Source organism: Styela clava, chromosome 5, assembly GCF_964204865.1.
Source record: "Styela clava chromosome 5, kaStyClav1.hap1.2, whole genome shotgun sequence".
Taxonomy (NCBI): Eukaryota; Metazoa; Chordata; class Ascidiacea; order Stolidobranchia; family Styelidae; genus Styela; species Styela clava.
Window position 1 is genome coordinate 23,976,939 of NC_135254.1, and position 121,162 is coordinate 24,098,100.

Consider the following 121,162-nt stretch of genomic DNA (forward strand, 5'->3'; position numbering starts at 1 on the left):
ATGTCCATATCCCACCACAGCCACTAGTCGTAAATGTATTTGATTCCGGGTAGCATATCTTTTTTTACCAATGACAATAAAAAGACATTTTGGATCAGTTGTACAAGCACCATTAGGATAGGATTTATCTGAGGAGGAACCAGTTATTTGTTTTCAGAATAATGGACTTGGATGGTGGGGAATGGTCGTAACCGATCAGCGTTCATGTGAACCACCCTCGGTGGGAGTAGAGCTGCAATCCTCTCGCACATAACTATCCCCGCATGGGATTGAAACCTGTGAAACTACCTGGGTGATCAGAGATGCGGTGGCGAGCGTATTCCTAGATGGCGAATTCAATTGAATTCTGGTTATTTTTTGCATGACCACTGGTGTTAAACTTTAGTTATCTATTCAACCTTTCACACTTAGTAATAGATTACCTGCTAATTAGGGAAACAATACCTTGTAGCAATTGATTATTAATTCCTTACTGTCTTACACAAGTCAAGTCTGCAACTGCAAGTAGGCCCACGCGCCACGCCTAGGCCTACTAATAACAGTAGTTTGTTATCTGCTTTCCATTGAAATGAGGGAGCTTGGGAATATTTAAAGAATTTGATAACGGCACACTATCACTGTATCACCACATTATCACTCACCATCAACGAAGTGCTGTCCGCAAAAAGTGAAACACAAGCGAGATGACTTCTGGACTTGACACCAAGCAGTCCTGCCAATAGATGATATCCACATTGCGCGACGTTCCGGATTTTTTGAAAACAGTGGAATATAACTGAGGATCCATTTCGTTGTCTATACCATAGGTTCTCAAAGTGCTCCGTACGGAGCCCCAGGGCTCCGCGAGATAAACCCAGGGGCTCCGCGAGCTATTCTATTACTTTTTAAAATACCGACTTGGCTAATTTAAAACTATTCCTAGAAGCAGTAACAGCTTTAATAAAATTTGACAACAATATAGCCTAGAAATATGGCAAAGTGGCGGAATTAAAAAATGACATTATTTATAAGCAGGAGCGCAGCCAGGATTCTTAAGAGGGAGGAGGTTAAAAATTGGAATCGGAAATTTACGCGTAACATTCTTGGCGATTCAAAAAAAACGGATAACGAGATTTCTGTTGCGTAAAATATTCAATTCATGTCCGATGCGAGCATTTGAAGTATCTTATCGTAATAATTTAATTGTGCTCATCGTTATTCACGTTCGATTCGAGATTACTGTTAGTGTTAGGATTACTAAAATGAAAAAATACTATTCTAAAATAACATAAACTGCCAACTACAAATAAATTGGAGTCGTATTTTTGCGATCTTGGGATTTGTTAAACTTGATTTTTTCTTTCGCACTCGATATTATTTTTAAGCAAGATATCACCGTTTGAAAAATCACAAGGTCTTGGAAAAATACGAACGATTGAAATTTATTTTAGCGCATGCGGCTCCGTCGGTAGTTTAAGAATGGAAAAATGGTACATCGCGCGCATAATTAATTGACTGTGTTTCAATTTCGCAGTTACTACGATGCATAACCGGAGAAAACCTAACATAACACCAAATTTTGTGATTTACAATGTCTATAAGAGCGTTTTTTTCTCACGTGAGTCTGCTGAAACAAAACTTATAGTGCTATCTTCCATTTTGAGTTTGGTTCTAATATTTTAGAATGCCGCTTTTTAATCAAGAAATTTGAATTGCCGATTTACCTCTTTATTAACTATTATTTTTAGCATTTGGTCGGCGATGATTATAATATGGTTACATGTTTTTCACATTGAACTCATAATTCCCCACGAGAACGAAAAAGCAATTATCGTCGTCATTGTGGAACAATACATGTATATGACGAAGGAAATTTTGATTCAGGGAGAATAAACACCTGCGTAAAGATGTTTGAGGTTTAAGTCTTCCAAAAATGTCAAGAGGGGAAAAGATTCAACCCCTAATTTATTAATATGTTTGTCATGTGCCAAATTTACAGCTTCAGTATATACAACTTATCTTTGAAATTTAGATTTATTTATGACTTGTATTAACCTTATTAAAAGGGTTTAGTATATAAATTGAGTAAAGTACGTTTAACTTACTCAGGAATATTAATCGGAAAGTAACAATTTTAACATTATTCTGGGGCTCCGTGAATAATAGTCAACTTTTTCAAGGGCTCCGCAACACCAAAAGTTTGAGAATCCCTGGGACTCTATACTATACGTACAGCCAATGGAACAATCAAAATAACCATTTTCAACAGCCAAACAAAACGGAAACGTATAATCCGACTTGCAACTGACAGGAGCCAAATGGACGTTTTTGTTTTTATTGCCGTCCAGTAAAAAAAGTCACGTGACCCGTGCAAGTCCTCTATATATCCTCATCGGTTAAAAAAATCTAAATAGAGGTGCATGAACTATTTGAAACCATAAGGGGTAAGTGAATATGCAATTTCGGCAAATGGGCAACTACGTACCGTACTGAATTAATAACTTCGTAGTATTTGAAAAAGCTGGCTTTCCCACTTGTACTTAACAGTGCGATGACCGGGTGTGATATACAACAATAGTATTTACCTCACCTTTTTCCAATTTCTTTTTAACTCAACTTTCCAAAATATCATTAAAATCGACAACAACTGTCAAAGCAAGCAAGAACACCATTCGTGCTATGCCTTGAAAGCAGCACACATCCGCTCGTTTTTGTCTCGTCAAGTATGTGCATTGGAGCGTGTTATCGGATACGATTTTCGGTCAAAAATGTCAGAGTTGCGCATCATGTTGTTTAATCATTGAGGTGTGTATAACACTCAATGTGTTTAATGTCATTGGTGGCAACGATACGACCATGCGGTCATCGGAGTCAGTTACCACCGTTGGGTGGTTATAAAACATGTTAACATAAAATGGTAAAGTATAGTTGCTATAAACTGAATCAATGAGCATATATGTATATATGCTCATTGACTGAATGTAAAATTTAATTGGGGTTAAAGGTCAGGGAACGTTCATTGCAAAGTTCAACCAGAATTTACTGACGATGTATATATTAGAGATGTACCGATGTATCGGTATTGGGTATCGGTATCGGCCATTTTTTCGGTATCGGCCATGTATCGGTATCGGTTAGATTAAGGCCGATATTACCGATATATTCACCTTTTTGATATGGTCCAGAATGTTTTAAAAGATAAGTTGGAATACTACTTTTTAATTTATTTTTGTCTGGAGAGATCGTGAGCTATGAGCCATACATGTCCCCACCCCTGCGAGAGAATAGGATTCACGTGTTTTTAGCTATTTATCAGCTAAACTAGCTCAACTAATTTGGCTTTTTTCGCTGTCAAATTTTTATATTAACATTTTTAATATTACATAGTTTTTATGAAGAAATATATCAACACAGCACATAACAAAAAGCAACTAGGCGCCCAGTTTTAAATCATACAGTGGAATTGGGGTCCTTCCTTATTAACGGCACATGGACTTTTGGCACGGGTATAAATTTTGACTGTTTGTCGTCAAGTACAAGTGTCATTTAGTCCGTCGACATCGATAAACTAAATTCCGACACAATTATCCCACTACACAGGTATTAATTTTAATTCTGCTTAACTACACGATTTCTTTATAGATATATTGACTTGACCGCCTAGCCCTAGACTGTCTCAAAATATAGGATAGCAATTGTAAAATATTATAAATTAGTGAAGTAAAAAAACATCCTCAACGGTTATCGGTGGGCCTTCTTTTTGTCGTTGCTGATTGATATTCTTTCATGTTGGCTTTGACTTATTGCGTCGACCATTACGATTAGCCACTAAATTAAATATTTGTAAAATGATTTTAATTTGAACGTAGGACGGCGGCGCTAGAATGTGTGGGTAATATTCGATATTCTTTTAAACACGAATAACGATATTTTAAGCTCGCGATATTAACATTAAATTCAAATTGGACATCCCGGCTTATGAGTTTTCTAATTGAACACCGAGATTACTAGCGTTACTGTACAATGTATCTTAATCAGTTACAGCATATGGATACCAAACATTAATTTCATATTATGTGATATATATATCTTTTTTTCAATCTGAAATAATGTGTACTATGAACAACGCTTAAAGACCATTGTTTTAACCCGTCTGCCCTACACAGCATACCTAATAAAGTAATAATTACATAGTATCGGTATCGGAATATCGGTGATATCGGCATTTTTGTAGTATCGGCGTATCGGTATCGGTATCGGCGTTTTTAGCTGGTATCGGATCGGTATCGGTATCGGCGACAAAAGTGGTATCGGTACATCTCTAGTATATATCAGATAATAAGATTCACGCGAAACATGAGTTTGTTCGCGATCTCGTATGCTTTGCACACGAGCTTGGACGTTTCGCCCGATGCGATCCTGTATACCGGTATACCCCCAATACAACATTTCATACCTGTTTGGATCAAAGCGTGTATATAATATAAGCGAGGCAACCCTCAAACAATGGACGCCATCTTGTGCCTATTGTTCTCGGCAATTTAACACGGCGCCTTATGAGAAGTTCCAACACAATTATTGAAACATACCTATTATTTTCACTAATATTTTATGTAGAAAATTTTGAAGGTCGCGTTTTGAAGTAGAATCTTAGCCGAACATGCTTATATCCTTTCATGTTGGCCAAATTACATTTATAGTACATTAAATTGTCTTTGAAGACAAGTATACCGGTTCCGAGTCGCTTCCGAAGTAAATTGGTCATTTTAATCGTCATAATTAACCATTTGACAATGGCGTTCCTTATGACGTCACATATGAAAAGTTGTATTTATTCGTCGAAATTACCGGCCGACCCAACTTTGCTTCAATGGCCGTTTCTATTTTCTGGTTAACATTTTTCGTCTATCAAGCTCCATAATGCCTTACTGCTCGGCTCCAAGCTGCGCTAGAGGAACAAAGGACATTGTAGGATTGTTGCGGAGACATTTTACTGCCTCAAATTAGCGTATTACTATAAAATCTTTGAAAAAATGACCAAAAATGGTTCTACGCTGTGGTTGAGGTCGAATTTAACGCATTAGATAGTTTTTTATTCTTAATTTATTTATATATTTAGATAGCATATATCTTAAAGTTCAAAACCCACCCTTCAGTTTCATTCTAGTCCTTATACCAGCGGACTTATTCGATTCGGTTCAACAACACGACGAAAATTTCCCATAAGACTCCATTGTTTCGCGTTTCTCAAATATGGCACAAGATGGCGTCCATGAACTTGTTTAACATTAGGTAAGTTGGGTGCCGGCCGTTGGTTTGGATATGTTTTTGCGTGTGGTAATACTGTAATATGTTAAAGTTAGCTACCGGTATTGAGATAGATTTGCAGCACCGCTCGACAAGCAGAAATAGGCTATGATCTGCAGAACCTCCGATTCTACAATAGCCTATGACTTGTCACAGTATGATGGTTTTTTATTCTCAATAATTATAAGTAATAACTAAACTTGTATGCTGAAATTAACTTGATAAATAAATTGATAATGGAACACTGTCTGACTGCAGAGTAGTCTATCTCAGTATCTGGAAATATTGCATATGAGATATGATTGGAAGATTTTGTCGTTAATGAATATATCTTATACATCAATACATGTAGCCTATATGTCCTTATGTAATATTTTATTTAATTAATTATTCTGCAAAATTCACTTTGTTGAACAACAAAAAATAATTTCGCAATGAGATAAATAAAATTGAATCTGATACCAGGTTATTCTGAATTGTTTAACAGTGAGTGTTCATTGACGTGTTAAATGTTAATTACATCATGAGAGTGCGTACTGCAGTACTGTGTACAGAGAAGGCTACTCTGGTTGTTTTAGCCATTCCAGAAAGGCCTGAAAACTTTAATCAAGTAAAATCTCCATAATAAGTCAATCTTATCATCCAGTTATCTCCAACACTAATGGCCTATATTGATCAGTATTTTGATGGGTTTTGCAAATCATTTTCAGATTTATTCAGTAGGCTATAAATAATATGTCCCGTGCACTCAGACCGATTAGGGACTTGTCTTGTTTATGTCGGCGTTTGGCAAAATCTCATGCTATAATAAATTCATGTTCATACAAAACTTGGGATGAATCTGAGGAAAGCATATATACAGAAGATCATGCTCAACTCATGAGATCACTACGTAAAATAATTGACAAAGATATTAATCCATTTGTTGATGCTTGGGAAGAGAAAAAAGAATTTCCCGCACACACCGTTTTCAAGATTCTAGGAAATGCTGGATTCCTTGGTGTAAACAAACCTGTTGCATATGGGGGGCTGGGATTGGACTATAGTTATTCAGTAGCTGTGAATGAAGAGCTCGGAAGTATACTCTGTGGTAGTATACCCATGGCAATAGGTGTACAAGTCGATATGGCAACCCCTGCATTGGCAAAATTTGGAAGCCATGAGTTAAAAGAGAAATTTTTGGCTCCATCTATTCGTGGTGATTACGTTGCTTGTCTTGGTGTGAGCGAAACAGGTTCTGGGTCAGATGTAGCGAGCATCAAAACTCGAGCTCAAACTGATGGAGATGATCTTATTATCAATGGAGAAAAGATGTGGATAACGAATGCCGCGCAAGCAGACTGGATGTGTATGATTGCCACTACAAATGATAAGGCTGTACACTCCAGTAAATCTCTTATTTGCGTTCCGATGGATCTTCCAGGAATTACCATAGCAAATCGAATTGATAAAATTGGAATGCATAGTTCTGATACATCTCGTGTCACTTTCGATGATGTCAGGGTACCACGTTCTAATATTATTGGTGAAGAAGGAGCTGGTTTTATGTACCAAATGATTCAGTTCCAGGAAGAGAGGCTCTTTTCTGGAGCAACTGCTTTAAAACTGCTTCAGCGAGCCATTGATTCGACTATCGACTATGCCAGAAATAGACAAATTTTTGGTGGTTCTGTATTGGACCACCAATCTGTCCATTTCCGAATGGCTGAACTACAAACCGAAGTTGAAATGCTAAGGTCAATGGTTTACCGAGTTGTTGGATTATATATAAAAGGTCACGATGTCACACCTTTAGCTTCTATGGTTAAATTAAAAGCAGGTCGGCTTGGTCGTGAAATTACTGATGCATGCTTGCAATATTGGGGTGGTATGGGATTTTCTTCTGAAAGTATTATTTCAAGATTGTACAGGGATTCAAGATTAATTTCAATTGGAGGTGGAGCGGATGAAGTTATGTTGTCAATCTTGTGCAAGTACATGGGAACTTTACCAAAACTGAAGCGGAAAAATGACTGATGTAAGTTCCCAGTCACCTCTAACGATATGCAAATTCCAAGACTAAGGCTGTATTTATCAGCCTACATAATTTTTTATTAAGTACGATATCACCGAGTTGAAGAAATTTTAATCAAAACCCTTATTTTTGCCTATCCTGTCTTGATTCACACTACATATATAGACATTTGATTCTTTTTTTGGAAATTGAATCTAAAATCACAGGATTTACTAGTAATTGTTATAATGTAACATGACTAATCTACCTAAATCTAGCTATGTTATTTTACTATATTTTGTTTTTCCAAACAATTTCTGTTCAAAATGTTTCAAATCGAAAATATGATTCAGTTATCATCTGAAGTGTTACAAACTAATACTATATATTTCAAATAAAATTAATTTAGTTTTTAATTTTAGAAGGACTATAGGTGTCACGATGAGTGCTGATCGAAACAATGACTATTATTATATTGTAATGCCAGTAGTTCCATCACCACCACCCTTAGTTGCATAAACTGATTATGCCCAAATGAGGGGATATTATCTTAATGTTTTGCATTTTATCAAAGTTTTCAACTAATTATTCCTACTCTTGCATTTAAAGGGTGCATCTTGTCAGGCATGAGGCAAAATTCTCATGATGTTTTGACACTTTTTTTCGTGAAGTTAAATATGCTCATTCGCTGTAAAACGTTGAAGTATTATGTTCAGAACTATTGGTTATGATCAGTGTTCCCTCTAATTTGTGCGCGTGCGCGCGCGCACACAGCTTTCAGAGGCCGCGCACACGCATAGATTTACTGCGCACAGACGTATTTCGATGTAATTCAACAATGTGCTCGGTTGGCAGGTTGAGAAAGTTTGTTGTTGGCCCACTTATTATCCGGTTAGAACGCCAAAATTTCTTCATTGGTTTTTGCACAAATATTAGTCATTTCCAAAAAAGTGCGCACACACCAAAATTTCTGCGCACACATACTACAAAAAATTAGAGGGAACATTGGTTATGATGATGATAAGGTTGCTACGAAAGAAACATTGTAGTTCACTTAGCTTTTAGATAGCATGCACTGTCCTTATTATAATGATATTTGTTGGAACTTTCATCAGTAGCATAAATAAAACAGGCGAAAGCATAGGTCTTGTCAAACCATCACCCATGTAAAGAAAAACAAGCCTAGATTAAAGTAAACCAAATCAACGAAAATTGATAAACTGTAATCATCATTGCATAGTTCTAACATCCATAACCGCAGAAAAGTTTTAATTCCAAAGCCAATTTACTTAACTTCACATCTGTGCAGCTCACATTAGGTTAACCCAACTTTATTTTTTGTCAGTCTCCATCCTGTAAAGCATTACCTAGTTATTGAATATGTAGGCATTTTAATAATCTGTCTGAGGAAACTTTAAAATTCAATAATGGTGATTTAAATAAGAGACTAACATTTATTGAATGAATTGAGATGTTTGGGTGACTGTACCGATATTTAACCTACATCAACCTGTGCAATATTTATCATGTATTAGATTCACATGAAAAAATTATGTGGTTACTATAAAACTATGTGGAAGTTTTGAATTTTTGAACTTGTGTAGATTAAGTTGTTTCGAAATGTCATGGCAATTAAGTTCAGGAAAAATGACATTTTCAGTTTTGAGAAATGCCCAGTCAGCAACATTTAATAACTAGTGATTATCATATTTGGTTTATTAATATTATTTTCTTACTTATAATTATTATTTTCCTAATTCTGTTTTCTAATTATTAAATCAATATTTTCCTTACAATATATTTTGTTTTCTAATTATTAAATCAATATTTTCCTTACAATATATTTCATAATATTTTAAATATCTCTCCATCATCTAATTCATTGGTTCTCAAATAGGGGTCCGTGGTCGCTTAGGGCAGGGGTTCGCAACTACGGGGTCGAAAGTCTCAACCTAAATTTTGGGTCGCGAAGCCCTCCGCTCTGGGTCGCAAAACAATTTAAATTTTCCATAAATATGAGCATCGCGTCTGTCTGTGTAGCGCATTTATGTATAACAACTTTATAAATATCTGATTATAATTATGGATGTTTCCCCGAGTATACACTTCATTATTTACTGGTTAACATTGGCCAATCAGCATAAGTGCAAAATTTGGCGTAACAATAAACGTTTCAGAAGCGCTCAGATACTTTTGCCATTCAGACAGTCTTTCGTGGTTGTGAATATTACCTCGTTTTGGTGGTTTGTTAGTTTTTAGTTGTGTTTTGGTAAATTTAAGTCCTAATCAAATAACTCAATAATCTTTTTGCTCTGTCGGAGTTTTATTTTAAATGCATTAATCGAAAATTAAATCTAGAAATAGCTGTGATAGACTAGGACAAACTTTTTTACCGGCACATTTAAATGAAAGGTTGAATGTATTGAATTAAAATGATTGTTTGAAACATATAAACCAGATTTTAGGCGCGAACTTGCAAAACCATTATTGAAATAAGTACCAATAATTTTGCAATGGTAGAGTATAAAGCGGAAGAATTTTGTTGGGATCGAAAGTCGGGGAAACGTTTATTACGTAGTCGTTACTTATAGATTTTAATCGGTAAGTATGTTGATAGGTATTTGTCTGTATGTCTGTCTGTTAGATGCACGCGATATCTCACGAAAGCGGGATTGAATCTGCTCCTGATTTTGCATGTGCATTCATCATATGTCTGACCAGAAGCCTATTAATTTTGGATGAATTATGGTGTATAATTAGCGAGTTATTAATTAATTAGTGATGGGACACAAGGTGTCACTATGGAGTAAGAGCGCTGTTTTGGGGGATCCCCTAACTCTCGATCGATAAGTCTCCGGTATTCTCGTTTGCATTGTTAAGGTAGACAATTGTGTTGTTTGGTAGTAATGCGAGGTTAGCAGTAGCCGTGTGGAATTGCTCGATAAAGACGTGGCGGGAAATTAGCAAGAGTATCACAAATTGCGCCTCGTATCAATTTTACGCATTGCATTCTTCATAGCGAAAATCTGGCTAGCAAAACATTGGACCAACAATTAGAATTGAAGATCGCTTTTGATGGCAAAAGAAATTTGGCTGAATTTCCGATTTCAGTTGCAAAAGAATATCCAGAATTATCAGCTACTGCAATGAATGTTCTGTTGCCATTCGGAACTACCTACTTATGTGGAAGGATCTTTCCTGCGTTTTCATACATAGAAAACAAATACAGATCAAGGCTAAAAGTAGAACAAGATCTTTGAGTCGCTGTCTCCCAAATTAAACCTCGAATTGATATGTTGTGTTCAAAACACAAAACTAATAAATCGCATTAGTCATAATAAACGCTATTATTCACGAATTTATGAAATAAGTTTCATATAACTTTGTGCAAGAAAATTGCTAGTGTTAATAATAGTCTTAAAATCGATAAACTAATTACATGTTTACCAAATGCTTGGGTCGCGAGAAATTAGAAACAAAATTTTTGGGTCGCGCTAAAAAGTAGTTGCGAAACTATTATTGAAACAAGAGAGCTATGCTCAAATATATGGACACATAGCGCCACCCAGTGGGAATAATTTTGATGACGTCATAGCGAAAAAAAAGTAATAGCCTTCTGGAGAAAAATTTTATCTTCAACCACTGAAAATTTTAAAGCAATTGGTCCAGTATTCGAAGAGAAAAGCGATTTCTTCAAAACGTGTCAAAGAACAAGGACACTAGGAACAAGAGAGCTATGCTCAAATATATGGACACGTAGAGTCACATAATTTTGATGACGTCATAGCGAAAAAAAAAGTAATAGCCTTCTGGAGAAAATTTTTATCTTTAACCACTAAAAATTTCAAAGCAATTGGTCCAGTATTCGAAGAGAAAAGCGACTTTTTAAAAACGTGTCAAGCGGTACTGAGTTAGCAGTCAGGCAGCATCTTACCTGTACACTGTAGGCCATATACGGTAATTGATCACAGAACAGTTGTTCCCTTGCAAATTTTATGTTGTTTACACTTTAGGACAGATAATTGATCACAGAACAATTCTTCCCTTTCAAATTTTATGTTGTTTCCAGTAGACTCTCATCAAAATAAACAAATATAGTAGGCTACAAGTGCTACAACGCTTGCATTACTGCACTGGTAGGACCGTGAAAGAATAAGTTACGGTAATTTCATTGTGGTAAGACACCGGTACCGGCACCAGTACCAGTATCGTACTTACGTACTGAGCTACCAGTACCGGTTAGCAGTCAGCCAGCATCTTACCTGTACACTGTAGGCCATATACTGTAATTGATCACAGAACAGTTGTTCCCTTGCAAATTTTATGTTGTTTACACTTTAGGACAGATAATTGAATTCAAATTTTATGTTGTTTCCAGTAGACTCTCATCAAAATAAACAAATATAGTAGGCTACAAGTGCTACAACGCTTGCATTACTGCACTGGTAGGACCGTGAAAGAATAAGTTACGGTAATTTCATTGTGGTAAGACACCGGTACCGGCCGGCACCAGTACCAGTATCGTACTTACGTACTGAGCTACCAGTACCGGTACCGAACCTGTAGGTCTGATATTCCGTTCCGCATACGATAGGCTATAAAACTTGCATTGCAGCATTAGTAATACCGCGGAAGGAATAAGTCAATTTCACTGCGTTACAGTACCGGTATGGCAACTTACCAGTACCGACCTACAGTAGCTGTAGTACTGAGCAAGACAATCGATCGCGAAACCGCTTGAAATAAGTGTAAAACAGTGTTCCCATGAGTAAAAATAAATACCGCGATATTTTGTATGAAATATCATATCTCATAGGATTCATATAAAATTAAAGAATAAACAAAAGTAATAGCCTTCTAGCGAAAAAATTAATCTTTAACCACTGAAAATTTCAAAGCAATTGGTCCAGTATTCGAAGAGAAAAGCGACTTTTTAAAAACGTGTCAAAGAACAAGAACAACAACAACAACAACAACAACAACAACATAATATTGAAACGATCGTTATGTCCACTACGTGTCCAACAACAACAACATAATATTGAAAACGATCGCTATGTCCACTACGTGTCCAATAAGAACCAATAATTTTGCAATGGTAGAGTATGAAGCGGACGAATTTTGCCGGCATCGAAAATCGGGGAAACATTCACTACGTAGATGTTTGCATTGTTAATTGGTATTATCCTACTACGTAGGTAGACAATTGTATTGTTTCGTAGCAATGCGAGGTTAGTAGTAGTCGTGTGGAATTGCTTGATAAAGACAGATGATGAGATTTGTCAATTCTTGAATAAATAGTTAGGGTGCTGTTACATTTGGTAATTTTAGTCACAAATAATGTTGACAAACTGGTTACTGAAGAATACTCCAAAAAAGTCGCGAGCGGAAGATACAACAGAGAAATTAAGTGAGAACAGAACATCGCATGCCCCTTCAGACGTCTTTGCGTCTTCAAGCAGTGGGGATCAACGCCCGGCAAAAGACTCATCTCCTCACCCTCATCGGATAGAACAAGAGAGCTACGCACAAGTATATGGACACGTTAGACCAGAGCGAATCAGTCCTTACCGGTACCTTTGACGCTACCGGTACCCTCAAAAAAGTTCTGAATTTCCAGTAGCAAGAATTTTGCAGAATCAAAACGTACAGCCAGTGATGACACTGACTAAAATCCGTGTTCCCATGGATAAAAAATAGTATAGCAAAATTTTAGACGAAATATCAAATTTCATAGAATTCACCCCAAATTTTTGAAATAAATAAAAGTAATAGCCTTCTAGCGAAGAAATTAATCTTTAACCACTGAAAATTTCAAAGCAATTGGTCCAGTATTCGAAGAGAAAAGCGATTTTTTAAAAACGTGTCAAAGAACAAGAACAACAACATAATATTGAAACGATCGTTATGGCCACTAAACGTGTCCAACAACAACATAATATTGAAACGATCGTTATGTCCACTTCGTGTCCAAAAACATCACTCAAACCATCCTTATAAGCGGAAGTACATCGAAGAATTTATAAAGCTAGGTTTCACGTGTATTCTTATAAATGATGAGTCACGTCCTTAATGTGTTGTTTGTTCCGGTGTTCTTGCCAACAAGAAGCCTGAGCCTGAAAGCAGAGCATCCAGAATTCATTGACGAACCAATACATTTTTCCGCCGATCAGAAAAAGAAATGTTAGGCGAAAGAAAACAATGACAAAGTATCTCACAATCTTAGAAAAATCTGAAAAGGCATTGTATGAAGTGGCATATTTAATCGCACTGATAGGGCTGGGGCCATGGCGGCAAAACAAAGGTTTTTAGCAATATAATAAATAACGTAATAACGCAACAATAAACGTTTTAAATTTAGGTTGATATTAAATTTAAAAATAAAAGTGATGTTATTCAAGTAACGTATTTCTTATTTTTAGCCTACTGCGATTTTGTAGTTGTCAATTTTGAAAATCTCACATAAATGTAAAAATGCCTGTAAAAGCTTTTTTTTTTGCAACGCCGGGGCATTCAGATAGCAGTATTGCCCAAAAGATTGCCAAAGTAGCTACCCTATAAATCGCAAAGACTCTTTTCAACTTATTATTGTTTGAAATTTCAATCAACTGAAGATGTTATTAGGACATTGTCTGTCTTTTGCGTCACGTTTCTGCGGACCGGTAGTAACCTTTCCGCGGACCGGCGATGGGCCGCGGCCAGTGGTTGCCGACCACTGATTTAGTCATTCAGACATTTTTCATGGTTGTGAATATTACCTCGTTTTGTCGGTTTCGCGTGGTATTTGTTAGATTTTAGTTGTGTTTTGGTAAATAGAAGTCCTAAACTCGCATAACCATTCTTGAAATAAGTACCAATAATTTTGCAATGGTAGAGTGTAAAGAGGAAGAATTCAAGAGATCAAAAGTCGGGGAAACATTTGTTACTTAGTTGTTCGCATTGTTATATCCTACTACGTAGACTTTAGGAGCCTCAGGACTCCGTTAAAGACACTTAGGGCCTCCGCGAGCTATTCGTTTACTTGAAAACTGTCCTCGACCCACTGCCCTATCTCCCTCAACTTTCCTATCCTCGACCCACTGCCCTATCTCCCTCAACCTTCCTATCCTCGACCCACTGCTCCATCTCCCCAACTTTCGCATCCTCGAACCACCGCTATATCTCCCTCAACCTACCTATTCTCGACCCACTGCCCTATCTGCCACAACTTAGCTGTCTCTGAGCTACGGTGCTATACTATTCAGTACCTGACTTAACGGCGCTTTATTCACGACCCGGTCGCCACACTGAACTTTACTATCTTGCGACCAACTTCCATGGGTAATACTGGTCGTGTATGCCAATGAGATGATTCAATTGTACGTCGACAAAACATGATTGACGGCCTTCGTATATGTAGGCTGGAATCTCAAATGGTAAACAATAACCATAATTGGCAGTTTAAAAATGTGTTACTAATTGGGCTACTGATGGTTTCTTGTTGGGAAAGACAGTTTTCTAAATTTTAACAAGCCGTTTTATGTCCTCAATAATTGGCCATGTCGCGAGTCTTGTGACAATATGATGCTGATCCGAAATAAGCAATAGGGCTCTGGTCCGGTATAAAGTATTTTTCTTCAACATTTTATAGTAAAAGCGACGCTAAAGATTACGTACGAAAGATTACGCAACTTCATTAAGTTGCAGATAAGACAAGTTCAGTTTTGGGACTATACGCTAGCTACGACAAAACATTTCATGGCTCAAAAATAGTTTGGAAGGGATCACACTCACACACTCACTGAGCGACTTATAATTTTGACTGTTTTTGACTTTTCAGCCTTCTCAGACACGTAAAAGAAATTTGTGTATACAACAGGATATGGCAGAACATTCGTTGAAAAAGACCAAGCGTGCAAATATTTCATTATTTCCTCATCGTTTCGCCTTGCACGGAAATACAGGCGACATTGAATGAAACTCAGATATGTCGATATGGCCTGTTAAAATTTTAAAAACAGTGACTCCAAACCCGATGTCATCAGTAGTCTAATTAGTAGCACATTTTTAAGCCATTAATTATGGTTATTGATTACCAATTGAGATTCCAGCCTACATTTACGAATGCCGTCGATCATGTTTTGTCGACGTACGATTGAATAATCTCATTGGCATACTCGACCAGTATAACACATGGAAGTTGGTCACAAGATGGTAAAGTTCAATTTGACGATCGGGTCGTTATTGTAGCGCCGTTAGGTTGGGTACTGATTGGTATAGCGTCGTGGGTCGAAGATAGGTAAGTTGAGAGACGCCGGACACTGGGTCGAGGGTGGGAAGTTTGAGGCATATAGTGCAGTAAATCGGGGATGGAAAAGTTGAGGGAGATAGGGCAATGAGTCGAGGAAAAAAGGTTGAAGGGGATAGGAAGGTTGGGGGAAATAGGACAGTGGGTCGAGCATAGGAAGGTTGAGGGATGTGGAGCAGTTGGCCGAGACGAGGGAGACATGGCAGCGGATCGAGAATAGGAAAGTGAAACTTTCAATCAACTTTTTACGTTCTGTTGCCATTTCTCTAATTATAATCAATTATAGGCTCATTAAACGAGTGATTGTGAATTATATACTCGTTGGGTTATAGTATAATTTAGTTTTTCAAAACAAATTTTGTCACGTAAAGAATATATTTGTCAATAAAGCTGTTTTGTTAATATAATTCAGTGAAGCGTCGCGGGCCGAATCCGGTCGGCGAGCTGTAGTTTGCCGACCCCTTATCTTAACCCTCCAATGAAAGTTTGATCATTTTACTGTGTCGGCCGATATTTGTCCCATCACTGCATCTAGAAATCACTGATACATTTATGCATAGACCGAATTCGATATGAAAGTATCAAATATAATTGGCTTCATAACTGCAAACTCTCCCTTAACAACAAAACATTGCGATAATCCTAAGTGCTGAAAGAGCAACTCAAAAATACGATTTCAATCCATTCATTGCTAGTAGACGGTTTCATGGTTGCCTAGCATATTAGTCAACTCAAAGGCGAGCAACGATGAACGCAATTGAATTAATATGACAAGACATTTTAAATTTTCGCGTCGGCCATGGATTGAGCGATGAGTGTTCCTCGGGAATTTTCTATTCTGAACCCCCTCCCTTTTAGAAAACCATGGCTGCTGCGCCCTTAGTTATAGATAATGTTATATATATTTGAATCACTACCACATTTCGACACCACCGTCGTCAAATTTCATTAGTGACGTTAATGCTTCTTCACAGATACAAAATTAACCAAGTCAGTTTTTTAAGTGAACGAATAGCTCGCGGAGCCCTGAGGCTCCGTACGAAGCACTTATAGCAGTGGGGATCAACGCCCGACAAAAGACTCATCTTCTCACCCTCATCGGATAGAAATACATCACTTAAACCAGGGATGTCCAACCTTTTAATTCAATGGGCCGCATTGCAAACTTAAATATTTAACTGGGCCGCAAAACCACCTCTTAATACAATTTAATGGAAAAATTACAATATAAAACAAAACCACGTGAATACAGTTTATTTACATTATTACAACGTTGTAAATATTGTAATGTTTATATGTAGCTATACATAAAAAACACATTAAATTTATTTAATCAATATTAAATCAATGAGACTTTTGACTTTGTCTTCCAGCCATAATGTTTTCAATATTTGCATCGAAGGATGCATTCTTAATTCTAAGAATGTTTGCTAAATGTCTATCAGTCAACCTGTTTCTTTCTGCAGTTTTAATGTTTTTCATGCTTGAAAAAAACTGCTCGCAAGAGTATGTACTTCCCCACATACATAATAATTTTCTGGATAAATTTAGAATTTGATTGAATTCATTTTTGAGAGAATGCAATTTCTTATAAAATGAAGGAAGTGTGTTCTTCCTGTGAAAAGTTTTTAAACCTTCCCGACTTTGCAGCTCAATCAGTTCATGTTGGTACTCCACTGGTGCTTTATCATATTCAAATGAAAATGGATCACTAAACAATTTTAACTCAATTTCAATCTTTCTAAAGTCAGAAAATCTAATCGTGAACTCTCCAAGCAAATCCTCACATAATTTAGTATATTTTTCATAGTTTACAGAAAACTTTTTTTCTCTTTCAGATAGACTACGGAAGTGTACAATTTTACCAGCTTTTAGCTGTGCTATAAAAAGTTCCAATTTCTTTGTGAAACTAGTTATTCGCTCAAACATTGAGGAACATAATTGGTCCTTTCCTTGTAAATGCAAATTAAGTTCAGCTAATTCTTCGGTGATGTCTACAAAGAAAGATAAATCATTCAACCATTCTTCATTTTCTAAAAAATCCACATTTTGCTTCTTTTTTTCCAAGAACACTTTTATTTCAGGCAACAATAACTGAAATCTTTTTAAGGTTGCTGCTTTACTGAGCCATCTAACTTTTGAGAAATATACTACGTCTTCATATTCACTGCCAACTTCGTCCAAGAATGCTTTAAATTCGCGATGATTTAAACCCCGTGATCTGATGAAATTAACAGCCTTGACAAGATCAGTCATCAAATGTTTCATATTTAGCTTTTGAGCACATAATTGTTGTTGATGTATCAAGCAATGGTAACTGAGAATCTCATGATCAACAGATTCTTTAAATAAACTAATAAAACCATTGTGTTGACCAGTCAGGGCAGGAGCACCATCAGTTGTAATTGAATAAATGTTTTTCCTATCAATATTGAATTTATCTAATGACAAATTAACAATCTCATATATGTCCTTGCCTCTTGTTGTGCCCTTTATGTGACACAAGTCCAACATTTCTTCAATAATATTGAAATTTTCATCAATTCCTCTAATGAAAATAACTAATTGTGCAGTATCACTTTGGTCAATACTTTCATCCAACGCTAAACTGTAAAGAACGCATGCAGATAATTTGTCCTTCAGTATGCCTTCAATATTATCACCCAAGTCATCAATTCTTCTGCCAATTGTCTGATGTGATAGACATGCTTCCTTTACTAAATTCACCTTGTCTGGACAGTACTCATTAAAAGCAATAACAATGCATTCTTTTATTGGGAGGCGGACAACTTGACTACACGGACAACTCACCAGAGACAACTCGACTACCTGGAGACCTGGTGAGTTGTCCGTCTTTTCGCATTTTCTACGGTGGTGTTTTAGGTCTATAGAAATGCGTTTTTGATATTTTTAGTGCTCAAATGTTGAGAAAAATACATAAATATTCTCTAGAAAGCATTTTTATTTGTATAAGTGGCTTATTTTAATCATGTTGTATGAATACAAATACAGTCTACAGACGAAATTGAAGTAACGTTAGCGAAGTTAGACTGTTGACTTATAGGACTGTGTTCGTTTAATTTTATGAACTTTATTGGTATTGAATGTTTTGAATGAGCACATTTGAATATATTAAAACCTTTATACTTCACAGTAACACTTAAATATTTATGAATGTGAGCTCAGTAGTCTGTGGTTGCAGTAGTCTAAACTCGCCTACGGCAGTCGCCCGTCAACTCACCAGTCGAGCAAACGCTCTGCGACGTGACGTCATCGATGCTCGAGGTAAAGACAACTCGACTACCGAGCAACGAGAGTCAGACAACTCACTAGTCGAGCAATCGCTCTGCGATATAGATGCTCGAGGTAAAGACAACTCGACTACCGAGCAACCTCACTAGTCGAGCAATCGCTCTGCGATATCGATGCTCGAGGAGAAGACATTGCTTTGCAAAACGCAGACTCAATAGTTGCATAGCATTTACTTAGTGCCGACTGATATTAGTTGTAAGCCAACTTACCACGGCAAGGTTTCAGTCATAGAGTTGAAAATTCTTTTTGCAGAAGAAAACCAGGAACAGATAGGCACTGTCGCTGCGCCTGGCAGAGAAACTGGGCCGAAGAATGGATAAAAGATGTTTACTTTTTGTTACGATTAATGAATTTATTATGATATTTAAATACTAAACGTTATGGGGAAATTTAATGGATGGAAGGTTTTGTTTTCTTTTTCGTTACGAATATTTAATTTTATTTGAATACTGAACGTTATGGGAAATTTGCTGCGTTACATACTTACTCTTTGCAATACTGCGGCCCGTAGATCCTTGAACACCTCCGAAGAAGAGAGTCCACAGATAACTCTCCTTCCTTAAACTGTTCCCAAACATGTTGCACCCTCTCGTTGGCTTCCGCATGCCTGCCGTAGACACACCCCACAACATTCTCTTCCAAAATATCCACAACGTCCGCCTCTATCCCTATACTTACCTCGTACATTGTTGAGAATATTCGGCGGAGTTCTTGAGAGCTTGAGTATGCATCTTTTCTTTCAGTGATTTGAACCTGGGCGTGATAAACATAGGAGGTATATAGCACAGCGCCATGGCATGCTTTATCAGGTCTCTTGTTCCAGCGTCCCTAAAACAAAATAAAACATGTTAAAACAAAAAAAAAAAACTGTGATGGAAACGACCTCGGCTAATGAGTATTTACGTTTGTAAGGTGTCAGGCCGGCGATAATGAGGCTGTAAACTCGGCGATAACCGAGCAGTAATCTCGGCGCGCGGCATCATCATCACCGATCTGGCACCTTATCTAATCTCATATCACCAATCTGGTACAGATATCCATGCACATTCCGGCGCAGGAAAATTGACTACGTCCACATCTTCAATGTAATTAACAACCTACTCACCCTTTAGTTTTCCGGTGCACGTGTGAAGAGATTCGTAATGGACTTCGAAGCCGCAACATGGCAAGCACTTTCTTCAGTATGGCCGGACGTCGAAAAGCAGGGATGCTCTTTCCACTTCACTCAGGCCATCATGAAGAATGTGCGCCCCAATAATTTGGCTCGCCTATACAACAAGTGAGTGGTTAACCATATTTATTTATGTCTTTGTACTTCTTCCACTTCTTTTGTTTTAACATGTTTTGTTTTAGGGACGCTGGAACAAGAGACCTGATAAAGCATGTCATGGCGCTGTGCTATATACCTACTATGTTTATCACGCCCAGGTTCAAATCACTGAAAGAAAAGATGCATACTCAAGAACTTCGCCGAATATTTTCAAAACACATGGTTATACAACAGTGTCTGGACTCCCAAGGATTGGTCAGTATTCGACGTAGAAATAAGAACCAACAATCATCTGGAAGGTTGGCACCGCCATTTCAACAGTATAACTCGGAAAATTATGCCTTTTTACAGTTTAATCTCAACAATGTACGAGGTAAGTATAGGGATAGAGGCGGACGTTGTGGATATTTTGGAAGAGAATGTTGTGGGACGTGTCAACGGCAGGCATGCGGAAGCCAACGAGAGGGTGCAACATGTTTGGGAACAGTTTAAGGAAGGAGAGTTATCTGTGGACTCTCTTCTTCGGAGGTGTTCAAGGATCTACGGGCCGCAGTATTGCAAAGAGTAAGTATGTAACGCAGCAAATTTCCCATAACGTTCAGTATTCAAATAAAATTAAATATTCGTAACGAAAAAGAAAACAAAACCTTCCATCCATTAAATTTCCCCATAACGTTTAGTATTTAAATATCATAATAAATTCATTAATCGTAACAAAAAGTAAACATCTTTTATCCATTCTTCGGCCCATTTTCTTTGCCAGGCGCAGCGACAGTGCCTATCTGTTCCTGGTTTTCTTCTGCAAAAAGAATTTCCAACTCTATGACTGAAACCTTGCCGTGGTAAGTTGGCTTACAACTAATATCAGTCGGCACTAAGTAAATGCTATGCAACTATTGAGTCTGCGTTTTGCAAAGCAATGTCTTCTCCTCGAGCATCGATATCGCAGAGCGATTGCTCGACTAGTGAGGTTGCTCGGTAGTCGAGTTGTCTTTACCTCGAGCATCTATATCGCAGAGCGATTGCTCGACTAGTGAGTTGTCTGACTCTCGTTGCTCGGTAGTCGAGTTGTCTTTACCTCGAGCATCGATGACGTCACGTCGCAGAGCATTTGCTCGACTGGTGAGTTGACGGGCGACTGCCGTAGGCGAGTTTAGACTACTGCAACCACAGACTACTGAGCTCACATTCATAAATATTTAAGTGTTACCGGTACTGTGAAGTATAAAGGTTTTAATATATTCAAATGTGCTCATTCAAAACATTTAATACCAATAAAGTTCATAAAATTAAACGAACACAGTCCTATAAGTCAACAGTCTAACTTCGCTAACGTTACTCCAATTTCGTCTGTAGACTGTATTTGTATTCATACAACATGATTAAAATAAGTCACTTATACAAATAAAAATGCTTTCTAGAGAATATTTATGTATTTTTCTCAACATTTGAGCGATAAAAAAATTTAAAAAACGCATTTCTATAGACCTAAAACACCACCGTAGAAAATGCGAAAAGACGGACAACTCACCAGGTCTCCAGGTAGTCGAGTTGTCTCTGGTGAGTTGTCCGTGTAGTCGAGTTGTCCGTCAGCCCTTTTATTAATTCTCCATCAATAAGAGGTTTTCCTTTCTTAGCTAATTTCTCAGCTATAAGGTAACTAACTTTTGTACATGTTCCACTTTTAACAATATGTTTTTGAAGATTAGCTTGTTGTGAGCTAATTGCCTTTGTCAATTCTTCAATTTTCGTTTTTCTTCTTTCTTCATTAAATGTCTGATATTCTGACTCATGTTTCGAAACATAATGACGTCTGACATTGTATTCTCTGCATACGCTAATCTTATCATTACATATAAGACATGTTATATTGCCAAATAACTCGGTCACAAAATATTTTTCCGTCCATTGGATATTAAATTTCCTCTTTTCTTCTGCTATTTTCCTTTTTTAGTAATAGATTCCATGGCCATATAAATATAAAATTTTCATTACTTAAGATTATAGTTCTCTGAAAAAGAAATTAACCATTAATAGGTGTACTGAGCCGTAGTTTACTGAAAATGCATTTATTTCAACAATAAAGAAAATTTAAATGATTAAGCACTTACTTTTGAGAGATATAGTCTGCACACCGCCACAGCCAAAACAACACTGTCGAAAACAAAGACTTGCGAACGGCATGGCGAGTAGCTGGTGGCGGCGCACCAGAGCGCGAGAAAAAATACATACGGGAGTTTCAATTTGGTCGCTACAATTATTTTATTTATTAAATATAAAGTATTTTTTGACTAAATTACAATAAATATATTTTGACTAAATTACATGAAGACTCTCGTGCTCATTACTTCATAAATTTGCTAAAAAAAAAATTTTTAATGATTCGTTAGTGGGCCGCATCCAAACATTAAGTGGGCCGCAATGCGGCCCACGGGCTGCAGGTTGGACATCCCTGACTTAAACCATACATATAAGCGGAATAACAGCGAATAATGTATAAAGATTGGTTTCACGTGTATCTTACAGCAAATCATCCAAAATTAATTAAAAAACCAATACATTTTTTCCCGCCTATCAGCGTTTTCATACATAAAATACAATCTCAGATCGAGGCTAGAGGTAGAAAAATATCTTCGAGTTGCCGTCTCCCAAATAAACCTCGATTTGATATGTTGTGTATTATACACAAAGTTTATAATTTGCATTAGTCATAATAAACGCTATTATTCACAGTTTTATGTGATAAGTTTCATATAATTTTGTGCAAGAAAAATGCTAGTGTCGACAATAGTCTTAAAATCGATAACTAATTACATGTTTACCAAATGCTTGGGTCGCGGGAAGTTAAGAAAATTTTTTTTGGGTTGCGCTAAAAAGTAGTTGCGGACCCATGGCTTAGGGAACCGCGAGACAATTTAACCTCGGAACAGAAGCAGTTTGATTTGAAGTAAAATTTAGATGTCATGCTTTTACAGTGTTTCTCCAAAGCACGTCACGCTCTACCGAAGACAATATTACGTAACAAACGTTGGTTAACGAGCAAGAGTGTGGCTGTTGTTTATGGAAGGCATGTGCATCTGATTGTAAATCTTCTCGGGGTTATTTAAAAATGCCCCCGCCATAAAAATGAAATTAGATACAACGATTCATATATATGTGAGAGTTGGTTTTGCTGTGATAATTCTGGAGGAAAAGAAAAACCACAGTGGCACCGTCCTATCCCGATGTCGCTAAGATGACACTAAAATGCTTATTCCATTTGCAACAACTTACGGATGTGAGGCAGCTTTTTCTACGTTACTCGCTATTAAAACAAAATGCCGAAACAGAATGGACGTGGGACACGATATGAGAGTTGCATTATCCAAAATATAACCCAAGGCAGAAGAACTAGTGGGAGCCAAGCAAGCAGCAAGCAAGCAGGCGTGTTTCCCCGAAAATGAGACCGGATCTTATTTCAATTTTCTTCCGAAAAATAACACTAAGGCTTATTTTCGGGGGATGTCTTAAATTTTTATTTATTAAAAACCAAAATACTAAGTAGAGAAACACGAGATTTTCAAATATACAGAATATGAAAACCGATATAATATACATTTACTTATAAATAGCGCGTTGTAATTCAAAATAATTGCAAAATATAGATTAACCAGTCATTTAAACGTGTAGGAGAGATTTCTTGCTATCGATCGAGTCGAAAAAAATTCGCGTTTTCGACTAGGTCTTTTTTATGGAGAGGGCTTATATTGAAATCATTTAAAAAATTCATGCTAGGTCTTATTTTCAGGGTATAGGTCTTACTTTCGGGTAAACACGGTATCTCATTGTAGTGTTTTAATGTCATTCAATAGAATAGATGAATGCTTGATATACCGCGTTGCTATTTGCTTCCATTTCTTTAGTGGACCGCGAGTCATCGGAAAAATTGAAAGTGGACCTTTATGCATAATATTTTTAAAAGTTCGAGAACCACTGATCTAATTCAATACAGATGGGAAAGCAGTTTGTTGGATATACACATCAACCTTACTGGATAATGAAACATCACATGCAAAAGCTTCGGTTTAAAAAACTTTAGCGTAAGCTAGTATCAATCGTTCATGTTTCACTATGAATAGGTCCAGGAATACTCTCGCTCCCACCGTTGGTGATTGTTTAAAACAGTGTTTCCCAACGTGTCAGTCCGCAGACATTGGCTACAAAGCGCAGCGTTCAGGTACTGGTAAGTTACTGTTGCTGTTTAGGTTCGTTCATGATGTCGTATGATTTTGTGGGAATTGATGGCAAAACATTTCGTTATGGACTTTGTGTCCATATGTTTGAGCATAGCTCTCTTGTTAGTTAGTTCTAAATTTTTCAATTTAACAAAGTCAATGAATTTCGTCGTTTTGCATGTCTCTTTGTACATGTAGTCCTATTTAGTAAACGCTAAACCTAATTTTAGAACTTTTTATTGAAAAATATTTCCAATGGGATGGAACGGGCTTACATATCTATGGGATGGGACAGAAAAATATGTCCCATGGACAAGCCTGCAGATCCAAGCGAAAGAGAACAGGAGTTACATTTAGTGGTATGATTCACACTTTTTGTCAGCCAGTTCCATCACAAAAGTCATATTTTTTAGCCGGTTCTGTTACAAAAAGTCATATTTTTTTGGCAAATAAACTGATTTTTTTTAACTACTCCCTAATTAACAATTCAAAAAAATGGTTGGGTAAACATCATTTTGTCAAAATTTTTGATGATGTTTAGGATTGTCTATAAAAATAAAAATATTGCTGTATAGTGTATATATTTATTTTATATTGATCCATTGACAGTAACCAGTAGTTCTAACCGGTTCGCTGATCACATAAAATTCCGTGAGACGGTGCTATAGAACCGATGCGAACCGGCTTAATCCCACCACTGGTTACATTCAAGTGTATCCCATATTTGGAAATATAAAAAAATATGTAGCATGATGAATGATAATTATCCCAAGTCGATCAAGACTCTTCAGGATAGTCATCTTCACTCTTACTACAGCATCCTTGCACTATATGAACACGGATCCACCGACACAAAAAATTAAAGAAACATAATAGTTAGTCCCTGAGACACCCAATCGATAGCACATGATGATAATTGTTTTAATTCAGCTAATGCTGCTGTATGCTGATGTGCATCGCTCCTCTAAAACATTCACATCTATGCTTTTTATGTAAGGGGGAATACTAATCGGTAATAGATTCCTGGAACAGTATAGGTAATTATTTATTTATTGAATATGGTAGTAAATTGAAACTACTCGCAAATATACTTTCTACTGTTGAATAATCACAGCAAAGCAAAAATTTTCTTATGTGAAGTGATCCATTTTCGGGCCCATTTTCTCGAGAAGAGTGTGAAGTAGGTATGTAAACTTTGCGTTTATATTATTAACCTTTTTGACGCATTTTACTATGCACCACAGTCACTAGTTGCTGTCGTTATTTCTATTTAGAAAAGTGGGTTGTTACGGATAAAGTTTTATGACGAATTTAATTATACATATTTTTTTAAGAATATTGGCGTTTACTGCTTACGTATGGTGGACTTTGTTTGCGAGACACGCATTTATAAAAATCAACCCTGCAGAAACCTCGTCGGCATAATTGTTCATTAGGTTAAAGGCATTCATAGCGTTCTGTGTTCTTATTTCGAACCGTATGCTAGTTCTATTGGGAGTTGCACTTGGCAAACGCCGCAGTGGTTTAAAAACATACCAATACCTTCAAAGAATGTCGTTGCATTATTAGAATGACAGTAAACTTAACAAATTGAGGTTGAAAAAAAACTCGATCTCTGTGCCCGACCTACTGCTGTAACATACTTAAAAGTGAAATAACATTCTAGGCTATTTTTTGTTGTCTTAAATCATCTAGATTTAATACTTTATGTGGGTGTTGTCTGTAATTCTGTACCCAGTCTTATTTTGTATATCTGTATATATATCTTATTCAGGTATATATTCAGTTCTTCTCAGGTTACTCTTTTATACACGAGGATTCTCCAACAACGGCCGGGGGAGTGTGTTTTTACATAAAAGACTATGTTGAATATTTCAAAACAGATGAATATAAGCTTAATCTTGTTGGCTGGAAGGATCTGTGGATAAGTGTCAATCTAAACAATAGCAAACAAGTGATTGTACCGGAAATATATAGACATGCCAAACAAGCTCGCAAAAAATTCCACACATTGCTAAACGAGTCGCTGCACAAAATTATGATAAACAAGAAAACAGCTTTCTTTCTTGGCGACTTTAAAATAAATTTGTGCAAAACTTCTGATTCCTTCGTTTTTGAATACTCAAACATGTTACTGTCTAATTCATTACAAGTGTTCACAACTGCGCCTATACCAGAATCACTGATATCTCTTGCACCTCAATTGATCACATATATATACAGCAACGAAAACGATTTACAGTTGTTGGATTATGCCTTGTGGTATGGTATTTCTGACCATCTTTTCAGTGTGTATACTTCGCAATAAACCATTAAAAAAGAATTCAGAGACAAAATTTGTGCGATCATTGAAATACTTCCACCTTGAATCATTTTTGGAAGACATTGAAAACTCAACAGCTAAATTAAATATTGACTGTTTATTCAAGCTTGATATTGAAAAATCATTCGGTACGCTTCTGGAAACTCTAAAATCGGTTGTTGACAAACATGCCGCACTGAGGAAAAAACACCCAAAGAACTGAGATTTGTCTCGAAACCATGTTTCCCAATAGATATCAAGAAATTAATCTCGACTCATAAACGTTTTGTATAAATGTCATTTTTTGTCGACAGACAAATCAAAAATAAGGTATCACAAAAGATACTTCAACATTCTCTCACACATCAAGAAAAAGGCTTAAACGAAATTTTACAAAGCAGAATTTAAAGAACTATAGAGGGCGACAAAAAGAAGACTTGGAGTCTCATTAACACAATCACCAATAAGAAACGTAAACGAAATTTTCCACACGAAATTGAGACAACTCATAGAATCATATACAACCCCCAGTCCATATGCCAAGAATTTAACACTTACTTTGTAAATTTTGGACCTAATCTTGCATCGAAGCTAGCAAATAATTCTATAAATTTTATGAAGTATTTGGGCAAACCTCAGAAAAATTTAATCTATCTGGAGCCTATACTAGAATATGAAATTATTTCCATCGTTAACAAAAAGGATTAAAGAAAGGCTTTTGAACGGACGGTCTGTCTATTCGTTTTCTATAACTTATGATTCGTATCATTAGCAAGGACCTTACAGATTTCTTTAAAGAAGGGTCGCCTAACCCGTGGCCAGCGGAAGCATTTTGAGTGGCCCGCGCCGTATTTTTCAGAATTGGATAAAAAAATTGGAGTAAATCTATTTTTTGAGTGATGTAGTATACAAAGATGTGATACAAACGATTTGTATATTTTCCTGAAATGCGCTCTGCCAGCCCTTGCAAACGAGACATTAGGGTCATTTCGAATCGAAACCAACTTGGAGGAAATATCGATAAATAAAGGTGCCATAGCCGCTTACACACTTGGTCTTTAACTACTCTATATGATGTTATCGCAAAACAATAGAAGCCATTCTCAGATTGAGAATTCGCTAATGAATGTATATTATATATTGTTCGGGTTGCCAATGTTTTACGTCCGGAAATAAAAGAGGTGTTTGCAAAAATAGCCTGTCAAGACAGACCATAACTCGTCATGTCAAAGAACTTGAGAAGTCTAACAGCGGAGACTTCAATTGCAAAGGCGGGAAAATTTTCATCGTATTCCTTGGCGCTTGACGAAAGCACTGGCATCATGTAGTCATCAATGCTGGCATCAAGGTTACTGCTCAGTTGGCGATCTTCTTACGGGGAGTTAATAATGATTTCGAAATTACCGCAGAGCTTGCAGCAATAGTCCTTACTAAGGGCACGACCTGCGGCATTATTGTTCCAATCTTTATGAAACTACGCAACGAGAAACCATAATGAAATGCCAATAACAGAGGTTAAACATCCTACTCGCGAATGCGCGATGAAGTCCTGGAAGGAATTCTCAGTTCCCCGTCATCAAAGGTCCTTTCTGAACTGCGGACGATTTTCGTTAAATGTATTTTTTGAAATTAATAAGTAGAAAACTAAGTCGACTCTATGTAAATAGTAAGCGTCAAAATTTTAAAAAAATATATAAAATGAAATTCATCAAAAATAATTTCTGTGATAACCCACCTTTAACACCTTCTTTTCATATTGACTCCGGTAAGCACTTCTCACTGATGTTTGAGCAAAGTTGTTGCTACCGGCAACGTTTCGTGTTCATTCTCTAAACCGGCACGATTCTGGTTTACGTGATCTGCGCGGTTAGTTGTTTGGAGGTATATTTGTGACTTCAAAGTTATACTTTTATTTCATCGCTGTACCGATATAATACAGCGCCTCAACAGCAATATGAGAGGTCAGTCAGGAATGCATAAACCTCCAATTCAAGAACAAATATCGGAAATCACCAAAAAAATTTCGCTTTTGGGTAAGTTAGTAATTTTTAATTACCGCAGTCCAGAATGGTGTATGTCTGTATCATGGTGTTTTGCGGTATCAAACCCTACACACTGACACATTATTATAATTATTTGTAGCCTATATGTTATTTTCACTCAATGATATACTTTATTTTCACTTAAATTCTGGTAAGTTAGATCAATTGTCAGAATGTTGAATGAACTCATTACAAGTCTCAGTGATCATCACTGCATTTATATATTTGTCATCAGAATATTTTAGTATTATTGTTTTTTATTATCTCTTTTAATCCAAATATCAGTAGGACACAGTTCTCCGATTCCAAGGATAGTCCCCATATTAAAAGACATCAATTATAACAGTGAATGCAACCCATTTCTTCTTGAGACAGTCTGGGCCTCCATACTGACGAAAAACCGGCACTGCACAACAAACTAAAAGACAGCGCAATCCAAAAATGCCTCATATTTTCGTTTTATTGAAAAAAATTTTACCATAGCTTTCGAGAGTTTTTAGCTAAAAACGCCATGATAAATTTAAATTATTGAAACAAGCATGGCCCTTGTCGCCCTTGTTTCAGAGATAAATTGTGTGTTTGTTTTATTGAACCAAATATTAAGACATCTTGGAATCAGAGAACTGTGCTCTATTGAATTTAGTGTGATTTCACTACTGGGTTTGATTTTAACCTCATTTTAAACTTTAGTTTGTCAAAAGATCAAATTTTCTCACTGATCAGTCAACTCATAATTTATATTTTTATAGAGGGTGATCGTAAAGCTTATTATGAAAGTTCACAATGGTCAATCAAGAAGAACAGAGAGATTATCGCGAGAATGAGACAAGAGAATAAAACATTGCACAAGACATTAGCAGATCTGCTTGCGGTAAGTAGCCTATTCTGTGTGAGAATTAAGAATATTTTGTGAATTCTCTGTATCCTCTAGCTAGCATTGTTTACATTTTTAGAAAACAACCTCCAAAGTTTTCAAACTTCACAATCTGTGCAATTTGGCTCATGTTTTTTCAATTACATTCGTGTTTTTTAAATTTGTTGAACATGCTTTTTGATTTGTTCAGGGAGATGATAAAGTTATAGATGAAGCATTTGAAGGTAGACATGTGGAACGAGCAGCATTGCGTAACAAGTCTGGAAAAACTGCTATCATGATTATAGATCAAAAGGTTATTTTATTTATTTTTCAATTTTGACAATATACTTTTATACAACTTCAATATAAAGGTGTTCTTTGGTGAGATTTGTGAAGTGCCTTTCTAGCATGTGACTACTTTGTATCCAAGTCATTCTACAATAAGTTAAACCTGCTATGAGTTGGAATTGACCTAAAATTAAAAGTATTACCAGAAAATTAATTTGAATCTAGTAAAATATTGTATTGTAATATTGTAATCTAAAATTTATCAATTCATGTGTAATTTTATTTGTATTATTGCTCCTAACCTTGTAAAATTATGCCCAGGTTTGTGACAGTAAGAAGAGATTGAATGCTTTGAAATCGACGAGTGAAGCAAGAAAAAGAAAATTGAATGAACTTCAAACCCAACATGATCAGATGGTGAAGGACAAATCAGCTGCTGAAGAGTTAGATAAAGGAGAGAGTGAATCAGCTCAGGTAAATATGATTTTTTTTCATGCGTAAAATAGTTCAATTTTCTTTTGTGATTAGAAATTTGTTTTATTTAACTTAAGGAAAATAATCAATGATAGCATCTTTATTATTTCACACAGCCTTCACACATCATTTCCAATCCTGCAAACAATGCCCAATACAGAGATATTGTGAAATTTGATACTGGTCGATATTTCCTACAGATAATGAGAACATTTTTATGTCAAAATACAATTTGACTTTTCAGTAATAATCTGGTATAGAATTTGAATTGTTAAATCATCGATCAATCCATCTATGAATATTCAATTTTATTCTTGTTATGATTCGTCTGAATTCAAGTTTTAGCAAAACTTAGTCATGCTCACTGTACGACATGAGGTGTACATGCATCATTTTGCTAAATTGTTATTATTGGGAAAATTGTCTTTCACCGCAACAAGGGGATCAATCTCAAATCAATTTCAAATCTTCAGTATTTAAAGATGAAAATAGATGCTAGATGATAATTACTTATATATTGTTTTAATTTTCCATGAGTCATATTGGCCCCCATATTTACCCAAATTTATTTTTTATTTTTTAATTTATGGAAACGCTTTTTACGAAGTATGGAAACACTGGTATATGACCCTTGTGTCAACATATTTGAGAATTGTTTTTATGTTTACATTACAATAGCATTTAAGACAACTGGAAAATCGTTTGGATAAAGCAAGATTAAAAAGTCAGGAAGCAGATCACATCAGTAAAGTTTATGAAAAAATCAAAGCCCATTTACAACAGGTGCGTAAGTCAGTAGAACCTATTCGTGATAAACAGCCGGTTGGAAACTCATTTGCAATAAACAATGTTACACAGTACAATTGCAAAACAGTGATTGCAAGGATCATTTTAGGTAGTTTCATCATTTTATTGTGAGAGAATTATCTTGAAATTCAATTAAATGAAAATTGTTCATTTATTCATTATTCCTATAAAAGCATATGCGAAAGCAAAGGAGTATTAAAATATCAATTATTCAAAACAAAATATTTGTGTCGAACAGATGACAATGGAATTGTTTCTATCACACACATAAGAAGGAACTTGTCTATAAACTGTGTTTATTTTAACAGGAGAGTCTGACTTTCCATAATCAATTAGATGCTCAGGAAGCAGATATATTAAAAACAAGACATGAATTAAAAGAAGTTCAGTCCATGTATAGTGATGCTCAAGTTGCAAGAGATGATGCTAAAGAGGAATTAGCAAGACATGAAGCTATTGTTTACAAGTATGTTATTGTTTGTTTAATAGACATGGTAAATTAGAAAAATTTTAAGTTTGGTCACATTGATCTCCTTTAATAATCTGTTGATAAGACATTTTTAAAATTCTGTAGTATTATGTTTTATTTTGCATAAGAATTATTACATTGGAAAAAATAGTGTTATATAAAGTTAATTGATGATTGGAAGCAATTTATTCTTTAATACTTTATCAGAGAGAGAAAAGAAAGAGAAGAAGCTCTGGCTGAACTCAAACTACAAGCTGAAGAAAAGAAGGCTCATGCAGAAAGAGTAGAACGAAGGGTAACCAAATTTTTTTGAAATCTGAATTAGTGGTTTAATTTTAAGCCTCAATACATAATAACTTGAAATCTAAATTTGAAAAAATTGAATCATGAAAATCTCATCAAAAATGTATTGTGGGGAATTCTCCTTTGATCTAAAATTCCAACATCAAATATATAGCAATGTAGCCTACATTGTATTGTGGTACAATCTTAATTAACAATTTTTATTCTTGCAAGATTTGGAATATCGACTTCATTAGTGCTATATCACAAATTGCTCATAGGACTTCAGAGCAAATATACAAGTCTCTGTATGGAGTGATCTGTTCTGTGCAACAAATTTCTGATTCTACTTGAAACAGTACAAGAATGTATGCAATACCACCTATACTGAATGAGTCTTTGTAAAATAAATATATTTCTTATATTTTCCTCTTTAAAATTTGCAGATGCAGAGAGCAGCATTAGGTGAGCAAGAACTTGGACAGGAGGGACAGAAACCTGCTCTCACCGAAGAAGAACAAGAGAAGAAAATCACAACATTTGAGGAAGCTTTCATCAGGATTAAAGAAGCGACTGGAGTATCTGATGTGCAAGTCCGTTCTTTCATATATCAAGTTCTATATATCATAATATAACTACCTAATTGTTTTCCAAACCTATCGATTTAATGACTAAGCTGAGTATAACTACTAAGAAAATAATGGCAAGAAATGAAACATTTAACAATAATAAAAAATGTTTTCAATTACCGGTAATAAAGAATACCAATTTCTATACTCAATAAACACAATGATTTAAAATACCTTTGTTGGATATGAATCAGATTTCAGCACTCTTAATTTCCTGTTGTTCACGCTTCGTGTTAAGAGTGCTTATTCCATCACAACTTTGGTTACACTGTGTGTGTCTGTAGGTTCAAATCCCGCGGGGGATGATTATGTGCCCGATGTTTACTGGATTTTTCATCACCGTAGAGTGGTTCACGTAATCGCTGGTCAGTTACAGCTTCTTCCACAACCAAGTACATACATTTAAATCAGTTGGTAAATATTGCCCTAATCGTCACAGACTGGTAACCAAATGAGACATGGTTTGCCATATAAATGAGCCATCTTATCGACTCTTCTCTTTCCCATGATATATATATTTATATACAAAATTCCGGTGTACCTAATTTCTACGTAATTGTTTTTCAGGAAGTTGTGGATAGATTCCGTTCCCAAGGAGAAACTCAGAAACATCTGGAAGAATTGAAGGCAAACAATAAGAAACAACTTGATAGATTGAAGGAAGAGAAAGAGAAATTACAACAGGAATATGAAGAAATGAAATATTCTGGGGAAGCTAAACTTTCAAAGTAAATTTTCTCTCATCTACTAAATTCTAGTGATTGTGATTACTCTGTGTTGTGCTTAAGTTCAGTTATACTAGTATGCATTATTCTGAATCTGGTTATATCCATTTAGGATAAGTAGAAATATACTGTACCAATTTTCATTCATTTTTGGTTATAACAGCAATCTGACTTGAGATAAAACTATATTTTAAATTTGACATGCATTTTGGTATATTCTGCTACTTGTTTATTCTATGGAAAAGAAGTTGTTCTTCTCATTATAAAAGCATTTTCATCATACAAATCATATTTCATCTTCTGCATTTGATTCAGTGGTCAACGAATGTTGGAAGAATTTGAGCAGCATTTGATGGAAGAGCAGCAAAGACGAGATGATGCTGCAGAGAAATTGGAGAGAGCAAGTGGTATACTTGTGAGTGTGAAAGCTGGAGTTGAACATCTTGCAGACAAACTACAACACCTCAAAACGGTATGTGTTCGAAGTTATAGATACATTTTTTTCGTTCCATATGTTTATGAGGCGTTTCATGGTACTGATTATACTAACTGGATGTCTGAAATTTGTTTTTTCTTAACAACATGGTAATTTATAACAAATCATAAAAGTAAATATCCTTTGTGGCATCCCCAAAACTAGGAATAATGTCTCCATGACAACTTAATTTTTTTTTCCTGAGGGAAGATTCAACCTGCCATTGGAATTTTTTTCTTATTATTTTTGTTGTATTGATTTCATGGGTTACATAGTGAAAAAGATGACTTATTCTTCATGAGTTCTTTATCTATTAAATTTCAGTTATTTATTTGGGATTGTCCTGAAATAAGATTATTATTTTCAGATGAAAAGTCATGTTCCAACTGCTCATTTATCACCATCTTCTGATGAGTATGTACTTGATCTTCTCTCAATATCAGAGGAAAAACTTCTCAAATTACTTGAGGAATTAGATGGGCGACAGCTTGCAGATATATTGAGACAAATGGAGGAGGAAGAGGTGAAATTTTCTTGTCTATGTTGAAAACTACACATGAAACATTTTGACAGAATGGTGATGCCTTAGTTTAGACCAGGGGAGGGAAAACTGAAGCCGGTGGGCCATATAATATTCAATGTGATCAGCGAAGTATTTATGACATGTTAACAGCACTTTTTGTTCATGTATAAATATTTTTTGAAATGCCTCGTCATTATTGGTAATCTATCTACAACATATCCTGCTGTTCCTCGCAATGGGATGGATTTTCCTAAAAATGGCATATATTTGCTATGAAATAAACACTGCAAAGTAAGAGTTTCAGAATCTTGGTTTCAAAACACATTGAATGTCCCACCAACAATTTACCTAATGTATACTTGAAATAAAGGCTGCCTAATGGAGGGCTGGTCTAAACATCTCAATTTCTGTGATTGGCAATAACCATAAACCATAAAAAGCTGCGAGAAGTCTATTCTATAAGAAATATTGAAAATGACCTCATCATTTGTATGCTAATAAATATTTTAGTTATCAGAGGTTTTGAAAGTTTTATTAAATAAAACTGTCACCAGGCTTTCTTAGTCCCAATCTGAGGTAAATAAATGTGGAATCCATCTGTCTAAATACAATATCCTATTAATTTTGTTATATTTTATTTAGCATTTGAGTATCAAAGTTTTGTGAGGTCCATTGGGGGTTAGCCTAAAGTTTTGCGTCTCATTATACCAAGAAGTTTCCCCAGCCCTATTGGTCTAGGTTCCAAATGAACATGCTGATATCAGATTGGTTTAAATTATTTTAGATTCAGTCCAATCTGGCATCAGGAGGTTAATTAAATGGACATTTAGTCACTTATTTAATTCTCATCTTCCCTTGACTAACCATTTTAAAACATCTAAAACTATTTTTTTCAGTTTCACTCCAGCATTGAAGGGAAGTTGCCACCATCGAATACTCGAATAAATCTACCTGCGGCTCAAAAACATGACGCCTATGAAGGTTTGTTTGATGTTTTTATATGAGAAAAAAGGCTGTACTTATCGTAGAAAAACAACAAATTGTCCCAGCAACACTTAATTGTATCAAAAGCAATTTTTAACAGTTATTACTTTGGTTGACTTCCATTAATCTTCTTTAGATGAAGATGCAGAGAGTGGTGAGGATGACACTGGAGCGCCAACAAGAGATGCTTTGAAACGGAGATCACAACAGATCGTAGATACTAAGTTGAAAAAAGGTAGAAGCCGACCAAGAAAAAAGAAAGGCAAAAATTAATTGCTGTATTCTAAACTTTATGTTGTGCGCCTATTGGTTTTTCATGTTAATATCACAAGGGTTTGTATTTTTCTGTGGCAAACTTATGTTACATCTGGGTAGTTAATATTTGGGCTCAAATTGAGGGGAGTGTAGAGCATAGGCACACATGCCTCGCAACATGAAATAAAGCATTTACAAAGCACATTCGGTTATTTAAAAAAAATTATGAAACTCTCTTATCAATAATCAGCAAAATATTCCTGAATTAAAATTATTTTTCACTAAATCTATCAGATCCAATTGTATTTTGAATTTTCTGTCTTTCACCTTGGTTGAGCAATTTGTATGGTAATAGTGTAAAGAATTTGCAATGCTTTTGCCTGTCTATTGGTAGCACATACCAGTGTTTTCTAAACTTCTTTCCCCAGAGTGCACCTATTTAACAACCTACGAATTATAGTTCGATTTATTTGTTGAAAGTATATATATGTTATAAAATAAGTAAGGAGTATTTGTATTTGTTGTAAAAAAAATAAGTCAAAGAAATATTTTAATGCAATGAAGCATTTCCTTGGGCTGCATTTCACCTGTGATTGACAGGATTTGGTAATTTTTTGAATAAAAATTAATTTTTCATCATTAAGATATTGCACAAATGCTAGTTTGTCTAATACTGCACCTCGCTAACCGGTGTTTTGAGTACATTGTTCGAAAACTAACACCGGAACTTGAAAAGTAATTGATATATAGGATTTTTGCTAACATTTCTTCCAGATTTCAGAATTTACTTTATATATTGTTTCGTTCATGTGCTCTTACTTATTGTATATATTTTAGAATTAGATTGTTTGTTTCTTTGTTCCTATCTATATCTTAATTCTATCCTGAATAATAAATACACATTAAAGTTATATGTTTATCATCAGATAGTGCATGATAGGAAAAACTCATGTTCAAACTAAAATGCGCTAATTTCATACAATTTAATACGTTCAGATGGTGTTGTTCTGTCACGTGATACACGGCTTGTTTTGCAAATTCAAACCTGCTTCGCTGCATCAGTTTATTAAACCTTCTGAATTACGGAATAGGTCTACTTCAGTGAGCTTGGTGACGTAGTCTAGTTTGCAATAGGACTCGGGACTAGACTCGAAGCGGTAATGACTCGACTTGACTGACTTGAGACTCGATAATACACTCGGGGCTCGGATCACCCGTGGCGCAACTTAACTACACTCGAAATCGATGGCTGTATGAAAATTTATTATGCGCCATTACCCTGATAATACCGCGAGTACATAGAATAGCACAATATCAGATTTGCTCAATATGTCCATTTGATTGTGTTCGTGCTCATCTAATATATCTTCAACTTCAAGTACGTTTTAATAACGAATTTTTAGATTTATGAGACAATAATCTCCAACATTTTGCAATTAATAGCAAATGAGATAATTATTATTATAATGACTAAAGTTGAAAATTAAAAATAAACAAACAGTTGCACCAGGCTCGATAAATTTTTTTGTGCACCTCATTAATAAAGGAAAATAGTATTTTCTGTTAGATGTGGTGTGCACTTGAGAAGAGTGTAATAAATGTTTGCTTTCCTTGGTGTTCATCAAAAATGTCATATTGTAGATTTACCGGTAATGTAAGGAAAAGATGTGCAAAGGAACTTCTTATGTATATATAGAAATATAACAAAACGATAACAAACTATTTTAGAATACACATAACGAAACTTCGCATAGTCGGCATATTCATATTGAGCTCATTCTCAATTATTTGGCGTATAGGAAGTTTTGTTTATGTAGACAATGTTTAGGCTAGTGGGAAGACAACAGTGAGCGCGCACTCCATTACAACAAGCGTATTTAGAATAATTTCATTTTCATCTCGAACATTTTCCGGCCTTGACTTAGACGTAATGATGTTTCTGTTTACGTCAAAGACCTTCGCACTGACGGAGAAATTCTTCCCGATTCCGGTTTGTCACTCTGTGGATACAGCACAGAACTACTTGATCTTCGAACGTTTGCAAGGTTCAGGAAGCTTCCTTTTGAATCATCATTGTTTGCCTCTGGTGCGTGAAGCTTGTGCCATCTTGCCACTGGCTTATTGGAATGTTTACCCGAGACATCTCTCCAATGTTTTAATTCCTCTTCGCATTTCGAACCTGTAGATATGTTAATTTACCAGAACGCATTTTTATTCACTCTGACATGCCATTTTCGATTTAAAAATTACATTCCGTATGTATACAGTGTGTATTCTTACTACCTTGGAAAATTTTTGCATACTAAATCTTATGAAAAAGTTATAAATAGATGTTCCCAAAAATAATAAAATTCAAAAATTTGTTTGTAGCTTCTATATTATTAATGTTTTATTGTTATGTTTTTAAGAAACATATTTTAAGAACGTTAGCTGCGAAGTACCCCAGTTTGCATCTCATCTTTCTTTGAATGAAATTACAAAATATGTCTATATACTTGGAACAGACGATACCGCCTTTCCAAAAACAATTATATAAATATTCGAACATTGTATCTTACTTGGACCAATTTCCAGAAATCCTAGTTCTGCATTAGATGATAACTTCTGATCGTGGACAGCTTGACAGGTTATACGAACAAGGGGACATTGCAATAATGTCGGCGATACACTGAATGTAAGAGCTTGGTTGAACACCGGATTGTGTGTCGCTTGTACCGTGTCAGTTTTCTTCTTCTTCAACCTTTGACTTCCGCGAAATATGCTGACTTTAATATATGTATCTACAAAAAAGGTACATTCACGTTGCATGGATAAATTGCGGTTTATTAGTGTTACAAATTTTTTGATACATCTAGTTAAGAAATCGACCCCCAAGAAAATCGTACGTAAGGAATTTAACCATATATATATAATCTATATATTTCATCTTCAAATTACTATATCTACAATACCTGGTGGACCTTTTCGACCTTCAGGAGAATTTAAATTTCTTGCTTTCTGTATAGCTACAGTCAACTTCTCAGCACTTGGAAGATAAGACAGAGCTAACAGTAAATCTCCACAAGTTTCAGACTAAACGTAAACAATAGTATGACAAAAAATAAAGAAAAAGTAAAATAATATAGTTTCCCAAGACCAATTCTTGCTATTAGGCAGCCAGCTACAAATCCTTAAATTATTTAGATAAAATAATTTAAACTTGTGTTAGAAAAAGCAACTGGTTTAAATTGATTTTGCAAACTAAAACATTAAAATATTTATGTAATTTCTGTCTACATGTCCATCTCAGAATTAATTGAAACCAGTTATATAAATAATGACAAACTTTTGACTTTGCTAGAAGTAACCACAGTCTTGCCTATAGTATACTGCACACATTTTCAATTTCATTTAATTTCAATAAAACATCTCGGGAGGTGCAAGATATGAATAAGAAATGAATAAATGACAGTGAGGGAACCTTATGAACACAACTTAAATTAATCATATTCATGACATGTTTAATTTATCTGCCTGCGTCGCCAGTGAAGATAAGATATGTTAGCAGGGTGGCAGTGATTATAGTCTGCAACCTGCGAATATTTTATTTACAATTGACGAAGCACTATATTTTACAGGAATATTATTTAGACGCAATTACACCATATCTGCATTTCTAATTCTAAATTAATGACAGAATTGGTATGGTACAATAAAATAGTTTAGGACAATTGGTTTAAAATGCAGGAGACGGTTCCTACCAATTCTGACGTTTGCAGATCTTGAACTTCGAACTTTTTCCACAAGTCGTAATGCGGAGTTAGTTCGAAATCTATAACATCCAATTTCATCTGCATGATTCCTGTACATTCATCTCTCGAAAACTGATCAAAATCGTATGTGCGTATCTCCAATGTTTTAAACTGTAAAGTATGCAGGTAGTGATAACAAATTCTAACCATATATATATAGGAAATACCATGCCGTCACTTGTTGTACATTTGTCTTATAATTACGCAATTCAAAGCAATAATACAAATTTATTTTAAAGAATACATACAGGGTGGACCTAAAGTTGGTTAACAGTTATTAAATTAAGTAACCATGGATAACAGTTATCCTACTTTTGGCCCTATATCGTCGTTTCCTTCGTGATATTGTACTGCGCGTATTTCTATCAACCATTTATGCAAATTTACAGCAACCTATGTGTGTTTGCGGGGGGCTCTAATAAGGCAAGTGATTACGTTTGAATCCAATTTTGAATTAAATTGAAATCCCAAATCTCGTTTAATATTTTATTGTAAATGTCATGAGGGAAATAAAACGTGCAAATCAGCTTACTCGCATATTCTCAAGCTTCACTGAAAATGAAAATTTTTCTTCGAATTCCGGATCTGTGGTGCGACGGTGCACTTTGCTTTGTCGAGCGTTAAATCCGGGCAGTAATGTCACAGTGCAATATGGATCACAAGTGCCACTGAAGTCCTGACTTTCCAAATTTCTTGCCTACAAAAATAATTAACGTGTTAAAAAACACGTAATTTGATTTATATTCATTTCATTGACGCCTTCGTGAGCAATAAAATAACAGACTCCTGTATGTTTTGCTATGATATGTGGGACAGACGTTCATTCAATTTTCTCGTAGAAATATAACTAATTTTCGAGTCTCACGTACGTCAGCGAAAAAAAAATCAGCCAATATTAATTGTTAACGGAATCTTGCAAATAAGATTTCTCTGACCTGGTGTCAGAAAATCGATTTCCTTGTCTTTTTTATTGTAAATCAAATAATAAGTTTATTGACATTTCAAATAAGATGTCTGTGCATGGCAGATGGTTTGATGTTGTAGCCTGAACATCGACCACCGACGTATTCAACGACTGTGGGAATATTTAGCTTATATGGGCATTTATCAAACTGAAGAAAAAATTGATTATTTCTGATATAAATTGGTCTACATTTTCAAAGCATTCATAAGTAATTTATTAATCATATCATTTTATTTACCGTTTATGTTTCTCTAATAGCGATAACATTGATATTGACATTGATAAGAGAAAGAGGGAATGATTTCCTGAATTCTAATAGACTTATAATTAGTCTTTAAATAAGCTAAACAGAAAACAAATACCCTATCTCAGTACCCCATAATTCAATTGGGAAAAGCAATTCAATTAACATAAATTGAAATCTGGTTAGGATTGGTTCATCTGTAACAACTAACTGGCTACAGATATTCCCATGACGACCTGGATCAGTAAGAAACCGTAGTTTACCATATGATTACGCTCACTCAGAATAAATATAGAATTCCAATCCGATTTTGTTAAATGTAGAAGTTGCAAAATGTAGAAATATTTGTTTAAATCCACCACCTGAATCAATTTAACGATCAAAACTTCTAGATCTTTGTTATAGTCCAGTGTAAAATGAATTTGTGGTGATTCAACATCTGGTTCTTCAGAGTCCATGCTGGGCAATTTATCAGTATGCTAAAAATAAATATCAATCGTTCCATGAGCTAGAATCCATCTTGTTGGTTAGGATGGAAATTTGTTTTATTTTCGGATTTTGTTCCATTTTTGGGTATTTCAAGAATATTTATTCGTGAGTCCGTTGCACTTAAATGGATAATCTACCAGATGAATAAGGGCCTCACGCTCACACAGGATAAAAGTGGGACATATTTTCGATCCATAAGATTATGGGACTGTGAGACAAATTCACAAATCGATGAAATTCAGTGGAAAATTGAGTCTTAGGTTCATTAATTCTAATTAAAACTTGATAGAAGCGGTTCCAGTCAATTTGATAAAAGTGGTTTGGTTTGCAATTAAATCTTGTGTTGAAAGTGTTTTTTTCAATTTGAATGTCTGAGCTGTCATCTAAAAATTATCTAGTGAAACTGTAAAATCATCAAATTAAAATATTAGTCTTACTACTTTTTGTCTAGATTTTAGAAGTCTAGCACTGCGACAAATATGTTTAAAGTAACGGAAATATTAGTACAAATGAGTGTTTATACAAAGTATTCTGTCATAATGCCGTTTTGCTATTGTGGTTTATACAGATAATAAACCGCAAAGAATAAGTCAGTAAAGCCATGATAAAAATGTCCCGAAAGTAGTTTCTATTAATTATGTACGATATACAATCTTGGAGAACCCTTGGTGAAGTAATAGATGTATTCTCAAGGGAGATCGTAAATTTTTTAAATATACATAAATGGAACAATATTCACTTCCATTATCATGGCTTGGATGGAATGCTCGTGTAATGGGGCGTAATTCCATCAACTAGTCTTGCAGCTTTAGCAGGTTTCATTATTGTTGCTTATGTGATCGAGGAATAAATAGGGATCATTGATCTGAGGTCCTGGCAGTAGATATTTTCCGTTTTTAACAAATTAGTTTTGATAAAAATGAAGCTGCTGGAGGGAATGGATGGGATGGGCTATATATATTATGCAATCTTTTCACAACTTTTCTTCCTTTATTCATCGCTTGGCATTAACTCAATAATAGACTGTATTCTTACCTCGTACAACTTGGGATTTATTTGACTCAAATCTATCGGCATTTGCATGGAACTGCGTCGGCGTCCTTGTCTTCCTGGGAATGTCTCTAAAAATAAGTTGAAATAACAACTGAAAACTTTTTATACATAGAAATTTGAACGCCGTTAAAACATCGCACTCAAATTACAACTGCTTGTTTTCATCAGTACCATCAATATTCGACATGTTTACTGGCATCTATAAATTTTCCGAAGTACTTACTGACTAATTTGTTATAAAACATGTGAATGAGTTTGAACTCAACACAGATTTGTAAAGAACGTTTTCCTTTGCAAAATAACTGTATTCTCTTCATTTTTGTTATTAAATGAATCGTAATAGTTTCTTCGATGGAGTAGATTAAAGTTGTTACAAATATACTTATTTGATATGTGAATGCCACATCGAATTCAGATCTCATATTATGCTCAAATGCATATGTTTTTGCATATACAACACTGTCTCAATAAACGATCACAGCAAGTTAGTCAGAAATCGATAAGATTATTCCGAAAACAATGCATATTGACATTGTAATACAGCAACTTGGACATTGTAATACAGTTACTTGTCAACCACGCCAATACAATATAATTGCAATCGCAAAAAATCAATCTGATATGGGTCAATAATTTGGTTTTAATCTTCACTATATATTTGAATCTCAGTAAGGTATAAGAAACTCACATAAAAATTATTATGTTTTTAATTTTAGTTTGAATGAGGATTTAATTTGGTTGAAGAAAATGTTGGATTTGTATATACTATGTTCGGCCTTTCAGCAATAATTATATGATAATAATTTATCAGAAAAAAATGGGTTTTATAACAAAATGAAAAAATATCTCCAATCAAAACTGAAAATGTAATCTTGCCGTAAAATTTGATTTCATTTAATCTCTTTGTAATTTGCATATATATAATAATTTAAGAATATAGCATTCAATTTACCTTTGTTCACTGAGAGTGTTGAGCTGTTAGGTGAATGATCTCCAAGTGATTTGGCGCTTGGCAGGCCCGTTGTTGATGATTGCGACTCCGTTCGTGTGCGATCTCTTTGTAGACCTTCTGTTAAAATAAAAACAAAAATAAAAAATAATAATGACACGATAAAAAACATAGTATGTGATATTGAGTAAATGGTCAATTTTGATAGATAGCTAGAAGTATTCGTTAAATTCAAATTCGTAAATACAAATTAAAAGATTTCTTGAATAAACAAATTCTTGTTATGCATTTATTTCGCAGTTCTTCACATATAATTTTATCGTCAATGTAAAATGGAAAGCACCGTCATATATTGAAATCCTATTAGAGGCCTCATCTGGAGAATAATATACCGTTTCGCCAGACCTGCGTTTTTAAGCCGCGTCTGGGATAGAATATTACTGAAAGCCATAATATCCTAAAGCTCACCTTGATGGAACGGATTCTCGTCATCGTTTTTTCTTCCGCCGAATACATCTCCTTCCGATTTTCGATGTTGTCCTAGTGCAGCATATAGTGCATTCATATCTAACGATGACTGATGTGTACCAACAGGAGATGATCTCGACCTTGTAGTAGGTGATTCTATAATGCATTCATCTGATATAAATACTGATTGCTACAAAGTAAACTATCTGGTTGTCGAGTTTACGGACTAAATGCAATTAAATGGGCTCAATATATAAAATACCATCTTATCCTTCCATGCTCGCTATTGATCAAAGTTTAACTCATTATGAGAAAATTATGTTTAGCGAATTCACGAATCGATTAAATGAACTTACTTCGGTGGGCACGGTCATAACGGAAGTGTTATCTCAGAATGCTAATTGGAATCGATCGACAACAACAAATAATGCTCTGAAACAAATTAGTGCCAATTCCAACGAGATGGAGCAATAGGTATAATCTGATATTTGTAAAAAGTAATATATATATAGAAAAGATATGCTGAAGTTTCGCAACATTGCAATGAAGATTAAATCATTTTTGTCAAACATAATATGCTAGTCATATGATATACAGTCATGGATGCAAATAAAAAATTCCTATTTCGCCAAAAGCTCTCCTAAGATTCTGGCACATTTCAAGAAGAACTTTAAATTGGCTTCAAGAAAAATTTTATTTCATCACATAATTAATTTTTTATTAACTAACTCGCCAATATAAATTTAACTTACTCGCTGGAAAAACTGCTTCCTCTTCGTTTACTGCTTCGAGAATAGCTGGAGACGATCGACCACTGTATTGAGTAGACGGAGATTTTCGATCTCTGTCGAACGACGCTGATATTTTTCTTGCCCGTTCCGGTTGTAATTCGTCTTTATTACTCGTACTTTTCTTACGCTTGATCTCTCCCCCCGATGGCGAATATAATTGCTTTCGCCCTTTAGTGTCTGTATCTAAGTCCGACTTGTCGGACGAATCAAAGTCAAGACTTTCTACAGCAGAAATAATCAATGATACTCGAGGTTGATTTGTAGGCCTCGAAAAAGATGGTTCGTTTTCTTTGCCTTTCACTCTATTCTGATGTCGCAATCGTCGTGGGCTCGGGATTCCTTGATGAGCCACCACTGTATAATTTTCGGAGACTAAACTATTGTTTGGAGTTGCCTTTGTATCTCTGAGGTTTTCTTGAATGTCTTTGTCAATTATAGTGTTGTATGAGAAGTTTTCATTCACTCGTCTAGCAGAAACTGCTGCTTCGTAGCTATGATGTCGCGTATACAAGTCCGATATTGAATTATAGTCAACCGGCGATTTGCCGCCGCTCTCGGGTAAACTTTGTGCCGGGGACGTCGCTCGTCTTTGTGGATGGTAAGCCCCTGATAATAGGTTTGTGTCTCTGGAAGCCGCTTGTCCAACAACCGCCGACCTTTTTATATCAGGTCGTGGAGTTCCAATTGATATAATAGTTGATACTCCTTTTTCAGAATTGTTATTGATGTGTTGATTCCTACTGAAGCTTCGTTGATATTCTGAAAGAGGTAATTAAGTTCTTGAACTGGCCCCAGTACTACCATGAGACGACTGCGTCATTTGCCAAAACTTGGAAATCAATTAGCAAATCAATAATATTTCGGTTGACTTACTAATTGATTTTAAAAGATAGGTCTTATCTTATATGAAAATTTAATCTGAATATACCAGAAAAGAAAGACGGATAATCACGTTAAATTGCCCATTTCTGGAATTGAATTCGATGCGGTGGTATTTTCAAACTCAATGGCATCCATGCTTTGTCTTCCGATATGGCAAAAATAGAACCGACACAGAAAATATAAACCAAACAATTTTTTATTGTATATAGACTTCTTCATAAAATTTTAACTTAACGCCTGCATGTTCATACACAATAATATGTGTAGCCTATATCATTATGTAAAGATGAAATGCTAGGCAAGACATCAACAAAGGGTTCCTCATTGCTGATTGCTTCAAAATAATATACGCCCCCTCAAGCTACACTACAGTTTTATCAGGTAACTAAAGTAGTTCAGCTATTTGAAGATAAATATATACAAACTATCTACTATTTCACCACAAGCAAGCAGGTCGAGATGAGTGCAGAAAACTCTCTGCATTAAAATTATGTTCGTTATGCCTGTTCGTTGATTTCAAAAATGATATTTGAGATCATTTGGTGTCCGGCATATGATTCACGAGAACCGGTAGCATAAAACAGAATAAAGTAATACTGAAAATGAAAAAGGGTCTGGTATTATAGGAAATAGATGGTCTTTATATTGTTAGTCGCAACTATTTCTTGTTAAATTTGGCTTTTTTCTTGAACATAATTATAACTATTTTGCCTTCAATATCTAGGTTCTTAATTAGTTGCACATCACTTATTTGTTTGTTAAAGGTCATCTTGGATATACTGAGCAATTCCCGCACTGAATATCATTGACATTTATGTATAACTTAGTGAAAATAGCAATTGTTGAAAATTGCATTCAATGAAGCATACACCATGTACTATGTCCACCGACTGTAAAAAGCTGCTATTAGCGTATAAGCTCAACTTATTGAATCAATAATATTTATCTTTCCATTTTTTTTATGTCAATGGAATGCAAAAAAGAGGTTTGTTCGGGCAGCAACTTTATTTATAAAAATTAATTACCATGAAATTATCACTATCCGTATAATGAATGAACGAAAACAATATAATGTGTTTGATCACGCGGTGATATTACACGAGACACAAACGCAACTTAATTTTACCCGAACTGCATAGCTATCTTTCCCCTATAAATTTGATACATCAGGAATTTGGTACCTTGTTGGATAGTCAAGTTTGAACCTGTACTCAAGAAATCCTACTGATTTTTTTTGCAGTGAAATTTCCGAGTTTAATCAATATTTTTTGATCTTTCTCGAATTCCTAAGGTCACATTAGGAAATTTACAATTTTATAAATCACTTAATCGTTATCGGCGCTTCGTTTAACTCATCTGTACTAATTAAGAATTGGTTAAATTATTGAAAATTTATTTATCTATTTAATATGAAATGAATACCAAAGTCATGTTTCTCCTAACGTCGATGGTGATGTTTGAAAAACATTGTCAAACAACCTGACATTTTTTTTTGAGGAAAATGCTTCATATACATCTATGAACTAATTCACATAATTTCAAAATAAAATTCAAATAATTTTTCTGCTTTGTATTCAAAGTTGTCCTATTATCAATTGTGTTGATGAACAAGGCCTTTGTTTGCGATTCAGTATTAACCACTATATGGTCGCGGTTGCTGATTCTTACGTTATATTTCGAATAGAAAAGCCATAAAATTTCCAACATTCCCACTACGCTCTTACAGTATATTTTCAAAAAGTGTTTACAAAAGCCATGATGCGTTGTAAAACAATTCACTCATTTATATTACATTACGCAATGTATATTATTTTGAAATATGAACAGGCCCAACGCACGCCCATTCATTGATCACGAATAGCAACCCATATGCGATATCTAGCCATTCGCCATATGCTCGACCACCGTGTTTACCAGGAGATTGTATTCAATGAATTTATTTCCGATAGACACTGACAAAAATTAAATAAATTCAATAATATTCAGCAGTTAACGCCAAGAAATATGAATAGGGCTGGATTGTACGAAAATCTTTTAAATGAAGAAATTTGCAAAAATACGAGTCAAGACAGATAATTAGAAATTATCTTACAATCACAGTATCTATTCAAATCGGACTAATCTATAAGTAAGACATAAATCTTCTGATGACATGTGCATTAGGCATCTCTTCAGCAGTAGTCTACCTGGTCACACAAACGGCTCATCTTATCATACAGTGTAAATAATATATTTTTAGCTGCAATTAATTAATTTATTTCTTTTTTCATTTTATTTTTTGAAAACCTATAATCCAAACTGCCATGTGTTACTTGGAATAGACCAAGTTAGAAAAATAAACATGACATTGAATATTCAATGAAACTCATCTTATCATACAGTGTAAATAATATATTTTTAGCTGCAATTAATTGATTTATTTCTTTTTTCATTTTATTTTTTGAAAACCTATAATCCAAACTGCCATGTGTTACTTGGAATAGACCAAGTTAGAAAAATAAACATGACATTGAATTTTCAATGATACTATTCAATGAAGTATTGTTTATGAAGAAAAACAGAACCCACTCGTCGAGACTACCTCAAGTAATTGTGAATTGTTGTGAGCATTCTTAAGTAAAATCATTGAACACAATGCTTACTTCATCCGGCTACTTGAAATCATCAACATAAACAATATTATTTAATACTAACTACTGGTTTATAACTAATATATATGCGTTTATGCCGAATTAAATATATACAATATGCAGAATTCTTGAGACATAGATTTTTAAATATATACAGAGAAGGGCAATGAAATGTATAAGTTAGGAATTCTATGGTCTTAATTCAAACAATAGTTCTTCTTATATTTGTTAGCCTGAAACATTTCTCACTTTTTGAACATTTTTGCTAGACTAAACTGTAAGTATGAAGGTTAGAATTTGCACCAAAGTCATGCCAAGTTCAAGCTAACTATTCTCGCCATGCTTCCCAAGTCGTTCTTCCATAATCTCGTTTTTTTTGCTCTCATCACCAAGATCTGCGAATTTTTAAAAGACATATGTCCTCTCGATATACCTTCTCGACGCTGTGTTTTATTGTTTTTCGCTGTTTTTGCTTTGGTGTTTCAATGATTCTGTTTTGGACGTGATTACTCGTAATCTGTAAACGCGATTACTACAGCAAAATACAATGTACTGCATTCTGGCACTATTGGTGTATCTCATCTATTCCAAATATTTGAAATGTTAGCTAATACTAATTGAAGCGATAAGGAATAACAAATTTCAATTTGACCGGTTTGCGAGCCTGTACGCAAACAAAGTCGGTCATCAAAGTCTGTTTGTTGGTGTCCAGAATTGCATTACCAACGATTCAAATAGCAATAATACGAAGGTTGGCTAAGTGTCTCGCACGCAAAGTGGAAACATTTTCAAAAATATGCTATAGTCAACATATTTATATATATACAACGGTTCACTGATGCACCAAGAATTCACCGTCTAGCTTTCTACCACGAGTCAAAACCCTATTTTATATTTACCAATATATATCTTCTATTTTTTCATAATTATCGATCGCTCCTCGCTGCCAGTTTCTCTTTTAATGTGTATGGAAGTCCTAACGCAATTTTTTATTTATTTATTTATTCCTTTCTGTAGAAATATCCCTAATTTGAATATTCTATATTTAATAAAAAATCATTATTTTCGAGTAGTTGTCGATTTACATTGTAATGAACAAATCGATATCTCATGGAGCATATTAAAAAACACTGCGATTTTATTTTGGGTGCATCATGCCTGCTTGGCAAAAAAATGCTGTGAATAACCTTAAATAAATATTTTTCAATTTGGGCATTTCCCAACGGGTTACCATGACGACAATGCAAGTCTTACTATTTCATATATAGTTTCACACTTATCTCGTTTCAATATTATTATTTTCAGACCATATCTCCAAAAAATTTGATATTATGAACATTATGGCTAGATTTTCCAGGAATCCACTACTTGTTGCATAATGTTACATCCTAACATCTCTTTCGCGACACCACAAGTTTACACTGCGGTGTAATACCGATAGGGTTTGAAAATACATAGTTTTGAGAATAATTCTGTCCTGATTAACCCCTTTATGAGTTAATTTATTGGTTTGTTAGTCTAACATAAAAAAAAAGAATGGAGAAAATTAAATGAAGTAATTGCTTCATTTAACTTCTGAAACGTAATGATTGACCACTGACTGATAAAAAAAACCATGTGTGATAATTGCCTGCTGATGTACGAGTATGTATCTAAAAGTTATGAGATGCTGAAACACTCAAAGCTTCAAGTTACAAAATTCACTTATTTGCCCTAATTTCTAAACGACAGACGATATCATTTGTTGCTAAGAACTACGAATTCAAATATAAATGTTATATGTTTGCATAAGTTTTCATCTTGCTATCACTAGTTATTTCATTATTGCTCAGGCTCAAAAATTGGAAAAAATTGCATTACATATCACACTCATTAATACTAACTGAGAACATCCTGATTCGTGGTAGAAATCAAATTTCAATAACATAGTATTAACTTGGATATTCCAGCATAAAACGTACAACATTATTTATCAATTAGGCAAATACGAAGCAACAAAATTTTACCGTGATCAAAACTGTCCCATGAATTGGAATTCATCGAACTGCTGCGTCGTTTCCGTTTTCCCATGTCAACTGTGAATCTAAAAAGTATTATTACGGATAATCGAATTGCGTTTCAAGACAAGTTTGCCCAAAACAAGCCTGTTTGTCTAGAACGTGATAGCAAGCGTGGGGTCACCACAATGTCACAGTTGCCTCTCTGATTTGATATACTAGTAAAATTATATTTAAAAAAAAACAAATATATAAAAAAATTGCTACATTGAGCCATGTGCAATAAAGACGGACCATTGTATATTGCTCTCAGACGACATCTACCGCTCGACGCCGAATTTTTTCCGAATAATGAAGTTCTGATGGACAAATTTGCCAGAAATCGGGATAATAAAATGTGCTTTCAAAAAGGTAAGAGGTAGAGAGAGCTATTTTGTTGTTACATTGTTGATTACCAAACTTCGCACAAGTGTTAACTTTGACTGTTTATTCATATTATTATTTCCTTTACAATATATACAGTAAATAGGGTTGAATTGTAGACATTGTTGATCTACAGGTGAATCTTGGAAATAGAACAAAGCAAGTTACAAGAAAAATGTACAGAACTCACCTATTTTTGTTCATATTTCCCAACAAGGCCTCTTCTTTGGTAGAGAAACAACATTTTCGACGTCGATAGCAGTAATATACCACAATAACTATGGTTGTAAACGAAATGATTGGGAGCAGTATATATACAGCCATCTGCCCAGACGAAAGAGTCGGCGAAACCATTTTTCAATGCAGTGAATATTCCCAATGAAAGATTTCTGGTCATTTAAAATCCATTCTAACCATAAGGTATAGTATGTTGCAGTATTGTGAAAAGCGTTGATGCAAGTTTGAACAAGGATTATTTAAAAGAATGACTCATTGACTACTGATGGCTTCCAGAACAACCAACAATTGTCTGACAATTACTAATTAATCATGATCACTAATTAATACCTGGACCTGATAAAATAGTATGTTATTTTGTCTGCTGTCTGTAACATAGCTGACGTGTTTACATCAGTGGTGAGACTTCATTCATGGAGAATCTTGGAAATCACATTCTAAGTTTACATGCAATATCAAAAATGAAGCTATTGAACAATGCAGTGCAGAGCGAGAAAGAGTAATGAAAAAGCAATAAAGATTGGAGTTTTTAGTTTGTAAAAAATATTATTCTCAGTTTAGTTCTGGCGCTTGCAGCTAATCAAACTGCATTCTATAGTATCTAAAAACTTATCGATAGCGATTCAAAATAAAATATATCATGCTATTTATTTTTGAAAACAGATAAAAATAAAATCTTGTATTTTGCTAGGAAATTTTCATTATGAATTCACAACAATCAACACTCGATTATCTCTAACTTCCACAATCGTATATTTTTTTATATTATATTTATATTTTATCCACATATCGCGCCGTACAAATCAATGATGTTTTGGTTTCTTGAATATTATTTCTGGTGCGATAAAACCCAACCAAGTCATCACTCGCTTCGCACTCAAAAGTATAACAGTTTATGAATATTTTACACTAATTCTACTTCCCGTTCGGAAGGTGACCTTTATAAAATAAATTGCTGACGGATTCAATTGAGATTATGCAAATTTTAATTAACCAACTTGGATATTTTAAAATCCCTTTTAAAAATGGCTTCCGAATCTACATTATTTTGTTATGCATAAGTTTGTGCTTTGATAAGATTTTGTGCAAAAAAATCACGACTACTCAGATATTACGGTCATTGATAAATATATCTAAATCGCTTCTAGCAGAAAGATTTTTTAATGATTTGAACCCAAATTCAAAATGGTTCGATACCACGCTATATTGTTGATTCCTTCGTTTAAAATGCAGGATACTATGCTGATGTAATATATAGTCCAAAATATAATTGTACAACATGTAAATATGCTACCGCATTAAAAATATAGCTAGCTTTTGATATGCGTAGTATAATTTTATATGTCCAATAGTTCTTATTCATTGGTTTGTAACATTATTACATAAGTCAGGAAATACGTTTTAACATATTTAACCACATCCAGCCAGCATTGAATGTCCACCAACCAGAAAAAAATGGTCAATTTTATCGATTTATTTTTCGTCGCACGCAGTTTTGCCAACAGCGAGGGTTGGCGGATTTCGTCGAAAAATATTAATGTATAACGAAGAGGCTGATATATTCATAATATTCATTTGAATGGAAGCTAATACGAAACAGTGCTTCTATACGAAATAATACTAAACAATGTTTCTATATTTTTCATCATACGTTTAAAGTAATATATATTTTTAATTCAGCTGGTAGAGGAACTGATTATGAAATCATTGGACGTTAAACCATATTTTATTCTGTATTAATGAAAATTAACGTTCTATTACTATAGGCTTTGGATTATTTGGATTGTAAATTCTGTTATATATCACTATAAATAAATTACATCTGCCTTTAAATCAACCACAGCAGACATTTGAACTCAACTAAAGCCTTTCATCTTTAAGTCGTATATCGTGCGTTTTTAATTATGCATTAGACAGAAAATACCAGCTAAGGCAAATTGGGGCAACCTACCAATACGAAATCGGTTGTCTTTCGTCATTGATCCGGACATGATTGCTAATTGTGTTCTAGTATTGGTGAGTATTAGGCGTACAAACTTTTCAATTCTTACCAGACAAATCTGCTTCGGGCCAATTTCATAAAACTTTATACAGCAGAACTACAGTGCAAATTATTTAATATGTTTGGGAATATTTGGGAATATGTGCAGTCTGATCCTAGTCAGTTTGATAATTTTACAAGGTAACGAACTACATGGAAGCTAAAAATGATTATTCGCGATTCTCCAATAAAATATTCACCAAATTTCAATAATCTAAGGCTAAACGTGGAACGTTTGTTATTGATAGCTAAAAACGAGATGCGCTTGCTCGTGGCTTTGCTTAAATACGAACTAGTATATATGGCTTATTTTGCGATTAACTGAATTACCGATAAACGATGAAAAATCAATTTCCATAATTGTGTAGATCGAGTGCAAAGCACCCCAAGCTCACAACCTTCATTCTGGCACGGAACGTTTTATAAATTTTCAAAAGACAAATTTGAGAATATTATACGTACTAAAACGCGTCACAGTATCGCACATATTTTATCTCAACTTCTGCTCAATTTTATCTAAACCCAAACACAAATTTAGTACCTCACCTCGCATGAAAATATTTGACAGATACCTGACAGACAGCGCTTTCAGCGTGACAGGCACGCAATTGAAACGAGACAATATACCACGGCCAAGTTATTAACTTTGAATATTTTAAAAGCTTGAAATGGAGTTTGGCATTACGGAATTTGCACGACGTTCCACCTTACGTTGTATCTTTTGTACAAAAAGCTATTACCACAATAGCTCTCTCCTGGGGGTAATATCCAATCAACGTGGTTCTGGTTAATTTATCCCGACGATGTCCATACAAATTTGGTTTTGAAATTAAAGAAATAGTCTGGTCGGTGGTCGAAACGAAACCTTTATTATTATTTTTTTTAAATATAGTTATACTATAAATACTCGTTATCTGCTGTACGAATCAAAGTTGACCCTTGCTTAGAGTAATGCATGAGTGTGGTATATTAGAAACAAATCAAAATAACTTGATGAAAAATGGTATTTTAAAATCAACTTCAATCTTACATTCTTTATCTCCTGACAAAAATTTGTTTTCCTCCATCAGGGATATGGCTTTGTTATAATTGTATTTGCTTTATCGCTGATTTTTGTCGAAATCCTGAGGTTTCAGATTTCGTTTAGTATCAATATGTAGTAAAATGTTTTCTGTACATTCTACAAATACTTCCGTTGTCTAATTTCACCGCCAAATGATCCTTTATTTAATGATATATTTACCTAACAACAGAATTTCTTCATCACATATTATCTGGACAAATCATTGACAGGTGTAATATTTCGATTATGAAGCGAGATAATTGATTTCATACAATGCACAAATAAACAATATCAAGCTGAATATGTTTCTCATAAATTAAATAGTAGACTATCTTCTTGCAAAATCCCGTGTGTGGCTGAACCTAATGACAAAACATATTTAGACGTAAGTCAAAATCCAAACGCCCTCCTTTCAGTTTCATTCGCTTTCAGTTACGCTCTGTCGATCTATTTTATTTGAGTTTTTTGGGGATTTAGGAATTATATGTAATAGCTAATTTCTCTTTCATTTCTAACCTCAAGTCTGTCGTTCTCATGACATATAATATACTACGGTTATCAGCAATCACGACAGTTGAAACCGCAAAAGAACTGAATTAAATATTCATTTTACTCCCACATTAGCATATGTTTACGCTGACAAAACAGTACATACCTAGTAAAGCTTAAGAAAAATCGATACGACTAATATTGTTGTAAAAAACAAACCCGATTTGCTCAACACCTGCTCTCGGATAAAAATTCGTTTTTGCCAATTGATTATCACCATTGTGACGAAAAAAACGGTCACCAATAAATTCAGGTTTTGTAAGCACTTGACCAGCCAAGCAGCGGAAGACGTATTTCAAAGTAGCATTTAAATCGAAGATTTTGGGAGGTATTACGGAATAATAACCCCAATATAATAGACGATTCAAAACAATACCAATATTTGATTCGTTCGCCACTCGTGGCGAATAAAGAACTCTTTCTTCGAATTTTCGTAAGAAAGTTCTACAATAATTTCTGTTTGTTTCAACACTCATTAGGACTATTCTTCCAGGCCAAGCTGTATGCCTCATTATCAAATCTTGCCTTTACCGGACCATGACTGACACCTAGATCGACGAATGAAAAAACTATATTCTTGGACACTTGTTTAAATTTCTTCGCTGACTATATCTAAACTTTACACTTCAATATTTTCATTTTAAAGCTGTTATCGTTATACAAAAGTAGGTATTTATAAGAAAAAAAAAATACCCAAGGGTGTATTTGGTTTGTTGCTAACAACGCAGTGAATGTTGAAATCGATGGACGATCGATTTCAATTTGCTCTTCTTCCCCTGGGCAACATAAGCACAATCCTACGTTTTGCTCCTAATTAAAAGTAATCGGCGTTAACTGAAATCCAACAACTTTTAAATAATATAATAACAGGCTTTATAATAACAGATGATTTCAAATAACGCAAAACTTCATATGGGATATCTTACGGTTAAATATTATATATTGTTAGACTTTACAAATAAATTGCAAATATATAGCGCTACCCGCCTTGACACTCTTTCAAATAACTTGACTTATTTCGTGACATATATCACAACTTATTTTCTCCCTTACAACGACATGAGTGAAATATGCATTGTTGAAGTAAAACGTATATGTTACGATTTTTGTTAAATTAAATCTGGTTAGAATGAATGGTACGTAGTCATACAAGATCATCGCGTTTATTTTGTTTGGCGTTTCGCTGTTTGATAAGGGGGCGTTTCGTATCTCGGGACTTTGAAAAATCAATCATTTGAATTATCAAAATTTTCTACATGAAACATGTGAAACACTAAATTTAGCAAATATACAGAAAAGGGCAGAATACTGTACCTGAGTGTGATTTTAAAAATGGCGTTTGTGCAAAATATGTCAATATTAATATAATACGCTAACTGTCGGTCGTTTCCCATAACAAGATTTAGGAGAACTAAAATTGTATACATTTAACTATGAAAACGTCGTAAACTGGCTTTTCTCATTTTGGGAGAACAGACTACGCAATGACTTTATCCAAAAATGGCATGAAAATAATTCAAATACACGGAAGACCTATTTCCAAGTTGTATTTTGAGCATTACTAAACTGAAGTAGATTCATGTTCATGGAATCAATATAAAATAACGCGACTTCAATATCATCAATTTTACCACATGTACTCGATGTCTCTCGACAATTTTCTATCATTCAAAAATGATTATCTTAGTTTTAGATTAAAATACACTAAAATATGCATAATTTCACCTTCCTCGATCACAATTGGAATAGTTTAAGTATAAGGTTTCACGGTAACAGTAAACGGATTTTGATAGTATCTTCAAGTGACGTAATCAGTTCATAGAAAACACAGTTTAGACGTATTCCATGTCAGGTTATAAGAAAAAAATGAGAAAAACGTTGACGGAATACTTTCACCTTATCATAATATTTTTATCTTACAAAGGCATCTAAAATAGTTGAGTGTTCAATACAAGGAAATTCCGACTAAATGGTGAAAAATTGTTCTATTCAAAGCTCAGTTCCAAGTGCAAGTTTGGAAGGAATGACATCAATTGTAGTTCTATCGGAAATGGCCAATTCTGACTAGCGTATGCCATAGCGTACGAACACATTCTAAGCTGACATGGTGTTGGCACGTTTTAATTAAATTCTAGGAACCTCGCATACATAGCTTCCACGTTCAGCATTTTTGCAAACATCTGCTAGGCTATATGCTATAGCTTTATTCTACTTAACGTAACAAACTCCTTAAACTCCATCACGTCTATATTTTTATATAATTTAGTTGTGCACCGGGGTTTCTCTTCAAAGCAGCATTTAAATCAAAAAGCATTCTAACTTCTTTAATTTCATCTTCCTCGTTTCGATAGACGTTTGATACATAGATTTAAAAACCTGATATTTTATTACCTATAGCTTGTGGGCTCTAACACGGATGAATCGTCTGCCCCGACAATCTGCCTAATTTGCTCAATACGAAGGGCTTGAGGCTATTTATATAAACAAACACCGAGCTTGATTTGGATCATCTGTATATCAATCGTATTTCTTTATATCTGTGAAACATTGACCATAATGAGAATTTTCATGTATTTCCGATATATTTGTTTGTCCTGTTTAGATACGGTTCAATACAACCCAACAAAATTCGTTATATTAGCGGAGCATGACTTCGACTGAAAAGTTGATCAAATTGATAACGAAAATAAAAATGAAAAATATTTGTCGTGACGACCATGTCAGGAATAACGTGATGCTACAGCACTTTGGAATGAAAAATATTCAATCAAGGACCTAATGCAAAGAACGTACAGCACCCATTGAAAATGTAAATTAGTAATAGAGCCAAGAATGTAGACTATGCCCACTAGTCTACTTGTAAGGATTTCCAGTTACCTAACTAAAATATTCAATTTCTCCAGCGTTTGAGATTTCTGATTCAATATCCTACTCTACATAGGGAAGCGATCCAGCACGATTTAATAATGAGAAAACTTACTCAGAATTTGAAAGTTATAGTAAGAAACTTGGTCGTTCGTTGTTTTAGCATAATATATACAACAAAACATCGAGACATTTTTTTCTCGATTCCATTTTTGATAACTTCACATTCAGAATAGGGTTTTGCGCTGTTTTGCAAGCAGCGATACTTGAATAATCATAAACAGGCAAGAAGATTTATGATGTTTATGAGCTTGGTATATATATATATTATAGCAGACAAAGCAGTAGTTTACTAGTTTCACTAAAATGGCGTGGCTTTGAGAACATTTTAATATTTGCCATTATATCAAAACGAATGCTCTGAAGTTGTAGAATGATTTTGTTCGCATGAGAAGGGGTTTACAGTGAAAACAGCAATAGATCGATTGCATGAAATCCATTGAAGGTCATCGGAGCAGGGTGAAAATGCACATCACTTCTCCATACCCGATCTAGGTATGAAAAACTTGGGGAACTAGTTACCGCAATATCCTAACCAGGTTGGCAACACGTGGTAAAATCTCTAGAGACCCGGCCTAATCTAGTCAAACCTTCGCCCAGGGTAGGTCACTTTGCCTGACATGCGAAACAATTCTATTAGCTAATCGAAAACATCATGACCATTTCAAAACTAATAGGTTCCTAGAAGACAGATGTATAGATTGGATTAAATCACGCAAAAATGGTATGGCCAACGACAATATTTAATACTTGAATTCAAATAGCATTAACGGCTTTTCGACAATTTAGTTTTATACAATGATAACTCAGTAATTCTTTGTATGTACGTAACAAATATTTAAATTTGTCACATTTCGAGCCATATCTTTTCCAATTATATTATCTGCTTCCCTCATTCGATAACCCATCTCATCGAGACTTGAGAACGTCAGTAAAAAATATTACAGTATTAGTGTTTATTATTATTGCCAGTGCCTTGCCAGCCTACGTCATTCTGACTCAGCTTACTCGCCCAATAACTAATCTTCACCCTCGAGGTTTTGTTTTAAAATACGCGGTGAGATATCCATGTCAGCTCTTTGCCTATCTGCCTGCTATATGAATAATTTATCCTTAGTCGATGGTGAAAATATTTCATAAAAGAATTAGCATATTCTCACATCCCAAGATAGTCTACAATCATTAGCAACCATCAGAGAGACACCGCTCGGATCGATCTTGTTTGTAACATAAGCCCTAATTGTGACAAACGTATTATCATTTCACTAAATTCATCACTATACCAATTTAAGATATTAAAATAACTAAGACATAACTAAAATACTTCACGAATAAATGGATTTCTTCATACGAACTGCCTATTGCTGCTAATCTCGGATATACAATACTGATTTGATGTCAATCCGTCGGTTTATGCAAAAACCTATGCGTAACCTTCGAATGAATTTTGAATGGATTTCTAATGTACATATCGAATTCCGTTCACTATGTGTTTGTTTTAGCGGATTGTCTTCGGTCACGTAAACGTCGATGTTTACTTAGCAAAGATTGTGAAGGGAATTTCGCCTTCAGTTATTGTTTGCTGAGTATTCCAATTGCTCGTTCAGATGTACTTTAAACTTTCTAAAGAGTCTTCGATACCATAGGTCTAGTCTCAAGCAGGGTAATATTATTTTAATTATGTACGCCGAATGACATTATTATGTGTTCATCTATAAGAAAAATGATAAGATAGCAAGCGCGAAGGCCTAGTTGTTAAATCGTTAATAAAAGCCTTAACGTGAAATATTGAAAACTCGGGCCCAAATCAGCACCACCTCAGCATCTAAGCGCCAGAGTGGAAAGATTCCCGTCCTATTGATATAAAGTAGCCCCTCATATAGATGTGTGCTTATACAGATCGATGTTCGAGATAGCCTACAATGTGTGTAATGAAATCGCCTAAAAATAACTTTTCTATTTCCAAATTGATGTGTATACATCTATAGCGGAAATTCTGAACGGTCTTACCTCGAAATCCTCCATAATTTGAAAATCTTTCAATATTTGCCTAGAGCTGTGTTAAGACTGAAGCGCTTTTCTCGTGCTCAAGCCAAAACGTTTGAGTTTTTTGAGTTGGAACCCATTTTTATCAATCCATTCAACTCGACATTTGACGACAAAATACGAATTTGCTACCACGGTGTTCCATTATAGAATAGCCACGAACTAGTGTTTATACCTTGTAATCTGAGCTGCTTCTTCATGCTTTCACACCTTTTTATGCAATATTTTGTGAAGTTTATTTTTGGCAAAATCTCCCGAGAATATGTTTTCTTGAATAAGACTATAATCAATAATGTATCGACTTTGATGTTTTTTATTTTATTTTGTGAAGTCGAACCTTTTATCTCGTTTATTTTATTTTCTTACTAACTGAATCACTGTCGCAACTAATGTTTCCACAAACTATCTATAATTTTTGTGGCTAAATTTTCATCTCCAATTGTAATTCAGTAGTAATAGTAATTCCAATAGTAATTCAGACAAAAACAAAAATGACCAAGTATGGATGCAAAGTGTACCAATATGGGAAAAAAGGCCAAATATTTTGTTAATTGCATGAATGAATTAATGTTACATTGAACGTGTGTGTTGATCTTCATACAAAATGAAAATGTCTTACTTTAAGTGTTGGATTCTTTACGTATTTTTGAAGAAAATATCACTGTTTATTGTCGTTTCCTTTCAGGCTATTCAAATATTTAATATTTAACGGCTAAACGCCAATGACTTTGTTGTCTCGGGCTTGAATAACCTCCGAATGCAAACGATAAACGTAACGATAATTTATTATTGAAATGAACTAACTATAAGTTGTTGTTTACGGCAACGTCTTTTCAAAAGCAATGCTGGCAGCTATCATTCTTTGAAATAGCAGGAATTGGATGGAAGACAATATATTGAATTTATTATTATTCTTTTTTGCTCAGAACATTTCACTCTTGTGAAAGTATTTTTGGTGTCGAGCTTGCTCTTGCACTATTCCTGCTAAAATGACAAGTTGGAGTTACAAGATCTGGTGTGAAGGGGAAATCTTTCTCAGTTCTCTATAACATTAAAATATGTTTTCTGTAATCGACGTTAGCATATATATATAACTACTGAGAATAGTTATCCATACTGTCATTTCGGTATTGTTGTAATTTCCCAATTTCACATTTATAAATGATAAATTGTCAAGTCAACGTAGTAAATCGTGGTTGGTTTCATTTCTTTAGATTTAATCGGGATACTCTTATAGATTCGGAAGAAATTGCATGATCATTAATATGCTATAGTTTTACAGGGTGGTCCGAGGTTGTCGGCCTCGCGGGCCACACTATTATTTTTGTATTGTTCGCGGGCCACAATAGTACCAAGAATAGGCAAACAGTGCAATACAAAACAAACACTTATATTGCCAAAACACATTGATCATTATTCGTCCTTTACCAAGTTAAAATATTCAAAAACCTCACAAAAAAACACCGACACTTAGCATATTAAGCAAGCATTGTGGTATTTTCCCTCCCATATTCAGTCAAAAATCTGTTTAAATTGGTCAGCTTTCTTTTCAAACTTATGTTTACAAAAATAACTAACAACACTAGTCAATTCAGTCACATTAGTGATGTTACTAACTTCAGTCACATTAGTAAATGTCAAAAGATTTTTCTGGTTATTTTTATGACGAAACAACACTAAAAGCGATTTTTTGTTTACCCTCGCGGAAATGCGACGCGGGCCACAGATAATGAAACGGCGGGCCTGGGTTTGAACCACCCTGTGCTAGTAATAAATGGAAAATAGACGTTCATCACTTCAACCCTTATGTGTTGAAATACATTTCGCCTTCTGCACTATGACAAGTATGAATGCATAATTCCTACGCATTGAGTGGCCAAAATACGTCTTTCAAAGGTAATAAATAATGAAAAATGCACATGTTTGTCCAAAAATATGGTAATAGGTATCTTGAGTTCCGCTTTTGCAAAAAGAATTAACGCATTTTTATCGATTTTTTTTATAAAAAATTTTGAGATTGAAGTATAAATTTTGAGCTGTTTCATTAATATTGAATTGTTTAGCGTAATCTCATTATTTGCGAAATCTGATACAAAAGAATTTGATTGAACCGCAGCTGCAACAAGTATTACCGAATTGACTTTTATTCCTGGAAATATACATTTTATTTCATAAATGTCATCAGACACCAATTATTGCTACATATATATCGATCTTGCTCTTTAAAGTTAATGTGCGAGATGGGCCAAATACACTCTTATACGTGCGCCTTTGACGCTAGACACTCAGCACGCATAATTAGCGTCCATTATCGATTTGACGCCAAAAATACCGTTCCCTTCGAGGTCGTTTGAAATTATTTATTTTCGGAATTTTTATCTTAAAATAGATTTGAAAAAACCTATGATAAACGAGTAATATTTGTTTTGCATTGGATGATGTATTTTCAGTCAAAGCTGTTTCTATTTGTAACATACTTCTCTCATTTTAACTATGATATTTTTAGCATATTTACCTTTGGATATCATCAAAATAACGGGACATATTTAATTTTTCTAAATATTTTCTGTAGTGGATATTTTTAAAAGCTATAAACAGAAAACTGAAAATATGGTCGAAAATTTTTTTTAATTCAATATTCAATTTTTATAAGGGCACACTGATAACCTTTTAAATCTGTTAGGACGACTTGTAAAAAAGGTAATAACTGAAAATTTATTCACACATTTTTTCCCAATTTATAAATTGCTAATAATGATAAAAATCTTTGACAGGTGATCATTGTGGACACAGTGTAACAAATTTAAGTCAATTTAATTTTAAAGTGAAACATAAGATTGTAGATGCATTTTGTACATTGATAAAGGTGTTCTTGTCAAATAAGTGCAAAAATTCGATTTTGAAAGAATAATAGAATATTTATTTACCCAGCGCTTGCTTTTAATGATAATCAAAAATATATAAAGAATATTATATTCTCTTCCAAGCAAATTTTCGGATTTAGATTCATTTGCATAAAAAGCTTTCATATATCCTTAGCATAATCGTCATGCATAATATGCAAATCTGTGTAACGAGCACACTAAACCGTTTAATTCTGCTTGACAAATGTCTTATCAGTGCAAGTTGTTAAGAATACAGAAACCGCCGAAATCTTCTATCATTTTTTGTTTTATGCAACATGTCTTGAGACGGTAAGTATAAATAAGTAGATATTCTCGTTGAATATGTCTTTCCTTGAGTTTTCAATGAATACCATTTGATATATATATATGTTTGTGCATTCACAAATTTGAATACACAAATATCGAAGCAAATATCATCACTCAGAATAATGTTGGATATTTTAAGAATTTTCTCTTTAATGGCTTCCTCCATACTTGGCCAATGGACTGTTATTTAGGCAGGAAGTTCAAATTTTGGGACAGATTTGAAAAGCGTGTACTGTCAATTAGGTAAACATTATATATAAAACTGGTCCTGAATCACAAAAAACATAAAAATATGAAAAATCAAGACGAGGAGCTGGAGTGAAACAGCGCCGCTAAAAGCAGCAAACTAGTGTTCATTTTTCAAGTTATTGACTTCAACATATCATTTGCGAAAATACCGAACCCTCGTCGAAACACATCTTTGCATGTTTATATCTTAAACTTTGACTCTATATCGAGCCGAAAAGAAGCCACAAATTTGGTGAACATGTACTTTGGGAGGAGATTAATCCATTCGATGAGACTTTTGTTCCAAGATAACTGCAGCAAGGGTGATTGTTAGTTTTCAACATAAACACACCATGATATGTGGACGATTATTATATCGAAATAGCTCTTGTTGAAATTCTTGGAATAGTTTCTATTGACACTTCGTGATAAACGATTGAAAAATTCATCAATCTGTTTATGTACATCGATAAAATTCTCGGACTTGGAAAATACTGAGAATATGTGGGAAAACTTCCATCATAACTCCTGTAAATATTCAATCTTTTACAAAGAAAATAAGTTAATTACGAGATTGGTATTTTTAAAGTGTCAATGAGTAACCTAATAATTAACAGAAATATAAAAAAATGAAAGAAAATCGAAAAATATTTCAAGATGAAAAATGAAGAAATTAAAACAATCCAATAACACACTAGGAACGTTTGTTGTATAGATGTGATTTCCTTGTTTTGAAAATTGCTTGATAAATGTTTTCAACTTCTAAATATTTGATGAAGTGACTAACGTACGTTATCACTATTTCACACTTTTAGTTATTGACTGGAACGTATTTGTCGGTTTGTCAAATTTCCAAATTAATGATCGCTTTCAAAAAATATTTAAACGCTTACACAGTTATATTAAATATATATATATAAGTTTTATTATTAAATGTTGAATTGTTGATGATTGTCGAATTCAATATAATTACGTTGAATTTGTTTTAAAAGAATATTTTGTTCCTCGATTTATCCCAAAATAATCATATTCATATTCCCATATATATATGTTGTAGAAAGTTTCTTTAGAAATTAAACCGGAATAACCTTGCCGATGTCGAATCTGAATCTTGCCAATCTTTCATTTGAAATTGACACAACGGTATAGCACGTCTCCATTTGTTCAAGGTCATTGCCCCCATTTCGACTAATTTCTGTCGAGTTGGATCCCGAAATCGAAGTTGTATTGCAATTTGGTCATATCTTAGTGATTCTTTTGGATGGCCTTTTATCCAAGTCAAATACTTGTTTGCTTCGTTTAGTTTTTTTGTATCCGGTGCATCGGGCAAGGAGAAGGGCCCAAGACCTGGTATCGTGGTGGTAGCCAGCTGAAAAATAAAACATTTATTTCTGTATTTGTTTATTGAGCAGATGCAACGCATTGACATTACACGAGAAGAAATGCACTTACATGATAAGTCATCCCCGTCCAAGCGATAATCACTTTTCTGTTACCGTATTTCGGATCTTGGAATTTATCATGAACGTAACTTAGTACCCTAGCATATACTAGCGGACTATCGAGTTTAGCTAATACGCCGCCGTTGAAATTGCAGAGATCTTCTGATTTCGGTCGTGAAAATTCCTTCCCTCGTATTTCCATGAGTCGGAAGCAACGATCTAAGTATGTTACTCCGCCAGGACAGACTGATCTGTCTGTAAAATAATAAGAGTATTTACTTCTGCTCAATATCTCGGCATGAGTGAGTTCCGTTCAAGAAATGTTGGCCTCGCACAACTATTTCAACCGATTATTCGACACGAACAAAACGAAAAATGCTACATCATCCAGCACGTTAATTAGATGAGTTTCATAATATTACCTTCAATTCCTTCCACAAGCTTGTTGAGCTTCTCTACTTTATCTGAAAATGTGTGATTTGATATTGTATTATTTCTGGATACCAGACAACAATTTATTGCTTATTATGTTGTGGTGAAGTGCGGCGTACACCTTTCACGGTTGAAGAAAATTCAATTTTATTTTGAGATGAGACAAAGAAGAAACATAGTTTAATAGCTGAGATGCGGATGAAATGATATATAATTAAACATGAAAAATTTCAGTATATTAATCTAGTTTCATATCTTATAAAACTCTTATTGCAGTGCCAAGTTCTCCTGCCAAAACTACAAGCTACCAAATATTGTATGAAAAAGTAGCTAAATAATATTACTATAATGCTATTTCTCCAATAAAGTAAAAAGTATTAAATAGTATAAATCGCTTTTTGATATTCTCACCTTCCAGAGTCTTTATCTGCTCATTGACGGCATTGCTGACAACATCGCAGGTCATGGATATATTTTGCCTGTCCGTTTGTATATTTAGAGGTGGTATTTCATCTGGAGAATCCACTCTTGGTATGTTTTTTAAAAACGGCATTGCCGACTGCAATATGCTTGCTGCACCAGAAAATTTGAAAGGTATCACTTTTAGTCCTTCATCCCCCGTTTTATCGATATGAATGGGATTTTTTTCGTCTGCGTCTACCATGGTGCATACCATTCTTTTCTGTTGTTTTTTGGTCTCCTCTTGAGCAAAGCACATTTGCAAAGTCAAAAATATTGTTACGGTAAGAATAAATGCGTTCATTTCGCTTCAAAGTTTCTAAAATGAAAACAACTCAGTTAGATTTCGTTGTTTGCATGTGGAAGTGTACGACAGTGAAAGGAAGTCCAACATCGTCCACTCCGAGTTCAATTGTCTAGTCTAGATTGATTAATATAACGTGATCAATTTACTTACAAAGTTTATTACATAGAGAATAACTTTGCGCTTGTTTTGTTGAAATGGTTAAATTTCAAAATTGATTTATTAAACTAGGTTGTCGCCTAACTTCGATGGCTGGGAATGCAAAATTACCAATCTAAAATTACTACTAAATTCAACATGGGGTGCAAAATTTAAACGTATATAACTTTCCTTGATGCAGTGTACTTTTCCGCATCTCTTGACATTTACAAATTCGAGACATTATTATTGGCTGATAGTCAATCAAAAACTTGGCAGTTTACTCTTCCCTTTACCTCTGAACAGTTACCAGTCATAGTCGTACATGCGAATGCAATGTAACCGTGCCTGTTGAAAACTAGTAAGCAAAATTGCGTCACTGTTAATGTTATATATACCACGGAAAAAGTTTCATGCAGGGACGTGACATTCGTAAGAATGTCAAAATTAATTTGCGGTACTTTTTCGTTACTCATGCACTAAGCGCTTTGCAATATTTAATTGATCTTTTTCGATTCTAACGGAAATGACATTTTCATCGAATTAATTTTGAGTTACATGTATGGTAAAAACTATTTCATCAGAAACATGACGAAGTAGGTGACCAAATAAAGTAAAGTGGCCATTACTCAATGTGAGATTATCTTCTATATCGTTCGTTGGAGTTAAAGTTGAAAATCCTATTATTTCCGATGAACAAACGTTTTATTTATGGGATAAAACCAAGTTTTATAGTAAACTCGTATTATTAAAATGATGTATCAATGCATGTAATTTTACTGTTATTATTCATTTAGTTAACTTCAATTTAAAGTTTGTGACTCCAGTTTTTCGTAATTCCATACTTCAAAACGAAGCACACGATGTTGTTGCATATGCGAGAGAAACGGTTTCTACCGGAAGCGATACCACAAGCGTGACATCATAATGTTATACGTCATCTTATTCTAAGCATCTGACAATTATTATACAGTAACGTTTTATTATGCGTAGGCAACTAGAAGACTTATTCATATGAATAATTGCACGATATAGTTACTCCAACATTCAATTACAAACGAATTTAAGAAGGCTACTTGATCTGTTAGTAGAATATGATCTGGTTTCACAGGCCATTGTTGACCAAAATTGTTTCATTTCACTAAAAAGATAGTCTACTCTTGATGTAACCTTCAGATATGTTCGAATATATTTCATCAATGCACATACATATAATATCTAGTTATATATTATTTTTCATCGTTGTGAATATTTTTGTAATACTTTCAGGTTCTGTAATTATTTCATCAAAGTACCGTTAATTTTTTTTCCGAGAGTTGTTCATTTAGATTTTCTCACGCCTGTTCTCTCGTATTGTGGTTTTCATTTATATTTTTGGAGCGCGATCCAAATCCAAGTTTTATGGACATCTGACGACCCAAACCTTGAACATCAAAAAATATCAACTAGTGTTTCTTCAGAGAATTGTTTAATATCAAAGTAAACTAAGCCTTCTTTGTAAGCTAAGAGTGGCAAACGTTTTCAACGAATGAGTCAACATTCATATTTATGGAAAAGAAGACTGTGTCTCATAGAGATTAAATCAAAGTTTGCATCAATGAGAAACTTGCTGTTGCATGTTTTATGTAAGTCTTATTATCATTGAGTGTTATTATGCATTTCTTGAATTTTAAGCAAGTTGAGACAATATCAGGACAGAGGTGATTTCTGGCAATCGACTTTATGAAATTCATGTGTGAAATTACGGATTCGCATGCTCGTGAATGATTGATTCTACGTCAAATCTTTTAATGGCTCCGAAAGAATTCGAAGGGAAAGTTCACTGTGACAGAATTATATTTTTGAGTCAGTACAGAACTACTTATAGACTATGTTCGTTATTTTGCTTGAAACGACGTACCTATCACAATAACAATAAATCGACACGCCATGCGCACAATGGTGGAACTAACTGATTAATTGATTCAAATCAATCTGTTCTATGGATATGATTCGGTTGAGCAGCGCAAGTGAGAAATTGTCAAAGGAAATAAAATAGATGGGATAATTCTTGATGATTTTTGAACCTCTTTTATCACAATGTATTCAAATTACAATTTATAAAATTTTAGACTCTTTTCAAGCCCCCGAGACATCTCTAGCGTACGTACTACAGTGTACTAATTAGTTTTTTTTTTAATTCTGAAAAAACATCTTATGTAATGTAAGTAAAAATCCTTGCTTGTACCTACACCAAAGTCATAAGATTTTAACAGGAATGTTCATCGGAGATATCAGAGAGACGTTTTGTGCAAGAAAAACATGAAACATATCTCACAAACCTACTATAATCCAAAAGTAATTGGATCAAGGCAGTCTTCGACAACGAGTGTGTTGCGATAATGAAGAATATTCTTAGGTCGGCAACGTGCGGATTTAGTTAGATGAGTCGATGGGACCCACTAGCCTAGGATATGTATATTGTAATGCCTCTCTGATACAATGACGTCACAACTAATTGGTTATACCGTCATAATAGGGATTTCGAGTTTATTCATTAGCACTTTTTTTTATACAAATTAAGGCAATATTACTGTTAATACTGTTCGGTTAATTTAAATTAGCATATTTTGGTTTTAAGGTTAAAGGGATGTAGTTTTTCAAAGTTATATAAACTCATTTATTTAACCGTATTTACATTTTGCCAAGTGGTTCACAGGGCGGTTTCGTCGCAGGGTAGTTTACAAATGGCTCATCGGTTGCGTCTTCCTGCGCCAACCACGTTTGCGGACGCATTGAACTATAGCCTGAGAAGGCGTATATGGGCAAGTCATCGATATTTGTGGCATTTCGAAGGGTTCATTGCAAATACGAAGTGCTTGGCAAGTTTTGAAATCCATTTTTTTTTAACATATTGAATACAAAAAAAAAATTTATTTAAAACAATTCCCTTTGAACAAATCCCCAGTACTAGTCAACGAATCGGTATAAATGTATTTAATTCTTCGGATAAATGAAAATAATAATCTTTTAACCTAACCCACTAGTCACATGCAAAATCTTTTTCATAGCCGAGTAGTCGTGTCAATTGAATTGTCAATTGAAGACAATTGTGGCGTGTTCTTAGCTGACTGTTGACTGACTACGGAATCTCTCTTTGATCCATAAAAAGGTGAACTGGATAAAATAAAAAATTGTGGGCCGATATCGTTATTAAATACTGATTACAAAATCTTAACGAATAAATTAGCAAATAGTTTGAAATATCTTTTATACGAAATATAATATATATATATATATATATATATAAATTTCATATTTGCCATTTCACAACAGCCCGTTATAAATATATTCAATGGGTGCATTGGCTTTAACATAATTTTGGTAATTCAGAATACTGAGCCACCGTGTACTATTTTTGCCAGTCGGTTTTGGCGTGCTCGTTTCAAACTAATTTCATAAGAAGAGAAGGCTGAAGTATCAATTGCAGTGCACATGGATTCTCTCAGGTTCGCAATATTAATAGCATAAGATACTATTTACCTCTGGAAAGAGGAAATCTAATAACAATGATTAACGTATTGCAAACCATGTCAAGTCAATCAGTACATTTGTGATCATGACCATTCCAATATATTGTATTCGAAATTCATATAATGTGAAAATTGTGGTAAAGTGTACGAATTATATCAAGAAAATCTAAAACATCATCAATTTACAACTTTACCCGAAGAATATAAACCAGCACATAGACATGTTCTTTTATTCAGTTGGTAATCTGGGGGATAATACAGGGCTTGGCATTCAGTTTCCGAGATAAATATAGCGAAGAGTTTATGTTACGTCTGTTACTCGTGGAAGCTCATAAAATTATTAGGGTGCTCGCCGCACATGAAGTTTGTGCATTCCTTCTATATGCAGTCAGAGCAAAGAGTGCGTGTTTGTATAAGCAAATTTACGGAAAAGGAAGGTTACGCGCATTACTAGAACAATAATCTCTGAGCAAAGTTACAGGAGGCGAATGAAGTTAAGAGAACTACTGATACTTTAAATAATCATGGCGTAGAAATAAGAATTGTTTTTGGTTAGGACTGCAACACGAATTAAAAACTTCATCACAAAACTTAGATTTTGAAATGTTTGTTTGTTGAATACAAAATGTATCACGAATGTAAAATTCGAATTATTCGTTCGCTGAATTTGAAAATATTTACAAAACTTCGAATTCTAAAACTTTGTTTACCGAATATCAGATATAATCTTTACAGCTATTACAAATTTACAAAATGTTTCGTTTCTGCACTTGTTTCAGTCCTATACATCGTCCAAAAGAATACGAGACAGAATAAGCATATGGTTTGTTTGCCTTGAAGTGGTGGGAGTGACGGTGTCCTAGCAATTGTGTTCATCAGACAGTGGGTAAAAATTACTAATCGAGTACGCTGTGAACAATCAAATGGAGATAAACAAGGAAAATATGTTCAAATATATGGACACGTAGCGCCACATAGTGGCGAAAATTGTGATGACGTCATATCACACAAAGAAACTAATCCCTTACAGCTCACTGGAATATTTGAAATAAACAAAAGTAACGGCTTTTTAGCGAAAAATTTAGTCTTTGAACACTAACGGTCTAGATCAGTGTTCTTCAACCTTTTTTACCGTGGTATACCTTTTACAAATTTGCAAGAGTTTGGATATATTTCAAATTACAAAGTTGATTTTAAACTTCAATAAACGTTAAGTTTTAAGCACATATTGTAAAAAAACTGCCCTACTGCAATATCACCATGAAATCTAATAGGCTACTGTCCGCAAGTTCTAAACGGTGTACATTTGACTGACGCCCCGAGCATCAACGGGAATAATGTTCAACGTGAATCAAGCAAAAAAAAGTCGGTGATTGGACAACAATTTTGTTTTTTAAGTTTACCGCAGACAATACTTTCCACTAAAGTTACACTTCAATTACTCATGGTATTTGTAGATGTTTTAACAACTAATTCATTTCAGCATTTTAACTCATTTTTCTTAAATGTGTGATAATTATGATAAAAATACATACGGTCATTATCGATTGTTTGAGCGAAAATTCATTTCATCTTAAAAGTATTCTAAGATATTAGGATAAAGTTAAAATCTACCACGAAGGGTTTATCCATACCTCAGAAAGGATATCTAAGTCTATAATATGCACTATTTTTTACGGCGATGAACGAGATCCGTCAAAGATTTTAGGCTAGAGCGAAATGTTGGCAGAAAAACATGTTTCTGCCTGGGCCCGAACCACTTTATGGGGACCGTTTGTAAACGCGATGACCACTACACTACGGAAAGAAATCAGGCTAGGTTTCAAGCGGATTCGACGATCCGCGGATGTATACGTTTCCCATATGTAGAAGTCATCACGTTCGCCTAACACGCAAAAGATTTTTGCTATGTCTCCCGAAAGTATTGTTCATTATAATATGACCCACCGACGTATGCGTTTCTGTAGTGTAGTAGTCATCACGTTCGCATTACACGCAAACGGTCCGCATCGTTATAAAATTATTATTTATCTAGTTAGTGTTATAGAAATGATTTGAAAATTGGAATTTCTTTTTTCTTTTCAATCTTCTTTTTTAATTTTGAGCGGTATCGAGGGTGTTTATTTTTTGCCCTTGCTTTAGGAAAGATCCGAAATTTTGAAACGAACGATTTCATGTCATTTAAAGTAAGATACAAAGTGGTAAGGGCGTCGTTTTCAACACTATTTTGCTCTATTCAAGAGCTATTCACTGATAATTGGCCGTATTGGGGCTTACTATCAATTCATCCTCCAAATTAATAATCCGATTTGGCAAAAATGCGCGATTGTATAGCGTGGAGAACTCGGCGGTGAAGTCTATAAAGGGGATTTTAACGTAACATTAGATATCAGTGACTGCCTGCCTATCTTGCCTTGTTCGTAGCAAAATCGGGCAAATAAGCATTCGTAATACGTATTGTACAAAGCTTCCACCAACGCTTAAAACGAGAAAATTAGTAATTATCCAGTTAAGAATGCATATTGAGCCGAACCTGACAATTTTTATTCATTCCGAACCAACTGGATAATTATTGATTTTTTATGATTGTTTCTATCAAATCTTACATTTTGTGTATTAGTGGCGGAAGCTTTGTACAAAAGATTCAATGAGAGTCCCCATAAGATTTGAAAGCACGGTCATGAATATTTCGCTAGCTGACTACAATTTGATTTGTTAACATGTCCTGACTTCTTTTTATTAATAAAATTGCATTCTTACTAATTCCGGGGATCGGTGAAAAATAAGCCACAAGGCAAACCTACAATTTAAGTTTTTTATGTCCTGACTTCTTCAATTTACTTATTTTTATACTCTGGTGACTCTCCTCTGTCTGGTTTCTGCCACTGACTCAGACTGGATGCAGTCCTTGCAGGTTATAATAACCTGTGGTATCCGACTTCCTTCTTGTGTGTTGCCGGCGCTCTGTCTGATTTGTGGCACTGACCCCGTCCTGCCAACTTCAGTTACTGGCTTCTTGTTTTCCTTATAGTGTTTTTGGGTACTCACTCTGCTTTCTGCCGCTAACCCGGACCTTCCCACTCTGCCTAGTTCACAACTAACTTCCTTCCCGTGTCATGGGGCACTCTGTCTTTCACACTCACTCAGCGCCGAATTAACCATTAAACAATATGAGCACGTGCTTAGGGCACCAAGCAAAGAGGGGCACCACGGAAATTTTAGAGCAGAATTTTATATAGTTTATAGGTGTTTATTAAAATATTACGAGTTCACCAGACGACTCAAACTTCAAAATGTTCGCTTATTTTTTGTCTTCAAGTATCATATTAACCTTCTTCATTGAAAATAAACACTGAAACTTAATTATTGGACACGAAATGGGCCTATGAGTCGTTTTCTTAAATTGTTGTTTTTTCTTCTTAGTATTCTCCTTGTTGCTGCATTTTTGTTTTGAAAAAATGTCTTTTCTCTTTAACAATTGTACCAATGAACTATTTGCACTATGTGGCGGTTCCACGATCGCATTTCAACGATCTTGTGGTCAGCGAAGTCGGGAGTTTTTGTTAAGGTAGACCAGGGTGGTCCAAATCATGTCATGCTGACACATTCCGTGCTGCCCACAGAACAATTTTAACGTATATTGTATCTAATAGCAGAACGCTATTGAGTTTTTTTAGCTATTGCAACTGGGGTTGGGATCTAGAGATTCGAACCCTTTTTTCTAACGCTTTGTGCCTTTATTTTAGTAAAATACTCCTCTGTTTTCAAGCGTGGGCCGTGTGCCAGTAGTGACGAAACGCAGAGCCGACTTACTTAACGCCGCGCAATCCAGTTTTTATTATTTAGCTAGGTCCCGAAATACCAACTTAGACGGACCTGGTTGTTATTTGACGATGGCACTAAGCTTGCTCACGCTGCAAGTTTTTAAATTACTCAAATATAACAATTTGTAATAAAATGAGTGACATAAGGAAAATACGGCGGAAACCATGTCCTTGCCCCTCACACAGTGTCTGGTTTGATATCAGGTAATATTTGTCACGGAAGAATATAATTTGAAGCGACATTAAACGCGAGATGCGGAAAATACAACGGTAATTCCCGGGAATTAATTTTGAAATAGCTGAAGGCTTTATATATCTTTTTTAAAAGAATGACACCAATGCAACATAATATTAGTATGATTGGAACGGTTAACTCTCGTTAAATTTAAAGTTAAATTAAGTAAACTCGGGATATTTCGATCACTTTTGGGTTTTCTCCGACTTGCGGCCCGCGAGGCCTTCTCAAAAGTTGTTGCGATCCTTCAACCTTGAACCACACTGAGGTAGATTACTAGGTACCGGTAAAATTTCAAACTACAGTTGTGACTTATATCGTTTGGTATTGCAATTTACGTTGAGACTGGGGGCGGGAATTTTTATTGTCACACTTTATATCGGCTACATTTAACAGTTAAAAAACCCAAAAATGTTCATAAAAGTCGTTTTTTTTTACTGTTTGTTGTGATTATTTTTAATGGATAATAACTTACTTATGTGGTTTATTGTTTTTTTTATAATTAAATTACACATGAGTGGGCACCATAGTCTTCAGTGCTTAGGTACCAAAGGGGCATATTCCGCCCCTGCACCCACTGTACCTTGTTCCTGACTACCTTCCTGTGTTTTTGGCTACTATGTCTGACCCTGGCCTGTATGATGTATGCCTGTATGATGCACATGGAATACATCCGACCAAGAGTGTAAAATCTTCCAACATCAATATATATATATATATATATGTTTGTTGTATATTATTACTAAAAGTTTGTAAGGAAGGGATAGAATTTACATATTCATCCCGCGGGGTGATGAAAGCCGAAAGGACGGCGTAATCAAACCTGAGTACCACGCCCTCTTGTCAGGTTACCAATCCGTGTCGGTTATGAGATTAGTAAATCGGTTATGCTGTCCAGTTAGTCTAGTTATCAAACATGGAATCATTTATTGATGCAAACCAGTGATTTTGATTTTTTTTTATTGGTGAATCATAACCCCAATGGAACATTTAGGAAGCCCGGGAAATCTAATAGTGCGTGCGATTGTTTGAATGGTAGGCTACATAAATCAAATCTAATACTGGAGACACAAAATGATTTTTATCCAAGTGTCGTAAGTTTTATAATAGTGGCAAATCTAATAGGATTACTAGTTGGGTTGCGCGAGACTAACTTACTATACTTCCAACATGTTGTTGGCTATAAGTCGAGTATATCATGTATTTTTATTATAGTCTTTCTTGGCAGTTTAGTGTGGTGGCCTGTAACTTTGCTCAGAGATCGGTCTCTTTTATTTCTGAGTGAGTGCGCGTGATGTCACCAAACTAGGCTTTTTCAGCTCATTGGACACCTAGTGTACATATGGATTGTTACAAGTCAGTGTCTTAAACAGTGGCGGCGCGTGGTCATTTTGACAACCGGGGCAAGCTACTGCGGGACCAAGTCACCCCCATCTACGGGGACAGGATGAGCGCTGTAAGTTCTCCCATCATTTTATGAGTATAAAAACCATTCTATCGGTAACAACCAATCGGCAAAAGCGACAATTCTTAACGATAAGAAAGTGTCTTTAAAACCGGTCCAAGTCAAGGGATTAATAAATATAGACATAGTTTATTTTGAAACCTCTTTCAAAAGATAAATACAATGACATATTAACAGAAACTTCGGGAAAACCGACAAAACATAAAATAAGGTTTAAAACGTTACTATGAAGAAAGGAAAGTAATGCAAAGATAAGGACATGCGTCGCTCACTCATAGATATATATGCTGCTACACTTCTACTGCTTGAACATATATGCAACACGCCGCGGTTTCTTGGAAGCAAAATGCTCAATAACGCGCTGATTAAAGTCATGCATCCCAGAAATAACGTCTCTGTGAATGAATAAAACAGCCAAGGAATTTAATCTATCTTGCTTCATTGTGTTTCTGAGATACGTCTTAATACGCTTCAGCGTGCTGAATGTTCGCTCTGCGTCGGCGGAAGAAATAGGCGTCGTCAAAATGATGTCCAAAATTTTGCAGACGCCGCAAAGGTAGTTACTAGCGTCTATGAGGAACCCATAGAGCGCGCAAGTTGATGTGATGTATAAAAAAGTTTGATTGGTGTATATACATCGCAATTCATTTTCCAATTTACCCACGCTCATCATGGGGTAAAATTTGGAGACAGTAGCCAACAAATGGATGGGAAATTGACGTGCATATTTAGAAAAATTTTTGGGGTTCATCAAAGAGAACGCGGCAAGGTGTTCAGTGCGCAGACGATCGCCTATTTGATTCACCAGAATGTCACAGCATTCCTTTGCAGACAAAATCAAACGCTGCATTGTTTGCCCGTGGCGTAAAGAAGCACTCCATGTGTCGTCGTATTTTATTGTTTCCCGGATACGAGATACAGCATCGCAGGAGTCTGAAATACACGACTGCACAGACGCTCCATCCATTAGCCTTGACTGCAATGCGCCGTATAATACATCCACGTGATAGAATATTGTGGAGAAAAAAGCGAGAAAAAAATGAAAACTCACCATCTTCTAGCAGACGCTTTAGACCTGCCGCCTCCCTCACAGAGCGTTCGTCCCAAACCGGAGAGCTCTGAATGCCATTGAAACACTCAATGAGCTCAGACCTAATTTTGGACACGCCCTGCACCACGCGTGATTGGAAGTTCCAACGTGTTGGTGCACAAGCTGGGAGACGGCGGCTACATATCTGGCGAAGGAGGTCAGAGCGCTTCATCGAAACGGAAAAAAATGAAGAAAACCCCGAAACATTTGCAAAAAATATACGGACGAGAGGGGTATCAAGACACATATTTTTAATAACGAGGTTAAATTGGTGTGCATAACAATGTAAAAAATGCGCATGAGGAAAATCTTCTTTTATATCATCTTGAACACCATGTTTCGACCCACTCATGACTGCCGCGCCGTCATAAGTTTGAGCTATCAATTTTGACTTCGCGTTGTAAGGCTGTAACACTTCTTTCAGTACAGCCGATATCCCGCAAGCCGTGCGATCAACGATTGGTACAAAGCTGTGAAATCTCTCGGTAGGTTTACCATCTTTCACAAACCGAAAAATCACAGCCAGTTGGGAAACGCACGTGATGTCAGTTGTCTCGTCAGACTGAATCGAAAGGAACTGGCAATTCTCAATTTCCAGAGCCAAATGTTGTAAATAAATTTTATACATTGAGTCGAGCAAATCATTTGGGATATCCTTAGATGTCCCTTTCGAAACAGTTGCGGCATCAAGATGATCTCTCAATACTGTATCTAGGGATGCGGTGTATTCCACCATATCCAAAAATACTCCTCTATTAGAAGAGCCAGCCCGTTCATCGTGCCCACGGAGGGACAGCTCGTGACAACCAATGAACTTCAAAACATCTATCAATCGACCGAGAACATGGCGGTTTTTCTCGACGTTTTGGTTGTGCCGACGAATAGAAACCGCGCGTCCTTCATCCAACTGTGCTGCAATATTAAAATTTCCGAATGTTCGGTATTTTACTGTATTGTCCAGATGCTCCATAGAAGATTGATGATCCCTGGCACGCTCGGAAAGATGTTTAAGATCTCTAAAACCAAATTTACACCAACGTGAGTCACGGGCAGTAGCAAAAAGTAGGCAATAAAAACAAAAAAGTGCATTTTTGTCCTCGCTGTAACACAACCATTCGTGTTTTTTATACCAAGGTTCTGCGCAGAATGTACGCGACGCTTTCCTCCGTCATGGGATTGTTCCAGTGAACAATTTTTTGGTTGATAAGGCCCAAGACGTACCTCTAATTTTTGTTCCAGCGGCAGCTGCGAAAACGGAGTGCGAAGTAGTGCATCAACCTTATTCATTATGAGGTCTAAGGCTAAGAAATGCGAAGCCGGAAAGAAGTGAGGAGCTCAAAGAAATGTGGAAAATCGAAAGCAAATGGACTAAAGGTCTCTAACTGATTCAAATAGCGAAACAAGCGACAAAAACGAAGGCGAGGAAACTATCAACTCTTCAAGCAACCAACGAACGAGAAGGAATGCGTGAATATGTCAACACGTTGTTGTAAGAAACGTCGGCATTGTGTCGTCATAATTTCGGGGCTAGCCCCGATGATTTAGTAAAAGAAACAGAAAACAAATGAGACAAACGCGGCGAGTGGAATATAAAAGAGAGAATCCAGATACAATGAGCAACCGGGGCAAAATCGGCGTCGCCCCGTCGACGTTCGGCGAAGGCTTTGCGAGCGAAAAATGAACCATGTCGGGAGAATATGGCTAGTGTAGACAGTCTGTGCAACCGATATTGAGGTATTTTTCGAATATTTTTATTATACCGAAAAAACAACCGAGGCCCTATTGACGCGCCGCCACTGGCACTCTTAAATATGCCTTATCCAACTGGAGATCCAGAGTCAAGACCTTAGTCGCGTTTATATAAAGATCCTAACCTAAACCATAAAGGCACAAGTAAGCTTTACTTACTGCTGCAACTTACAATGGGCCGGAATCGCTTCTCTTGTGTTCTTCCTTAGCTTGGTAAGTTGAGAGAGCCTTCAAATGATTAATGAAATTGTGCATGAATCAACAAAATTCAACAGTCGATGGTATAGTTGACACGCATCATCCAACTGAGCCAAGTTTAGCCAATTTTTCCAACTAGTAAAAGCTAGGCTAGCCTTACTCGTGGCCACAGTTATGAAGTTGAGACGTTGAGCCCCTTCATTTACCCAACCCATTCGTTGATTCATTTACCCAACATTTAAAATAAAAAAAACAAAAAAATATATCAAATCATATTTTAGGTATGTTCAACACAATTCTGTTAGTTTTCGCGGCGCATTTGGTAACTCGCTGCATTACATCATTTTTCTTTATTAATTTCATTTTTGGTGTTCCGCGAGGCGACATAAAAAGTGCAAGTGTTCCGTGGCGAAAAAAATTTGGGAAACGCTGGCTTAGGGTAGGGGTGGCCGGGGAAAGCCGCCAGCAATCCTTTGGTACTAAATTATCCCCTACGGTATTTGAACCTGCGAAACCAAGCGTGGTAAGAAATCAAGCGTATTCCTAAGTCTTAGCACGATGCGCCACTCAATGCGAACGTAGTCAGCTGCAGTGCACTGGCTGACATAGATACTGTACTTGTATAACCTTACCCTGAATCAGGGGTGGGCAACTTCTTCAGTCGGCGAGCCAGATGTGAGAAAATGAAGTCCTCGGTGGGACGGAGTATTATAAAAAATACTTCGGTATCCAATCTTTGTTAAATGCTCGACACCCTTTGTCAACTCTACGTTTCTTGGGATATTCCATGGTTAATAAAGTGCTTCATACGGACATAGGGTCTCCGCGATCTATTCGTTTACTCAAAATGGCATTAATAACATTTAAGAAGTAGCAAATACATCCGAGTTAATAAATATAGTAATTTCAATTCACTCATAATATGGATCGGTAAGTAATAATTCGTTTTTGTTACGTTCTTATTGTGGGGCTACGTCAATTACAGTCCACCTCTTCACGAGCTCCATAACACCAAATATTCGAATGGTCTCGAATAGATAATCTATGTATTATCAGTTGTTGTCGTCGGTATGCTCTTGTATTAGGCAGTCAATTATTTACTTCACATAGAACCGTGATTAATGCTGTTGCTGATGTTATGTCTCCACCGTTTGGTTTGGGCAAAGAAATTACTATACAGTAAACATCGGAACAACGTCACATTATGACCTCCCTTTAAACGACATCGCCGTCCGCTGGCACGTTATTGTACGAAAACTTGAAACTTTCTTGGCTACGCAAGTCAAGGAGCTAAGATTTTGTACACCAATGCAGAGAATGAATTGATATAACGCTAAACTTATACACGCCGTTATTCTTTTATTGAGTTGTGAGAGGGTTGCATTTTTGATGGCACTCCCGTGCGCGTTTACTCTACAAATATAAACAGACAAATATAATGAAATTGCTGGATTATTTGTACTAAGCTCCCGTCACTGATGCGAAAATGTGTGATCTGAGATAAACACTCCTGTCACGTTTTAAAATAAAGAATAAGTAATTATGCAGTTAGGGTTTTGGGTTAGGAACGATTTGAAAATTTGAATTCCCGGCTGAATCTTCATCCCTCACCTTAACTGAATATTTACTATTTCTATTTAATTCGAGCGTTGGCGGGGTGTAGTTTTGGGGGTGGGGCTTGGTACGAAAGATCCTGAGAATTTTACTGTGAACTAGGTATTATACGATGTATGAAGCAAATCCCAACCGTCGTTTGCATTCTGCATCTTTGAGATCACGCGTCATGCGCGTGATCGGCTCGTAACGACAACCTGGAGTAATTAAAGTAATCAGTTGAAAACAATTGATTGAAAACAATCAGTTAGCTTTTTTCGTCAAATATTTTTGCGCGGGAAGCCACAAGCGACATCGCTTTTAGTCAGTCACAAATGTTCGTGGTAAGATGAGGTTTGATTTTGTGTAGGATGTATGCGGATAGGCTGACTGTGGGTTATGCCAATGAGCTCGAAACAATATTCAGGTGGGATAAATGTTCTTTATACCTATTGTTTTCAGTGCTATTATATTGCTTTCATTTTACTATTGTATGAGTGGTAAATTAGAGGTTTTCGGGCCTATACGAATTGGAATTATTAACCAAATACAGAAGTCTAGATGGATGGATGATTCTCTTTTGTATCGAACTCACTAACAGCGGGTTCCATCGTTTCCTCACAAATAGGCCAAACTTAAAAGCTATATGGCAATACATAAACTTATCAAAATAAGAAACTTAAACGTTATACACTTATCTACGTAACTATGTAAGCTGCATTCGACATGGTACGCTTTACATGAATGTAATGTATAACTTTCAAAACTTTCGCAAATGTAGCGCTAGAGATTCGCCGTAGCCTTTTTATCTTGATATATTGTTGTGTATAGATTGGATCTTTGTACTAAGACCCTACCAACGTTCAAAATAGGAGAATTAGTAATTATTCAGTTTAAGTTAGCAATGCAGATTGCGCTGGAACTTCAATTTTTTAAATCATTCCCAAATGAATAATTACTAATATGTCATTTTGAAACGTGGCGGGAGCTTTGTGCAAAAGATCCAATAGATTCAGTTCCACTGTCCATTGAATATGCTAGCTACAGTTCTGCGATAGTTTATTTATCAATATTTTAACTTTTTTGCAGGTGCAGAAATATTAAAGGTTAAACATTCAAAGACACAAAGTAACGAACGGGGAATATTACGAGTAAATATTATTTAAACATTTTATTTGACTTTCTACGCCTATTGATTCCTGTATACCACTGTTTCTGTTTAAAATGCCAAACAATTCGATGCGAGCGCACCGCGTCTCGGGTCTTGCGATCAGAGTCAGTATTGTTATTCCACTTATTTGATTGTGTGTTTTCTCTCGAAATTGTAAGATTTAGATTTTGCAACAAGTTTTAATAATTGTGTTTCGAAGCGCAGAAGTCCAAAAAAGTACTATAAATATAATACCTTGCATCAAATTGGTGTGCTCTTTGCGACCCCTAAAATTCGTTGCGCGCTTCCCTGCTGGATAGCGATCCCCAGTTTGCGATCCCAACCGTGAACAATGTAATAATGCTACAAGTTACTGATCAGAGGTAATTAGTCATATACTCCATGAAACAGTTATAAAACTACATTGGGTATTTTATTGTTATTTTAATATTTGCAATTTGTGCAGTTTGAAAACTACACCTGATATGTTATAAAATATATATTTGAAATTTAATGGCAATCGCTGAAGAAATTTTATTCGTCCAAATTTTCTAAGTTTTGGATTTTATGAAATTTAATGTCAAAATTTACCCGTTACGTATTTTGTTAAAACTTACGTATATTTTTGAACAAAATATTCAGAAAGGACAAAATGATACACTAACCTATCATTTAACTAACTATCATTTTAACATAAGCATAGCTTTGCAGTGGTCTCTGTCAAATAACATTTGTGTAAATTAACTACCTGAAAATGCCATAGTTGACTCAACGAAATTTAGTTTAATTCAAATTTAGAATTGGCTTACACAAAATCGCGACATATATATTGATTTTCAGCGTTTTAAAACAACAATTTATCATTGCACCAAAAGAAATTCGTCAAGTGCCAGGTTTTCATCACTGAGTGAGATGGAGGCCTATCAAGTCTAGAGTAGGTATGTAACCAAATCATTTGAAATCTTTCAATTTACATGTCTTTAAATAAATGATATATTGTATTTTTTTTCTGGAAATATAGAGACAAATTATTACTTGTATAAGCTTAGTTTTGTTTCGTCTGTCAATTGAAATTTTCTATAAATTACAACCTCAAAATTTCATAATAACATGATTCGCACAACTACCGTTTTATTCTGGCTATTGAGTCGGCCCAGTAAATAAGGCGGGGGTCATTTTTTAGAAAGGAAATTAGGCTTTTTTTCGTTTCCACCCAATAGTCGTGACACAATATTGCATTGCATTATATATGTAGTATATAGTATAATGGCCGTTTCTGTCGCACAATATTCAGTCCATGACAACGACAAGAATTTAAAATGTCTTTCTATTTTAATTTAATTGTGTTCGTGGCAACTCGCGACTGCGTCGACTTACGACAAGATGAAAGCATGACTTTTTTTTAAAAATGCCACGGCAATCTGCGAACATAATAATGTGAGAATATATTGGCCGATTATATTTAGTTTTGATACATATTTTTTGCGATCTTGCGAATTTGTTATAGCTGTTGGGAAAATCCTAATTTCTGTTATAAAGTTCCAGAAAGTACAACTTGATTTAGCACTTATTAAAAATATATTTATGTTTATTAGTAAATCAAAAATACATATTCATCGCCTTGCTTTACTATTAAGTTAATTGTGATTTCAATCTGCAATTGTGCTGACGAAATAAAAGCAATTCTACTCAGAAAATATCAAAGAGGTTAAAGTGCCCGATTATATTTTGTTTTGATACGTATTTTTGTGCATTCGACAAATCTGAGCTGTTCGTACAACACCTACGGCGCTCCAGTACTGTGCGTACCAATGTGGAGACAGTAAGGCAAAGTATCCTAAGAAAAAATGCCCTGGTACGTACGTTTACTACGGTAGCGTCCGAAATTTTGCGATTTGTAATGTCTAAAAAAGCGTTTTTAATCGGTTGCGGACAATCATAAAACAAAACTAATGTTGTTATCCGTTTTATTTTTAGTATTTTGTATTGCCGCTTTTCAATTTAGAAAATTTGGGTTGCCACCATTGACACCTAACATAAAAAAAAAATTATTCCTCGTTGTTCGAACTCGCGAACTCTATCGAAGCGTGTGTTTTCGTCGGAAATCCGCAAGTGAGTTGTGAAATCCAATCGTTTGATTAAGCAACGCGTCACTGTTACCAAATTTTCGAAGAGTGAATTGCTATTCTAATAGCTGAATATTCGAATATATGCCAAGTTCTACTCATTAAACGCCCATATGGGTGTACTTTTTATAGTTTTCAAATTTCGGTACTTATAGGGTCAATATCGCTCTTAGCTGTTTAACCTTCCAGCCGTGACGCAAAGTGCGAATCGTATAAATATCCTGGATTTCAAAATCACCTGTCAGACGTCTAAAAAATGTGACTCAGCTCAGACAGGAAATACTCCTTTATAACGATTTATTATTGTTTTAGCATGTATTTTCAGTCATACTAACTATCCCTGACCATCCCTGGCGCTGTGTTGTTTTGATAAATATGATTCCGAATGCTCCATAGTTGGCAGAGATATGGAGATTTTTTGTATGTAAAAAAAACGTAAAATTAATGGTAATTTTAACGCGTAAATGCGCGTATGAGATTGTTTACGCCGTTCTACGCGCATTTCCGTCGAAAAAATTTTAATTTTTTTGCATTGGGGGTGGTCTGTGCAGTAATAATAAGAGCTGTGACGGCATCAGTATCGGTAATTTGACCTTGAACTTGACAATACTGTAAATACAATTGTGAATTTCAGAGTGATAACCATTTATGCTATAATAGTCGTTTTGGTATTGTTATGTTAGGAAAAACTTGACGAAAACGTTGAAGAAAAAAATAATTAATTAGGAATTAATTATTAACCCTCTACTGTACACAGAATATCTCAAAGTCCAATTTTTTTTTAGAAATTTTTGAAATTTTTTTGCAAAATTTTTTTTCGAGGGGTGTGTTTTAAAGATATATTGCTGAATAGAACTCTAGCAGACGCTTTTAAAAACCCATGAGTAAAGCTTTATGGCTTAATGGTTTACATAAAAAAATAAGTTTAAAAGTACCCATAAAATGGGCAGGGCTTGAGGCTTAAAAAGAGTTAACCAGTAATTATTGACTCGAATAATGTTATTTGAATAAACTTGCCTTTTATGTTTTATGTAAATTTTAATGTAAATCGTAACTTGGCTGAAAGTTAAGTTTCACAAAAACGTTTGCAGCCCGCAGTGAATTTCTGGCTCGTTGCAGACTCATTCAAACGCTCCGCGGACTCATTTGAGACCGCGGACTCACTCGGGTTGGGAAACATTGATCCAAAGTATAAGCATAGCTTCTCTGTCAAATTACATTTTCTGTAACTTATAAACTCAAAACTTAATAATGATATACTGTAGTTAGAACAACTATATTCAATTCAAATCAATATTATACAAAATTTACCTACATTTCATTATGTCATATAAATTTCAGCTTTTTGAAACACTTCTTGAAAGCGAAAAAGACAATTTATCATTATATCTGAAGACATGCGGAGTTATTTGTCCGATTATGCATCAATTTGAGAGGTGGCTGCTTCGAGTCTAAAGAGCAAGTATGTTATTAAAATCTTTTGAATCTTCCTAATTTACACCCATCATCATTATTTACGGATCCCCACAATAAATTTTGAAATTGTTATCTATTACTATTCCTAGGTAAGTTAAAATTATTTACCTAATTTAAATGCTAAACATTTTTAATAGGCTTAATACCAGACATAAATAAATATAAATTTCATAGATAAATTAAATATATTAATGCTGTAAAGTCAAAAAACATAATATCAATTTTGGGGTCGAACACCCTTTTGGTGTTAGTGAATACTGAAAAAGTCCTAATAACGTACGCGGTGGCATTTTGGTAGAATCGCCGATAGTTTTCGTCAGTGTGTCGTGTTTTTATTAAACAGTTTATGTGCTTATTCTCTCTGAATCAAAAATTTTCTTTGGCATATATATGCATGTATTGTTCCATGAGGTCGACGATAACTTTTTTTTTGTGCTGAATTATGAGCTCAGTGTGCGAAACAAGTTAGAATACTATTTTATAAAAATCGGTGAAGAAAAGCTAAGAATAGATGATAAAGAGGTGGATCCGTAGCCAATTTCTTAATTGAAAAGCGGCATTATAAAATATTGAAACTAAAATCTAAAACGAAAGATTTCACCATAAGTTTTGTTTTAGCAGTCTCGTAGCAGATTGAAAGCGCTTTTTAGGCATTGTAAATTTCTGGTATGTTAGGATTCCTTTAGAATGTGTACAACTATACAATATAGTAACTGAAATCGAAACACAGTAAATTGTTCGCACGATGTACCTTTTGTCTATTTTAAAACTAACGATGGAGCCCAATACGTTTTTTTCTCGGTATGTGACGATATATAAGATAATAAATGCAAAATATGTCGATCAATTTTTTTTTGCAATATTTTAAATATAATCTTTCATATTTTGTCCATATCTTGAGAATAATTTTGAGTGCCGAAAAAACAAATCAAATTTAACTAACCTCAAAATACGATTCCGGTCTACTTATAGTTGGCAGTTTGGGACGTATTTTATGTGGTTTTCAAATAGTCATTTTTCATTTTTATAATCGTAAAAGTTTTCTCGACTAAAATTCGAGAAATAACGAAGAACACCATTTAATTACTATGAAATTATCATGACAAGACATTTTAAATGCTTGCACCGGCTATGAATTGAATATTTACCTCGAGAAAAAAACTATTTATCCACTGCGATCCTACTTATAGATAATGTCATATTTGAATTTACGCTCGTTGTCATATTTCGACGCTACTTATGTCAAATTTTATTAATGATGTTATTACTTATTTTGACAGTCACAAAATTAGCCAAGTCATTATTTTAATAAGTAATCGAATGGCTCGCGGACCCCCTAAGTTTCTCTCACCGAGCACTTTGAGAACCTATGCACTAATAGACCAAGGGAGATCCTTTCGGGGAAAAAATTGGTTTAAAAATACTCAGATTGCAGATATCGTACAACTCTTCTTATCATATAACGAGGTAATCAAAAAACTATTGTGGACATTTCAATATCTTGTTCAATATTTGTATCATTGCGGTTTACATACAGACAAAACGAAATTGATCAAAATTACATGAGCGATGTATTACAGGAACAAAACAAAACAGCACCATTTGTTTTATCAATTATTGGGGAGCTTTAAAAAAAATCATCCGATTAGTTATGGATTTTCAAAAGAATTCTTTTGGGCTTTATGCTTTATTCAGAATGTGAAATTCATCTGCAGAGCAACAACATTAAAAAATTTATTTACATAGAAAGATTTTCATTGTAGGTAAATAATGATGCATCATTCACTATTATTAATTCAGATATTATTAAAGTTGTAAGAGCAATTTACAAGGTAAGAAAAATATTACATGTGGGATATTGTCGTTGAATAGCCATTAATTTGACTTGATAAACTCGTAAATTTATTCAGAATGTGAAATTCATCTGCAGAGCAACAACATTAAAAAATTTATTTACATAGCAAGATTTTCATTGTAGGTAAATAATGATGCATCATTCACTATTATTAATTCAGAATTATTAAAGTTGTAAGAGCAATTTACAAGGTAAGAAAAATATTACATGTGGGATATTGTCGTTGAATAGCCATTAATTTGACTTGATAAACTCGTAAAAAATATTTGCTTTGGTATCATTTGCTATACAATATCAATCCCATCTATTTTGAACCATATTTAGTTTTAATTGAGATTACATTTGAAAAACAATCAAAAACAAAAATAAATGAAAATTTCTCCTGTTTCAGAATATAATTTTTTATTACATGCAACGGGTCGGTAAAACAGTTAAAAACTCCGGTCTGTGTTGTATTGTGTTCGAGCATGTTATAAAAAATGGCGAATGCTGCTTAATCTACGTTGTAATTGTTAGCACCGAAAATGTTCAGGAAAGAAATATTGTTGGCGGTTAAAATCTTTTGAACTTGTCCCATCAAATTCGTTTTCAATCATTTCCAAAATTATATAATGCTGTCAGCGTTAACCAACCATTTTAAAGATGCTAATGACGTTATTTTCCAAAATTCGTATGATCCAGCCGATGAAGAATATATCCTAAACGAATTCCTTTGGCGATTAAAACCTTCTTGCCGCTCCCGCACCTACCCATTTTGCATGGGTATTTTTAAAGTTTTTTTTTGTCATCCATTAAGCCCTAAAGCTTCACTCATGGCTTTTTAAAAGCGTGTGCTAGAGTTCTATTCAGTGATATATCTTTAAAACACACTCCTCTAATAATATTCTTTGTATTTCTAAGAAAATTTCTTGCAATTTCTAATAAAAATTCTTGACCGTGAGAAATTCGATGTACAGTAGAATGTTAATAATTAATTCCTAATTAATTAATTTTCATTTCAACGTTTTCTTAAAGTTTTTCCCAGCAGAACAATACCAAACGACTATTATAGCAAGAATGGTTACTCTGTAATTCACAAGTGTATATACAAAATTTTCATGTTCAAGGCTTCAATTGACAATTTTGATGGCGTCACAACTGTAATTATTACTGCACAAACCCTCGAAATGCTACTTTTTTCGACGGAAATGCGCGTAGAAAGACGTAAAAAATCCAATACGCGCCGTTACGCGTGAAAATTACCATTAATTTTACAATTTTTTCACTTTTAAAAAATCTGGATACCTCTGCCAAGTATGGTGCAGTCAAAATCATATTTATCAAAACATCACAGCGCCAGGGATGGTATTTATGACTGAAAATACATGCTAAACCAATAATAAGTCATTATAAAGGAGTTAATGTTATTGATTTCCTGTCTGGGTCTTTTTTTTTACCTTTCTTATATTCGGATCAGGATGACATTACCGGATCCAGCTTAATGCCTTCATGCCCAGTAATGCCAACGGAAGTATTAGACTCATTCTCCTTTGATGAAGGGATTGTATTTACCAAACTAATATGGTAAGCTTCCTTACATCATATCCGCAATTTATGATGGTATTTCTTATTTTTTTAAAAACCACCAAATTCCGAAATGAATATATCGGCAAATTTGGATGGTACATTAAAAGTTTTTTTTTTTCAATAATATAATATGTTAATTAGCCATACATTTTCATCATAATAAGAATATTAATTTGATAAATAGATCATTCACCAATTCCATATGTAATTTTTTCATTCAACATGTATTACATTTGAAGATTCAAGCCATTGATTGTCATATTCCAACATATTTTCCCATATTCATAATTAATTAAGATTATTGTATTATTACAGTACATTAATAGTTATAGAAACTATTCGATGACCATAAAGTGATTTGCGTCGGCCAGGCACAAATTTCTTAGACAGTACTAGGTTGACATTCACCTACCATTTGTGATGACTGATGAATACGCTTCTTGTCACGCCCCTACATTTTGATCATATAATGTCACATAGCCTGTAGATCATCCGTCAGCACCTCTTCCCACTCTCTGGATATATCGTACATATCTGTCGAACCATGTTGATGTTTGACTACATAGATCCAGTTTTTGAATTTCCGGTAGACAGTTCCGAGAGTTGAAGATATATCGTTCTGGCTGTCATATCTGTTTTCTCTATCCAAGTTATATTTGAGTGTTATGGTTTCCAATTTAAGAATACTGTACATTTTTAGAATTGCCAAATTGTTTTCGCCTGCACAGGAGTTGTCGAAGATTGATTGTGGGGGACGTCTAGTTTTTTTCCGCAGATTTTTTTCCAGAGTAAGCCTAATTTCTTCGTGTATTTTCAGGTATTTTGGGTATTCAAGGATTATGTGTTTTGTTGTGTCTTCCTGATTTGATCTATGGCCAAAGAAAAAGCCATCCACGGCTACGAGGTAAGCACATTGACGTTCGATATTCGTGAAATGTTTTTTCAGTGTGAGGTCCAAGAGATGCATGGAGTGCCAATCACGTGTTAGATGTAATTTTGGTGGTTGGTCCTACTTTTTCAATTTGAATCTAATAAATATGGACCTTAAAGTTGTAGTAGTCCATTCATCCGGTGTGAAATCTAATACATGAACAAGATTAATTATATGCTGCCAGTGAAGGTTGACTTTTATTGAGTGGGGCATCGAATTGGAGTACAGAGATTTGTTTAGTGAAATTATTTTGGATCCCAGAAAAAAGAGAATTTAATACTGTGATTCTGCCTATCCAGGATAGCATTCTTGGTTTGGTTCGATTAAGGATTTGCCTAATTTTTGTGCATTTTTCTGTCCATGTAAATTTGGTAGACTCGCGGCCAAAGTAGACTCCAAGTATTTTTATTCTGTTTCTTCCAATTCTTCATATGGTGTTGACTGCAATAGGGTTTCGGCTGATTTTGTGGTACATAAAATCTCTGTTTTTTTTTCCGAATTCACTTTCTGTCTCGTAACTTTTGAGTATCTATCCAGGTCTTTAAAAATGTGCTCTATTGAGAATGGGGAACGAATTATAAACGTGGCAACATCAGCGTATTGCTCCAATTTTTTCTCCATCTTATCCAGCCTAACACCTTTTATACGTTTATTTGCAAGAACAAGTCTTGCAAGTGGTTCTGCGTTCAACGTATAGAGGAGCATGCTGAGGGGGCAGCTCTGCTTAATTCCACGCAAGATTTGAATGTCCTCCGTAAATGCGCCATTTACATCCGCTATGCTAACAATGTTGGTATACATGCCTTCGATCAGGTAGTTGTTTTATCCGGCACGCCCACCGTTTCCAAGATGTTAAAGAGAAATTGGTGGTCGATCGACCATGTCAAAGGCTTTAAGTTGGTCCACCGTCATGACAAATGTCGAGAGGTTCTTTTCACGAGAATGACGTATCACACTGTCCAGGTTGTTGTGAATGCCATGGATAGATCTTCCAGTCAGGGTCGATTTTTGGGTCCTTGTGATAACACCATCCAGCACGTGTATAACGCGGGTTGATATAATTTTTGCCATGATCTTGTAGTCAACGTTCAAGTTCGAGGGCGCCAATTTTTCAACTTCGTTTTCTCTCCTTTTTTGTGAACAAAAATGACTTTTGCGTAACGCCAGCTATTAGGGAGTTGTCGATATATCAAGACGTTGTTTATTATTTGGGTGAACTGTAATTTAATTAGGGGCCAAAATGTAATATAAAATTCTTTCCCAAGACCGCCCAAGGAGTCTTCTTCCGTTATAAGAAGGTCCAAATTTTCAGCTTCATCAGGTGGATAAGTTTTTGGATAATGCACTAATTTTTCCTATAACGGATTCGGTCAAAGAAAAAACGGGAGGGGTTTTCTTCTTCCTCAGTGGCCTCACTGTGAGCTATTATTTTCATGAAGTCGTTTTTGTGTTTCTGTATTAGCTGAAGTTTTGATTTTAACTCATGGATTATGCCTAACAAAGACTTCACTTGTGATCTGTATCTGTAGGTCTCGAAGCTTCTTTGATTCGATGTTTTCTTTGATTCGGTGTAAGCATGCTCTGATATGCTTCTCGTGATCATCATCAGTTTTGCTAAAATTATAAATGTCATCAGAAATATTCTTCACACCTTTTAGTCCTTGAAGAACTTGTTCAATTGTTAGGTATGGGCCGAGATTCGGATTCGTGTCGAATCCATGCATTTTTCTGGACTCAGATTCGAGTCCACGTCATTTTTACCGAATCCATAATCAATTATGTTTTTTCTAATTTACGCCTACGTTATGTACTTTTACATTTATAAAGCTCGGAACATACCCCAACTAGTTAAAATTCAAGATTGGATCTTTAAAAACACATACATAGGTAATGTATCACTTGTATATATTACAAACAATCCTAATAAAAATGACGAGAGATATCGAAATAGAATAACGCAAATTGTAACTATTGATCACTTATGTCTTATAACAATAATGTCACCGCCCAAACTATCTATCCTTTTGGTATACAATATTTCTTGGCGCAATATATTTGAGTTTTCGGTTGGCTTAGAAATGAAACATGATCTACCACGAGCAAATACCCGCTCATTCATGATAAAAATCATTTCATATTTATGATTATTCAACACAAGGGATCAATCCCAGGGGCAATTGCATCAATAACTCCTTAAAATTGAGTTGAATGCGTTCAATTTTATCCCTAAAAATAAAGCGAGGAGAGTTTTGCGGAAAACTACGAAAGTTCGTACCAAGCGAAGTAATTTACTAAAACTTCAAGCAAAAGAACTTAAAATCAGTGGTTATAGAATTTTTACGTGAACTACTGAATTGCAAGCAGACGTAACACATTGTATTGACGAATGGCATCTTTCTACTATTTACGCAAGCAAGATATAGTGAGTTTACGGCTTAAAATAATTGACTGACATGTGAGGATTTTCAAATAGCCGCCCAGTAGTAAAGGCGATGGATGGGAAATGCAGTTCACAACCAAGGCGAACATTGACCCACGTTCACGTTTGTATTGTGGCTAAAAAAAACAAGAGGAAAATATATTCCTAAAATGGTTCAACAGCTACCAACTAGGCAAAAAATACGAGATACGATTATTGTTTTTGAGTCCACGTTGCTGTATCAGAGTCAGAAACATATTTTACTTCTTTTCTATTATGACGTCACGGACTCGGAAGATTCGATTCGAGTCCTTGACCTATTACTCGAATTCGCCGAATATCTGTAATTCCGAACTCGTCCCATCCCTATCAATTATGAATTGGAATTTTTCAGTCACTGCATTCACCCCAAAATTGAGACGTTCATGTTTATGGATCCAAATGTGTGTACTAAACGTTGTAAAATATCTGCTGTCTGGATGCAACTCTATTTGATGATATTCTTGATTTAAATCTAATTTTGAAAATACGTTACATTCATTCAGGTCGTGAATTAGTTCATCCATTGTTGGTATTGGATGTTTCACTCTCTTGATAGTTTATTTGCAGCTCTCATATCCGTGCACAATCGAATATTTTCAGGATCCCTGATTTAGGTAGCACAGCTATAGAATATACCCACGGAGTTGGTGTATTATCCACATCTTCGCAGATATCATTTTCATATAACTCTCATATTGCTTTTTCCACTTTAGACCTGGATTTATATGGTACTCTTCTGTGTTTTTGATGTACTGGATCCACAAATTCATCGATGTTCAGCTTTAATTGGCACCGTGAAATAGAATTTCTGACAGAATTTCCTTTGTACGCCATTCTCGTTCATTTTCAATGGAATGTATAATCTTCAGTATTTCAAGTTGTTTTGCTGTGTCATTAGACATAAAACAACTGTTGGCATGTTTTGTTACATAGAAATAAGCTGACAGTTGCTGGCCATCATTTGACTTCACATTTGCAGCAAATTTGCCAATGAGTTTCAATGGTTTTTTACTGCCATAAGCAAATACCTTTGTATCAGCAGGACATAACTTGCCACATTTTAGAGTATTCTTTCGTATTTCTCGATACGCTTTGTTGTGTAGGTCTAGGTTATACCTAGAACCACTGTCAACAATAAAACAGCATTTAACACTATTAACATCCATTTCAACTGTTGGAAGCTTATTAGATATCTGAGACTGTTCAACCTTCATTGCGTATACTGAGTCATCACAACTTTAGATTCAACTTTACTTGAGTTGTTTGAGCTTGCATTAAAATTATTAACAAAGCGTGAAAACTTCTCTTGTCTTGGCTTCCTACAAAACTTTGCAAAATGACCCTGATTATTGCAATTGAAACATATTCAGCCTTTAGCTGGACACTGACCTTTGTGTGGAAACGGGCCGCCAGCCGCCACAATGAAAACAAATTTTCACTGAGTCATTGTTTTTCTTGCGTGTTTTGTTTCGGTTTACTGATTTGATCCGATAGACAGTTTCTTCAGTGTTTTTCTCCATCACGGACAAGTTTCATTGCTTTACCTATGTCGAGTCGGGATTTTGAATCCATCTTTTTGCTTCAACTTTTTTTCTTCAATTCAGTCGATTTGAATCCCTGAATTATTTGACTTTTGATTTTCCCTTCAACCTTTTCAGGATCGAACTCACAGTTTACTGCCATTTACTTAAGTCGTGTGCAAGATTGATTGTGCAAGGTTCGGCACTTGACAAATCAGCACAATCGAAAATTGGATAGTACGGTAACGCAGACGCCATTTTTCACGTTTGAAGTTAGCAGTCACACAAAGAAGCGTTACAGTACGGTAGCACCTGGAGCAAACTTTCCCGACGAGCTTAGCTATTCCATGTAACACAGGCTTCAATTGCTCACAAAATATATATTATGCATGAAAGTAAATAGAAATACAAGATACGCCTGTCGCTCACATAGATTAGTTCTAGAATCTTCTATCACGCGGCCTAAACTAGATCACTGGATGTCCTCATATTATTACGTCATAGACCAAATATAAGGCATAGAACATAGTAGTATTTCATGGACATTGCATGTACGTATGTGATCGGCAAAGCGTAAATTAAAATAAACTGATTGTCTTCCAGCGGTTACTTCCATCTTCAGATACGGAAGATTGAAGTCGATGGGTCAAATAGTTTTAGAGAAATAACAAATATTTGTCTGATTTATTTTTAAGACCTTATTCTTTGGATTTTCGTTCGGTTATAAAATTTCCATATAAAAACCTCACAATATTAAAATACTTTCAAAGTAATGTAATTACTACAACATACTTTATTTCAATCAATCCGATTTTTGCTTTGGGTAACTTTACATACATTTTTCCCTGTTATGACCACAGATAGAACAGATAAATTCAACAAAAATAGTGCTCCCTTCATCTCGAAGTCAACGGAATGAATGAGATTAAGTACTGACACAAATGAAAACACCTGACAACTTCAAATGTTTTGGTTCGTGAACGAACATGGCATGTCATTTGGATGTCAAGAATTTTTGATATCGCTGTGATAAATACAATCGAGATCGACTTCACAACAAATACTCTGAAAAAAGAGCATTAGGTCTCCTCTCCAACAAGCCCAAACTTGCCTTCTGACGCGCAACGAAACGCCAAATATTCAAGATAGAATGAGCGGTACAATCTTAACCACTTAAAATTTCAAAGCGGTTGACCCAGTAGTCGGATCAGCCGAAGAATCTCCACCGCGGGCCGCAACTTCATTTAACATATGCTTTCTAGTAGTTGCAAGCACAAAAATTTAGGTTGTTGATCTTATGACATGCGTTGTTCACCTCGTACAAGCTAACTGTTAGGGCATTGTGATGTCATAGGTATAGATAATGAATTCGACTCAGGTATAGGTTTTGCTTCCTTTTGTTCAGCATTTGGCACGCGGGCCGCAGGTTGCACACTCCTGGTCTAACACGTCTGCGGCTGTTAAATGCGGTATTTCTACTTATTTTCATATTCATTTTCAGATATGTTCTCATTGGTGTTTTATTCAACTACCATTTTATTATTAATATTCATGTGATACTTCGATCACTGTTTATTAATAGTCCCACACTACATTTTATAACCCCAATTCTTCTTGTCATTATTGAATGTGCACCTTCTTTTTTTCTTACGATACCTAGAAAACGTGCACTTCATTCCAAACTACCTACAGAAGTAACATATAAAACATTTTCTGGGGTCAGTAACCGGAGGAACATACTTGCGATGTCGTGTATACATTTGTATTTTAGTTCGTGCAATATGCTTGCATAAGTACAAAGTACTCCAACTGAACTTGCTAACACTTCCTTATGATATATAGAGATGTTGAATAAGTCTGCATATTTAATCATATATATTCATATTATTTTGTCATGTCAATTTTTATCTTATTTTGTAAAATCAATCGACTTGTCGGAACATCCTGAAAGCTTAAATTTCGGTCGATTTCCAAAATCGCTGAGAGTGTTAATAGCTCTGATAATGGTTGAAACATCTGCATTAGGAGTCGCATTGAAAGCCCATATGATGTAACCACCTAAAAATACAAATTTGTTATACTCTGCTACAAGAAATAATTATTTTTTTCATTTCCGCTTTTGTTACTGTATCGTTTATTCTAAATAGCAAATATGAAATAGCTATTCTGAAGAGGCAAGGTGCATTTTCCCAGCTGTATGTTTTATCGAATCTCTCCATACTGTAAAAACATATTCAAGACAGTAGTCTACATAAATCAATGTTGCAAAAGCTATTATGTATGACCTAAGAACTTATCAAGAAAAACATAAGATACTAACTACATGCATACGACAATTTCGAAACTGGTGCTAAGTTAGTTTTGCTACGTGTATCAAACTAAAAATAAGACAAGTAGGAAGGAATTCACATGTACGCACTCTTCAACTTACTAATAACTAATGCCTTACCTTTTTCATTACAGCTAATGTGAAAGAAGTAAGATTCATTGTCCGTCAAGTGAAATGTCTCGCCTTCGCGACTATTCAGTTGATCAGCTATACGTTGTATAAACAAATGAAATAAATGAATTAATTTATTGAATGGGAAGATTAAGCTTAGGCATAGGTAACACCCAAACCTCTTGAACTATATTACCACTATTATATATGTTTTGTACATTTAGCTAGCTTCAGTGTGTTGCCTGTTCTTGAAAAAAGTACCCAAACGAAAATACATAACTTATATGGCTTTTATTTGTTGCACCAAACTAATTAAGATTAATCACACAAGCGTCATGTTAATATAAACACAAAAGAATATCATTTACGATCATATATTTGCTATGTTTTGACTTTTAAAACTACGTTCATATTCGTTTCAAATATAAGATTTTAATGAAAATCCAACCTTCGATAACAGCTTTATTGTTTAATTTTCCATTACGATTGTAAACATATTTTCCTAAATAAAATACAAAATATACTTAAGAAGTAATAATGTTAAACTGCTTCAAATAGCATTATTATTACCGCTTTGCCAATCATGAAATATGATTAAAAAAAGAAAAAAGAAAAATAATTGAGATAAGCCAACCCTTTTGGAAGACGATTATTGTAGTTTCCATTGGGTTGAAGATATTTGGTCAAAGGTTGTGATTTTAGTTACAAACCTAAATTTACGATTACAACCCAATTCGAGGACCCAATTAAGCAAATTATTCATTATTTCTACTGACGTGATATCATAAACACCTGGTATGCCATTTTTCTCGAATAATAATAAACTTGTACATGATAGTGTAAAATATCAATATTTACCCGTTCACAAAATATTTTCCGGTAAACTTGAATCCAGTTTTCGTTAACTTCATGTTTAGAGCTGTTTTGCATTCCAAGTCACTCGTGATAGGATCTCCATTGTCGAATGCAAGATACCAATTTCTTGGTATCTAAATGTATAAAAAAAGCAATGCTCGAATATATGAAAACGAGGGGTGCAACGGATGTGATGCTTCACGGAAATGATTAGATGAGTAGGAGGTTTCGTGGAAAGATGAGTTGACAATCCCATGAGACTCAGAGAGAATTTAAAATAAAACTGAAAGTCTTCTAGCGGCTTCTTAAACAAACTGAAAAATTGAAGTCGATAAGTCCATTCGTTTTAGAGAAATAACAACAGATATATAAATATATTTGTCTGTTTTTTTAATACCTTATTCTTTGAATTGTAGTTCGTTTACAAAATTTCCGTACAAAAAACTCATAATATGAAAATACTTTCAAAATAACTTAATTACCTTATCCCAATCAATTCGATTTTTGCTTTGGGGAACTTTACATACATGTTTCCCTCGTATGACCACAGATAAAACATATAAATTCAGCAAAAATAAAGCTCCCTTCATCTCGAACTCAATGGAATGAATAATATTGAGTACAGACACGAATAAAAACACCAGACAACTTCTAATGTTTAGGTTCGTGAACGAACATGGCATGAACGGAAATAATTCGAATGGCGTAGCAAATGTTGCTATGACATTTCTGTATTTTTTGAAATGTGAATCGGGAGATTAATGGACTTCGTGATCCTCAGCTCTGATATTCAAGGGTCTCAGAAGTATTATATTCTGTGACCTCATGATTAAACCACTTGAGTAAAAACACGTTAAGCGCTTTTTATCAGTATATATCACAAAATAAGTCCCGAATAACAATGAAAATATATTGCTAACATCACCGTGAAAATATAGCTACAATTATAAGAGTATCACCGAATTGAGCTATAATATGAATGTCTTACAATAAACGGGAATCTGAAATTTCATTTCGTTGTAAAAGTATGTTTTGCTTGGTCTAATATGTTTAGTGAAGTAAATTATCCTCTGTCTACTTTATTTGCTTTCAGTAAAATATTTAATCTGCTGTGTTGGACATCCCTAGTTCAAGCAACGATGACGCAAGGTCAAAGTTTGACAATTTGGTATGATGAGATATAAAATCAACACCTTTGAATTGAGCCCTCAATTTGTGAAGGAATGCATGTTAGGCATATGGTATTACAAGACGGTAAAGCAAGTTTGAGTCTCATGTAAAGATGTGAATTCCAGAATTTTGAATAAACTTCAATTGGAATCCAATCGAAACAATTTTAAAGTATAGATAGATATAGACATTTCTTGTAGTGTGTGGGATGTATGAGTTTTCGCCAATAAAAGCAAGAGCCAAATTAAACTTTAGGATGCACCCGCAAAGCCTATTCATGCGTGTAATGCCTGCCTCAATGAGGTCGTTTCTAATTCATTATCAAAAATATTACGTTGTTTTTACTTCGTAAATGCGAAGGATGAAGTAAGTTGATTGTGTGTGATGGCCAAATCGTAATAATCAACTGGAGAATCAACAAGCTGGTTCGGCATATCTAGCAAGTGAATTTCTAGTAGAATTTTGTTATGGTCCGGCCCATATCATTTTCAACATATATATTCAAATTTGTTGTTAGTTTCATTGCCATTATTGTCAGTACAGATCTGAGATGAGTATCGGCCAATGATATCTGCGAATAGAAATCCGTGAGACCGAATGCCTATGAACAAAAGTAATTAGAATCAATTAAACCGGTATTCTCTGTGCTATCACTAATACATTTTGAAACATCTCAGCGAACCCTGAATTTGAATTTCTTGGATTTGAACTTCACAACAGTCATTGTGAGGATCGAGTGTAACTACAACTATTCCGTGCCGTTTCACTGACATGTGACAGAGATCACGAGACAATTTTGAACAATACTTACTTGTAATGTTACTTGATAGGGTAATTAGCGTGAGTGGAAAAGCTACTCACAACAACTATCCAAAGCCCAGCATTTTACCCAGAGCATATCAAGTCATTTGAAGGGCCCTATTAGATTTAACTGTAGTCTGTAGATTCTTACCAATATACAGGGTGTCTCAAAAGTAAGTATACACGTTCAATTTTGATTTACTTTTCAGGTACTCATCATAGAGCGTTCATTTCTTCAAGAAACTTAGTATGGATAACTAGTAAAATTTAGGTATCGTTTTAAAATTTAGGTTTCGTTTTATTTTCAAGTCAGTGTTTTTTGTTTTGACATTTAACAGTATACAGTGACGGACATCAGCACCATCAGACTAAGTGGCATTGTTCAAGTATCCATGTGCTAAGACGCAGTTCTACCATAGATCGCCTTGAATAAGTATTATTTCCCCCTCTATATAGGCATAAAAGCTCTGGGTCAACGCTTTTTCATTTTCACAACCATGCCTGAGTAAAGATATAACTTTCTCACTTATCCAAAGAAACATTTCTAATGTTTTTTTTTATTAGACTATACGTTATCGACGCAGTTGGATATAACACAATAAGCTAACTTGAAGAGTTTGAAACTAAAGAGAATCTGTTTGTAACGCAAAAATGCCCACAAACCATAGCTATGCAGTGGATATATATATAACTCCTGTTTCTATTGCATACTTTTACTCATATTTATTGTATAAATTTTTTAATTAAATATCATTATTCAATAAAATAGCAATTAAGTTTGATGATTACTTGATGAATGAAAAGCCAATTATTCAATTCGCCCAGACTTTGATACTTTTAACTTGCATGGCGGCATTCTCTCCGTTGTTTACATCTGCCTGCCACGTCGGGTACCTGAACAAGAAACGTGTAATTACATCTGTTTTAGCCTATTCTATCGTTTTATCGTTTTCTTCAAAACGTCACAAATATTATTATTCTTCATCTAAGTTTTTGGGTACTCTCGAAGTATGTGCACCAAGATGGCGCACAACCTAAACATAGTATGTGTACCATGTTAGGGTTCAGGTTATGAGTCATCTTGGTGCACATACTTCTAAAACACGCCAGTTTTTGTATAGATATTCTTTGTTTTACATAAAATGAATATAATAGTTACTATAAAGATAACATTTATCAATCTACGCATTATAAGAAAAATCTAGGATGTAGAGTAAAACATTAATTCACCAAACAAGAGTTTATGAATTGTCATTCTAGCAATACTCGATATATATATATATATATATATATATATATGGATATGTGGCATTATGTCTCTCATGTCTACAATCCCTGGAATTAAAGTTGTCGGTAGCGATCGGCTATGCTTTCAAATGCGTGAAGATTACAGGACTGAAGATATTTGTAGTGTATTACCATTGATTTTTTGCTTGCCAAAAGTCTCTCATTGCAGTTGGTGAGTTGTTGAGCCACGGTTTAGGACTTGGTGAATTAGTCCACGAATCCGGGAAGAAGCCGTTAGTTCCACCCACAGCAACATTTAGAAGAAGATAGAACTGTAGAAAGGGAAATATTATCTTTGTGATATTACTACTATTTTTCAGCCATATTCAATGTTTGATGTCATTTCCAGTTTGTTTCAGCTTTGTTTTACTAAACATAACAGATATGCATACGAAACAAATATTTTTACTCTTCTCAATGAACCATTCTACAAAACAAAATGATGAATTTTAGGCGATGCATAAAAACATATATATCATTTTAACGAGCCATGTGAATGCATTAAAGGTTATAAAAATTGTTGTAGACTGCTAACTTCTTGGTCAAATGGTGTCATTTTGTTTCCATTTTCCCATGGATTATCAGATCCCGGTGCAGAAGTTCCAAAATCTCCATAATTCCAAAATCCACTACTTCCCGGATCAACTCTTCTGAGAAGATCATCATCAACGTAGAAATCAATGTACTCATCTGTCCAGTCTACGACCCATTTGTGAAAGTCGGTTCCGTATGGGTTTGAAGCGTTGACACTATTAAAAGATTCGGTTAGTCATGGTCTTCAGCTAAAATATGCTCATAACTGTTTTTAAATATTCTCTTGAATAGGAAAAGAACTTTCTATGATTACTGATTAGTGAATATTTTAGTAAAGTTGGAAAATTGTGATATATAACAAACCGTTCAACAGTTGTTAGAGTATATGCGTTCATTGGCCAGTAAGGTCCCCAGTGTAGGGTCATACCCATGTTGTCGTAGCCTTTAGAAACTCCGCTTTCGTCTTTAAGATTCGTGTTGCCTGGTAAAATTGAATTTTAATTAAGATAGATATTAGAATATTGTTACTTTTATCCAACCTAAACAATACACTCATGAAAGTAACGTCCGATTGGTGCTCATAATTTACTTGTTTCGTGTTTTACCAGTCAGTATTAATGGTTGGATAATAGTCAAAATGAGATAGCTTCAAAAACATGTTCACCTCGGGCCTCAACAATATCGATCTCTCCTGACGCTGGCCATCCACCGTATGCGTTGTCCCTGCGAAAAGAATCAAAAAGAATCATTTTTTACAATAACGCTGAGCAATCATTGCGCTAAGCAAATAGATATTCCGTCCGTTCCTCTAGTTTTCTGTATATCGTCACGCTAATAACCGATTTGCGAAAGTCATTTTTAGCAGTTTTGAGAAAAACGTAAAAAGCTTCCTAATGATATTGCTATGTCATTGAGAGTCAATAATTCGCCATAGTTCAATTTTTGGATCGTAGCCGGATTTAAGTTAATTTGTATGATGCAGTTATGTGACGTCATAATGGCACACTGTGACTTTGCAGAAATGTGTCTATGACTAGGGGACATACGCAATTTTGCAACTTGACTATATGTACGAGTCCTGAAAACCAAACAATCCAAAAACAAATGTAATTCTTAGTATTTACGATGTCTAATCCCCAAAATAGCTAATCTTTTTTAATAACATTATTTTTTATGTTTAAAAATCTATATTTCATCAATATAACACGCTCTGCACATCCACCGAAATAAGACTAAAGTTAAATATAAAGATAAAACAGCAATGTACCCTTATATAAAAGCCAACCAAGGTGAATTGGACTCAGACAGTGAATATCACAATTCCCATTCCCCCCATATACTGTAGTAGAAATTGAAATTTATAAGCGTTAAGCTAGAATCTGAGATGCAAAAACTCGAAAATTCTTCGCCGAGGTTATTTTTCCTTAGTGACGTCACAATAGTCCTGCGTTAACACTGATAATTCATTATGACGAAAAAATTAAACAAATTTGCATATCATACAAAAATTTCTATTTTTATGGGTTTCGGAATTCTTAAAATAAAATTTGAGTGCGGAACAGACAGGTGCGCAGCATTACATAAATACCTATTTTATGAAAAATTCAAAACCGCCAAAATTGACTTACGCAATTCGGTTATTAGCGTGACGATATGTGTTTTGTTTTGTTTAAATTGTTTTTATTTTCTTATTCTAATTATTTTGCAAAAGTTATAGGGCCAGGGTAAAGCAGAGCGTCATTTAGACAACTGACAATGTAATAGGTTGAATTCGATTTTGTTTCTGATAGAATATAGTTTCTTCAAAAGGACATATGTTTGTGTCTGCAGTGAGGAAAGAAAAAAAACGCAAATTTATAAAAACAACTGTTTAACAAAAAAATACCTGGGCAACATCCAAATTGCTGGCCACAACCAATCCCCTTTAGGCATTTTAGCTACAACTTCAATGCGTCCATATTTTACAGAGAATGAATGCACACTTCGTATTCTGAAAATAATTATAAAAAATTGACGGTGGGTGACGTTTGCAAACATAATTGCAATCGGCAAATTGATGTTTGAACACACTGCAATACCAGTTACAAATGTAACTCACTCACCTAGCCGACTGGGCAGGATTAATGTAGTTCGAACCGCTTCCCGTTCGTTGGCAACCCCAGAATGAGTTTGCAGTGCAGAAATCGGCAGGGCTGCTTCCCCACAAATCAAGTGTCCCGGATGAAAGAAAAGATTCTCCGTAATGATCTGCAGTCAGTGTCTAAATATAAATTATGCACTATGCCAAAAAAGTAATAAAAGCATTTAACAAAATGAATTCTGACAACCACGCACCCTTGAAAATTGAATTCCGGAATGCCAGTTTTATCGAAGTGGTTATATTTTTGCCCATAGCAAGACTTTGTACACCCAGCTATTACAGATAATTATATGTTTTAGTTTTATAGTTAAACTTGTTCAAAGTAATTGGTATGTAACCCTGAAATCCGCGTATCAAGCATTTTGACAAAGCAAAATTTCTCAGCAAACGTGCTTGTCGAAATACAAATTTTTTTCAAGACAACCTCAAATACCTACAACTTCAACCAATCTAAAATTCTTACTGGTTTGATGAAAAGCGTGTTGTCACGAACATAACTGTTTGTCCTATTGTTGCTGTACACTTGAAACTCCCAGTTACCACCACCAGACATTGTTATCTCATGCTGCCACCTAGACAAGTCGAAGGTGTCCCAGTTTTCTTCGAATATAAGTCCGTTACAGGGAGGTACACCCATGTCACAAGATGCGTCGCAAGGATAAACAGAGCAAGTAGTGCTTACAGTTCCTCCATTGCCGCCACCGCTGCCACTTCCACCACCTGAATTACAACGACACACGATTACGTAAAGTTCTACCTAGTCAGCGAACAATATGGGCTATTTTGAGTTGATGCCCAATATACTCACGCCTAGTTATCTTTTGCATATTGGTTTTTGCGGCCGCAATCACAAAGCTTCTATCAGAAATTGTGCCTGCTGCTTACTCTTGATCGATTTTATTATAATGGCTAAAGTTTCATAGCCCCTCATTTTCAAAGAGTAATTATCATAGCATATGGTAAATTTTTGTAAATATATATTATTGAATGATTTTTTTATAAAATGAAAAGTAAACAAATTTATTTTTTCGAATAAGATTCAGGACTGACTAGTTGGTTTAGTCGTAGTTTGTGGAGCATTAGTCACTTCATTATCTCCTGCTGTAGGCACTTGTGTAGGCTGCTGGGTTGTGACAGGTTGCGGTTGCGTTGTCGTCGGCATTGTTGGTGCTAAAGAAAAATATTCACAGAAAAGTGTATAAATAAATGAGTTAAGGTATAATATTTTGCTGGTATGACGAAGCATTGTCTACAAGCCATACCTGTAAAGGTATAAGATTGGTCAGTTAACAAGTATCCTGCTCCATTGTTGATAACGTTTACCCAATAGGACACCGTGTCACCTTCACCTACTACAATACTTGTATCTCTGTAGACGAATGCTCCATCTGAAAAGTAGAAATATATTGTGTATTTCAGCAGCAAAAATATGCCAAAATAAAAAATAACTGCTTTCCCACTGTTTTCCTTTCTGTCAAAATTTAGATATCTAAAACTAAATCTTTTAATTAATCCTTAACTTTTATATATATATGATCACACGCAACTAACGCTACGATAAAATTTATATATAGGTAGATAGATAACTTTTGAAAAATAAAGCGTTACAAAGGTTATATTTTCGTAAAAGTGTTCAAGCGGTTGCTACGAAATGTTTGGAATTGACCCATTTACGCTCATCAATGTAATGAGATCGCATATGTTTTGGCAGCGTTTTGAATTGAGCGTTTTCTTTAAGAAACAATATAAAATAGATAGATTCAATCACTCAGTATCTATTAATTAGAGCAACTATACGATATTCAAACAATTCGAGCTCTTTTCGGTTTCTGATCCATGATAATGATTGTAATGCAAGTTTTGTAAGTCATAATGCATCAATGGTCAACTTTTTATGAAGATGTTTTCCTGTCACTCGCGCACACATGCAGTACCATAAAAAATTAAGTGACGTTTGAAAATACAGTAGTAGGCTACTCACTGGTTGGCGAGTTAACATCAACGTTATATTGTCCTGCAGCTACACCGATCACATCACTGTTTATACTGAAGTGGTAAGCAACAAGAGTGGTTCCTTGATCAGCTGAGAAGAGTATAACGAAACAAGTGAAAAATTAAAATTTAATTGATAATTAAAATAATCAGCAATTTGTCATGACCGTTATGATCAATATTTATCACGATCGTTTTTTGGAATATTAATTCAATTGATTACGAATAAAAATTGTCTTGCTTACCTGGATATGAAAATTGAATACCCTGTGGTTCAAGCAGCGTAATCGTTGGTTGTTGTACCACATAGGCACTACAAGCATAGATGAGGCCCAAAATCACGAGCAACGCCTTCATTTTTTAACCGGAAAATCTAACTGAATGGCGTGTGCTATGTGCGATGACTTATATGTATTTCAACAGACCACAAGAGTTATTATACAATACAGCATGTGCAGATTCCCAGGCTTATTACGTCAACGTTAAGTAATCTTGGATGACTTGCAACTTGTGTAATTGGTAATTTTTGAATAAATCACCTGATCAAACGTTCATTTTCGTCTGCAAAAATAGCCTATTAATGTACTGAACTAAAGCCTATGTACAGTAAAAATGATCAGAATTACATGAAATGAAGTATTGGAAATATTTATTTGCAAGGATAGAATTAATTTATATTATTTTTGCCATAACCGATATGGTTCACGTTGCGCCTATGTGTCAGTTATTGGGATCAAATTAACAATTTACTGATGTTCAATACAGTCGAATCAATCCGATTCCTCCTGATTCCTTTTCGGGATAGCGGTTTGATTCGTATGCTTAAACCCCTTGCGGTGTTTTTAAGTATTAAGATGAAGCAGAATAAAATCATCACCATGCGTACTTTTGTAATCTCGATAACTAGATTGACTGAATGACTTGCAAATTCGAAACCTAATTATGCATTATAAAAATGGATGAGCTGTCACAAGAATACAAAAATTTAGAAATTCCTCACAAGAAATGCAAGTTTTGCTTTTCTAAATGTGCAAAGTTCAATTTTGAATATATCTGACTGACCATGTATAGAAATGTTGTTAAGGTAAATTGTTTCATTTGTCTTCATTTCCTAATAAATTTTATTGTCTGTAATTAAAATGAAAAAAATTTACACAGGGATACAATACAATTAACTACAGAAAAATCAGGTATTTTCTCCGATGGTTGAAAAGTTCATGCTATCACACAACATGTGCTTTTCCCAAACTTCATTCCCAGACATTGTTTGAACACTTGTTTGTTGATAAACTTGGAGACTATCATTATGTAATGTAAACTGAATTTACAATAAATGGCGTAACAATTCTATATATATGAGAAATGCACCATACTACAGAAAGAGATTTTTATACGACGTGTAGTTTTCGGTGAGATGGATAGAATTCTTTTGAGATTTAAATCTTTCACAGATTATCAATTTCATAGGTAATTTTTGACAAAATATCGTTTTCTAATTTGAAATAATTTAATATTGTCACAAATTAACTTCAGCGTAAAATCAGAAAACATGCACCTTTAGTCACCAAATTATCCATGTCGTTATTGGGATTTCTAACATTAACATCTGGCACTTGATGCAATCTAAGATTGACAAAAATGTTTTTATGTATTTTGGATTATTTTCTACAATATTTTCTTAAGTAGGCCTAGGGGAAATTATTGAAGAGGCTTCCTACCGAGGCTCAATAATTCATAATAACCTCGCGCAATTGATTCCTCAACTGTACTTGAATTTGTGCTTTGTTGCTACCATTTGTTAATTGTTATAACAATGAAGCAAATTAGTATCTTTGTTCTACCAGGTATCAGGCATGTGGATGTACCTATACATTAATAATCGTCACGCTAATAACCAAATTGCGTAAGTCGTTTGAGAAAAACGTAAAAAACTTCCTAATGATATTGTTAGGCCATTGAGAGTCAATAATTTGCTATGGTTCAAATTTTTAATTGTAGCCGGATTTAACTTAATTTGTATGATGCAGTTATGTGACGTCATAATGGCGCACTGTGACTTGGGCAGAAATGTGTCTATGACTTGGGGACATACGCAATTTTGCAACTTGACTATTTGCACCAGTCCTGAAAGCCAAACATTCCAAAAACGAATGTAATTCCCAGTATCTACAATGTCTAATCCCCAAAATAGGTAATCTGTTTCAATTACATTACTTTTTATGTTCAAAAATATATATTTCATCAATATAACACGCTCTGCACACCCACCGAAATAAGACTAAGATTGAATATAAAAAATAAAACAGCAATGCACCCAATATAAAGGCCAACCAAGTTGAATTGGACTCGGACAGTGAATATCACAAGTGCACGCCTTCCTATACTGTAGTATAAATTCAAATTCATATGCGCTAAGCTAGAATCTGAGATGTAAAATCTTCAAAATACTTCGCAGAGGTTATTTTGCCTTTGTGACGTCACAACAGTCCTGCGGTAACAATGATAATTCATTATGACGAAACAATTGCACAAATGTGCATGTCATACAAAATCTCCATTTTCTTGGGTTTCGGAATTCTTAAAACTTGTCTAATTCTCAAATCGTTCGATAGCAATGGTCACATGCCATTATATATGCTACCAAGAATATGCATATACCGCCAAGTCATATGCATATATAGCCAACTCATTATTCAAATACAGCTATTAAGAGGATGTACAAATACTGCCAGATCATTTCATATGAATACAATTTGTGTATATGCAGGTGCATCTACGAATTATATGCACATTACGGGTCGTTCATATATAATTAGCGCATTAAAAAGCGTAAATACTCTAAAGCGGCTAGGGATCGATACGGTGTTAGCATGCAGGGGTAGGGCATCACTTACATGTTGATTACGCACAAAAAGACGTAAAACTACCAGTGTTCGTAGTACATGACAAATATACAATCGGTACCAATCTATAATATCGAAATATCCCATAACAGCTGGTCGTTGATAACACAAAGAATGTGCTGGCTAAAAATGAGTCTTCATGGAACCATTCTTTGGCTACTGGCAATAAACTGTCCAAAAAATAATCAAATTAACGCTTGGTGGAAAATATAAAACATAAAACTGCAGGTAGTTCTTGATCAATGTCCAATAGGCGCCAATCTATGATGCCGTAATACCCCCCAACAGCTGAACGTTGATAATACGAGAAATGTGCTGGCTAAAAATCTCTTTTTAGAGAACTATATTTTGGCTATTGGCAATAAACTGTCCACAAAATAAATAAAATTAACGCTTGGTGGAAAATATAAAAAACACAATATGCCGGGGAGCGTAGTTCTTGATAAATGTCCAATGATCGCCAATCTATGATGTCATAATACATATTGTATATATATGGCATGGCGCAGTGGTATGACTGGTACAGAATACACTTATTTGAGGCGTGAGGGTGTTGAAACAAAGTATCTAGAAGCAAGGACACTAAATAACACTTATTTATTCAAACTCACGATCGACGGCAAATACAAAATTATCAAGCACACGAAAATAGAAAAATGTCTACAATCTAGATCTTAAAAAGATCATCAATTTCTTTATACACGAATCAGTAAGAATTAATATGTTTTCGTTGTATAATCAATATTATTCCAAATTTGGTAGAACTATCCTCACAGCCGATATCAACGTGGGTAGCCTGGATTGTAGGTGCTGCAAAAGAAAGCACACCGCACTCGTGCGTACACAAGTGTGTTGGTTTTTTTGGTATTTAGTTCAAAATCACTTGTTTGAATGTTTCAGAGAACTAAGAATCAAAGATAATGATGAAACCGTTGGTGTTCGGAACCATAACATTCCTTTAAAGTACTATCCACTTCTCGATGCACAAATTATAGAAAAAATGTGCCTGTATTTAAAAAACAAAAACACACTAGAACAGGGGTGGAAATATTGCATACAGAACATCGGAAGGTTTCAAAGAAAAATGGCTTACTGGACAACGATTGCAAGGACTTAATGGTAGAAAGATTTATGTCCCAAATGGCGGTAAGCTGGACATATTTTTATCCACAAGAGATCGAATTGCCAAAGACCACGAAGACATTAAATCCTTATCCAGGCTTTAGGGCTGTTCTGGTGGTTGGGTTTCCTGTACTTCATGGAGTCGTTTATGCTGTTAAATTTTTATGCGCGCCGAAAGCTCTCGCGACTTTGTTGATATACTTTTGTCGTTCAAATATCAATTGAATATCGTAATAATTGACATGGCAAATATGGTCGTTGCGCATAGTAACAAACGAAAAGTCTCTATGTTTTCACCACACAATGGAATGCTTTGTGAGCCAACTCAATAAAACATAAAAACTGCCGAACTGCACGTCTTTCCATCTCAATGCCTTGGATTTTGGAAACAAGTGTACAAAAAAAAAGAATATACCAAAGGCGTGCACCCTGTTAGTGATAAATCGCTTCATATGTGTATATATGACAGATTGCACGAAAAAATGTAACTAACAAGAAAAAAATATTCCGTAGAATACCATTTGTCCCGGAACTAGAGGAATGGTTTCTCCAAAACACAAGTTATGGAACAATTAAATGCGATATTTATTAGGGATAATAGATTTTTAAATCAAAGAGAGCCCGTTAATCATTTATTTATTTTTTTCGTTCGATAATTGATTATCATTTGATGAATATGAATTTGGCCAAGAGCTTGGAGAACACAGTGGGAAAAATATGTGCTAATGATTTGGTTTCTGCGAGACTAACTACTTATCCTTCTTCTAGTTGAACTCTGTATGTCTGAAGAAGTCTGACCTTGGTCAGACGAAACGTTACAGAAATATATTTGTGTTAGTGTGCAGCAAGACTCTTGAATCACTTAAGATTAATATACATGTGGATAGTCTGGGTAGATGGTATCTCCAGACTGTTGATACACATGAAAGCGGACAAACGGAATCGAAAATAAAAAAAAAGATGACGCGTGCCCATTTAGAAATGATTACATTACATCAACTCAAGCTGGAATTAAGCAAGAATTGCAAAGTGACGAAACAAAAAAAATATTTCAAAATATATGTATATTGAATAACGCAAATTTTGCACAATCTATATGGATACCACAGTGGAGAGTTTTTCGTTGCAACGAGATAAAAATGAGCTATTCAACGACGTTTATTTGAATGTTGTCGTAGGAAAACAACTTCCAGGGGAGACGACAAATAGTGTATTCGACGGTGTCTACAGTCAAAAAAAAAATCTTGAAGTTGAAAACAACACAAAAATGTACTCAACTGACCTGGACAGCCTTTTGGGGGAAACTAGTAAAAAAAACAACTGAAAAACAATTATTAGATTTCCCCAATATTAACGAATTTGACCGTACAACCTAGATAAACCCTCAGAGGATTCTCTATTGCAGGGGTTCTCAAACGTTTGGTGTTGCGGAGCCCTTGAAAGGTTGAATATTATTCGCGGAGCCCCAAAATAAATGTTAAAATTGTTACTTTCAGATTTCAGATCAGACAGAAGTCATAAATAAATCTAAATTTCAAACACAAATTATATATACTAAAGCTGTAAATTTGACACTTGACAAACATATTAATAAATCAGGGGGCGAATCTTTTTCCTTTCGACATTTTTGGAAGACTTAAAAGGCCGCTAATAACGTGCGCGATTTCATTTTGTTACAATCGCTGATTTTTTCGTCAGCATGGCGTGTTTTTGAACCTTTCAACATCTTTTCGCCGGTGTTTATTTTCCCTAAATCAAATATTTCCCTCGGCATATACATGTACTCGTATTGTTACACAATTACGACGTCAATTGCTTTTTTGTTCTCGTGGGAAATTATGAGTTCAATGTGAAAAACATGTTACCATATTATAGGCTAGTCATCGGCGACGAAATGCTAAAAATAATAATTACTAAAGAGGTAAATCCGCAACTCAAATTTCTTGATTGAAAAACGGCATTCTAAAATATTAAAACTGAAACTTAAAATGGAAGATCACACGTTTGGTTTCAGCAGACTCACCTCAGATTGAAAACGCTTTTATAGACATTGTAAATCACAAAATTTGGTGTTATGTTAGGTTTTCATCGTAGTAACTGCGAAATCGAAACACAGTCAATTGTGTGCGCGATGTACCTTTTTTTCCCATTCTGAAACTACCGACGGAGCCGCACGCAATCAATTGTGCGCACGATCCGCGATGTACCTTTATTTCATTCTGAAACTACCGACGGAGCCGAATGCAATAAAATAAATTTCACTTGTTCGTATTTTGCCGGGACATTGTGATTTTTTAAACGACGATATCTTGCTTAAAAATAATCTCGAGTGCAAAAGAACAAATCAAGTTTGACAAATCCCAAGATCGCAAAAATACGACCGCAATTTATTTATTTTAGTTGGCAGTTTATCACATATTTTATGTTATTTTAGAATAGTATTCTTTCATTTTAGTAATTCTAATAGTAATCTCGAACCAAACGTGAGTAACGATGAGCACATTTACATTATAACGACGAGACACGTTAAATGCTCGCATCGGTCATGGATCGAATATTTTACGCAACAGGAATCTCGTTATCCGTTTTTTTATTTTTTTATTCGCGAAGAATTTTTTTAATTCCTCCTCTTTACCATATTTCGAGGCTATATTGTTGTCAGATTTTATCAAAGCTGTTATTGCTTCTTTGAACAGTTACAAAATTGGTCAGTGATTTGAAAAGTAATCGAATAGCTAGCGGAGCCCTGGGTTTCCCTCGCGGAGCCCTGGGGCTCCGTACGGAGCACTTTGAGAACCTATGCTCTATTGAACAAAATCCATTTCTCAGTAACCATTAGTTGAATGTCTTCATTTGGATTTGATTGGCCAACAAATTAAACGGGATAATTTATTTTAAAATGGTAGAATTATAAATGCAGCAATGGTGTTAATGAAAATAAAATATCGTCACTTATCCGGACTGAAGGATATGATAATATAGACAGTGGGAAGATACCCGATAAAATTCTGTAATGCCTTTGTTCAAATAATAAACATCGGAAAACAATCACTTTACTCAGCACTAGTGGCTGACACTGTACGCTTCGTTACAAACGAACAACATGTAGCGACTTGTCACTAGTGACTGAATGATGCTGATATCACAATAATCTATTACATATATTTTACACCTATTGTAAGTAACTTCTATCAAAAACCGTTTTAGAGTTTTTGAAAGTTATTTTTAAAACCCTAACCTTAACGCACTCATTAATTATATCAATATGACTTCCAAGCTTGCGACATGTAGATACAACCTCATCGGTACTTATATACAGTATAACTATAAGTGCACATCATTTGAATGGCTGTATATGTAAATTGAGTTGATTATAAGACATTGGTTGTATATGTACATTACATGAATGGCTTCATATGTATATTAAAATGGTAGTATATGCATAGGACATCGTATGACACCGCCCAAATGACTTCATAAGTACATATAGTTGATTATACATACATATGACATTGACTGGCTGTGTATGTACTTTACTCAACTGGCCGTATATGTATATTAATTTGGCTGTATATGCATGTGATATTAACTTTTGTATGTGCATCACTTTCACATGTCTCTATGTGTATATTGAGTGACTATACCTACATTTGGATTTGATTGTGTACATTACTTGAATAGCCGTATATGTATATATGTCTAATTGGCTGTATAAGCATATGACATTGGCTGTATATGCACTTTTAGTTTGCGTTTTATTTTTTTTGGTTGGCGCTATATGTATATTTTTGGTTGTATTTGCCATTTTCAAATAAATAAAAAATCAAGAACATCTTGTCGCGAGGCACACACGAAAATATTGCCATTCTATTTGAGTTACAAGAAGTCATTATTTAAAAAATACGCTCAAACATATATACATTAAAATGTAATGAGTGCACTCTAGACTTTTCTATTCTGTATACACGTACAACGAGCAGTAGTCTTCTTTGCTTTCCTGACGAACATAGGACAGTCGTTTCATTCATTCAGTCGGGCCTTATACTAGTCAAATAAAAAAAAACACGATGCATTATAAACTGATGGAAATATTTTATGAATTTTCATTAAGCGTAATCTTTCTTTTGAATGGTCTAGTATTTTGTCTGGTAAACTGTCGAACGCTGTATTCCAGACAAACCAACCAGTAAATCCCTCATTAGTCCTTGAGTAACGCCAATTTTTGCTCTTTGTAGTTTCTGTGCGGGCCCCCCAAAGTATGTGTACCAAGATGGCGCACAACCTGAACATAGTATGTGTACCAGGTTAGGGTTCAGGTTGTGCGCCATCTTGGTACACATACCTCCGGAGCGCCCTCTGTGCTGCAGTTGCTAGGGTACCAGTCTGTCGGTGATTGCCCCTAGTGATAACTGGAATTATTGAGTCTTTCAAACGTATTCATAAGTCAAATTTTCGGTATTATATTATATGTTGTTTCCGGCTTTTACCTAAGTATAGTTTTAAGTTAGACGTTTGTATATGCTCAATAATTAGTAGGGTTGATCTTATTTGAAGTCATTGGGAGTGATCTCAGTATTAATCTCGAAATGTGATCGTATATTCTAATCGTATTGTTACGACGTCGCCCTTAATGACAACTCAATGTTGATTTACGCTACTATTGTTCATGTGTTTAAATTGAAGAATATGATCTGTATAGAAATTTTTCGATTGGAATCATGTAGCAGGGGCTTGTAGTATTTTCAATGTCGAATACAATTTTCACATGTTTTTGCCTTCTACAGCCTCGTGGTTTCATAATCATTTTATTTGATTTGAGTAGCCTACATAACGTTATAAGAGCAATATTGGTTGGCCATCGTACCCAAATATAAACGTATATGTAATCACACATTCGAAACGACTGGTTGTGTTGCCCTATATTATATAAGCTCATCTAAGTAAACATTTACTAGATATACATTAACTATACTCTTGTTTACGGATCCATTCGTTTTCGTATGTAATTCACAAAACTGATTATGTAGGTTTTTGCTATGTATCTTCCATACGTGGAACATGAGTACAAAACCCGCTGTATGGCAATACTTTGCCAAAGCAACTATAAAACATTGCCGTGACATCATATGGTGGTTTCGAATACCAAATTTTCATTTTTACATATTCAGTAAGTTTTTAACAGCATTAAACAACGCGTCACCACCAGAACGGTCATAAGATCTATCTTCCGAAATTGTCTGGGTATAACATCAGCAGTAGTTTTTTGGTAGTGGATTTAGTTCAACACCGATCAACGACTTAAGCTTAATGGGAAATAATTCAACCACGCCACAAGACATTTGTCGACCAATTCCCCCATCGTCAGATGTATTTTCTTCAGGTATGAATATTTTTATGAGTGTCATGTACAGTAAAAATGTAAAGAATTAGATAATAAATTTATTTAAAAAAATTCAATTGAAATAAAAATGTGTAATTGTCTTTCATGCATGGTTGGATAGGATTCGTGTTAACTTGGACTTTTTATCCCGACCATATTCATTTTCGTTCGATTTTGCGAGTCTGGCTAACAGGAATTGATACAACAATACTAATACATAATATTGCTCAAGAACTGCATAAGAAAAGTAAAATTAGAAAAATTGAAATCTGGACGTTGGTATAAAATAAAACGGTCATAATTAGTCTCTTCGTTTTAACACGCAACCCAATATAAAAAAGAACACGTTTACCTTGCCAAAATATCGATAATGTACATAATCTCTTGGAGGCCTGAAAATGTTTTTATTTGTTGTTTATACTCTACACTACAGTATACATATTTATAGAGTATTGTGTGTTCGCGGTGCTTTATTAGTAACATAAGGTGTCACAGCTTCGGTAATCCAGGTCTTGCTTTTCAAAAGTAACATCCCTAAATTACGTATCATCTAATCTCTTTTACATAAACAACGACTATCATGAGTATAATACCTTGCCCAGTTGACACGTTTGTCGTAATATTCTCTGTTAAACTAACTGTTGTTTGAATATTTAAAAATATATGTATTTCAGACATAGTGAACGCGTGGGGAGCTGGTGGAGTCATCGTCCTTCTAATACCAGGAATATTGACATTGATCTCTATTGGAATATATGCAGAAGAAATATACTATGTCATGCTCAAATCGAATTCAAAGCCGCTGCGTAATGCACTTCTGTGGATTCTAAGCACGTTTCCGGTGTGATATTTTTACTTTAAAAATTCTCGACTGTAGATAACGAAGTATGTAACGAAGTGTGCTTTCCCCGTATGGTTGAATTCTTTCAATCGTGATTACATATATCAATTACATAAATTATCCACACAAAGTGAGAGTGAAAAAGAATATTTCCTATTTGAGATACGCTTCTAAATTATTATTTTAGACATGTCTTTAAAATGGTATATTGGTATATGAAAAAAATTTAAACATGTGATAATAAAGAATTATCGTGTCCTCGCCACATCGTGTCAGTCTTATTATGCACAAAACGGTAGATAATACATGAGCCTATAAACCAGTGTTTCCTAACCTATTTCGATAAATTACTCCCTTCGCTTGTTTTGTAACACTTTGCTCCCCCCTCACTATGCAAGCTACTCTATTTGTTCAATCCTAGGATCCTCAGCTATAGTTATGCCCTTATCTCACTCCCGCTCTTGTACAGTTAAAAGAGTTTATAATAGGTATTTTAGTAATAATAAAGAACTAAATATTAATTGAAACACTACATCAAATACAAAATTCCTCCGCAACAAGAACAAAATTTTTCCCTGTGGAAGGATCCCTCCCCTGTTTGGAAACGTGGCTTTAAACAATCAAATTTCATCAGAATAACTTTTTCATTTCAAATTAAAGTTAGTTATATTTATAAAAATTTTCTTTTCGAATGAGGCATAATACTTTTGGCTATTTCTGAATTCGAATTGTAATGGTTTTGCAGGTTCCATATATTATGGTTATTTAACCAAATTTACCACGTTACCACGTTTGGTTATTTAACCAAATTTGAAAAAAAGTTTTAGAATTCATAATATCACAAATTAATTTTATATAAATTTTATACCAGGCAATCATGACTATTGCACTTATTGGTATGTTCGTTCCTCGAGCGGTCGTGGAAGTTGGTTTCATGTACAACATATATGTAGCCTACGCAATATACAAATATTACTATTTGATCATTGTGTTTGCTGGAGGAACGAAGCCGTTTGTAGAAAAAAGTTGCGTAAAAGAAATAGGAATGAATGCGGTTCCCTGTCCATGTTTGGTGTGCTTGCCACCGATCAGAAACTCTGTGTAGGTATATACTAATTGACAGCATATATATTTACTTCTCAGACCTGGCTCTATGAATTAAAATAAATCATTTAATATCTTTATGGCATTTCTTCAGAGCTCGCCAGAGTTAGTTTCATATTTAGGCTAATATAAGGCACTTCACTTAAATAAATTAACTTTATAAAATATATAAAGTAAATAAATATTGATATTTGGAATCAAGTCATTTTTATATTGTTTCTACACAGGCGTGTCATAGAAATAGTAAAATGGCTGATTCTTCAATACGTTGTTATTACACCTCTTTGTGGCGCGATTGCTGTCATACTTAGGGCGGATGGAAAATATTACAAAGTCAACGTAAGTTTGCGAGATAAGTATGCTCTTCAAAACTATATCAAAATTTTCATTTGAATAATGTCTTTACCTTAACACTTTTCAAATGTACCACGTAAACGAACAATCACCCCTATACAAACGACATCTTGTTGTGATTTGAAATGTAACTCATTTTTCCGAATGGCCTCAAATTTGCCTGCTAAATGCTGATGATGAAAACGTATGTACGTGCAGATTTTTTCCATGTTATCATAATATTCTACTCAAGAGAAAGTCGAAATAGACAGTAGCTTAGAAGCCCAGAAAATAAAATAATATTAAAATTAATTTTTTTTATTGCAGGAAGTAAGCCCTTCAGTTTATTTATCTTTATTCAGTGCAATTTCAACATTACTTTGTATTTATGGAATCAAGTTATTATTCAAATTCACAGTCGTAATTGAAGGTAAGTGCATATGCCTGATGTACTTCATATGTCAAAAGTTTATTGATTAGTGGGAACTATGTTGCAGATAGACTCAGATCAGATGTTTTTAGATACATAATTGATTTGCAAAATCATCTTTAATTTTATTAATGCATAATACGCTAGAAAAGCAGAAAATTTGAAGATTAGACGAGATCACTAACAAAATTCGTGCTTACTGATTTCTATTTCGATACTTTTTTATTTCTTTTAGGTTCTAGTTCAGGGGTTCCCAAACTTTTTAGAGTTGGGACCCATTATTTTTTACCACAGCTTATGGCGACCCATTCAACTTTAATAAATTAATAAAACATTGATGGAGGAAACAAATTTATTTTTTCAAATTGAATTTTCAGTGAAGCTAGTCAGAAAGATGAGCTTGTTTCTTGCTATTTTCCATGATAGACTTGACATTTATTTCAATTTCAGATAGTTTTTGACGTGAAAAATTGAAAAGTTGCAGTTTATTTCGAAATTTGCTTTGAATTTGCTTTGCCACCGATCCTAATACCCAGTATAATTAATTAAAGCTTACTAGATCTTTTCACGACCTATTGAGATTCCTCTTGCGACCCACCAGTGGGTCGCGACCCATTGTTTGGAAACCGCTGTTCTAGTTTGTTTTAGGTTGATAGATGTTTCCCCGATCATCATTGTCTTGTTTATTTCCGTAACAATTACAAATCAGCAATAAAGTAACAATGACGTAACAATTGGAATTTATGCCGCCGCTCAGACACTTTTTTCGCTCAGACAGATATTCAAGCGGGTTGCAAACATTGTCCCTTTTTGGTAGTTTTGCGTGTTACATTCAGTTTTTGATTGTGTTTGAAGAAAAATGATAGTTTGAACATGTGAGCCAGTTGATAAGCGCCAAATCTCCAAAACACTCACAAAATCAGCACTGAAAATTTTGCAATGATAAAGTAAAGGGTGAATCTTTCAGGGGTGAAAGAAACATTCATACCTATAAGGTTCTATTTGATTTCTATTTTTTAAACCCACATTATGGAAGAAGGCAGGAAACAGTTTTCAAACTTTGAGCGGAAAGTGAATATTTTTTTCAAAAGTGAAAATCCGACTAGGGAACAAAATGTCTAGCTGTGTTACCGAGTTTCACTTTCCTGGTTTTCTATCGATCACCCTGTTTTTTTCAGGAATGGAAGACACTCACGCGATACGAGGCAAAACAGCGTGCATACAATTGACAAGTTTTATCGTTGGTTTTGAAGCTTTGATCTTCAATATAATAGCTCAAGTAGGCTGGATTCCTTGCGTATATCCATTGAATTTTCTCAGCAATCGGAGAGGTGGTTAAAGATTTAATTTAATTTATCTACACAGCACAGAAAGGCGTGTCCAACAGAGTTGTTTTTATTAGTGTTTATTATAATCAATTAATCGAATTTAATATTACACCAAGTTTGGATATTTTTATATCGAATAACGCTACTTATGTAGTCATTCTTTTGAAGGGCACATTTTGAAGCCAAAAATATTTTACAACCAACTCTTGTTCACTCTGAATACGCTTGATTAAGTTTTTATACTGTTAAACCAGTTTCACTCGAAAATTGATTAGTGTGATTTGGATAAATATTTTCTTTCACCACTCATTATTCACTTTCAAAATTTTACCATCGTCTTTAAAAACAATTTACTTAATATTTGTCGCAGTCATCTACAATTACTTCGTCATACTTCAAATATTTTTTGTCGGGTTCCTTGGACGTCATTACTACAGGTCAGCAATTCTCCTACGTAAATCTACAAAATCTTTTTTTTATTTCAAAACCTTATTTTAGTCTATTTGTTTGTGGTGCGAATTGGGAGTTCTTTCTTCTTCCTTGTGGTATTCTTCATACAATCTATTCTTCTAGAAAGATATATACCGCTAGTTGTGAAAATTTATTCCCGATATGCCAACGGAATCAAAATCATGAAAAAAATTACAGGAACATCAATATATTAACCTATTATAACTAAGGCGCTTCCTATGTAGCCTAGTTTGTGAACAGTTTCAAACAGTGCTATTCAATACAAATAATTATCCGGGTATGAGCTAATTGTCGCAACATTCAATATTGAAACTTATTAATTTCCTGAAAATCACATATAAATAAACTCTTCAATTCAAATTATTATCCAAGCTAATATTTTTTATCCATATCATAGACGGTCAAAGGACATTCAACGACAAGTCGTGTTGCATGATGACCTCACCATTGCGGTGGATTATTCCGGTAGATCCTGCCTAGTGGCCGACGCAACACTGCAATCAGCGAGAGAGCATGATGGTATTATTGTGGAACAAAGGCAATCGTACCATGGAACTGACAATATACCCTCCTTGGACGAACATTCTCCGGGGGCAGAATTTTCCAATTTTGAAACGAAGAGCCGAACATCTAGTTATAGTTTAGGAAAGCATTCCATGCCCATGGGTCTAGAAAATCCTCATACAAGTAGTATTGTCCACGGCGAACAAGACATATCCAGTCAAGTATAACCGAGAAAAAAGAATTATATATATATACTGTTCATATATGTGTGTGGTTTCTTTTTTTTCAACTTGTAATGAACGTCAATTAGTATGAATGAAGAATGCTAAATATACCAATTGTGAATGACAAGATCTTGTCATTCTTAGGCTACTAGAATTAAAGAAATATTACAGTGCTTCTTTTATAAACTGGACATGGCTAAGAAATGACTAGACCAAATAATGAAGAAAATTTTCATTCGTATCTTATTAACTGATCAAACTGTAAACGAGAATATCGTTCGGAGACCGAAGACTTGTCGATCGAAACTGCTGTTTCGATTCATTCCTTATAGTGACACCGCGTGTCCCATCACTAATTAATTAATAACTCGCTAATTATAAGACATAATTTATCCAAAATCGATAAGCTTCTGGTCCGAGATATGATGAATGCACATGCAAAATTCGGAGCAGATTCAACCTCGCTTTCGTGAGATATCGCGTGCATTTAACAGACAAATACCTATCAACATACTTACCAATTAAGATAGATAAGTAACAATCTGATACATGAGTGCATATGACAAGATATAGCAGTCCTTTCCACCAAAACATATTATGCCTCGTCTTGATCTAAAAATATCGTGAGAACTGAAAGTTTCGCATGCACTTTATATAGTTGTCATCGTTTGAAGAATCGTTACAAACCTCTCTGGTTCTCTGTGATTTATGTGCAGGTTGTCGTGCTTTTCAAGATACCAACGAATTCGGTTTGTTGTTACTTTTCTCGATGACTTTGCATATATATGCTATAACTTTATGAAATCAGACGTTTAGAGCTATCTATTTTCGAGTTCCACCTTATATTTATAATGGGTATTGCAGCGGAATATTTCCACCTGGCAAGCAGTTTTGTACATGCCCAACAATGTATATTGTATATCGTTGATAGCAAACCGTGTCATACTCATAGCCAGAAGGCAGTTATGCTGTTGTTTGATAATTCTTGGCTTCCTATTGGTATCCAAACTGCAAACTCTTCCTCATTGACACAATTTGCGTCGCTGTGATTATCTTACAGATAATATAACATATATATATATATATATATACAGTATATAGCCTATGCCATATACTATGTTCTTCTGAACTTTCCTAATTTATCAATTCGAAAAAAATTTCAATCGTCAAACTCGGTTAGCTGTGAGCTCTCACCCATACTATATTGTTGATGAATAATGAATAAACACGCTACAAAACGTATGCCGTCTTTTTTGTCTTCCTGCGATGTCTGAATGCCCCCAATGTAGCCAAACAAATTATCTAAACGCCGAAACTATTTGAGTTTTAAGGCCAACCAACTATACATTAGAACTATCAGTTTGTTTACACGGTGTGGCTCCCTCATTGGTGTATTTAGAGTTTAAACTATATGCAATACCCGAGAAGGCTATTCCGTACTTAGGCCGATTTTCACTGAGGCGTACTCGGAATTTCTCTGAGTGGGAGAATTCGATATTTGGGGATTTTCTACCTAATAAACATGAGGGCAACCTCAAATATATAGACACGATGACCAAAACGAGTTAACGTCAAAAAACTCCCGACTTCGCTGAGTACCAGATTGATGATATGCAATCGTGGGCTAAATGCGGCCCGCGAACAAATTTTTGGATCCCACGTGTTAACAAGTGCGACTGTACGGCGCTTGTTTTGCAGTAAGTAGCGTCAGTTGTCAGCTGTATTAGTATTCATTTACGGTTGTATGTCGTTTAGCCCAGTAGTTCCCAACCGCCGGTGCCGGTCCGCGAAGCTTTTTTTTGCCGGTCCGCGAGAAATTTAGTTGTTTTTATGCCGTCTCAATCGCTTCACCGAAGACGAGGTGGCGTTGGTTTAGTACGCATTTTCTCTTCTGCCGTTATATTGCGGCGTCTTTCGCGACATCTTGGCGACGTCGTTCGCGACATCGTGGCGCCGAGACATTTTCGCTTTTTCGGCTCCGATTCATCGCGAATGCGCTCCATCAAATCTCGCAAGATTCCGAGACCTAAAAATCGGCACGCGTGCTTTTCCTGATTAATATGAGCATCCATATAAAACATTATGCATATTTCTTTGTTCAAACCAGATAACAGTCAAGGACAGTATAATATTCCAGTAAGATATGAATCTGTTGCGACCCTGCAGGTGTTCACGAGACGCGTAAAAGAGCATGGGCCGCAGAGATCTTTCCCAGTATTTTGAGCAGACACAGTGGGATTTTGAGGCTGGTGCCAAGTTACCAACGACTTTGTCATTGTAATGTAAATTCAATTCATTGGAGGCGTCGATCAACTGCAGAGGGATTAATATGATGAACCCGATGATAAAGAAAACGCTTGATTAAAATTTATTTCTACTTTACAGTCCAGATTTAAAAAAGAATCACTGTCACAATGTTGGATATCTCTTGATAACGAATACCCATCGCTAAGTAATCGAGCAGTCAAACTGTTGTACGTATTTTCAACCAGTTACTGCGCTATGCAAAAAAAACATTTTTATCACTAACTTAAATTAAAACTAAGTAAAGAAATCGGCTGCACGCCGCTGCAGAGCTATGTGTTGCAGAAACTTATTTGAGGCTTCGTTTGCAATCCTGTACTGGAAACGAAACAGCAGCAAAATTCTCACTAATTTGTTTGAGTTAATTGTGTTTGTACATGATTTGGCATGTACATGTTTTTATGTGAGATATTTTATGCGGGCCTTTCTTACGCATAATGGGTGCCCAGCACTGCATTTCATTACGCAAATATATGGTATTATTTTATGTTTCACCCATTTCAATTTTTGACTGCACATTATTTGATAGTTTTTCTTCGTTTGGAATTTTTTTAAGTGTGAATTTTTTGTCTGGAAGCATATTGAGTTCCGGACATTGCATTATATTACGCAAATATATAGTATTCTTTTCTGTTCCGGTCATTTCGATTTTTTGCCGGTCCGCGAGTACATTTAATTTAATTTTACCGGTCCGCCAGGGTAGAAAGGTTGGGAACCACTGGTTTAGCCTACTTGATGAACGTCTCATCGTTGGTTGTATATATACGTTGGGTTTATTTTGATTTTCAAATTTCAAAAATGTTCAAATGTCTTAATCGCAGTTATTAAGGGATTTGATGTTAAACGTCATTACGAATCGTGTCATTGCTCATTGCAAATACGAAATTCGACCCCGAGACGAGGGGCTGCGCCACTGCTCATCTGTGCGAAAGAGCAATACGTGTAATGTGCACGTTCGGAAGCACATATTGCTGTGAGTAGTTTTATAAAATTAAACTAAGAATAAACGAAATTAATG

At 34.9% G+C, this 121,162-nt stretch overlaps 9 protein-coding genes and 1 long non-coding RNA gene across 14 annotated transcripts; 5 read left to right on the forward strand and 5 right to left on the reverse strand.

Moving 5' to 3' along the window:
- Positions 1-5,971: 5,971 nt before the first annotated feature.
- On the forward strand, positions 5,972-8,422 carry LOC120344924 (putative acyl-CoA dehydrogenase 6). Its single transcript, XM_039414265.2, has one exon. It carries the CDS (start codon positions 6,022-6,024, stop codon positions 7,300-7,302), a length of 1,281 nt encoding a protein of 426 aa, XP_039270199.2. The 5' UTR covers positions 5,972-6,021; the 3' UTR covers positions 7,303-8,422.
- An 8,488-nt stretch (positions 8,423-16,910) lies between these two features.
- LOC144423021 (general transcription factor II-I repeat domain-containing protein 2A-like) lies at positions 16,911-18,080 on the reverse strand. Its single transcript, XM_078113183.1, has one exon. It carries the CDS (start codon positions 18,078-18,080, stop codon positions 16,911-16,913), a length of 1,170 nt encoding a protein of 389 aa, XP_077969309.1.
- A 1,940-nt stretch (positions 18,081-20,020) lies between these two features.
- Positions 20,021-20,640, forward strand: LOC144422955 (uncharacterized). Of its 2 annotated transcripts, XM_078113023.1 has the most exons (3): positions 20,021-20,157; positions 20,232-20,403; positions 20,500-20,640. In XM_078113023.1, exons 1-3 carry the CDS (start codon positions 20,021-20,023, stop codon positions 20,638-20,640), a joined length of 450 nt encoding a protein of 149 aa, XP_077969149.1. The 2 variants fall into 2 exon arrangements, with proteins under 2 accessions (XP_077969149.1, XP_077969148.1); XM_078113022.1 differs by having other exon boundaries at positions 20,232-20,640.
- Positions 20,641-28,469: 7,829 nt separating this feature from the next.
- Positions 28,470-36,384, forward strand: LOC120344480 (outer dynein arm-docking complex subunit 3-like). Its single transcript, XM_039413718.2, has 13 exons — positions 28,470-28,697; positions 29,456-29,577; positions 29,771-29,875; positions 30,172-30,324; positions 31,003-31,107; positions 31,440-31,597; positions 31,808-31,895; positions 32,329-32,475; positions 33,079-33,239; positions 33,552-33,708; positions 34,079-34,234; positions 35,131-35,215; positions 35,355-36,384. Exons 1-13 carry the CDS (start codon positions 28,619-28,621, stop codon positions 35,489-35,491), a joined length of 1,653 nt encoding a protein of 550 aa, XP_039269652.1. The 5' UTR covers positions 28,470-28,618; the 3' UTR covers positions 35,492-36,384.
- A 331-nt stretch (positions 36,385-36,715) lies between these two features.
- Positions 36,716-50,744, reverse strand: LOC120344479 (uncharacterized). 2 transcript variants are annotated; one of them, XM_039413717.2, is made up of 12 exons: positions 50,345-50,744; positions 49,741-49,817; positions 44,184-44,981; positions 43,432-43,587; positions 42,967-43,080; positions 41,997-42,082; positions 40,835-40,951; positions 39,797-39,961; positions 39,214-39,375; positions 38,425-38,545; positions 38,032-38,253; positions 36,716-37,652 (listed from the first exon to the last, which is right to left on the reverse strand). In XM_039413717.2, the coding sequence occupies exons 1-12, from the start codon at positions 50,506-50,508 to the stop codon at positions 37,417-37,419; spliced, it is 2,418 nt and encodes an 805-aa protein (XP_039269651.2). In that variant the 5' UTR covers positions 50,509-50,744; the 3' UTR covers positions 36,716-37,416. The 2 variants fall into 2 exon arrangements, with proteins under 2 accessions (XP_039269651.2, XP_039269649.2); XM_039413715.2 differs by having other exon boundaries at positions 42,967-43,083.
- A 10,720-nt stretch (positions 50,745-61,464) lies between these two features.
- On the reverse strand, positions 61,465-65,102 carry LOC120344595 (uncharacterized). The gene is made up of 4 exons (XM_039413891.2): positions 64,741-65,102; positions 64,320-64,361; positions 63,908-64,152; positions 61,465-63,824 (listed from the first exon to the last, which is right to left on the reverse strand). Exons 1-4 carry the CDS (start codon positions 65,090-65,092, stop codon positions 63,522-63,524), a joined length of 942 nt encoding a protein of 313 aa, XP_039269825.2. The 5' UTR covers positions 65,093-65,102; the 3' UTR covers positions 61,465-63,521.
- A 14,124-nt stretch (positions 65,103-79,226) lies between these two features.
- On the forward strand, positions 79,227-94,910 carry LOC120344884 (uncharacterized). 2 transcript variants are annotated; one of them, XR_013475543.1, is made up of 6 exons: positions 79,227-79,323; positions 79,986-80,047; positions 80,887-80,984; positions 83,514-83,634; positions 87,887-87,973; positions 94,445-94,895. It is a non-coding gene; the product is annotated as an uncharacterized LOC120344884 (long non-coding RNA). The 2 variants fall into 2 exon arrangements; XR_013475542.1 differs by lacking the exon at positions 80,887-80,984 and having other exon boundaries at positions 94,445-94,910.
- Positions 91,244-91,675, reverse strand: LOC120344726 (uncharacterized). Its single transcript, XM_039414038.2, has one exon. The coding sequence runs from the start codon at positions 91,673-91,675 to the stop codon at positions 91,244-91,246; it is 432 nt and encodes a 143-aa protein (XP_039269972.2).
- A 2,577-nt stretch (positions 94,911-97,487) lies between the features above and the next one.
- LOC120344722 (beta-1,3-glucan-binding protein-like) lies at positions 97,488-103,557 on the reverse strand. The gene is made up of 12 exons (XM_039414034.2): positions 103,446-103,557; positions 103,190-103,291; positions 102,471-102,596; positions 102,259-102,378; positions 101,672-101,928; positions 101,171-101,328; positions 100,954-101,058; positions 99,733-99,791; positions 99,432-99,549; positions 99,070-99,283; positions 98,667-98,806; positions 97,488-98,141 (listed from the first exon to the last, which is right to left on the reverse strand). The coding sequence occupies exons 1-12, from the start codon at positions 103,555-103,557 to the stop codon at positions 98,060-98,062; spliced, it is 1,593 nt and encodes a 530-aa protein (XP_039269968.2). The 3' UTR covers positions 97,488-98,059.
- Positions 103,558-112,417: 8,860 nt separating this feature from the next.
- On the forward strand, positions 112,418-118,874 carry LOC120344903 (organic solute transporter subunit alpha-like). Of its 2 annotated transcripts, none has more exons than XM_039414226.2 (8): positions 112,418-112,605; positions 113,280-113,446; positions 114,318-114,547; positions 114,778-114,889; positions 115,211-115,313; positions 116,492-116,644; positions 117,012-117,078; positions 117,510-118,874. In XM_039414226.2, the coding sequence occupies exons 1-8, from the start codon at positions 112,533-112,535 to the stop codon at positions 117,841-117,843; spliced, it is 1,239 nt and encodes a 412-aa protein (XP_039270160.2). In that variant the 5' UTR covers positions 112,418-112,532; the 3' UTR covers positions 117,844-118,874. The 2 variants fall into 2 exon arrangements, with proteins under 2 accessions (XP_039270160.2, XP_039270161.2); XM_039414227.2 differs by having other exon boundaries at positions 116,492-116,592; positions 117,510-117,735.
- The last annotated feature ends 2,288 nt before the right edge of the window (positions 118,875-121,162 follow it).

What these genes read in the sequence shown, in the direction of transcription:
- LOC120344924 (XM_039414265.2), top strand. Translation starts at nt 6,022, where the DNA reads ATGTCCCGTGCACTCAGACCGATTAGGGACTTGTCTTGTTTATGTCGG.
- LOC144423021 (XM_078113183.1), bottom strand. Translation starts at nt 18,080, where the DNA reads ATGTTGGACTTGTGTCACATAAAGGGCACAACAAGAGGCAAGGACATA.
- LOC144422955 (XM_078113022.1), top strand. Translation starts at nt 20,021, where the DNA reads ATGGACTTCGAAGCCGCAACATGGCAAGCACTTTCTTCAGTATGGCCG. An exon ending in TTGGCTCGCCTATACAACAA is followed by an intron (nt 20,158 to 20,231) that starts GTGAGTGGTTAA and finishes GTTTTGTTTTAG; the next exon opens with GGACGCTGGAACAAGAGACC.
- LOC120344480 (XM_039413718.2), top strand. Translation starts at nt 28,619, where the DNA reads ATGAGAGGTCAGTCAGGAATGCATAAACCTCCAATTCAAGAACAAATA. An exon ending in CATTAGCAGATCTGCTTGCG is followed by an intron (nt 29,578 to 29,770) that starts GTAAGTAGCCTA and finishes TGATTTGTTCAG; the next exon opens with GGAGATGATAAAGTTATAGA. An exon ending in GACAAATGGAGGAGGAAGAG is followed by an intron (nt 34,235 to 35,130) that starts GTGAAATTTTCT and finishes TATTTTTTTCAG; the next exon opens with TTTCACTCCAGCATTGAAGG.
- LOC120344479 (XM_039413715.2), bottom strand. Translation starts at nt 50,508, where the DNA reads ATGGTTTCGCCGACTCTTTCGTCTGGGCAGATGGCTGTATATATACTG. An exon ending in GGAAATATGAACAAAAATAG is followed by an intron (nt 49,818 to 50,344) that starts GTGAGTTCTGTA and finishes AATACTTTTTAG; the next exon opens with ATTCACAGTTGACATGGGAA. An exon ending in TGATCGTTAAATTGATTCAG is followed by an intron (nt 39,962 to 40,834) that starts GTGGTGGATTTA and finishes TTATTTTTGTAG; the next exon opens with GCAAGAAATTTGGAAAGTCA.
- LOC120344595 (XM_039413891.2), bottom strand. Translation starts at nt 65,092, where the DNA reads ATGAACGCATTTATTCTTACCGTAACAATATTTTTGACTTTGCAAATG. An exon ending in GCAGATAAAGACTCTGGAAG is followed by an intron (nt 64,362 to 64,740) that starts GTGAGAATATCA and finishes ACACATTTTCAG; the next exon opens with ATAAAGTAGAGAAGCTCAAC. An exon ending in GCTTGTGGAAGGAATTGAAG is followed by an intron (nt 64,153 to 64,319) that starts GTAATATTATGA and finishes ATTATTTTACAG; the next exon opens with ACAGATCAGTCTGTCCTGGC.
- LOC120344726 (XM_039414038.2), bottom strand. Translation starts at nt 91,675, where the DNA reads ATGAAGGTTGAACAGTCTCAGATATCTAATAAGCTTCCAACAGTTGAA.
- LOC120344722 (XM_039414034.2), bottom strand. Translation starts at nt 103,557, where the DNA reads ATGAAGGCGTTGCTCGTGATTTTGGGCCTCATCTATGCTTGTAGTGCC. An exon ending in TATTCAATTTTCATATCCAG is followed by an intron (nt 103,292 to 103,445) that starts GTAAGCAAGACA and finishes TACTCTTCTCAG; the next exon opens with CTGATCAAGGAACCACTCTT. An exon ending in AACTACGACTAAACCAACTA is followed by an intron (nt 101,929 to 102,258) that starts GTCAGTCCTGAA and finishes GTTGTAATTCAG; the next exon opens with GTGGTGGAAGTGGCAGCGGT.
- LOC120344903 (XM_039414226.2), top strand. Translation starts at nt 112,533, where the DNA reads ATGGGAAATAATTCAACCACGCCACAAGACATTTGTCGACCAATTCCC. An exon ending in GGATTCTAAGCACGTTTCCG is followed by an intron (nt 113,447 to 114,317) that starts GTGTGATATTTT and finishes ATTTTATACCAG; the next exon opens with GCAATCATGACTATTGCACT. An exon ending in CTTGGACGTCATTACTACAG is followed by an intron (nt 117,079 to 117,509) that starts GTCAGCAATTCT and finishes TCCATATCATAG; the next exon opens with ACGGTCAAAGGACATTCAAC.